Raw genomic sequence first — 144,179 nt, forward strand, 5'->3', positions numbered from 1 at the left:
GCCAAAATACATTTCACTCAGACATTTTGTATTAAAGTGAAATAAAACAATATCATACAACAGACTAAGGAGTAGACCTCTCATCTGAACGAACTTCCGAGGAGGTAATCCCTGATATATTGACTTTGATTCTCCATTTTATTGCATGATAAGGCGTATATATTTGAATCAAGTAATTGATTTGAAATTCAAAGTTTGTCGGCCTTATTATGAAAAGGATTTGTCTGAAATTGAATAGGGATACACAATAAATAAATAAAGAAGTCTGTGTGAAATTGTAACAAATTAATGAAAATCGGCGCAAACTTATTTGAAAACAGCTGAACTTTGTGGTTTTCAACTAGTGGAAGGCATATAGTAATCGCAAGTTCATTACATTTGTTAAAGATATATCATTGTCATTATTTATGGCATTTCATGAACACTTCAAGGATATGAAGCTCACAATAGTAAGGTGAGTCACGCATGAGATTCGCGCTCATATCTCAAGGGTCACGGTCGCACTTGGAGTTCAGTATGACGCAATGTGGATTTGTTGTTACTAATGTACTCTCAATCAAATCTACAGAATTATATAGCATTATAGTAATTCGTGTCGCGCATAAAACGCATTCTCTCAACTCAAAGGTCAAGGTCACAAAACGAGTTTATGTTATTTCAAGTCTCAGTGACAATGAATTATATGTTGACCACTACTTGAAGGCATATGTAAGATTAGTGCGATTTTAATCAAGTTTTATTCAATTGAAGAAGTATATTATACGTTTTGCCTTTAAATACAGTCTCTAAGCGGTGTTCAGTGTGCATAAAAGGTCCAATCATTATTATTGTTTAGTTGTTAGAGGAATGACTCAGGTGCAAGAAAAGTAAGGGTGATTACACGTGTCGCATCATGGTCATTACCGAAAAATCCAAGATAGCATCCTAGATGTCGCCAAAGTTTGAAGGATCAACATAAGCAACAATACAGCTTTTTACAAACACATTTTTTGTACAGTTTATGTTGATTTATATTTTTTTCTGCAAGATTGTACATGGGGATAACTAATGATTCTCATTTAAAGTGGAAAGCATATATGTTTGATATTTGTATCAAAATTTCTGCCCCTAAAATTGTGCCATAAATTACTTGCAAAATATTTGCTAAAACAATGGCTATTATTGATTTTGCGATACAAGTAAATGGTGGGAAGATAGGTCAAAAGACCAAAAATGTGGTCTAATTTGAAATGAGCCGAATTTCAATTAAGCTTAAATGGTGACATGTCACTTTTTGAGGACATTTTTTTAACAATTGTTTGTTTTCTTATATTCAACTTGATTAATATCAAATCAATTGATATTCAATTTTAATCCAGAAAATATCATAAATTTTATTACTTTTTCTGCACTCTTTGAAGACAAAAAATGGCCCAAAATACTATGGTCAACTACGGTAGGTATTGTCTTATTAACTACATGTCTTTTGCAAAATGCATGCAAACAAAATAATATGTTTTGTTTGATAAACTAGAGTGAAAATTATTGAACAGATTTATTTCTAATTTGTAAAAAGTGGGTTTGATGCTCAAATTTGAAAAATGACCATTATTCAACGAACAAGTTGAGTTTCAGCATCTTATTTATACAAGTTTCCATATTTTAGTTCGAGTGTGTATATAATAATATTTGTATTAAAAGATAAAAACAGTTTCTATAACAAATTTCTTGTCATAATATTACCAATACATGTAAACAAAGTTATTGATAAGTAATATATAACCAAAATCGTAGTTAGTTTAAAAAGTCAACAGTACAGTTCAGTTGTTTTAATAACATTACGTGACCATTTTAAAACACGACAAGCATATTGAATAGCAAATTAAAGTTATCTTCAGACTAGACTGTTTTTTTTTATTTTCTGACCAGGCTTATGAACTACTGGCAAAGATAGAGTAATAACAGGATTACTACAGTTCTGTCCTACGCAACATGTTATCCCTGCTTTCCTGCATGCAAATCGTTTCGTTGATCTACCTTTGCAGCTGCAAGTAAGCATGTAATCACTTGGGACACAATGATAAATGCCTTTGGGAACCAAATGCCCATCAAAGTCTTCGTAGGTGTATAGATTGATATCAACGGCAGCCTCTTGAAGACGGTGTAATCAATATATGTTTAAAGCATGCAGTGATCGCATTATATATTCTTTTACTTTCCATGATTCTGTTACAGTTTCTGGCATTTCTTCTTTAATCGGTCTAATAGAGATTTATCTAAGTCGTTTTCCATTCAACCTTCTACGATGTTCATTATATAGTTTTTTTAAACTGTTTACGTCATATATAACCATTATGAAGTCATCCATTAAAGCGCACGTCAGCACGAATGAGGTTTAAGAACACTCTGCTTCAAAATGGTATGGGATATGTATACACATCATGTGTAGTCATGCGGTATATTGATGGGTGTTATGCGGATTTTCGGATCTCAGGAACAATGTTTATTATAACAGTTCATATTAATTCATTTTTAACAAACAAGCACTGCCAAGATTCTCATATATTATTCAATATGATGACAATGCTTGTTTTAGAAATTTAGTTTAGAAGATATCGTTTTAAAACTAAACATACGGTATGAAATACAGTTTGCAAAACGATGTCACTTATGTATGGTAGTTTTCGTATTTTCCGCCAATAAGGATAAGTGTATATTTAATGAGTCAAATGACAGATGTTCCAGGTTTGGTTGATGAAAAAAGTATGCTCATCAAAACTTAAGATACGGGCATATTCTACATTTCGTTTCCCCAATGTATTCTACAATCGCGTTAAGATAAACCATTCACTCTGGCCAATGATATATGCGTATAATCTCTCTCTGCTTATCGCTAATGGGTTATAACTTCCTTCAAGAATAGTACCGTCATTTTCGACAGTTGCCGGTATAGACGTCGGGACCAAATACGCGCAGGTGTGCGTCTATCTTTGGGAAAGTAAGCGATAATCTAATACAATTTACATGTACCCAGGCTCGAAATTGTGTGATTATTTTTCAAATACAAACTTATAGCAATTTAAATATTAACAACTTTTCTGCACTTAACTGCAATGAAGCTAGTCCAAACAAGTGAAATTTGTACCCCGGTTTCACTTGCAATTGCCTTATATCCAACCGAAGAATTAAGGAGGTTGTCTTCCAAATCGTGTGGTATGCGTGGGTCTTGGCATTTTTAAACAGTATTTCGGATGCTGTGGTGCATTCTGCAATCATAGAAATAATAATAAACTAAATTTTATTTAAAATGTAGTCGTCAATATGGTAACATCGCGAGCACATTTCCTCATGTAATCATATATTGCTTGTTTCCATGTTTTCCGATTCTTACACATCCTACATTTATCAACGTACCGCAGCTAGTCACGTGTTTTAAATATTGTGTGAAATGTGTTAATATAAGAAAGGTAAATAAAAGGCTTAATTTAAAACAATATATAAAACTGACAGCCTAACACGAATAAATACGAAATAATCTACAAGGCTATTCCGGATCTTTGGTGACGCTATTATGTGGTGTACTCTTTTTGGTATGGAGAGGTCTGAGTAATTCTGATAACAGAAATGCATAACAAAAATCCAAATGCAAAATTCTATACTACGCTACTATATCATAAACTTACAGTCGTATTCCCTAGTGATTTATACAATCTAATCATTGGTCAATGGTTGCCCTTTCGTTATATAACAAATTTTAACAGGAAATCATCCACGTTCTAGGCTGTTTGTAATGAATTCAAAGTCCCTAGAAATACTTAACTATTTTACGTTGTTCTCTTGCTGTCAAAACGTTTCTTCGTTCCTACGCACGCGCACTACAAACGTTGTCCGTCATTCTATTGATTTTCTAAAGACCGTATATAATCTTAGTATTGTTTTTAAAGCCCATATATTTTAATGTAAAAAACAGTGCATCCGAAACTTGTTTGTACTTATCACACAAAATGATTACTCTTTTTTATGACCTATGTATATCATATTTTTCAGAAGTTCATGCTTTTCAACACTAAAGTGCAATGTAATATGTCAAAAAATATCCGTTGGAAATGGAAGCAGTTAATGATAAACTGTTTAAAACTCCACAATAGCCACCCACTAAAGTACACACCCGTTAGTCTGAAACTACAGGGATGAACCAAATATCCGAATTAAAACCCTTAAGCGTTTGTTGACCACATGGCGTTCATTCATTTACTCGTTTCTAATCAAAGGCCATGCACTTCATTATCCGGTCAGAAATGTCAACCCCTGAAACATATAAATACAGCATAACTTATTAAGTACAATTTTTTTATTTAAGATATATTTTTGAGTCATGCACTCGTATCAAACTCATTTTCCAGTAAAATTAAATTCAACATGTAATACATATATATGCATTGACATGTTTTTGCAATACATTTCTTTTCAAAAAAACGTTTTGCATACATGAGTAAGTATTTCATCTCGCAGACCCTAAACGTTGTGTGAGCCAAACAGGTTTGTTATATATATATATATATATATATATATATATATATATATATATATATATATATATATATATATATATTAAGGTGACCATATATATATTTAGGTGACCATATATATATTAATCTAGGCATTATGGGGACCGCTGGATTAAGGCGACAAAAATTGGTATCCTTAATATTTTCAGTCCAGATTTGATGTATCAAATGTCAATAAAAATGTCCATTGACAGTAAGTTGATAAGCGTGAATGTTTATTTACGAGATAATTTCATTGTTTTAAATCCTACGAGGGTTGTCCAGAAAGTTTTGAGACTGTGTCTATATTTCAAAACGTTTTTAATATAAATCAACAAACAATATACAGCTGTGAATATAGACTGTTCACGAGTTTCCTTTTGAAAAATAAAATTTAATAATCTCGTAATAAGGAAGGAAATGGTTGTCAAGACAACTCATCTAGCGCTTCATGGAGCACTTTGAAATTGACGTTTTCTGAAAACCGTTCACAATTCATATATACTACTCCGTCTGAACAATATACGCCAAAACGTTACGTCAAAGCATATGACGACAGTATGACATCAGCTATATCACTGCGCAAATTATTGACGCAATTTAACTGTAGACATGGTTGTAACATTCAGCGGAAGTAAAGAGGTATTTGAAGATGTCGGAAAATAATCTAACGTTGACGTCACACAAGGAGCAGCGCGCTATGATCAAACACTGTGTTCGCAGCGGGATAACTCCTACATATACTTATACGTTTCTACCTCGGGATAAATCAAGGCCAACATGTTTAAGGGCTTTGGTATTTCGCTGGCATGGACGTTTCAGTGATGGTTATGGAAATGTGTACGATTTAAAAAGGAGTGGCAGACTGTCAGTCGTGAGTGAAAGTGACGTAAATTCAGTTCGGGGCATGTTACAAGAAGACCGGCGGAGGACAGTGAGGGAAATTGACGAATCTGTTCGGCTAAATAGGACAGTTGTTCATAATATCATATAAGAGTGGTATGAACAGATACTCAAGCAATGGGTTGATTGTCACCGTAAGTGTGTACGTGCAGAAGGAGCGTATTTTGAAAAACTGATAATGACGTGACGCAATGAGTAAACGAAGTGCTCTGTGGCTTGTAACCTGTACTTTTTGTAATGTTTGTTGTATACGTTTATTTCATAGTATATTGTTGAAACTTTCAGGATTTGTTTATATAAGATACAATTGACAGCTGATTAAATTTTAAATGCATCCTATGAGTGGTAAGTTTTTTTATGAATGCAGTCTCAAAACTTTCCGGACAACCCTCGTATTATCTTTTAATATTAAAAAAAATATCCTTAAACTTTTGTGTGTGTATATTTGTGTATCCATAAAAATAGCTATTAAGGCGACCAGGGAAAAAATCATAATTTTGGTCAAAAATAGCTATATACTAAGCATTTTTTATTTGTTTTACTTTATTTAAAGCCTATTGTATATTATCCCGAAGTTTCATTCCATAAAAACAGAAATAAGGAAATTCGATATTTCGTGTACCATCAGCATCCAAATGTTCAAGTATACAGAAATTTAACTTTCCGGAATATAACGGAAATTTTCGGGTATCTCCGTGGTACCATCTCCGTGCAATTATGCAGTATGGCGTTCATCTCTTACGGAAAGAGAATGGTAACTTGGTAAGTGTTTAAAATACATATTCAACGTTTTTTTCGTTTATTTTTATGACTTTTGTACAGTAGTATAAATCGTCCACCCTTTGGATGAAAAGCAAATGATTTATCCGGATTTTGTTCATCCGAAACTAAATCACTAGTATCAACATCCGGTGTAATTTTTGCTTGTATTTTGGAGAAACTCGATTGATTTCTAGCAAACTTGGTTTACCACTACATCGTCGCTTATTATTATTTGGTATGTTCCAATCTAAAAAGGGATTTGCTCCCTTAACATCTCAGATTTTAATAAATAAAAGACGAAATGATACAAATGCCTTATATTTTGTTTGTCAATGTCATGTCATTAGTCATTCTCATCACCTTTGAATAGCAGAACAGAACAAACACTATCACCAATTCGTATTGTGGCTTTTTGCATGTGTCTTAAATTCTCATATTTGATAATAAATGCAACAATAAAATATTTCCCTTATTCTGCCACAATTATGCACCAGTCAATTGTAACCATGGCCCCCAGGCAGGTCTTGTTTATACCAGGGATAGCAGGGGAAATGGGCCATGTTTTTACGTTCCAGGTGGACAGGCAGTGCTGAGTGAATGCGGTGTTATTGTTTTTGCGCTGAAAACAGGGAATGGGCCTAACCTAGGATGTCCCCAGGGGCATTTGACGGGGATCTGGTCATTTCGTAACCTTACCATTTCGTAACTGCTGAATCTTGGTTTACTTATTTCGTAACCATTTTGTTAGTCAATTCGTAACCGTCAAGAAATCAATTGCTCATATGGTAACCACCATTTAACAAATTGATAAATAGTACACTTAGCACCTCGTTAAGTGCATTGTTCGAACCTGGATGTATATGGCACAGCAACCAAGACACCAATTGGGAGACATTACTCAAATTCTCACTAGTAACAAGCCAATAATTTATGTTACTCAATAGTTATTAAATATATATATCATGCTAAATTAGAAATGATTTGTTATACTACCAAAATATGTTAATTATTTTCTTACATTTTGCTTACCGTACTTATAAACAATAATTTAAGACTGATCGCGATGTATTTTTGAGTAAAATGACGTTTACATAAATGATCATTCTTGACCTATTTCATTGACTATATTTGTTTAAAACGAACAAAATTTTGTTCTGTTCTTTTCTCAATTAATCCATATTCTGCATACTTTATAAACCGACAAAAAACAGCCTAAAATTATTAGTTATGGTACAGTGGAAACTCATTAAACCGGATCTCCACAAAACCGGAATCCTCGGGATACTGGAATTTTATCAGAGTCCCGGTTTTCCCCTTCTATTTTCAATGTAAAAAAATCCCTACAAAACCGGAACCCCGGAATTCCGGATACTGGACAAAAAATCGAGAAACTTTGTTAGTTGTCAACGTAATTTTACCTCACAATACCGGACGTTTTGTTCAAACATGTCAAAATAATTCTGTGTATAAGGAATTCGCGAATCACGTGTCATTTTGTTTTGACAGCCGGTACGTCGTTAAATATTACACCTGTGATGTTGTGTTAACACGATAATCGATAATGATGATTGCGCTGTGGATTGACTGTCGCGCGATAATCAAACGATAATCAAATTTGTGAAAAGAAAATTGATTAAACCATTTATTTGTTTGTTGCAGAAAATAAAGAACTAGAAACGGTTTTTTAGTTTCAAGTTTCAAAGTTTATTGGCAGATCGGCATAGAATAGCCTTTGGCCATTAACAACATAAATATGGCAAAAACATAAATCAACTATAAAAAGTAACGGAATAATAATAAATATACATCATGTAATTAAATATGAAAATATAAATTGTTAATCACTTAAAAGGAAAAAGCAGAAATTAACAAAAGTTAACATAAGGAGGATTACTATTGTACAAGGAAAGTATTTCTTAAGTTCATGGCTTCTTTAATGTAGATTGCTATCTTAGTTTGTCTTTTGCTTAACATTAGTCGTTTAAACATATTTTAATTTGGCCATGATATATTTCCTAGGTATTTTAAGCGTAAGAGTCTAAATTTACTACAGCATAATACAAAATGGTATTCATTTTCTATAACATTAGCGTTACAGCATTTGCAAAGTCTGTTTTCTCTTGCAATACCGGTATATCTGCCGACTTCAATTTCTAACTTGTGAGCAGACAATCTCATGGAAGAAAAATGCTTGCGTAAATTATCGTTTTCAATTCTATCAAGATATTCTTCGTATTCAAAATTTGTTTTCAGTGAGCAATATGTTTCTAATTTAGTCATGCTATTTATCGATCCGCGCCAATCTTGGATAAACTAGTCACGGAGTCTAGCTTTTAATAAAGGAAAGTATTCGGCATTTACATCAAAATTATCAGTAAGAAAATTTAATCCTAAATGGTTTATAATAGATTTCATCTTAGTCGCCCAGCAAGGGCCATTAATATTATTACACTGATCGAGATACATATAATTCATCGGAGAGTCACCATTTTTCATAATCTTTAACCAGAATTTGATTGCCCTTTCCTTGCAAACGACAGATAATGGTATTTCCCCAAATTCACCGTATACAGCATAGTTAGGAGTCTGTTTTTTGACACAAAGTAAATGCTTTAAAAATCGAACTTGCGGTTTATCAACTTCTTTAAAATTATAAACTCCCCAGACTTCTGGCCCGTATACAAGAATAGGCACAATCATAGTATTGAACAACGATAACTTGGTCTTGACATCTAATTTGACTCGATCGAACAAAATCAGGAGACTATTATATGCCCTAAGGGCTTGATCATGTAATATCTTAACAGCACTAGACATATTGCCTGAATACATAAAATTAATACCTAAGTACGTAAAATTATCAACAACTTCAATAATCTCATTATTTATAAAGAACTCAATATTTCTGTATTGCTTCCTTTTTTCAAATATACAAACTTTTGTTTTGTTAACATTAATTTTCAACCCCCATTTGATAGAGTAATGAAAAATAGAGTTAATTTGAGCTTGGAGACTGGCTGCATCAGTAGTAAAAAGCACAATATCATCAGCAAATAGTATCATATACATAGATAACAGTTCAAGGTCTTTAGTACAGAGTGAGTTGAAATCAATATTTTCATATATATCATTTATAAATAATATAAATAAAAGGGGAGATAAAGGCTCCCCCTGTTTCAAACCGATTGTAACATCAAACATTTGAGAATAGCTATTGTCTCTAGCTATTTTTATACAGGATTGGATGTCGCTATATATACACTTGATCATGTTGATCATTTTACAGCTGATACCTGATTTAATCAATTTTACACATAATGCATCTCTATTAACTGTGTCAAAAGCTCTTTGGTAATCTATGAATGCGCACCACAGTTTGGAACCTTTGTTAAGGACTTTTTGTATAGAAGCGTGAAGAAGGAAAATTGCATCAGCTGTAGAGTGACCATCTCTAAAACCAAATTGACCATCATAATATTTATTGTTATTTTCACACCATTTGTTAATTCGATTTCTTAATATTAGTGAATATATTTTGGCAGTAACATCATTTTGAATGGTTGTTTTATCTAAAGACTTCTATGATTGAATCAAATTAGAGCGGTGCTTTAATTAAACTATCAAACATTTGTTTTATTTCAAGACTTGGAAAAAAGATGGTTATAAAAACGCAGAAATGTTTAATTATGCTTATCACTTTTGCAAGTGCTTTAATCATGTCTCAACCTCCGTCTAAACGTCGGAAAATTGAACTGTCCCTAGAGGACAAAAGCCTTTAAAGGTTAACTCAGTTAATATATTGAGTAAACTTACTCCGTACATCGAATCCCCACTAAACCGGAATCCTCACTAAACCGAAAATTTTGCCCAGTCCGAACCTGGTCCGGTTTAGTGAGTTTCCAATGTATTAATTTCCAATAACAAGATACAAAATTAAACATATCGGCACATTTTTAATACAATAAGCATATAAAAAGCACATACTCTCATTCGGCAAACTCACTACATTTTACAATACTTCTATGCAATTTAAAAAAAATGAAATTCTAAAGTTATATGGTCCATATATTTAAAAAATATTGGCTTAAGGTCACAATTCCTCTCAATGGTAGAACATCTATGAATTAAAAAATTATTACATTTAATATTCAGCCTACTTATAATATTTCCTTCGCAACATAAAAAATAGCTAGTGTGAATGTTTCTATTTTCATAGTTTCAGAGTTTATTGGCAAATCGCACTACACTATTAGGAATAAAGAAAGAATACAACTACTAGATTTAACTTTGTTTATGTTGTTATTTTTATGTTTTATACTTACAGTAAACTTATTTTGTAAATTCAAATGGTATTAAATTATTTCCTCATAATTATAGGAGTCAACGGTTAAGATATGACCATTCGATTTCTTAACGGTTACGAATTGACTAACACAATGGTTACGAAATGACCAACAATGAGCGGTTACGAAATGACCATAATTCATTTCACAAGGCTTTTACCAGCTGTTTGTCTGTGCAGAGCGGGAATTTTACCTGGGATTGGCTGGACCGAAAGTCAAAGTCCCCGCTATTAGCAGGACCTTGGGGGCCCATGCTGCAATTGACTGTTGCATTATTTGGATTTTTTCTTAACTTTACGACACGCCCCCCTACAGTATTTTATAGTCAAGTTTAGTAACATTTATTTAGAGAAATTGGATAACTTAACAAGTAAAGTAAACTGTACTGAGCTTTTGAACAAACCTACATACTTATAAATCAAAATTGATATTTTAGGGTCTACACTGAATAAACCCAAAATGTTAGTTTTGATTTGCTAAATTCGAACAGTATTTAGTCTATCCACACAAAATGTACAGGATCATCAGATAACAAATTTTCTAAAAATTCTCTGTTTGCCAAATAGGGAAGACAGGTTTAAGTGGGGTTAAAAGGTTGCTATCTGTGACCCAAAAAATACTGTTCAAAATTGTGAGTATTTATTTATCTTTCGTTCAGTAAAGAGCATGCAATGGCATAGTGGTTGGATTAGATAATCTGACACTATTAGACGGTGCTGGACGTCAGGAGTTCAAATAGTGTTGTGTGTTGAACATGGGCAATTTGCTCTGCCATTTTTATAGATAATTGTGTATTCCAAAGGTATTCTTTTGGTAAATTGAACTCACAACAGTTGTAGTAATGTCTTAGATCCAGCTTGGATAACTTGGACACAGTAAGCAGTTCACACCAAGGGAAATTCTCAGATAAAACAGCGCTTATGAACTTGAACATTACATTTTTCATTGAGACAAAGAAAAAACATTATTGCTGATCTTCTGAAAACAAATCTTGGATTTAAACTAATCACCAACAAAAATATATGCATTTTAATCACATAATGTAAACAACTGCGCCACAGATCTTATCTGTATGTTTAGGGTTTTTAAAATTTAGCAGTTAAATATAGATTAGCATACTGGTAGGTCTGGTTGGTCTGTTGCTTTAGATGCTAAGTAAACATAATGTCAGTGATTTCATCACTATTTCTATTAAAATATCAGTTTTCTTCTTCAGAACTTCTCACATTTGCACCTTTTTTACCATTTGAATCATAAAAAGATAACAAACAAACACGGATGGAACATTTGAAAATACATTTCAGTTGGTTTCTATTTTCTTGCTCATTTTTGCTTGAAATTATTCTGCTTGAATGTGATTTTTGTTGCTTAAATTTGAACTTAACTCTTTGTGAATATTTAAGGAATGTAAGGGGTCAGATTTCAGATTGGTCATGATTTCTGGAACACTAAATACTTTATTTGATTGTGTACACTGCACTTTCTTGTTTAGCATTCATCCAAATCATTTGGGTAAATATTGGCAGAAAAACTGCTTTTAGATTTATACTGGTCATCAAAACCGGCACTGACAAAACATAAGATGTGTTTAATTAATGTGTGGGAAAGAGGTTTAAAGGTGTCCGCCCACAACGAAATGCTTGCGGGTCACAGTACCCCTTCAAGTAGTTCTTGAAAAAAAATGATTCTCTCAGGTAGCGTTTGATTATGTGTACATTGTATCCTTGTATGTATTTTCAAGTGTACACATGATTTATATAAGGTTTGTACAATTTTAGTTTTATTTAAAGTTTAAAATTTTGACATTTTTTTAAGATTTGCCTGCCCCTGTCTAAACACTTAAATTCTTGGTCTTTGGACTATTGTCTGCAACTTCAAAACACACTTTTTGGAACAGGACACATTTTTCTGATATTTTATCCAGTTGGACTGCAATATAAGTTGTATTTATCAATCAAGTAAAAAATGACATTTATATTTCCATAATTACCTGGTAGTTATTTGTGAATTTGTTTTAATTCATGGATAGGTTTATTGCGAGTGTCATGGAAAGCTGGAACTTTTCACAACACAACACAACTTGCAAACTAAGAATGAACTGTGTGTGCCGGCTTTGTGAACAAAAACGCAAGGCGGCTATGGTTAGTTGCGTCAAGATATCCTTGGGACCCCACCCCCTGGACACGCAATATACAATTCGTGTTTCACTGATCTGTTGGCTGGGATCAGATCATCCATTTGGGGATTTAGATATGTTACCCCAGCCAACAGGCTGCATGTTTAATTTTACTCAATACTAAGCTTTGTTTTAGTGCGAACATCAACATGTTTATCTAACTGCAGTTGCTGCTTGGGACAATAAAGTTAAGTCAGCAACCGTCTACCAGACTGCAAGATTCATCTCTTCCAAAGGATGTCGTACCTTTCCAGGTGGGTGTGCATTGATTGATTGATTGATTGATTGTGAGTTTGTGTAAATGAATAACTGTGAAACCATAACCAAATGTTGGGCTGTAAAGGTGTGTATGTGCATGCTTCACATATTCTCCGTCCTGGTTGGCATAATGGACCGTCATCAGACACTCTGCCATGAATGTTAGAGAGTTTAAAGCTATTTCTTATTTTCCTGTGTAACTATATTGATGTTAGATTAAATTTACGCCGCCGTGTTACTGAGTAACAATTTGAAATTGGGCCAAAATCATCAAGCTAGAGCTTTGCATAATCTTTTTCAAACTTCTGCGAGATTTCTGCCCTTGACAATATTTGCTCACAGCCCCGCTCAAAGTTGCACTTCGTTCAGTATTTGAAAGCTTACGGATACACTTTTTTGTTAATTTGAGATCTTAATGTGGCTACTTCTAAGTAAATAGATGCTCAAAGTAACTAGATGCTCTGGGTGTTCACTGGGTGACTAAGGCTACCCAGTATTGGTTGTTTCTTTTTTCTGAAAAGATGTTTCTAGTGAATTGCCCAGTTGCAGTGGTTTTGACGCCACAGAACCAGCATAGCTCCATGACAGATATATAAGTTTTCGTCATTGATGTCAGTACTGCTGTATTGGAGGCCTCACAATTTCTGTGTGGAAATGTTATCTGATACACTCATAACGGCGTATTTCTAGCATAGCTTTCATAAGTGCATGGCCATTCTCTGTCATTTTCAGATACACTGTGTTTTGTGTGGATAAGAAATGCAGAGTGGTACCACCAATCACCTAAGCCACCATTCCCCTAACAGACAATAGGCTCATGGGGACAGTTCCTGCAATTTACAGAAAAGCTCTCAATTGTAGCCCTATGAACTTCAGGTAAGCGATAAATCTGGACTTCAAGATATCTCTGTACTCACTGTAAGTTTATACTTCATTTGAACAAAACATAGGGCCGAATTCAGAACAATCACTCTCACTCACACTCAATGAGTTAATCCTCTGTAATCACATAACGGTCGAGATACTTTCGAGTGAAAGGTATATCCGTATTCACAGGTGTGAGTGAGATTCAAGTGTTTTGCGTGAGTGGGACATTTGTGAGTGCTCCGCTAGGCCACTTGAACCGCCCTCGAGGACTGGTTGTGAATAGGAATTGAATGAGTGTATGTGAAAAAAGTACATGGCAAATAGAAAAGATGAAATATATCAAATATTTGGAACAAATAAGGGACATGCTCGTTTCCAGACAATATTAAGCGACCGGGATAATCCATTGAAGTACATGTTCATTCAATAACGTGGCCATCTATAAACAAAACAAATTCAAAAGGATGCGCCTATCATATATTTGTTTTGTTTCGCAATGATCTTGAACCCCCAGCAATGTTGATGTTTGCAATTCATCAATGGCTGCAAAGACAGGCAGCTAAAGGTACGTGAAGTTAGCATCCTAGCGGCATGAAGTTAGCGGCCTAGCAGCGTGAGGTTGGCGGACTAGCGGCCTAAATTTGTTATCTATTTCAAGGTTCAATGGTTTAAATGGGAAATATGATAAATCAATGTTTTTAGTCGTACATTAGCGGCCTTAAATTGTTTTCTACTTCAGAGCATCTTTATATGAGTTTTCTTCTAAAACAATGCTAAAATAATTGTATTCCTATGCAAAATACATCACTCTTGAGCGGTCTTGCGGCGTGAACTTGGGGGCCTGGTGGCCTAACGGCCTAAAAATCCCCAAAACTCAATCCAGCAGCCCAGGAAAAGGGGGAAATGCTGATATTCGCTAAAGGATGTTGATTTATGAAAAGGACATTTAATTTATCATTGTTTTAGAAAAGAACGCATATAAAATGCTTTGGAATAGGAAACAATTATAGGCCGCTAGTCACATGAGGCGGCTAGGCCGCCAGGCCGCTAACTTGACGCCGCTAGGCCATTTCATAGCGTGGTAAGGGAATTGATATGTATTTTCCAGCCTACATTCAGCTTGATTATTATTACTATTATTAATATTATTATTATTATAATTATCATTTTCATCATCATCATCATCAGCAGCAGCAGCAGCACCACCACCACCAGCAGCACCACCAACACCACCATATCATCATCAACATCATCACTATTATTATTATTATTATTATTATTAATATTATTATTATCGTCATCTTCATCCATTTTCCCCTACATTTTTTGAGTTGTTTTTCACTCCGAGGTGTTATTTCCCCATAAGAAGTAGATTCATTGGCTAATTCTATCCATCTGCTATTTTTTCAACTTCCATTTTTTCAACTTCCATATATTATTTTCAAACGCCCAAGACCGCTTTATGTAGAATACAAAAGCAAGATTATATATGAATACATATTTAAATTACGTGATACAATGGAAAACAGCTACATATTTAAAACAGCAACAACAACGACAACAAAAAACATGCATTTAAACATATTTTGCAACAGTTATTTTCAACCCAAAACGTTTATTTTTATTAACCAATTGTTTTAAAATGTAAATTTCAGTTTCAGAATAACACTTTTTATCATTTGTTTGTTGCCATAACTAACAATAATGTACTCAAATCTCAAATAAACATATGTTTACAATGTATAATGTAAACATCACCATAGTCAAACAGATAATCCGATATGATCATGTAAACATACGTGTATAATTATATACTGTATTGCTCACTTGATGAAGTGGAGTGTTAGCGAGGCGTGTGAATACGAACAGATCACTTGAGTGTCACTCCCCATATTCCACTCAAGTGATCATTTGAGTGTCCCTTACGGGAATGTGGTTGGAGTGTGAGTGAGAGTGGATGTTCTGAATTCGGTCCTTACAATTTCAGCATCAAAATCCAGGTTTAGATCCCAGACCGAACTTTGTCTCCTTCATTAAACTTAATTTCAGATTTTCTATAAGCCGCATACTGTTCACTACTTATGACGGATAAGAACTTTCGCAAATTGATTATAAATGCATGACAAAATGTTTTAATCGCCATTTTACAGAGTGCCAGCCAGTCATTGGTGTTCTTTGCATTGCTGAGGAGGACAGTCCTGCCAACATAACAGTTTGTTCAATAACAGGTAAAAAACTGGTCTCACTTTACATTTTCAACCACTGCCAGATAATATAATCTTATATAATGATAACTCCTTCTTCACAACTGGTGTTAAATATATAATGATTAAACTAACAATAAAATGGAAATTATGCTCTTTAAACTCAGAACCATTATTGACTGTCAAATGCTACTGGTAAATGAACTGGTCTTGATGTCCTTTTCTTGAGATAATAACTATTTGCATATTACCTCGGTACTACTATTGTACATTCAATAGAAAATCGTCTTGTTTGTATCATTAAATGGCTTTATAATGTTCCCCACTTACTGATTCTTAAAAATTACGTGAACAAATGACAATCCTACTACCATTTAAAGTTTGATTAAATTTCGGACAAATGTGTTTGTTTTAATTTGCCTTCTGCTTAAAGTAAGGGTATATATACTGGGCAAGAAGTGCTGAATTTCATCGTGAATGACAGTGATTATCCATAGTTTGAATTTGGTTCGGACATGTTTGACAGGAATTCAAAGACATTTTTTGTCATCATTTTCGCATGCATTGGTTCATTCCAAGATAAAAAATATAACCTTTTTCAAAATGTTCAATCTGTGAGAGTGCAGCTTTAATAGACCTGTAAAGACTTGTCGATGTGAAACTAAACTCTCAATCAAACTTTGGTAAAAGATCAAATGCGGGGCTCCGTGTGCGGCATAGACTGTGTTAATTTTTATTTAATATGATGAAGAGCTAGTTAAGTTATCTTTATTAAAAGTCTTCATTTGAAGTAAAATATGTTTCAATACCCCGTATGAATTTTCTTCACTGGATATTGATTCATAAAAAAATATTGCTCCAGGGTGCGGAGCTATTTTTTGCTATATGTCTATATGGAAAAATCTCCTCAGAAGTCATCTTTGTTCCCCAATGTGCAAGGCACAATCGGTGAAAATAATTTCAATAAAAGTCACTGATTATTATTAGTGTTATTATTATTAATAAACTTTTACTATTTCAGGAGACAAACAGAAACACAGAGGTGCTGTACATTCAGATGGAAAAACAAAAGCATCTGCCATCATTTTGGCGTGGCTCAGATCAAGAGGAGAATTTTAAGAAAGGTAATAACTGAGCAACTAAGAACATGCAAGTTGCACTGGTTAGAGTGTAAGACCCATCTCCCTTCATAAGAATTGATAATCATCACTGTATTAAATCAAGAAATTGAAAGAAACGTAAGTGTCTTGTCTTTTGCAGTGTTTTTGAAATATAATTTAAAAAAAACTAAATTATTATTTAATATGATTGTGAATGTGTGATGTTTTCTTCTGATCATTCACTCTCAAAAACCAGATACTAAAAACATATTTGTAGTTTTTTTTTGTTTTACTTGTAAATATAGTTTTAAGGTTGTATTTTAGGCAAAGCCTTTTATTCTGCTCAATACAAACTTAAATATTGTAAGAGTTATGGCCCTTTGTAATTTTTTAAAACAAATACATTTTTTTTTCATGTTTTTGTAAGCCCATTATTAAGGGACTTTTAATATTTTTACCAGCTGCATTATGAAGTCAGACCAAAAGTGTTCAGTAAGTGTCCAAACAATAACTAAGTTAGAATCCTTTCTCAAATCAAGTGAGCGATATAGGGCCATCTCTGTGTTTGTCTGACTAAAAAACAATAATCAATCTTTGAGTTAAATTGACAAATATTGTTGTAGAATGTTTTGTGAAGACATGCAATTGGATTATTTTTGTGCCAATAGGATTAAGCTTTCTGCACATAAAAATTATTTAGAATTGCATTTGGGTCAGTCGGTTCACGTTCAATATTTCTTACAGTATAAGTGGAAGCAGTGACTTAAAATTAATTACCAAACAGTTTCTGCTCAATTGCTTTGAGTTAACATACGAGTTATGAAACTTGGAATACTAGTTCTTGGTGGCATAAATGAAAGACCTTGTTTTGTCACATTGACTTGTAATCAAGCACTAACTTCCTCTAAATTATCTTCAGGTGATGGTTGGGCACACACATGAAGACATAGATCACAGGTGTCTAGCCATATGAGTAGATAGGAGTGTCACACTCTGCCAAACTTACTTCATCAGACGAGCAGAAAGCTTCTCAAGATCCCGCACTGCACACTAAGACATAGTCTTTGACTACAACAAGGTGATGAAAGTACAGAGAGGTCCAATTGAAATCAATTCTGTGCTGCTGTCATTTCTTCATTCTGGAAGTCGATGGACATGATTTATCATGGCATCAAGTGTGCAGTTTGCCGACTATCAGCAATCTTGTTCACCAGCTGTGCAACTTGAGCTGGTAGCTTTATTGCTTGAAGCCACTGCATAAGAGGGGGAAGGTGCAGGCTCATCAAAAAGTCTCAAAAGTTGAAACTAGGAAAAGAAGTTTATCAAGAGTGTGAATCTATTTTGAAAACAATCGTTACAATGATTTGGTTTCCTTTGAAACTTGATACATACTATGAATTGAGATGCTTAAATAAAAAACCGCTATTGAAATATCAGGAAACTGCCTTTTTCATACTAAAGGGTAAATGATGTCGCCATTTCCTGTATGTATTTAAATAAGATATGTCTCCACAATTAATATTTTTAGGGAATTTTTCTCAACCTTATGAATGAGATTAAATTGTACAGCGTTATATGAGCTTAATATGTGTTTTCTCATTCTTTAAAATTGGTGAAAAATTGTCAGAAGATAATTAGACCAGTATCCATTACTGCAATCATACAATCAAATATACAGGGACAAGCCCACTGGGCATATAATATAATTAAACCCTGTTTAGGGGCACGAGGCAAACAGAGTTACTTTCAAACGTTAAAGCTGCACTCTCACACTGGTGTTGGATGTTTTGACAACCTTTTTCATTTTATGTCTTGGATTGGAACCATCCAATTTTTGCGAAAAATTAAATCCCAGATTTTTCTATTTAAGTTAAAACATTGATGTTTTTTATGCACTTTTCTTTAACCGTTAAAAACATTTATTTTCGAACGGAAATATGAAATCTGCGATCTGATCTTTTGTCAGCAATCTTTTATCATTGGTTTGCAGATAATTACGCAAAAACTTGGTCATTCCAAGACAAAAAAAGGTGGAAACGGTATATCTGTGAGAATTCAGCTCTAAATGTTTAATTGCTATATTTTACTACTGTATTAGAATGGGGCATATTTTTAGTGTTTTTATTGCTTGTTTTTGCTTCATACAGTCATACTTTATTCTTCAGGGCACAACTTACAAATAGACAAAACTGGAAAATGGTCATATCAAAAGGTCAAAGATAATGCAAGTTGAACAATCATATTGTTCATGGCTTGTATTTTTGGTATATTTTGTTGCATATGCTATAGAAAAGTTAAAAATAAATTCATAGTTGAAATGATGGCTTTGAATGGTATTGTCAGATGAGAAACGGCACTGTTAAGAAATAGGTATAATGGTGTTTTATTTATTTTAATCAATTTTAGATATTATGAAAATTATTATCTTATTGAGTACATGAGACCTTTTAAACAGTTATTGACAATATAACAATGTGTATATGAAGCTTTAGATCAACACAAGCTGCACTCTTACAGATTGTCAGTTAAGACACAAAATTGTCTCAAAATCTGCTGATTTGGTTATCATTCCTTTAATTCAGTCATATTAGATAATTCACAATAGAACCAATCAGAAATGTTTGGTAAAACTGCCGAAAATTTCATTTGCATTAAATTGTTTGTAATGCTTTTAGCCATAAAACATCATTTTTTTAACAAATATAATATACTGCAATCTGATCTTTTTTCAGCAGTCTTATATCACTTAAAATTGGGTCTAGACATTTATGCAAAAAAATTGTCCATTTATAGACAAACAATAAAAGAAATTGAATGGCTTAGAATGTTGGACCGGGGTGGGGGTTAGACTCCCCTAATTTATAGTCCGAAATACAGTCGAAACTCGTTGGCTTGATATCTCATGGCTCGATATTCTCGATGGCTCGAACCAAATTAAAAGGACCGATTTTTATTTGCTCTTTGTTCATATATATTTCAATCGGATGGCTCGATATCTTGAGGGTCGATATTTCTCCACGCTCGAAGACGTTTTCGCGGTCCCAAACAAGAATTTCACACTTTGATTTGTTTGCTTGAGTCGATGTCATTTTCGCAGGTTCAATTAAGAATCTCACACCTTGATTTGTTTGATTTGCTTCATTTAGCACAAGGCGCTTAATCGATTAGAATTGCTTGACTGATATTATAATTATTATCGAATTTAAATGGTTTATCAGTTTGAGTAAACATGCCATCACTTTAAGTTCTGTCTCTAATTGTTATCCATCCCTAAATTACTATGCATTTTGATATAACTTTTAAGCTATGTTTGTGTTACCCACTGTTTACAATTGCTTGTTTTCGCATAAATGTATTTGTATTATAAATAAAAAAAATAAAATGATATTTTCTAATAATCGAATAAGTCATATTACGAAATTTAGGGTGCGTAACTATGCCCAATAAATACTCTTCCTTTTCTTGCGGAGAATAACAAACGAGGTAAATAAGACTTTATGTAACAAATGAAAACAATAACATTCTGTAAGCAATCCCGCTTGGCTCGATATTCTTGAGGCTCGAAGTACTTTGACCGGCCCCTAGAATATCGAGCCATCGAGTTTCGACTGTAGTGCATTTTTATCTTAATATTGTATTTTTCCCGATATTGACTGAGAACATATTATAAACGGACGATTCAAAGGGGTGGGGGACGGCGCGCGCGCTGGGACCGATCCCCCCCCCCCTGAATCTGCAATTGAGTACATGCATTAAAACCGTCTCCGTAGCCTATTGGTTAAGGCGTTCTATACCCTTCATTCAATTGACTTAATACTTCACACAATTGTTCAGGACCATCAGCCAATGAGGTTACATAACGCCATATCCTTAATACAAATTATGGCCCCTGATTGACTTAGGTTAAAGTTTTAGGCAAGTAAAATTTAAGGGGAAGTTGGAAGTTAATAAAAAAAAACTTCCATAGGTCACAATGAACCCAATGAACAATGTTCTTTAATCATGAGCTAACTGTTCAAGCGTTAACAGACACATTCGTATGCAGACGAAACTTGTATTGTTTTTACAAGCACAGAACTTGTATTTAGCATTTACAGTTTCTATATAATTCAACTGAAAGTTCTATTTAACCATAATATATCAAAAATTAAGTCACCATTCACTAGCGGATTGAAAAGGGGGTGCAGTTGGCGTGCGCTCCCTCTAAAATCGTCCAAGTTTACTTTTTGTGTCAATATATGAGAAGAAAATAATAAAATATACACATAATGCATCATTTCCAACTACAAATTGTTAAAAATATCTTGATTGAGTAACCCTCAATCCTCCTGCAAACGCCCCTAAGTAACGCCCCCTTCTAACGAGAATTCCTGGATCCGCCCTTGGTCATTATATATTTTGTTTATCAAACGGTACAGAGACCAAGTGACTGAATCTGATTTGCATTTAATGAATGAGATGGTCTGTAAAAGATTTCCGATGAATATCCTATGAAATTTGCAGTCCTCCCGTTTCGACTGGTCATTGTTTGTGGATTTATTATACACAATTATAAAAAAAAAATACTATTACCAAGTTGTCTCTTAAGGTTACGGGAGCCTTCACTGTCAAAAGTAAGATATATATAATTTGTCCCCCTAATGCCATAAAATATGGATTGTCCCCTTAATGCCTCAAAAATAATATTATATATACACTGGTCTCCATAAACCCTTCTACATATATACCTGTCCACTTAAAACCTGCAACATACTTACAAATTATTAAGGAGACCGCAAATTACGTATATTTTTTGTTAATTAATTTAAGAAGCCTAAATTTTGTACTCATAATAAATGATCATTTCAATACTAAATTATTAACAAAAAAGCAAAATAAAGTACAAAACAAAAAATATACAAATTGTCTCCTTAATGCCGTAAAAAATATACGGTCTCCTTAATGCCCTAAGTAGATATATATATATATATATATATATATATATATATATATATATATATATAGGAAGGATGTTAGTCGAACCTTCAAGTTTTAAACTTGCGCTCTTGCTGTCAAAACGTTTCTTCGTTTCTACGAACGCGCACTACAAACGTTGTCCGTCATTCTAATAAAATGGGATACATAATTTTCAATTAAGACAATTATTTTTGCAGTGGCGGCATTCGATAAACTTTATCCTTTTGACATACACGTGATGAGTTAGTATATACATGACCAACTGAAAATCCAAATAAGGAGAGTGAGGATCTTTTACCTAAGTCTTAAAACACATTTATTCCTTGGATGTGGTTGTTAGTTTATTGTTGTATAATGAAAACTAGAATTTGGTCTCATAACCACCACCCTATACTATATTTAAGACAACGGTATTTTTCTGACTAAAATATTTACGTTAGATTCTAATTTGCTGAGATATACCGCTGTCTTCACTATTTCATTTGAAAGTACAATTATTCACTAAATAAATAATAGCATTTATTGATATCCGTACTGACTATACCTGTGTTTAAATTTATTTAGTTGAAAGTCACAGCATTCATTAATACCATTCGGATGCCTTACAATGAAATCTGATACGTTTTTCTTGATAGTGTTGCGATATAGGAATCGCGGTTATATCAAAGAAAGGTTTATGTTGCTGCTTCTGTTGCTCTTGTTGTTGCTGCTGCTGATGCTGCTGCTGTTGTTGATGTTGTTGTTGACCTTAATATCCGGTTGATATCTAAACAATCGGATATATCGCTGCTGATTGTATCATTGATGTCGAAAGAAACCTCATTTGCCGTTCCTACAGCTGGAATATGTTATGCGAGTCAAAATATTGATTGCAATGTCAAATTAAATTAAACCTTCAGATTTTGTTATCCTTTTATCTATTACGAAAATCTACGTTTGCCGGAAGTCCATTAAGACATTACTTAATATGTAACATTATTTGTGTAATAATTTGTCCGGTTTTTTATTTCAAACAGTTGCAGAAAAAGTTTAAAAACAAACGTAAGTTTGACAGGTGCGTCAATGGCAAAGTAGACTAGTAAAATGCATCGAAGTCAAAGATAACGTCAATTTAAAAACGTACAATTAGGCTATTTGAAAAGGAAGCGATTCTGCCTTTATTTTTGCACATAAGTTATCAAGAAGTAAAACTCTGTTAAACCATACCAACTATAACGTATTTGACGAGATTCAGAGACAATTGCGGTACCAATACCAGACAATTAAAGACAATATATGCCAGAACACGCTCAATATCGACCAAACTCGGCCAATATCAACAAAACTCGGCTTTTATTAGTTTCCTACGTTTTGATTGGCTACTAAACTCGCCCAATATAGGATTTGAGGAATGGGCCATTTTCAATGGCTGTCGAAACTCGCTCAATACGAGTAATTTCTCCTAGGTCAGCTGAATTTGCCTACGCCCTTTCGGGCACAGGCATATACAGCTAACCTCGGACAAATAACTAGGCCAATATGAAATCACCTAATTAATAACATCATTGTAGTACATGCCTATAACTTTTCCTTTAAATGTCAAAAAGAGAAAAAAAACAGCACGTCGTATTGAAAATTCGGTATCACCATAGCTTTACTTTAGCAGTGTGTGTATACCACGTCATAAATTACGTCATATATGTTACGTCGGAAGGCAACATTTTGCTTTAAATAAAGACTTAAATCGAAGATAACTTTTCATTTACTATACCATTTTAAATAAATCAAAGGGCAGTCTTTGTCGATTAAAGAGCCCCGCCTTCGTTTTATTACCGAAGTATAATTAAGTGGTTATTTTCATCAAACACTTCGACAAACCTGTTTCCAAAATAATGTTTTGACAGTGCTCGGACAGAAGGCCGTATTGTGAACACGTTTGTCGAAGTGTTTTAAGAAACTAAACTCTCAATCAAACTCTTGTAAAAGACATAAGGCGGAGCTCCGTAAGCGGCGTAGAATGTAATATAATTCATTTGAAATCGTGAAGAAATAGTGAAGTTATCTTGTTTAAAGGGGCTGTCTCACGTATTATAAAATAGCGAAAAAAATGTCGAAAACTGACATAAACTTGGCATCGATGTGTACAATGCATTGAAACTTACTAACTGCAGTACCACAAAGTTTACAATTTATACAAGTTTTGGAGTTATTTCGTATTTTTCCATTAAAAAAGATTACTGGGTATGTATACCAGGTAGAATTCATTCCTTAGGGTTGATTTGCTAGTCGGTGTTATCCGTGATATTCCCGAGGGAGGCGTATAGCTTTATTATGTCACCCGATTAGAATAAGCCTTTGTAGCTCAGTGAGTAAGACGCTGGATTTCAATTTTGGCGACGCGGGTTCGAAACCGGTCTCCGACACAATTTAAATTTTACATTTGGTACTTTTTTACAATAATGATATCAAAGCGTAACACATTCCATTAGATAATTGTCCTGAGATTCGTTACAGAAAAAAATAATGTTGGTGCCAATCTGTGACACAGTCCCTTTAAGGTCTCATTTGAAGCAAAACATTGCCTTCCGACGTAGCATTTATGACGCAATATATTACGTATAATACCAACACTGTTTAGAGTCGCTTATAAAACCGTGAACAAACAACCTGTCAAATTTTTCATACGTAGCATAACCTATTTTTCTCACACCACCAGAAGTATATAAATATTCAGGTACATCTTATAGAAACATGAGGATAAGCACGATGCAGAGAACCGATTTATCTAGACAACTAGTTGTTTGCCAATTCGACGATCATAAATTGCAACAAAATCATATACACTAGTAGCTCGCTAATACAAAAAGGCTAGTTTGCGTCATCGATAGAAAGAGCGATGGACTCACGAACTTCTCTTAGTTCTGAATAATATGATCGTCAAAAATTCCTACGAAAAATCTTTTTTGTCAAAATGGCCGTCTTACGTCTTCAGGAAATTAAGATTTGTTCATTCTCGTCAAATAAGTACCGTTAATGTTTAATTCGACTCTCGTGGACATTTGCAGATTATGAATTCACCTAGGTAGCATACACCTGTCCATTCAACTACTACCGCCCGCATCAATACGCAGTTCTTATTACCGTTTTATCGTTTCGTGTCGTCTCTAAACCTTGCAACAATTTGATTTCTATTTGGACTAGGAATAATTGGAGAAAATACGGTAATCATCAGTATCCCATAGCTGCACTTAAATAAATTTAACAATCATTTTCTCATTTGCAAACATTCAGCTATCCTGTCAACACTGTTCGCTCGAGAATGGCTGGAATACTTCAGCTGTTGTTACTGGTCAGCGCGACCATGGCTTCTGAACCGTCCAGTCCAGCATGTTCCAAATACGACTACGAGGAAAAGGTGCTCGAGAGAATGACCCGCTTGGAATTTGCTTTTGAGAAAGTGTTAAAGGGAATCAAGGATGTGAGCAAAACTGTTGAGCAAGACCAAACGCGGATCAAGAAAGAAAACGAACGTTTGCACGCGACCGTTGATGCCCTAAAGGATCAACAGGAACAAGCAGAACGCAGACCGGTTTCGCTCTAGAGGAAGTTGAGAGAAACCAGTCCAGCACACTGGAGAAGATAGTTTCCGATTCTAACACTACGTTAGAGCAAACTATTACCGCCTTTAAAGATTTAAAAGGTAAGTTCAGTTTTGAGCTTTGACACGTTATAACAAATGAAATTTTAAATACTAAGTGCAGCTATGGGATACTGATGATTACCGTATTTTTTCTCAAATTATTCTCAGTTCAAATAGAAGTCAAATTGTTTCAAGGTTTAGAGACGACACGAAACGATACAAACGGTAATAAGAACTGCGTATTGATGCGGGCGGTAGTAGTTGAATGGACAGGTGTATGCTACCTGAGTGAATTCAAAATCTGCAAATGTCCACGAGAGTCGAATTAAATATTCCCGAACAAAACGCTGAACTAATAACCCTTTTATTGTATACATAACTCGTTCAATCATTAAAAAGACACGTGCTTTAATAATAAATGCCATTTAAATGACGCACTTGTCTTGTTTTCTGACGTCATTTTAACATTTCACATTGACACTTATCATAACGTGACGTCAGCAGATTGGAATATGGCTGTAATACACTGGAGTGGAATAAATACAACCGTTATTTGCGACACGTATGTGTGCTGTTTTATGATTGGTATATATAAATAAAGCGCGATACCAGTTAAACATACCACAGTAAATAAGGATTGATTTATTATCTCGTTAACTGGATCATCAAAGCTTTAAGTAAGTTTCAAGTATTTACGATTTCATTATATCTAGGCTTTGGATAAAAAGTTAAAAGTCTCTCTCTATTCGTACCTTTCTAAACATGCAATCGTGGTTCGTATTGTATCCACTAAACAACTAAGGCAATGACAGACATTATATAACGTAGTTGGTTATTAAACATTATGATTTTCATTAAGTTTAAATTTATATTTTCAGACTCAGTTTTCTGTCATGTTTGGTTTCGCAAGTGTATCTTTGCTTATAGCTATCGTATTATGTTTTGAGGTTACAAAAGATTCGGCTGAAATTATAAAAACCGGGATTTAGACAAACCATTTCAGATTTCGTTTAAGCAATATTACGGTAGTTTTATTGTACCTTGATTGTTCTCAATCCAGGATAAAAATAGGTTATACTTAACTAAAGGCATATTATTCTAACCAGATATACAGGAGCCGCGGTAAGCAAAATGGGATTTAAGGTAAAATATTTTATTTATTCTGGTCTTGGCATTATAGCTTTAAAATACCCGAAGCTTTTAACACAAGTAATATATAAGGAAGCAGCGGTTATGTTGTAAGTATCACGAAAGTATGACGTCACTTTGGTAGCGATATTACGTCGTATTTACCGCGTCGTATTTACTATCCATTTTCGCTTGCCGCGGTCCTATGTTACATTTGCAGATGGGCAGCTGATTATCGTTTATCCCGCACGAAATAAACAGCAGCAATAACGTTTATGTTGTATTAAACGGTTATAAAATTACTTAAGTACTGCAGCGTCAACACTTAGAAGCGTCTGGCGTTGATGTTATGAAGTTTTATAGATTCGTTCTGATCTGTTTGGGTTTTTTCGCAGAGGAAAATCTTTCTTTAAGATTGGGTTTTATGAAAGCCCTGACATTCTTGTAAACCAAAAGTGTTTCAGCATAATAATGAACAAACCAAAACCGTGAAAGTGTTTTATGTAATAAAGGTTGCCGAAACATACGTCAGATAGGGTTCTTACCGTGTGCCTTTAGAAAAGGTTTAGTATTTGACTTCTGAACATTTCCCCAAGGTTTTGATTGTTAAGTTGATTTTGTAATCTAAACCTTGGTACACCTTACTTTTCAATAAATTAGTTTCAAAATAAGCAGTGTTTAAGCATATTTGAAGGATTCACTTTGGCAATCGTACTAGAAAAGTAGGAAAGTGTAAAATGCAAAATACAATAGTATCACAGTATTTTTTAAAGCTTACAGTGTTACTCCCTCTTAGCAAGCTATTCAGTTGCTAATCATGGCGTAAAGAATGTAATGATTCGTAGAATACTTATTTTATATTGCGTAGTTAAAGTGAGAACGAATCTATCAAGTATTTAGTGTAAATATGCTATGGGAGTTAGGAAGTAGACAAAAAATGATGACTTGTCCACATAGTTGAATGTCATCTTATATTCAAGTTTGGTCCACTGATCATGTGGTTACGATGACGTAAGACTGATTTAGTCGACGTTTGTCATTGATGTTTTCCTTAAGTTTCAAATAGTATCGGTATTTCTTTTCGATATATCAAACGTTTGTAAAAGTAACATTAGTGTTATAGTTTCGTCATAATACTATATATTCGAGTAAATTGCACTTCAGGCAATAGTTCACTTAAATTCGATTAAAAATGGATATCCAATTTTTGGTCGACCATAAATGACTTATTTAAAAAATGTGGTATAAAGAAAATGTTTAATGACATCAAATATATTGTAATAGGATATAAGATACACCAAAAAGAGTACAACTGTGTTAATATTGTTTTAAGTCAAATATATTACTGTATTTATAAAACATACTTCATATGCGACCGGAGAATGAAGCCCATAAACATATTGTCTTATTTATATTACGATCTGATTGCTTTAGAAACATACCTACGAATAAAAAATGTCAATTACCGATTCCTGAATGACTTTATAAAAAACCTTAAATACATTCAATAGATACTTTGAGTAAATATATGTTTTTAAATCTTTGTCTATGTATTACTTTATTACCTGTGACATTGTTGCTTTTATGATCTAATAAATGGACTGTTTTACTTTAGCAGTTCCAAAATGAAAAAGAACTTGGTGCAGACGAACAATGTTTTCAATGTACTTGGTCCTAGTAGACTTGTTTTTTATTTAATCAGATAAAGAAACAAAATCAAATCACGAAGGATTAAAATAATTAAGCGCCTTATTAATCAGTTCCAATGCAGACTATTTTACATGAATAATTTAAAATTAAAAAAAAATAATAATAATAGAATCATTTTTACAATGTCGAGTTTACTATTTTAATTAAAATGAATTTGAAAATAATCACGTCTGTTGTTTGTTTTTGGATTATCTTTCTAACACAACTATATTTTTTTTCAAATTTTCCAATAATTTATTTCACAAGCCAGACAAAGTATTAGTTCCAAAGCCTCCTATTCCATTCTATTGAAGTTTATTTGTTTTGTGCATGTTTCACATGTTTCCATTTCACGTATTACTGCGCAAGTACTACTACCATAGTTTATTTAATGTTTCTGCTCCAACTGTCTTCATATTGAATTTAAAAAAAGTTAAATGTTAAAATAAATAATGATTAAACCGATTTTGTTTTACCACAAACACATATTTAATTGGCATAAAAACTGTGTCCTTATTGGGAGATTTAATTAAATAAGCGCACAACGAAATAAGGTCATTGAAATGATTTCATACAATAAATACAAGTTCATTTCATATACCTGCCCTTACCAAATAAGGGTACAGTGTTCTTTTGTTACGCCGATGACATGATTGTGTTTCACATTACATTCTATAAAACACGTTCATATCATAAGTCTCCCATTATTAAATTGGGGTACAGTATACTTTGTCTACAAGAATATTGTATGGTCGCCTTTTTGCAAGTTATATTCTTTATAATAAAAAAAAACATAGGCATATTTTTATTGTATATGTTTTTGTTCTTGAAAGTATAAGATAATATCTTATTAAATTTAATAGTCAAAATAATAATAATAAAATGGATATGAACAGAGAGCCAAGTCGTAAAGTTCTGTTATTTCGACAAAGGTGGAGATCCCATACAAAAATATATTGTATTTAATTTATTCCACAACTCTTTAACGATTCTATACTCATATTCGCATACTATATACATGTACATTCACAAACTAATTGACGTCAGTTAAAGTCTGTGAGCTTGCTTTTGGTACGATGGATGATCAAAAGTTCTAAGGGCTTTTAGATGTAGTAATGTTATATTACGTAATAATTCTGACATAAATCTCATGACGTATTGTATTCTGAGGATACAACATACATCAAAATGTGCCACCTCCATTTTCCCTATGCAATTTACAATTGATTATTCAGTGGAAAGTCGGTGTACCAAATTGAAATATTGCATATAAAGAGGATAAGCCCTTTCGAATTATTATCATGAAATAAGGTTTTTAAGTTTCAATTATTTTAAATAAAATATGTCAATAAAGATATTTGACATTCCATAAAAAAACTGTAGTAGGTGAGTTTGTTTGTCGGTATCATTATTTCTAACATTTATACAAGAATGTTCTCATTACAGTTTCAATGGTACATATGTGGAATTGTTCTTCCAACTATTGAGTGACAATAAACTTTCACAATCTTTTGTTTCCTCTTCCACCCCATTCCCCTCCAGCTGATCTCCAAAGATCATAGTACAGTATCTTACAAAACGGTTGACTGCTCCTTTTAGCCCGAACGATGTGAACAGCCCAACACCCAGCGCAGCAATTCGCACTACTTAACATTCTCTGAAAGAAAACGATAATCCCGAGTGCATGGTAATTGAACATCATCTAGGCTGAATCCTTATAGTAAAAGTCGTTTGGTAAAGTTTTTGAAGGTCTGCCTATTGGCAACATTATCTCTTGACCTGCCGTGACGACATCATGACTCAAAGTGTGTTTAATGTCACAAGTAATATGAAATAAAAGTGATTTTAATTCCAATTTAAATTTAGATATAACAAGACTTGAAGAAATTGAATGATATTTGTAAGAAGTTCGCTGCGATAATGGACCTCTTGTTTTATTGACATAATCGCTGAAAAAGCGGCAAAACACTTGGTTTAAACCAATACTGAGTATTACAAAATAGTAAACCAGTTTATATTGTGAAAAACATGTGCACATTGGGTTCAGTTTTGAAACTTGGTATACATACAGAAAATTTACATATGGTTTAAAAGGTTTTGGAATCACTCTAAATCTATTCAGTATGGCTGCCAAAGTTAACGATGGCCACCAATACCATTATTATGTTTTCAACATCCATACAAATATTCCGTAAAATATATTTTTGTTGCCATATCCTTGAAGAAGGTGGTCTTGTGATATGGGTTAAACATGAGTGCTAGGTTTTTTGTCTGGCTTGGAGACCACCAATCAAATGCACACACGCTAAGATCGGAAATCAAACCTGTGCTAACCACTGTGGCAACTGGACAACCTTAATCTCATTTGTAACGATCGAGTGACATCGTTTACATCCAAAACGGTCACAGTTTTATATCCTTTCCACTCAGCATACACAAATCTTTTTCAATATTGAGCAGAATTTGATCTCAGTGTGAAACGGATTTGTTTTAGTACAAACAAAATGTTCGTATCAAAGTTGTTAATTGAAATTAAATGACCGACGTTAGCTTATATACATCTTTAACCCAAATAATGATGTAAGCCAAACTTGCCGTCGTCCATTCATGCCTGTGCTCATTCGCGAGGGTTGGGATGAAATTTACACGAGCAGCGTATGGATATATGATAATTCGTGGTTGTCATGGACATGTGCGCAGTGATTAAGATTATGTTTATAGTGAAATCGGTCACTAAATAGTTCGGAGGAGAGTGAAGCATTATTTATTGAAAGGTGCGTGAAAACTTAATGGTGACATTTGAAGCAAGATAAAACTAATTAGCATTCTAAATATTGCCACTTTGATGCTACAGACGACAGTCTTCAACAAGGGAGGAAATTACAATGTGATGTCCATTAAAAAGGAATAATACGGGTACTTTTTTGATCTTTGCAAACGGGCAACTTAAGAATTTTTAGTACGGTTAATTTTTGGATCTACTTATCTGAGGTGGGAGATATTGGTATCTCTCTTCCTTATGATGATTTGTATATTATATTTTCTTCGTTTTTGCTAGAACAAAATAAATGGTCTAAATGATTTAGCTTTTACGTTTATCGATGTACGGAACTAGAATTATTCTAACACGAGATATTACGTTAAAATCAACAAACCGCCTCAGCATCCAGAAACTTCGCTAACGTTAAACAATTACTCTTTTGTGTTAACAAAATGTTTCTTTTGAGTTTTCACATCTTCATTTAACAAAGAGATATGACAAACCGTTGTCATGGCTTTGATTTTTAGTATTTATACATGTACTTGCTCGAACGTTTTTATGACAGCAAAAATCTATGTCCTCTAGTATATTTTGTGCAAAGAACAGCCAGAACCAGTGTTGCGTGGCAACTGAGTATACGGAAAATTAAACGTTTTTTTTAAAGTACAAAATAGCATTTGCTAACTGATATCTCACTGCTTTCGGGTAAAGAAAAACTTCCAGTAAATGCATAGTTGATATCGTATTGCACTTTAAAGTCGCTGATCTAAACCATTAAGAAACATTAAAAACCTGTTATTAAAGTCGTATATTAAACATTTCTCTTTGTGTGGACTATTATCTGGTAAAATTATGACACGTTTTCCTGATATTAAAAGAAAACGATTTACTTAGATACTTTAAGTTCAAAATGATACTTGTTGATTCTCAACAATTAAAAGACAACACCTTAGTGTGACATAGTACATAAGCATTTATTTTAAAAGTGATGTATAATGACATCATGTTGAATATCTAGTTTAACCTTTCCATTGTCCGGTTAGCGCAGTGGTTAGCACACTCGCTTCTCACCTAGTTTCAATTCCCAGCTTGGGCGCATATGAGTTTGGTTTGTGGTCACCAAGCCGGACAAGTGGGTTTTCTCCGGGTTCTCCGGTTTCCCCCACAACAAAAGACCACACTCTCGCGTAAAATCGTGCCAACGAGAATGATTAATATAATGTTGTTAAAAAATTGTTTCACAATCGTTGTAAAATACATATGTTTAAACTAAACATTTCCATCTATTGCTGATTATACGTATCTTCGATGGCCACTCGTGTAAGATAGGTTCATCCCGACCCGAGCGTAGGGTGTTTTGCGGAAACGATGTTTACCGATGAACCTATCTTACACGAGCGGCTATGGTAGTTGCCTTTTCTCCCACCTCAGTTACACAAAATAAAGTAAAACAATATTTTTTGCTGGAACTCTTTTGAGCGTGCTGAAAATAAATGCGTACGGATATGTGATAATTCGTGGTTGTCATGCATATGCATGCGCGCAGCGATTCAGATTATGTTAATAGTCAAATAGGTATTGAAAAAGTTCTGGGGAGAGTGAAGGGTGCGTGAAAACCTCTTTATAGTGACTTTTGAAGCGAGGAATAATTAATAAACATTCTAAATATTGTCACAAGGCAAGGTTTCTATTAGGTAATTACAATGTGATGACCGTGAAAAAGGAGTTCCATACGGGTACTTGTTTTATCTTTGCCCGTGGGCAAGACTAGAATTGCTAGCATGGTTAAATTTTGGATCAACTTATCTGAATAGGGAGAAAAAATATCTGATATGGTTTCAAAACATAAAATGTCTTTGTATTCATGAGTTGAACTGTGTATGGTAATTCGTCTGATCTTATTGGCCTAGTTTTAGGAATGTTTGGCATGATAATCCCCTGTTGTGCATCTTCCGCTTATTGCACTGGTGTCACAGTAGGGGCCAATTAGTTAGAGACAACACAAATTGGCTGATGCGTCTGATCGGGATCGAACACACGACCTCACGCTGTACAAGTGGACTACCCGGAATTGGCGGTGTTACTGTTGGCGGTCACATCACCCGTTCGACGTCTGTGTGGTATCCCCTTGACTTTTTTATATTTCACAGTGTTTCAGGTGTATGGTCTAAGACAGTCTTACTGGAAAGTTATGTTCAATTAAATTCAATTAACATTTGACAACGGATTTAAATGGTATGGGAACGTTGCGACAGCGTGTCCACTATACGTTATTATTACCCGCTTACTTAATTATAAACTGCGCGTATACTTTTGTATTACAATCAAACCAAGAGTAAGGGTCAGGGGTTAGTCGAGTGGGCCTATGTTTATCTGAAGCACAAATATATTCAAAGAGCATGTTTTTTGTTTTGAGCATTAAACCCATATAAAGCATATGCTGCAATGTTTTAACTGTAATTACAAACACAATAATCTATCAATGTTCACCGGCATCCATGGAATATCCATTTGAATTTTATGACGGCTTTGACAATCACCTTGCCGAGTTGTTCGAAAATTTTGGATTTAGGTAAAAAGTAATCCTGCTGACTATTGTTGTAAACTACTCTGTGAGAAGATTGGTTAAGGCGAATGAGTTGTTGGCTCCAGGCTTTAACAATATGTGTAAATTCATTTTTCGTGAGGGACATTTGATAGATTGAACAATTTTGAATAATCAAAGTTTACTTTTTCGTTTAACTTTTTACACAGAATTATAAAAATAAAATCTTTGACGACGATATTCCAAAGTTGAAAAATTGAGATCTTGTTGCTGACTTTCAAATGGTTGTAAGTTGTGGTTATTACTTTTTTCAATCAAATGTTTTTCACGTGCCCACAAAAGTTCTTCAAATGCTGACGCCTTTTCTTTCGAACATTTCAAACAGTACCGATACTCAAACATATCACATGAAATTGACCGGACTTATCCAAATCAGTGGTGCAATCTGTGCAATCGTTCTTCGATATTTTGCTATTGGACATTTTAGGAGTTGAAGTAATAGTGGTTGGTTGTATCACAGTATAAATGCAAAGTAAACGGAATGTGTTACTGTCTTAAAAGTATGTTTGTCAAATTTCTTGCAAACACATTATATTTCATATCAAAATTTAATATTTACACCTCAACTTTTATTCCTTAAATGAACTGCTGTTCGGCATTTGCGGTCATCAATCGATGAACGCAACATCTTCGGAATTCATCTCATAACAATATGCATGAAAACTATTTATCTTGTTATTATTTGTATTGTGTCAGTAGGTCCCGTAAAATATACATTAACATTTTAGAAAGTTTTTATATTTTATACGAGGTATTGTTGCCAAAAGTATTTCAATTTTACATTAAAAGTGATTTCAAGTGGTTGATCTTTCCCCGTTATTGTGACGTCATTTAAAAAAAGGTTTCCGGTTACAGTTGGATCGTCCTATTTACAGAATGGGTAAGAAAGCATTACCGAAAGGTTATGCTAAATGAAATGAAGTATTTTTTTAACGTTTCTTGAATTGAAATAATGCAACGTTTTTGTGTGTACAAAGATGTATTCCTATTTTCAAGGACATTTAAACCTATGTCATGTTGTAAAGATGCAAATGTTTGTTTCAAATTTCTCAGAATTTATGTCTTTTTCTTAATTTAAATCAGACAAAACAATGCTTGAAAAGAAAACAAACAACCATACTGCACGTTTACAAACGCATTAGGAAACAATTCTAATAAAAAAACAGGTAAGAATATAAGAAGAGGAATTTCTAGGTTCTAGAAATATTTATTTTTTAAAATGGGTGAGTGCGATCTCCTTATTAATGTTCATAATATCGTCTGCAAATTGTCATAATTTTGTCTCATTTGTATTCTGCCTAAATTTTGTTACAAAAACACAACTTATATCGTTCAAATACAGTTTATAAAACAGATTCAAACCTCAGATACTTAAGTTGACTGATTGCAATGCCAATTTTACACCACACAGAACTATACGAAATTGCTGTGCAAGATTAAATGTGCGGCCCCTACATTCGGATGGTTTCGATGTGGTTGTGGTTGTGGCGCTAGCGTCAATTTGCCCCCCTCAACATGTGCCAATTGGACAAAATCCATCTGCCAATAAGAAAAAACATCGTCATTATCATCATCATCATCATCATCATCATCATCATCATCATCATCATCATCAATCATCATCATCATCATCATCATCATCATCATCGTCATCGTCATCATCATCATCGTCGTCGTCGTCATCGTCGTCTTGTCACCACCACCACCATCACCACCACCACCACCATCGTCATCATCATCACATTGCTGTTGTTGTCATCATCATCATCATCATCATCATCATCATCATCATCATCATCATCATCATCATCATCATCATCATCATCATCATCACAGGCATCATCATCATCATCATCACAGGCATCATCATCACAGGCATCATCATCATAGGCATAACAAAGGTGAAAAATGTATAGGTGTCCTCGTGTATGGTGTCTATCGCCCTGGTTCAGTCTTTCAACTCCATAAAAGAACGTGATTGTTTTTGCATATATAAGATAATGACAATTAATAATTTACAGCCAACATTCCGAGTAATTCAAGCCGGCAGTGATCAGTCAGATAGTTCGCTAAAGACCCTTGTTATTTCTATCATTTTCATTAACTTTTAGGCCTAGCAAAATTTATAACAATAGCATGTCTTTAATTTTTACTTTTGTTGTGAAAATTTATTAATTAATAAATGGTTTACGTTATCTTAACATTTAAAGGAATTTCCGTTTAAACAGCAACACTATAAACTATTACCTTCATCAAACCACATTGTGGTTGTTTTCGATTTTTTTATTAAGCATTGTAACTTTGAAGGTTGATGTCATATTGGGAGTAAGAAATATACTAGAAATCTGAAAAAAAATCCGAATGAATGAATATATACATGACTCGCGATTTGCAATTTTGTTATGTATTATTTAAAAAAATCGCTAGTGTGTGCTTTACCAATTATGTCGCTTCTTAATAGATATGAAATTAAGTTACCTATCTTCATGACCACACTTTCCAACAGCTCAGATCTGCCTAGTTGCCAGCATATTGGATTCATGTGCAAATATTGGATATAAAAATACACGTGTTATATATAGACTATCTGTTGTATTATAAAAATATAGGATATCGTTAAGTTTCTTTGATTGCAATGTTGTCCTTTATTTTAACAAAGCTATCACATTTTCTCAATTTATACTGAGTATACCAATAATGTTTTAACAAACGTGGGGTTCAAGATTTACACATGACCAACTTTTGCAACCATTACTTTTTTATATTTTTCATAAGTTAGTCATAGTACGAATACAATAACACAGGTCAGACAGTATACGAATTTAGCTAGTTTAGTTAAACTCAGCTTGTAGCTCAGAGGAACTAAATTGCAATCTGATAGTATTTGAGTTTTACACAGGCCGCTTAGCCTACTTGATAGTTTCATAGTTTCATAGTTTATTTCAAATGCATAAAGGTCATAGGCCCATGAGCATACAATAATTTTGCATATATACACATATCATGACAATTCATAGATCAGTGGTCAAATACAATTTCATAGATACATTATTGTTTTTTGTTTTTTTTAGATAGATCACGAAACTCGCAAGGGAACAGTTTCCAAACCAATCCCTATTCTTTCCACACTCGGAATGGATAGTGTAATTGAAAAAAATATATAATGTAGTTCGGTACAAATCAGTCCTCCAAGTCACCCGGTCAGAGCTTATCTTGCAGCTGATGTGTGTATAATAAATAATAATAATGGCTACACCCCAGGCAACTCCACCCACCGTTTCTAAGCTTTAAGGTTGTCTTAAAGCTGCAATCTCACATATTTACCGTTTTGACAACTATGTTATTTTTTGTTTGTTTTAAAATGAGAGAATTAAGATGTTTTATCGCGTTACTAACGCTTTAAGGAAAATGATTCTTACGGCAGTTTTTCAAACAGTGAAGATCTGTTTATTGTGACTGAATTGCAAGCGCTGATATTAAAAACTGCTGACTCTGAGACAAAAAAAGATTGTCAAACCTGTCAATCTGTGAGAATGCAGCTTTACAAGTAAGGAAATTATTGCACAGTAAGTTGTTGGTTTTTAAATCATTGATTGATACAAGTAAACTGACATATCGATCATATTTATAAAAGTCTGTTAATAGATCGATTATATAATCTAAGTTTGATGTTTGGTTATTATTTCAGTTTCAAGCGCAAGTGTTGTTAGGCGAATATACTCACTTGTAATCGTTTTTTTAGTGAAGTGGCAGTTAGTTTTGTTCAAATACGCCAAACTAAATGGCAAATTACAAATTGTCTCGAACATCGCGAAATACCAGATTGTTACTTTAATAAAATATGAGCTAGTTAAATATACAATACTTTTGAGATTGCTTCTTATATTATACAGATGTTATATGGTCATATGTTTGAGCTTTAATTTGTATATGGTTTTACTATATAACAGTTGCACCGTTTAATTATAACATTTCATTTGCACCGTTGACCGCATTTCACAGGTGAATTTGTGCTACAATACTCGTGCATTTCATATTTGTTTTTGGCGGTAAAATCATAGTTTATTAGGCCTTTGTTGTGCGTTTAGAACAAAAGTTGAATTAAAAAGAGTTAACAAGTTGAATTAAAAAGGGTTAACAAAGAGAGTTAAACATATTTTAAAAGGTTTATAACATCGTAGTTGTGCAACATCGGACTATCAAATGAAAATTGGAAATGTGACAAATTGTTGAATTATTATCCATAGAAAGTGTTAACATCTGGAAATAAATTCATTACTTACTATTCACTACTCAGGCTATTTACTGTGAACTGTTATTGGAATTAAAATAGTTAAAACTGTATAAATAAAGAAAAGCTTATGTGGCTAAAACAAAATCACCGCTACACACATCTCAAATTTTGGTGTGATGGCGGCCAGAGTTTCAGCCTACAATGTTCGTACGCCACCATAAACGCTGTCGTTTTCTTAGTTCCTCAAAAAACAAATATTTGGTTAATATACCTTCGTAAAACATCGTAATCTACGAAGTGTTCGTATGTAGTTAAATGAAACGGACACTTAGATTCACGTTCCAGTTGAAATCAAACAATTTATAAGTTTATCTCCTTTCTCTGACAAACTTAGTCTTAGACAACAATTTGCGTTGAAATCTTCTAAGCAAATACCACCCAGCAAACACTGGACTTAGCTCCCTACATCTGAATTGTTCGGTTCAATATTGATTTTATGTTATTGAAATTATGACGCAAACCAGTAAGATAATCTATTTAGTATGGCCTTTGATGTGACGGTGTAAGGTAATTGGTTGTACATGTATATGTTAACCCTAAAGACATCCTTAGGAATAAGCATTTCCGGCATATCAAATACATAGTTGCTTATATAATTGTGAGGAATTCGTACGAAATGATGGTATTTTAAGTATTTGGTAAACGTAAGGTCAACAAGCGAAAGGCAATATATCTTAATGCGACTATAAATTAATTGCTAATTTTTCATCCCCATCCGCCACCTCTTTTTCCCAGCGCCCCTTACATCTTAGTGACTCTTATAAAAATGTTGAACAAGAGTCTGTATTTGCGTATCGGTCCGGTACGGTCATGAAACGGGGTTTATTCATACTTACGATGTCGATGTATAACATTCACATGTAGAAAAGGAAAACCGTTACAATCTTGTTTGTGGTAAGTCTAGAAACATATGCTTATAGTACCTTTTTTTTTTTTAAAAAGAGCATGAACACATATTCAACGGTGAAAAAGTCATTTAAGAAAATAAGTCATCCCTGCCCAATTTTTTAAAAATGTGGATGGAAATCTAGGAATTTGTTTACATTGGCCTGGTATCAAGAAATTTAATCGAGTGTTAAATGAGTGTTATGAATGGAATTTAAACAAATATTCATTAAAATGTCCAGTCAAATTATTTGTATCATTAAATTCCAAAATAAGGGAAATCGATCCTACGATAAAAAGGCCCAAATGTTTCTACCCGGCAAAAATGATTATTATTTAAAACGACTTCTCCATCTTATTTCAGTTGAATTCTAGGCACTTGGACATCAATGTTCCCAAATTGATTTTATTTAACCGCATATGCATAACTCTATTTGCAATACAAACGTTGTATCAATCTTTACGGCGCCTGGGACTAGATGTTTTGATAGTTCTAAAATGTATCTTTAACTTAGAGGCCAGTTCATAAATTGCAAAAAAAATGCTTTTGATATGTTCATATTTTATGATAAAATCTAAAGAACGGTGTGTTTAAAAAAGGTATACTTTAATTAATAACGAAGTCCTAAATGATAACGGCCCTGAATATTTTTTTTACTTGAAAATAACAATTTTCAATACCAACTTTTCCCCGAATAGATGAAGGTTACACGGTACTATAGCAATTTCGTATATGTTTTTCAATCTCCTCGCAGTAATCTCCCGTGGCGAGCAGCGACATAGGGAGTTTTGAAAAATAACAGTACGCTTAATTATTTGTTTTGCAAATTTCAAAAGAATAAAGTTCAGATTATTCCCCCATTATGTATAGCTTTTTTACCCGCGTTTAATTTACAGTCATGTGTGTTCACAAAAATAAATACAATAGTTTGAGTATTATCAATAATACTGTTCTTCGTACATATGCATACTTAACATGTTATCATTGAAGTAAATAACATATTTTGTTTGGTGATCATCATGCATGTTTTTGCTTCTGTTTTTATCGCGCCGCGTTGATGCTATGCATCAATTGTTTCGTGTTAGTTTTATATTTTTGACGTCCTCACTTCTATATAAAATGTAAGTGATTTTATGTCCGTCATAAGATATATTTCATATAATTTATATGAGAAGAAAAATATAGGCTTCTCTTATTTACTTATCGGACCATTAAATTTATGGATCCAGTCTTTGTATCAGCTGAATATTTTCAAGATGCAAGTAAATAAATTGAATAATTGTTTTTAAACGGGTTATCAGTTCCGTTTAATCAACTGATGGACCGGAACTCTAGCGGTATCAATAGTATTTTGCTTAACGTTAAGCTTGATCTTAACTTTTCGGATCACCTCGGCCATTTTCCACTTAATCCAACCGCGGATGTTTGCCGGAACATCAGAAGAAGTAGTTCGTAAAAATTAAAAAAAATAGTATGAATAAACTTTAGTATTTAACATGTATTTTGAATTACTAAATTTAAATTGATTGCTAATGAAGTTTAGTATTGCATAAATGATTAAAATTCCCGTGAGTAAAGTAATTATTTTTAACTGCTGGATTGAAAATACTACGCATTCTAATTGAAGTGTATTTAAATATAAAGATATCTGAAATTGTAAACCGGCCATCTACATCCGAGGTTGTTTTGATTGAAAATGTCCGAGGTGTTCCGACTGGGTCTTTACTTAATGCCCGTAAGCACTGTTTCAGAGTTCCAATACGAAGCATTAACCAGGTTACTGGTATGAAGTTCGGGAAGAAATATTACTGTTCATTTCAACATAACAGGTAAAATCTTAAAGGTGGTAACAATGAGTATTTCTTAAATTTAAACTTCTTCTTCGCTTCATTGATATATTTGCATTTTTTTAAAACTGCAATGGTTATATACATTGGCCGGTCGTGTCTGCAATGATACGCATCCGACACAAACGTACATAAAATTATGAAATTTGTACAAACATATACATATTATAAAATACAGGTGTCATTGCAAATAGAGTGCGAGCTATAGCCAAATCATGGTATAACAATGTAGTGATAATCACAAGCATAATCCATAAAATATTGCTGCACGTCTGCTCTTGCAACGGCTCGTCTGCTTCATCCCCATACATAATTTCCGGCTTGGAATTATAGCTGATGCAGCATTTTAATATGGAGTTTGTGGTCGGGTATCATGGTTTCGGTCTGCTCCCTCTGGGGAACTTCCGGTTTGCTATCACAGATGCTTATGCATCGCAACACGGAGCTTCCGGTCCGTAAAAGTGGTGTGTGTGTGTGCCATTTATACGGTACCTATTGGAAGAATCGCGTGCATCTTCCGGTATGGTATCACACCATCGCTGATCTTGACGCGTATTTCCTGGTTCTGGTATCACGGGTTTTGCAGTATCACAAAGTCCGGTTTCATATAGTGTATTCCTATAATTTTCAATGTGCAACGCCCAGATTGATGTCGTGTATTCTCTTGAATCACTGCACACAATTTTCAGTGTGGTGTGGCGGTTACTGATGGTTACCAGCACATCATGGCCTGAAATGATGCGCATCTGCATTTTCTGTATAACATCATCGCTGATCATGACGCGCATATTCAGGACTGGTATCACGGGTTCTGTAGGATCACAAAACGCAACTTCCAGTTTATTTTAGTGAATTCCAATGATTAACAACGTGTTACGCCCAGACGGATTTCGCGGATACTCTTCTAGTCTAGTGTCGAGGATGCAGACACCCAGCACAACATCGCCTTAAATGGAACAATATGGTTTAGGACAAATAATGTATTATTTAGTGTTGTGTCGATGATCGATTATAATCCACAATTAATTGGAGAGGCCTATATCGGCGACAATCGACAGTGAAATTTGAACAATCGATTATAAAAACAAGTACCCGATACCGACTTATTTTCTTTTTCTGGATGAAATGTCAAGGTTTTACTATGTTAAGTTATATAGTCATGATTAATCTAGTCAAGTTAATGACTTTTGAAGAAAGTGTCAACAACTTAATCTCCCTTGACGACATGTACGTGAAGTTAGCGGCCTGGCGGCGCGAAAATAGCGGCCTAGCGGCTAAACGACGTGAAGTTAGCAGCCTAGCGGCCTAGCGGCCTAGCGGCCTAGCGGCGTGACGTTGCCGGCGTAGTGGCCTAACGACTTTTTCATTTCTCTATTTCAAAGTAATTCTTAATGCGTTTTCTTGTAAAACAATGATATATCAAAGTACTTTATTCATGCATCAACATAGCGGCCTTAAATTGTTTTCTATTCAGAGAAATTCTCTACACGTTCCCTTCTAAAACAATGACGAATTTAATGTTTTAATGCAAAAATTATCACTCTGAAGCGATTATCATTATTTTTTATTCAAACAATACGATCAAGCAGTCAGCTATTTCACTTCACGCCTATCTTCACGTTTATTTGACGCCGGTACTAAGACTTAATAAGATCATAGTATCATACTACCTTCAATCTCCTTAAAGGAGCTTAATTATGATTTACAAACAGTTGGGGCATTTGAGTCAGTATGGGATCAGACATATAACCACGGTTATATTTATGGGGATGTTAAACATTTAACCACATGCATGGCCTACATTGGTTTACCATGACATACAAGCATGGTATATATATATCATATAACCAACAAGTGCGCCATCTGAATTATACAGAAAAGGTATTTAGCATAAAGTCACGAAACCTTGATGATTTACAAAACATTATCAATTGTCAAACATAACTTAAGTTTGAAACCTTTTATAGTTTTAATCAATATCGTATTGTTTCTTTGTAGAATACGCAGGCATCATATATATCAGCAGAGTGTCATTTTTTTTCAAACGACAAAACGCAAATTAAATGTGATTAAAGCTGCACTCTCACAGATTGACAGTTTTGACATTTTCCTAGCTCTTGTTTCAGAATAAGCCGGTGTTGGTGCCAAAGCCTTCAATTCATTTAAACGAGAAAAGACGTAGTAGAACAGATCCAAATCGTTTGGGAAACTGTCGAATTTCTATTTTTCTTAAAGCGTTAGTAACGCCTATAGCCATAAAACATCTATTCTCGAAGGTAATTTTGAAAAACTGTCATCTGAACTTTTGCCACCAATTTGTATCGCTGGTTTCCAGACATTTACGCAAAAGTTGGCTCATTCCAAGACAAAAAATAAAAAAAGTAGTCAAAACGCTCCATCTGTGAGAGTTCAGCTTTAAGATGTACACAGTAACAATGTTAACGTTTTCACGTGTGATCTACGTTTTAGCTTGAAAATGCCCACAAAAACATTTTTACTAATTCATGCGAAAATGATAGAGGATATAGTATAACCAAGTGTTATAGGTACTTAAGGCCAATATAAATTAATTGTTAGATTTTCATCCATTTTTTTAAAATGACTATTTCGCCGTTGAATAAATGTTCTTTTTCTTTATTATTGTATAAGGAGCCATATACAAGATTTTCTAGACAAAACAAAAACACCATTGTAGCCATTCTCCTTTTTTACATGTTGATGTGTTTATGCACACCGGCTGGTATGAATAAACGCAATTTGCGGACAGTACTGGACCGATACGCAATACAGACCCCAGTTCAACATTATTATTTGAGCCAATACTATTTCAGGGGCTGCGGTCAAACAAGAGGGCGCGTGGGGATGAAAATCTAGCAATTAATTTGAAGTCACCTAATGAATGATTCAGTGAAAAACTCTTCATCGACATGATTCATATTTAAACTTGACTTAGAATTTAATAATGTAAACATAATAAATAAAATTTATGAAGCATGGCCAGGATGTTATAAAGATACAATTCGACTTATTTTCATAATCCCGTTAGTCCATATCTGTTAGTGTCTTGTTTGATTTCAATCCAATTCAGAACTAATAATTTGTTTTTGAAAGACTAAAAATGGCAAATTTTAAATCATCTAAACAATTGTACTGAAATGAAACTAATTAGCCTTGATGTTGCACTTTCTTCGATCATGAAAATAACAGCATAGAAATATGGCGATACAATGTTGAAGATAAACGATAGCCGACGGTCAGCGGCAAACAGAGCACTTCGTATTTATAAAGCGTTTTATGATAAACCTATTTCATATTTCTTAGTCGAAGTTCCGTCAATACACAATCAGTGATCTAAAAACCTTTCTGAAATATTATAGCCGTGATCCACTAAGGTCAAAATACTTACGCTTATGTTATGTTGTCATTTCTCGCAGCCTGAAAGAAGTGTATTCCCGGCTTCTTCGTCATGAACAAATAATCTGCCCGCCATCATTGTCTCCGTAAACCCTCACTCATCTCCCTACACGGATACAGGGATCTGAGCGGAAAAAAAATCAAAACTAACATCCATACACCATAAATATCATTTGGCATATGACAACACGTGTAACCGCCGTTCCCAGTAGACAAAGGTTACACACAAGTCAATGTTGGTTAAAATTTGGCACATATTGCTAGGGGCAAATTGGAAACCGTATCAGACACGATCTGCAGAAAAAACAAAACGTACAGTTACAAGTTTAATATCCAGTTCAAGCCCAGTTTTCAATATTGACAGGTCGATCAAAGTATTTAGAGTTTTAAATTTTGGTTCAATCTTAGTTGGTCATTGAATACGACACCACTGATGTACATTTATATCTAAATACGACCCCACTGATGTACATTTCTATCTGAATACAACCCATCTGATGTACATTTCTATCTGAATACGACCCCACTGATGTATATATCTATCTGAATACGACCCAACTGATGTACATTTCTATCTAAATACGACACCACTGATGTACATTTCTATCTGAATATGACCCCACTGATGTACATTTCTATCTAAATACGACCCCACTGATGTACATTTCTATCTGAATACGACCCCACTGATGTACATTTCTATCTAAATACGACCCCACTAATGTACATTTCTATCTAAATACGACCCCACTGATGTACATTTCTATCTAAATACGACACCACTGATGTATATTTCTATCTAAATACGACCCAACTGACGTACATGTCTATCTGAATACGACCTCACTGATGTACATTCATATCTGAATACGACCCCACTGATGTACACTTCTATCTGAATACGACTCACTCCACTGATGTACATTTCTATCTGAATACGACCCCACTGATGTACATTTCTATCTGAATACGACACCACTGATGTACATTTCTATCTAAATACGACCCCACTGATGTACATTTCTATCTAAATACGACACCACTGATGTATATTTCTATCTAAATACGACCCAACTGACGTACATGTCTATCTGAATACGACCTCACTGATGTACATTCATATCTGAATACGACCCCACTGATGTACACTTCTATCTGAATACGACTCACTCCACTGATGTACATTTCTATCTGAACACGACCCCACTGATGAACATTTCTATCTGAATACGACACCACAGATGTACATTTCTATTTCAATACGACCCCACTGATGTACATTTCTATCTGAATACGACCCCTCTGATGTACATTTCTATCTGAATACGACACCACTGATGTACATTTCTATCTGAATACGACACCACTGATGTACATTTCTATCTGAATACGACTCCACTGATGAACATGTCTATCTGAATACGACACCACTGATGTACATGTCTATCTGAATACGACCCCACTGATGTACATTTCTATCTGAATACGACATCACTGATGTACATTTCTATCTGAATACGACCCCTCTGATGTACATTTCTATCTGTAAACGATTCCACTGTTGTTCAGTTCTATCTGAATACGACCCCACTGATGTACATTTCTATCTGAATACGACCCCACTGTTGTACATTTCTATCTGAATACGACACCACTGATGTACAATTCTATCTGTAAACGATTCCACTGATGTACATTTCTATCTGAATACGACACCACTGATGTACATTTCTATCTGCATACGACACCACTGATGTACATTTATATCTGAATACGACCCCACTGATGTACATTTCTATCTGAATACGACTCCACTGATGTACATGTCTATCTGAATACGACACCACTGATGTACATGTCTATCTGAATACGACTCCACTGATGTACATGTCTATCTGAATACGACACCACTGATGTACATGTCTATCTGAATACGACACCACTGATGTACATTTCTATCCAAATACGACCCCACTGATGTATATTTCTATCTGAATACGACACCACTGATGTACATTTCTATCTGAATACGATTCCACTGATGTACATGTCTATCTGAATACGACACCACTTATGTATACGTCTATCTGAATACGACTCCACTGATGTACATTTCTATCTAAATACGACACCACTGATGTACATTTCTATCTGAATACGACCCCACTGATGTACATTTCTATCTGAATACGACACCACTGATGTACATTTCTATCTGAATACGACACCAATGATGTACATGTCTATCTGAATACGACTCCACTGATGTACATTTCTATCTAAATACGACACCACTGATGTACATTTCTATCTGAATACGACCCCACTGATGTACATTTCTATCTGAATACGACACCACTGATGTACATGTCTATCTGAATACGACACCACTGATGTACATGTCTATCTGAATACGACTCCACTGATGTACATTTCTATCTGAATACGACACCACTGATGTATATGTCTATCTGAATACGACACCACTGATGTACATTTCTATCTGAATACGACACCACTGATGTACATGTCTATCTGAATACGATTCCACTGATGTACATTTATATCTAAATACGACACCACTGATGTATATTTCTATCTAAATACGACACCACTGATGTACATGTCTATCTGAATACGACACCACTGATGTACATTTCTATCTGAATACGACACCACTGATGTACATGTCTATCTGAATACGACACCACTGATGTACATTTCTATCTGAATACGACACCACTGATGTACAATACTATCTGAATACGACACCACTGATATACATTTCTATCTGAATACGACACCACTGTTGTACATTTCTATCTGAATACGACCTCACTGATGTACATACCTATATGAATACGACCCCACTGATGTATATTTCTATCTGAATACGACCCTTCTGTTGTATATTTCTATCTGAATACGACCCCACTGATGTACATTTCTATCTGAATACGACACCACAGATGTACATTTCTATCTGAATACGACCCCACGGATATACAGTTCTATCTGAATACGACCCCACTGATGTACATTACTATCTGAATACGACACCACTGATATACATTTCTATCTGAATACGACACCACTGATGTACATTTCTATCTGAATACGACACCACTAATGTACATTTCTATCTGAATACGACACCACTGATGTACATTTCTATCTAAATACGACTTCACTGATGTAACCTCTATCTGAACACGACACCACTGATGTACATTTCTATCTGAATACGACACCACTGATGTACATTTCTATCTGAATACGACCCCACTGATATACATGTCTATCTAAGTACGACTCCACTGATGTACATTTCTATCTGAATACGACACCACTGATGTACATGTCTATCTGAATACGACACCACTGATGTACATGTCTATCTGAACACAACACCACTTTTGTACATTTCTATCTGAATACGACCCCACTGATATACATGTCTATCTAAGTACGACTCCACTGATGTACATTTCTATCTGAATACGACACCACTGATGTACATATCTATCTGAATACGACACCACTGATATACATGTCTATCTGAATACGACACCACTGATGTACATTTCTATCTGAATACGACACCACTGATGTACATGTCTATCTAAATACGACTCCACTGATGTACATGTCTATCTGAACACGACACCACTGATGTACATGTCTATATGAATACGACACCACTGATGTACATTTCTATCCAAATACGACCCCACTGATGTACATATCTATCTGAACACGACACCACTGATGTACATGTCTATCTGAACACGACACCACTGATGTACATTTCTATCTGAATACGACACCACTGATGTACATTTCTATCTAAATACGACACCACTGATGTACATTTCTATCTAAATACGACACCACTGATGTACATTTCTATCTGAATACGACACCACTAATGTACATTTCTATCTGAATACGACACCACTGATGTACATTACTATCTGAATACGACACCACTGATATACATTTCTATCTGAATACGACACCACTGTTGTACATTTCTATCTGAATACGACTTCACTGATGTACATATCTATCTGAATACGACCCCACTGATGTATATTTCTATCTGAATACGACCCTTCTGTTGTATATATCTATCTGAATACGACACCACTGATGTACATTTCTATCTGAATACGACACCACTGATGTACATTTCTATCTGAATACGACACCACTGATGTACATTTCTATCTGAATACGACACCACTGATTTACATTTCTATCTAAATACGACACCACTGATGTACATTTCTATCTGAATACGACCCCACTGATGTACATTACTATCTGAATACGACACCGCTGATATACATTTCTATCTAAATACGACACCACTGATGTACATTTCTATATGAATACGACACCACTGATGTACATTTCTATCTGAATACGACACCACTGATGTACATTTCTATCTAAATACGACTCCACTGATGTAATGTCTATCTGAACACGACACCACTGATGTACATTTCTATCTGAATACGACACCACTGATGTACATTTCTATCTGAATACGACCCCACTGATATATATGTCTATCTAAGTACGACTCCACTGATGTACATTTCTATCTGAATACGACACCACTGATGTACATATCTATCTGAATACGACACCACTGATATACATGTCTCTCTGAATACGACACCACTGATGTACATTTCTATCTGAATACGACACCACTGATGTACATGTCTATCTAAATACGACTCCACTTATGTACATGTCTATCTGAACACGACACCACTGATGTACATGTCTATCTGAATACGACACCACTGATGTACATTTCTATCTAAATACGACCCCACTGATGTACATGTCTATCTGAACACGACACCACTGATGTACATGTCTATCTGAACACGACACCACTGATGTACATTTCTATCTAAATACGACCCCACTGATATACATTTCTATCTGAATATGACACCACTGATGAACATTTTATCTGAATACGACACTACTGATGTACACTTCTACCTGAATACGACACCACTGATGTACATTTCTATCTAAATACGACCCCACTGATGTACATATCTATCTGAATACGACCCCACTGATGTATATTTCTATCTGAATACGACCCCACTTATGTACATTTCTATCTGAATACGACCCCACTGATGTATATTTCTATCTGAATACGACACCACTGTTGTATATTTCTATCTGAATAAGATCTCACTGATGTACATTTCTATCTGAATACGACCCCACTGATGTACATTTCTATCTGAATACGACCCCACTGATGTACATTTCTATCTGAATACGACCCCACTGATGTATATTTCTATCTGAATACGACACCACTGATGTATATTTCTATCTGAATAAGACCCCACTGATGTACATTTCTATCTGAATACGACCCCACTGATGTACATTTCTATCTGATTACGACCCCACTGATGTACATTTCTATCTGAATACGACACCACTGTTGTACATTTCTATCTGAATACGACACCACTGATGTACATTACTATCTGAATACGACACCACTGATGTACATTTCTATCTGAATACGACCCCACTGATGTACATTTCTATCTGAATACGACCCCACTGATGTACATTTCTATCTGAATACGACCCCACTGATGTACATTTCTATCTGAATACGACCCCACTGATGTACATTTCTATCTGAATATGACCCCACTGATGTACATTTCTATCTGAATACGACCCCACTGATGTACATTTCTATCTGAATACGACCCCACTGATGTACATTTCTATCTGAATACGACCCCACTGATGTACATTTCTATCTGAATACGACCACACTGATGTACATTTCTATCTGAATACGACCCCACTGATGTACATTTCTATCTGAATACGACACCACTGATGTACATTTCTATCGTTTCTTTTTTAGGAATGGTTTTCGCTCACATCAGTGTTCTTATAGAGACCCTGCATTTCATGATAGTTTATGTTATGGTATGGTGGACATTTGCTGTCACGAGATGTCAATGATAACTCGTTTGAAATGACAAGGCTGGGACGAACAGACAAGAGTTGTAAACTAATGCAGTATTAGCCAAAGTCTGACTAACTGATTCATCGTTTAAGCCTTGTTTATTTAGCATAGTGCTGCTTTTAAATAACTGACATTTTCTTTAAATGAATGCAAGAACGAGATCCCTGATATGGGACAATTATATACATGGCGATCTACGAAAATACAGTTGCTAACTAATGTTGCAACAAAAATTGGATTTACTGAATTTTCGCTTAATCTTAATATACCCTACCGCAATTGCTTAATGATCTAGATCTGATAAGCGCTTGCAGAGGCAGCCCCGTTCATGAAGGTCCCTCTAAGCCACCGAGGTCCCTGTCGCTACCAGCACATAGAGTTCAGAGAATATTCGGCTCAGATTTCTAGAAGGCGTCGAGCGCGTGTCCACCAAGGTTGAGCATCGAGGTATTCTACTTACAAGAACACCTGAACAAGCGCTACCAAATATAGACAACTGTACCATCGGTAGAGTGATCATGATTGTAATGTAATTAAATTCATAATGATGATTTAGCCATTGTTTTAGCATAATACCATTTATTTAACACGAAATGTCCACCTATACCTTATTTATCATTCATAATTTGAGAAAAAGAGAAATAAATTTCAACAGCAAAAACATGCTTTATAAATTGTTCACAATTGAAATCCACAAACTTAACAACCGTATTATGTTCTAAACATATTGTACCATAAAGGAAGCACAAGCTTGTATACAACTTACATAAAAAAATCAATAGTGAAACAGTACATATTTATATTATACAACTTAGCTTTTTTCTTTTTCGTCTTCGTCCGATAACATGCCAAACCGTCGGTACTAAATGTATTAGAAGCGAGTGTCACTGAAACAATGGTACAGACCGTTCAATCCCGAACGTATGGAGCACCTTTCAGATGTACCGTATTCAAAGCCCAATCACTTACACTATGTTATTACTAAATTGAAAGAAAAACATGATTTGTGATTCGCACATTGGTTAAAATCGTTCACCATTGAATGAATGTGGTGATAATTGCCAAACAGTGTGCTACATGCGTACACATTTATTTTTTGAATTTAACAATGTATCTGCGGCTATGCATATAATATGTTCGTATTTGTATAAACCCGTCAAGTATTGTAACGTATTTAATTTGATTAAAACCGATTAACCCATGAAAACAGCCCACAGCCATGGTTACAAACAGTCTCAAAATTGAGTTCATATCAAAGTGTCCAAACTGATAATTTCCCTTCTAGTTGAATATTGGTGAAAACATTTGCTGGGTTAGATAACTATTTGACATTGTACCATAAGTTTGATTTTGTAAAGCGAGAGGATTTTTAAATGAGATGATTCAATACACAATTTGAAATGGTTTCCTGTCAGAATGTTAATAAGTGATTGTTTGAAGATCTAATCTGTATATTAAATGGAGAAATTGTTAATAAACTTATAAGAAAAGAAATATGTACATTTCCCAAACGATATGTTAATTATTCTTTTATAACAAAGATGTTTAGTTTGTGGAATGCTGGTATTAATCCTGAAAGCCGGACCGCCGTATGTTGAAATGCATATCTACCAGTACAAGAAATATATTTCCATAATATGTGTATACGTGTGTGTGTGTTAAATGTATGTATGTGTGTTTGTGTTTGTGCATGTGTGTTTGCGTGTGCGTGCGTTTGCGTGGGTGTGTTTGTGTGTGTGTGCGTGTGAGCGTGCGTGCGTGCGTGCGTGCGCGTGCGCGTGCGCGTGCGTGTGCGTGTGTGTGTGTGTGTGTGCGAAAAAAAGGGTTTTATACACAACATAGAAATGTTTAAGCATATATATATGTTTTTGATGAATTATGATAAATGTTGAAAAATAAATGAGAAAAAAATATGGCTATTAAAATATTTAGATAAGGGGTTGAAAAGCCTTCAATATAAGTGTTGGACCAAGCAGGAGTTGAAGAGTCTTTGATAATTGAAATTAAAAAGTATCCTTTTTGATAAGGGTTTTAACGATCTTGGGGTTGAAAGTCTGACAGCCACGGTTGTCGTGTGTAATAACAGTTTCGTGTTTGTTTGTTTCTTGTTCCAATTGATTATTCTCTCAGCGGCGGATCCGTGGTCTAGTGGTAGTACACTTGATTGTCAATCCAGGGGTCGCAATTTCAATTCCCAACTGAACCACTAAAAAAAACTAATCGTCCGGGAGGGACGTTAAATGGGAGTCCCGTGTTACAGTGCCATACACTGGTGTACGTTGAATAACCAGGTAGCTCTAACCAGGGTTTATTATGTCTGTGCACTATGCTCCGAAAACCTAAAATGACTAACAATCTTATCGGAGGACTCGCCGAACGGGCAAGGCCCGAGTGCGAGTATAAACAAGCTTACACGCCATTTTACTATCTCATACATCGTCATTGACTCTTTTTTGAAAGAGACAGGTTGACTCGTATGGGTATATTTTTAACATAATATCCTAATTGAAACAACTGTATTCCATACATGGAAACAAATAATAAAGACAATGGAATACAGAACACATACAAAGATAAACATGCATAACATACTTTTTAATATTGATTTTCTAAGGTTAAAAGACAATATTTGGAAAAATAAAGGAAAGGTTTGTTTAATTCGAACAGTTATAGTATGCACGTTTTATTCACCACACTTCTAAATGTAATTGTGAGTACTATTCCACTTAATCATTTCTTTTGATCATTATTGTTGACGTTTTCAGTGACGACTTGTATCTGAAACTGAGGTAGACCATTCCGCCGTACCCGCTGTGATATCCGGACCTCGTGCCCGGCGTGACGTACTCGCCGTTCAGGTTGATATACGTACAGCCGTTATACCACCATCCTCCATGGACTTCATCCCCGCAGAAGCTTCCCTTGGCAGTGAAGTCCGAGCCATTGTTATGTCGTTCGAACCATCGCCATTCATCCCCTTCAACAGAAGTATATCTGAGACTAATAACCTTAACATGCTTACATTTTTACTTCAATTGTGTGTTTTATGACTTACCGTTTTTAATTTAACTTTTTTTAAAATAACAGGCTATTTAAGACTGATTAAAGAAAATACTAAGTATGCAACCTTCATATATATATATATATATATATAATCATATATTTAATTGTATCAAATATATATATAAGAAGGTTATATATGTAACAAAACCATGATATCGAACTGCCATTATTGTACCCGTATTATTAAAGCAGTGGAAATACATGACGACATTTGAATCAATATTGGACCATACCGGCTATTCCTGTGCCACGGCCACCGACATGGAGGGTGTATGTAGGAGCGTCACCGAGACGAAATTCCGGCCACTCCTCATACGCTGAACTTCCGTCTGCTGCCGATACCTCCATTCTTATTGTGGTGTTCCCTTTATCAGCTATTTCTTTGATGTAACTTAGGCCTGCAAAAGCGTGAACATCCATCAATGAGTTGGTTGACCGGAAACGTTCAATACTATGATAAATTTTTAAACATGGTATTAATTGAAATAGAGATTAATAGAAGATATTTTATAATTTTGAAGAGCGTTATTCAGGAATTACCAATTATTTAATCAAGATTCTGAGATAATTGGTGTAGTTCAATCAGTATAGTCCATCGAGGTATTTGTGAGGATTTGTGTCAACAGCGTTTCTTGGTTTGTTTGTGTATGGGGATGTCGTAAGTTTTTTCTAGCAAGGGTAGACAGTTGGCATCATGGTGGAAACCATGGTTACCAAGGCAACAGCCAAGATGATCGAAATTTTCTTACTCAATGATGAGTATTTCTGCATATATTAAAACTATCAAATGCAAACAAATAACAATTTAAATATATGTATAATAAACTTTAAACATGGAACAAACTATCCTCTAAGGCTATTAAAAATGTTTACAAGGTAAAAAGACAAAAACAAAAATCTGACAATTTCATAAATTCGTGTATATTTTATTTTTTATTTATTATGTTAGGTAACAAACAAGATGATTGGGAAATTTAATGTATTTATAGATTATTTAACATTGTACAGTACCATACTGAGATACAATTTGGATGAGTTTACAGCTGGGAAAATCATATCAGACGAGCCAGACGTATGGTGTCCCACCTATGAACGAGTCCTTTTATACCCCGTTTTGTTCAGAACAATGTTATATAACTTATTTATTATATACCTTCATTATTCTAAATATTTTAATGTTTTTGGAATTGTATATCAGATATAAGTTTCTGACAGCATTTTGTTTGGAAAAAACGACAATTGATTATGGTTATTACAGAGGATTTATGTCACTCTAACTTTATAGCGTCTGTCTGTCCCGATTTCCTTTCGCAACCTTTTCAAGCATTTTGGTCATTCTCGTTGGTTAACACAGGAAGTTTGAATCATTCTACACGAAAACATGTGGGATATTTGTACACACGTGCATCCCGATATGGAAATATATTTCACGGTCAGTTTTGATATTAGAGCCTTTTTATTTTTATTTTGTTAATTCATCTCTTTTGTCTTACATCCTTTTTATAATTATGAAACTTGTATCTGTTGTTAAAATATGATCTTTCACTTAATGTGAAAAATATGTTATTTTTTAGAAAAAAAGAAAGAATCAAATTGGTGTTAACGAAAGGTGAAATAAATTTCCAGACTTATAAATATTTTTTATTGAATTTTCAAATTGCATACGGTTTGTCTGAGATCAACTAATATACGCATTTTATTAAAAAGAATTAATCGTATGGCCTGTGTCGAAGGCGAAAAAAATAGAATAAATAAGGTTAACGATAAATAGATTCTGTTCAGTGTTTCTCAAAATTTCACTTCTTTCATTACAGTTTCGACGATTCCGTGAGCCGATTTGACCGAAAATTGGACCGCATCCGTCGTGAGATGCATGACCTAGACGCTGAAGTTCCAGAGCTCCAGGTCGCAAAACCATTCGTTACGGACCCCGATGGCAACCGGAAGTTGTCGCTCCGTTTCAACTGCGACAAATTCAAACAGGAAGAAATCACAGTTAAGACCACCGGAAACGTCCAGAACGTGCACGCGAAGCACGAGGAGGACCGCACAGACAAGGCAGTCACATGGAGTTCACACGAAACTACACGCTACCGAAAAACGTTGATCCAAAAGCCTAAAATCCACCCTCTATAAGGACGGGTTGCTGCAAATTGAGGCCCCGGCGCCACCCGCGGTTGAGGCCCCAATAGAGAACCTCATTCCGACCGAGATATTGTAATAAACTCATTATTCTATGTCGAAAGTGCCCCGGTGGACGATATCACTTCTTTCAAGTTTAGATCAATTATGGAATACGACGTATTAAAATCATGAATCATTACTTTGCATAATGTTAATCTTTTCAACATATATGATTTGTTGTCAACGTAGTAAAGACTACAAATTAATTGTATCTATGTCAACATAGTTGATTTTCGCTGTTTGTACATATTGTATGTACGTAGGTCATGATCAACGTGTACGTCATTCATTACGTTTATTTATTGTTATTCAGGTGATAAAGCATGTCAGTATTTGTTCGATTTGTTCATAAATAAACATTTGAACAATATAACATGCTTTTGTTTTTGACAGGATTTAAAGGGACTACCTTATGTTTTGGCACATTATTCTTTTCCCGGTCATGTGTTGAAAAGAAAGTCTACAATTGGACGTATAAACTTGGAATAAAATAAGTAATATTTATGCTTCTTAACATTTAGGCCATGGTCATTTCAAGGACAAAATACAAAAAAAAAGTTACTCTGAAGGTTGACATTTCCCGTATTAACTTTTAAACGTTAATTGCGTTCAGTTTGTTTACAAGTAATGGCAGAAAATTAACTCTCAGATATAATATATTACTTTATGAAAATTCACTTTTAAATGATTTAAACTTCAACTTGAACAAACCTCATTAATGTTTTATGTGATTTATTTATTTTCATCCTTTCTGCTATTTGAATGATAGTTTTCATGTGTTCTTGTATTTAACATAAAATGTTTATTTATTCATTAATGCTTTATGTGACTTGTTGTTTATAGTTTTTGATGACATTTGAATAATAGTATGTATAAATGTGTGAATTGTGTAAATTGAAAATATGATGTTTTATAGTTGACATTGTAATTATGTCATAATGTGTTATCTTCTTAAAAAAAGATTTCATTATTATTATTATTATTATTATTATTATTATTATTACTTTTATTATTATTATTACTTTTATTATTATTATTATTATTATTATTATTATTATTATTATTATTATTATTATTATTATTATATTATTTTTATTATTATTTTTATTTATTATCAAGGTAACTGCCATAATGTCTTAAGTCTCACCACTCTAAAATAAACAAACTACCTAAAAATAGGCTTAAGAAACGATTTGGTCAAAACAAACCACACACACACACATGCGTCAGAATTACTTTAGCTTTCTGAGCCCGTACCGATTACTGATATTGGTTCTGTAATTATGCTGTTCAACAATACAGTTATTGAAAGGGTCTTCATCAACACAACGTGTGTGTGTGTGTGTGTATGTGTGTGCGTGCGTGCGTGGCGTGCGTGCATGTGTGCGTGCGTCCGTGTGTGCGTGTGTATATGTGTCAAGATGTTAGAGTGGGGAACGGCCAAAAAATTTCAAAATGATAGTTTTATTTAGTTTTGAGGTACAAAGGTAAAACAAACTATGCTGATTGTTTTGTCTTGCGTTGAACACATTTAACGAAGAACTATTTCATCAGCGATAACTGTTTCATTTTAAAAGTATTTTGACAATATGAATAAGTATGTTTGTCAAAACTGAATGGAATGAACAAGGTCTTGTGGATTTATTGAATGAGTAGTCTGAAACATCTTGTCTTAACACATCTTTATTCATTTTGTATTTATATTGTCTAATGTTTTGAATTTAAATGAAAGCAAAATTCGAAAACAACAACATTCGTGTGTGATATTTGCTCAACTCCTTTACACTTTTAAAGATATTGCCAACGGTCTGCTTTAAACGTCGAAATCTTAAGTATTGCTTTTGAGCTGTTTTCTATTAAAATTCTAAACTTACCTAGCCAAAACTCCGTACTGACGTCTCCAAATCCATGGGTATACTCATGAAGGTTCCTATAAAAGTCCACTGTGCCATCATATCTGTGCTGTATAACCTAAAGAAGAGACAAAAGTCAACTGAGCAATCATTTCTGAGCTGAATAACCTAAACAAGAGACATAAGTCCACTGAGCGATCATATCTGTGCTGAATAATGTAAACAAGAGACATAAGTCCACTGAGCGATCATATCTGTGCTGAATAATGTAAACAAGAGACATAAGTCCACTGAGCCATCATATCTGTGCTGAATAACCCAAACAAGAGATATAAGTCCACTGAGCCATCATATCTGTGCTGAATAACCAAAACAAGAGACATGAGTCCACTGAGCCATCATATCTGTGCTGAATAACCTAAACAAGAGACATAAGTCCACTGAGCCATCATATCTGTGTTGAACCACCTAAACAAAAGACATAAGTCCACTGAGCCATCATATCTGTGTTGAATCACCTAAACAAGAGACATAAGTCCACTGAGCCATCATATCTGTGCTGAATAACCTAAACAAGAGACATAAGTCCACTGAGCCATCATATCTGTGTTGAATCACCTAAACAAGAGACATAAGTCCACTGAGCCATCATATCTGTGCTGAATAACCTAAACAAGAGACATAAGTCCACTGAGCCATCATATCTGTGCTGAATAACCCAAACAAGAGACATGAGTCCACTGAGCCATCATATCTGTGCTGAATAACCCAAACAAGAGACATAAGTCCACTGAGCCATCATATCTGTGTTGAATCACCTAAACAAGAGACATAAGTCCACTGAGCCATCATATCTGTGTTGAATCACCTAAACAAGAGACATAAGTCAACTGAACCATCATATCTGTGCTGAATAATGTAAACAAGAGAAATAAGTCCACTGAGCCATCATATCTGTGTTGAATCACCTAAACAAGAGACATAAGTCCACTGAGCCATCATATCTGTGTTGAATCACCTAAACAAGAGACATAAGTCCACTGAGCCATCATATATGTGTTGAATCACCTAAACAAGAGACATAAGTCCACTGAGCCATCATATCTGTGTTGAATCACCTAAACAAGAGACATAAGTCCACTGAGCCATCATATCTGTGTTGAATCACCTAAACATGAGACATAAGTCCACTGAGCCATCATATCTGTGTTGAATCACCTAAACAAGAGACATAAGTCCACTGAGCCATCATATCTGTGTTGAATCACCTAAACATGAGACATAAGTCCACTGAGCCATCATATCTGTGTTGAATCACCTAAACATGAGACATAAGTCCACTGAGCCATCATATCTGGGTTGAATCACCTAAACAAGAGACATAAGTCCACTGAGCCATCATATCTGTGTTGAATCACCTAAACAAGAGACATAAGTCCACTGAGCCATCATATCTGTGTTGAATCACCTAAACAAGAGACATAAGTCCACTGAGCCATCATATCTGTGTTGAATCACCTAAACAAGAGACATAAGTCCACTGAGCCATCATATCTGTGCTGAATGACCTAAACAAAAGACATAAGTCCACTGAGCCATCATGTCTGTGCTGAATGACCTAAACAAGAGAGGTTTGTGAATTTGTCATTTATTACCACTGAGCGCAAAACATGTGCTGGATTGTCGTGTTGCTGACACTTAGGGTGATATAAAGGACATGTTCAATATGTCAAGTTACTTTCAGATTCCTGTGCGGACACAGTTCAAATGACGTTGAGTCTTGATCTCGATACTGAAAACATAAAAAGGTTCATCTACCGGTCGATTACAACACAACTTTACAGTTTCACGGCTATTAGTCCAACAGTTCTTGTGATACTGTGCTTAGATATTTTACAATACATTTGGATGTTTTTTTGATCTGCTAACCTAAATGGCAAAAGGGGTCATCTACCTAATGCTGTTTCATGATCGTAGGAACAACATTTGTTCAAAACACTGTTGGTTTCGACTTTGACCCTTCACACATAATGACTCAGTAAGAATATCGATCAGCTACTGGTCAAGAACATATGTTGTATGGTACAATGTCACATCGTTTTTGAAATATTGTGTTAACCAAACCTGGTCTCACGACAGAGAGAAAGGCCAAAATTTGCAAATAAATACTCATATTTCAAGGGTGACAGAACTAGTATGTATCCATAACATTGTTTTCGTTCATAAATATTTTATTTTCATTCTGAAAACTATATTCCTACCACTGAATTCATCCATTTCAATAGATAGATATACCCTTAAACATTGATGAAATGATGTTAAGGTGTTTGGTCAAATAGAGTTATTGAGCGAGCAAGAACATTTCAGAACATTGTTAATGTTTAACGTTTTACACAACTAATTACCGAAAGATACATAACAAACATTATTGATACACGCAGTACAATAGGTATTGCTACACAATCAAGAGGGCCAAAATAACCCTATAACGCTCACTTGATTTGACATAAGTTTCTAAAGTTATTGATCGGACAATAAACTGACGCCGCACGGCAAAATGCTATAGTTTAAACTATTATACATTCCGCTTTAAACGGACGTATACAATATGGAAAATATATGTTTATTTAAAACGTTCCGGAGGGCCATAACTCTAACAAAACATTGTTACGGTGAATAAGTTCATAGAGTTTGAAGTTGATATCTTAAATGATTGAGTAAAAAAAAACGATGATCAAAAGTATGTTGTTGTTTTTTAAAAATGCATATTAAATTAAATATAACAAAAATATAAAAAAATGAAATAAAAATATATATATTGTATTTTTTTTTTAAAAGTTATATTTTGATAAAAGGTTCACCTAAGGATACTTCCTGTGAATATAATTTGAAATCGGAAAAATGGTTTCTAAAGTTTTCCATAAAGACATGTAGTGAAAAGTAGCCCCGCCGACCTGGCACTCCATTTTAACGAATCCACATGAGGTGAAGAAAGTGATATATGGTAACCTAAGGAATAATTCTATTTTATTAATTTTTAATTGGCCAGAAGATTTTGGGAGAGATTTTCAAAGGTTTCTCTTTATACAGTTAACCACAGTGGCTTGATGACAAAGGCTCATTAAAGTCACAATAAATAATTTCAACTAGCCAAAATTATATTGTATACATACTTGAACATGTAAATCAAAAACAAAATACATTGCCATAAACATAAAACGAGATTTGACAAAATTCAAGAATACCCTATACTGTAACATGAAACAAGTGAAGAATGTTCGCCCGGCGAAAAGGTAAACAAAGATCAATTCTCGTCGAAAATGATAACTTCTTTGTAAGCTGCAAACAAAATACTTGGCTCATAGATGCAGTGGCCCGTTATATACACGTTAAAACCAGTATTCCTGTCGAGAGAAACAGTATACGACGAAAATGCTTCAAAATGCGAATTATCACATGCGCTAGCCAGACATTGTTCTTTTAAAAATACCGTGGTACCCAGCTCCCCTTCATCGATTAGCGAAAGCTGCCGAAGGGCGGGAACCACCGGAACACTCAACGCTTTTCCGATGGTTCCCGTCCTTCGGCCGCTGTTGCTAATCGATTAAGGGGAGCTGGGTACAACGGCATTTTGACAGAACAATGTCAAGGAAAATTTCTGTGAAATGATGTTCAACCTGGGCTAGTAAACTCTGAGCAGTGTTTCAAAGTATTTCCTATCGATTGGCATCGGCATGGAATGACTTTTATGAAGAAATTAAGAAGATGTCCACCAACGGAACTTTCCTGTAAAGTTTGTTGCAAATTGTAATAGTGGGTAAGGAGAAGAAGTTGTTTGAAAGGAACAGTTGACGAACAATTTTCCTATCACAATAGCTAATGCTGAGCACAAAGGGCTCAGCTGAGCTAAAACACACACACGCTAGCAAGCACGCATGTAGGCACGCACACACACACACACACACACACACACACACACACACACACACACACACACACACACACACACACACACACACACACACGCACACACACAAGCACGCACACGCATATTTAACTATATTATATAATGCCGTTTCCATATATAATGAAGCTGCGTCAACGTGACAACTTCTTTGAATGATTGTATTTTTTTGTGAAAAAGTTTATTAACATGTTGTTTTTTTACCGTCCAACCGCCTGAAGCAGTCGTCATGTCACAAAACACCCGGATCTCTACGTGACTTCTCCATAGCGACACGTTATACACACCACTGGGTAGTCCTTGGTTCTGTTTGTGAAGGTCGTAGCAGTCCACCACTGGAAACAAAAACAACATGCGAATATGTTTGAATAGCAATATAATGACCATGATAACGATAACAAAACGTTTGACTTGTTATTCGAATTCAGTTTGACATTCATCGGCGCACCTCGGTCATTTTTCAACGAAGCATGTAGATACATATGGAGGATTTACCTTGTCTGAATACTTTTCATTTAACTACGCTGAAAGTAGAAAGCGTGGGAATTCAATTACACCTTTTTATGTGCTGCTTTCTTATTTTTAGGCAATTATGACGCCTATCTGACACTAAACAAAACTAAACAAAAAGTACCGACAGACACCAACTATATAGGCGTCGCCGCCATATTCATTTTACGAACTACTTTTACTAATGAACTGGGGCTCTTCGTATGATTGAAATTGCCGAATCATTCCGATTAGTCTGGCATAAGCTTTTAATGGCGTAATATTTCATGTAGTGTGCAGTTTAGATGTTGTGCAGGATACGAGTAAGAAGTGATCAGATGTAGTACAGGATACGAGTTAGATGAGATAAGATGTAGTACAGGAAACGAGTAAGATGAGATAAGATGTAGTACAGGATACGAGTAAGATGAGATAAGATGTAGTACAGGATACGAGTTAGATGAGATAAGATGTAGTACAGGATACGAGTAAGATGAGATAAGATGTAGTGCAGGATACGAGTAAGATGAGATAAGATGTAGTGCAGGATACGAGTTAGATGAGATAAGATGTAGTGCAGGATACTAGTAAGATGAGATAAGATGTAGTGCAGGATACTAGTAAGATGAGATAAGATGTAGTGCAGGATACGAGTTAGATGAGATAAGATGTAGTGCAGGATACTAGTAAGATGAGATAAGATGTAGTGCAGGATACGAGTAAGATGAGATAAGATGTAGTGCAGGATACGAGTAAGATGAGATAAGATGTAGTGCAGGATACGAGTTAGATGAGATAAGATGTAGTGCAGGATACGAGTAAGATGAGATAAGATGTAGTGCAGGATACGAGTTAGATGAGATAAGATGTAGTACAGGATACGAGTAAGATGAGATCAGATGTAGTACAGGATACGAGTTAGATGAGATAAGATGTAGTACAGGATACGACTTAGATGAGATCAGATGTAGTACAGGATACGAGAAATATGAGATAAGATGTAGTACAGGATACGAGTTAGATGAGATAAGATGTAGTGCAGGATACGAGTAAGATAAGGTACGATATAGTGCAGAATGCGATTTAGATTAGTTTAGATGTAGTACAGGATGCGACTTAGAGTTTAAATGGTAGCCGGTAGATGTGACACGGAAAGTGTATATTTTTCTATGATGTTATTTCGATGAATTACCCCAAACATATGAACTGTACACAATCACGCCCTAAATCAGTGACTTCATGTTTGGTCATATTTAATGCTGTAAGTAAAATATGCGTTGATATTTGTTAATGTATGATCATATTTCAATCAAGACAATTTTGAATGGTATTTCCTTTGGTGATAAACACAAGTCATTGACTTTCTGTGCGGAAATATTAGTCATAATTTGTTCTTTGTAGATCTGCATGCAATTTCACATTTTATAATTTTAAAATTATGATTAAACTTGTTGCTGTAGTATATTGTCTGTGAGAAATGAAACGTGAATGTTATGAATTATGTCAAGCAAATGATTGTAATAATGTCTGCTCCCAGATGTGTTCCTTCCAATTAAACAGACAATTTCTTTATAGAGTTAAACTAAAATGCAATCAGATTGAAAATAAAGCTGAAATAAATGGTTTGATTATGTCACGCCTGAAGTACTGTTATTCAATATAAAACAATAATAAAATCATAAAGACTTGTATCCCAAAAACAATATTGCTCCATAATAAAAAACTATTATTCAAACTGCCGTTTAGATTGTTACTCGGTTTGAAAACATGATATGGTATGAGGAGGTAAATGAATACACTACACTAAGAGAAACATGAGTGTTTTTAAATTTACTGTATTTTGGTAGTTACTGATAAGAGACTATGCATCTGTCACCATAACGTACTCACCAGGACACTCTTGAATGACACATTCCTCTGTATCAGTATCATTGCCAATGCAAACGCCATCAGTAAAAGGCGGAAGTACATCACATGACCTGTATCTACTTCTTTTGCCCTTGCCACATGACTGAGAACAGTCGGACCATGCAGACCAGTCACTCCAGGAAATGTGAACTAGATAGAAAAATAGAACAATATTTAACGGCAGCTGGACAACGCAGGTCGTTTGACTACTTTTGCAGCAATCGTAAGAAAGGAAAACCATGACGACCAGTCACTCCAGATATTGTGAACAAAATAGAGAATAGAACAATATATAATAGACAGTGCATCAACACAGGCTGTGACTACTAATAAATGTATCACATGACTGTGACTACTGCTGCATGTATCACATGACTGTGACTACTGTTGAATGTATCACATGACTGTGACTACTGCTTCATATATCACATGACTGTGACTACTGTTGCATGTATCACATGTCTGTGAATACTGTTGAATGTATCACATGGCTATGTCTATTGTTGAATGTATCACATGAATTTAAAAACTGTTGAATGTATCGCATGACCGTGACTCCTGTTGAATGTATCAAATGACTGTGAATACTGCTGCATGTATCACATGACTGTGACTACTGTTGAATGTATCACATGACTGTGACTACTACTGCATGCATCAAATGACTGTGACTCCTGTTGAATGTATCACATGACTGTGACTACTGCTACATGCATCACATGACAGTGCGTACTGCTACATGTATCACATGACTGTGACTACTGCGGCATGTATCACATGAATGTGACTACTGTTGAATGTATCACATGACTGTGACTACTACTGCATGTACCACATGACTGTGACTACTGCTGCAGGTATTACATAACTGTGAATACTGTTGAATGTATCACATGACTATGACTACCGTTGAATGTATCACATGATTGTGACTACTGTTGAATGTATCACATGAATGTGAATCCTGTTGAATGTATCACATGACTGTGACTACTGCTGCATGCATCACATGACTGTGACTACTGCTACATGTATCACATGACTGTGACTACTGCTGCATGTTTCACATGACTGTGAATACTGTTGAATGTATCACATGACTGTGACTACTGCTAAATCTTTCACATGGCAGTAACTACTGTTGAATGATTCAAATGACTGTGAATACTGCTACATGCATTACATGACATTGACTACTGCTACATGAATCACATGGCTATGAATACTGCTACATGTATCACATGACTGTGACTGCTGCTTCATGTATTACATGACTGTGACTACTGTTGAATGTATCACATGACTTTGACGACTGTTGAATGTATCCCATGACTGTGAATAATGTTGAATATATCACATGACTGTGAGTACTGCTACATGTATCACATGACTGTGACTTCTGCTGCATGTATCACATGCGTGTGACCTATTGTTGAATGTATCACATGATTGTTACTACTATTGAATGTATCACATGACTATGACTACTGTTGAATGTATCACATGACTGTGAATACTGGTGAATGTATCAAATAACTGTGACTTCTATTGAATGTATCACATGACTGTTACGACTGTTGAATGTATCACTTGACTGTGACTACTGTTGAATGTATCACATTACTGTGAATACTGGTGAATGTATCAAATAACTGTGACTTCTATTGAATGTATCACATGACTGTTACGACTGTTGAATGTATCACTTGACTGTGACTACAGTTGAATGTTTCACATGACAGTGAATACTGTTGAATGTATCACATGACTGTGACTACTGCTGCATATATCACATGACTGTGACTCCTGTTGAATGTATCACATAACTGTGACTACCGTTGAATGTATCACATGACTGTGACTACTGTTGAATGTATCACATGACTGTGATTACTGCTGCATGTATCACATGAGAGTGACTCCTGTTGAATGTATCACATGACTGTGACTACTTTTGAATGTAATACATGACTGTGACTACTGTTGAATGTATCACATGACTGAGACTACTGTTAAATGTATCACATGACTGTGACTACTGCTGCATATATCACATGACTGTGACTACTGTTGAATGTATCACATGACTGTGACTAATGCTGCATGTATCACATGACTATGACTATTGCTACATGCATTCATGAATGTGACTACTGTTGACTGCATCACATGACTGTGACTACTGTTGAAAGTATCACATAACTGAGAACAGAAATAACATGATAACCAATCTATCCGTAAACTGTGATAAAGGTACAGAGAGATAGAGATAGTATACTGCATTGGACCAACTCATGTCCTGTAACAACTTTTGCTTTCAACGTGACATGACTGCAAACAGTCAGAACATACTGTCAAGTACTGCAGAAACTGTAAACTGGATATAGATATAATACACTATTTAACGGCAGTGGAACAGAGCAGGACCTGTGACTATGTATGCTTCCCTTGTCATTAACTACATTCCGACCGGTCACTCGATGAACATGGAAATAAAACAATATTATACATCGTCATATACATAAACACGCATTTATTTATTCGTAAGTTTGAATGGGCGACGGGGTGTATAATGCTCAGTAAATGTTGTGTTCAGTACTGCAATAGTAACTCACTTGTATGGCCCAAACATGAGTGGGGACATTATTAATTTGACGTCTGCGTCAACATGATTGTGACATCATTTCCAAACATAGTTTCAGTTTTATGGCGTAGACGTATGATAGAGCAACGTTTTTCTTCTTAGCTGTCATTCACCACTCAGGACACGGAGAACAAATAATTAAAATGTTTTTGGACATACATGTATTTCACAATTGGTTATACAATCAAGGACACAACATTGGAAGTGCTTGTTACAATTTTAAGAGAAGCTGTCCTTGTCATGTAACGTCAACGCGGTAAAAAGTGTCGTATTACTTAAAGTGTCTTTTTAATTGTGTATGATTACGTAATAACTTTCTGTAACTGTAGGTATCGTATATAAGAACTGGTAACTCATTATAGTGATAAAGAGCGATTTGTGATATTCGCATATTATCTCTTGAAAACAAAGATTTCAGCCATTGTTTTGGACATATTCTGTACAAAGTATCATGGTTGTATACACTTGGCTGTTGATGTCGCTTTGACCGAGTCAATTTAGTAATGTAGAACTACCATGACTTCGGACCCTTACTTTGTGCCTGTAAACAGGGTATATATTTGAATCCATGACCACTGGGCATGTTCCTGTAGTTTTCATTATAATTTTGATCCTTTAACTACCCTACTTATAAATAAAGTGCGACTTAATTTTCTACTCGTGGCATAGAAAATCATTAAATGGCATATAAACTTCATTTTATTGTGACAAAGTACATTGATCGTTACACAGTAACATTGATCAAACACATACATTATCTTTTTTACGAGCCTGTTCTATAACCTAATTATAATAAATTAAAGCAAATTGTACAGACAGCAGAAACAGTAATTGCTTTAAACACGAAGACAACTATTTTCCTCACGTCAGCTATAAGTTACTTACGTGCCCTAATGGTGACCATGATACCGTCCTCTATTGTAGATCTCTGTTCATCAATGATGCCAACAACTTCATTTGCTCTGCCTATAAGCTCTTCAACCTTCTTTTCCAGCTCAATTGTTTCGTTTTGGACGTGTTCCCGTGCTGCATATATGTCTTGAAGTATATTTGTTCTAAAGGTTTCAAGTGTATCTGTTTCATTTGCGATATGTTTTAGGACTTGTGAATTTAAAGCAAGCAATGTTTTATTGTTTTCTTGTTTTTCCCCCTTAATGTGCCTGGCCATATCGGTTTTAATCTCGGAGCTAATATTGCCCAAATATATCAAAATATCAGAGCGCAATTGCCGCCCACTTTCAACTATTGTATTGTTAACCTTTTTTAAAGTAGCTGAAATAGTTTCAGCGCTATCTTGCACATAGTTGCTGACGTTGTTCAATACAGTTCTTAAAGTTACGGATACATTGGAATGCAAGACCGATAGTGTGTTATTAACAAGATCATTCACGTCGATTAACTCTTGTTTTTGTCTCGCAAACGCATGTTGGTACATTTCGAGCGTATGTTTTATATCTTTAATTTCAAGTTGTGTATATGTTTCTTTTCCAGAACTCCCGGCCCTTGAACCGTTACTGTCATTATCAGTACCGGACGTGGCAACAATTGATTCAAGCTTTGAGACTCTTTCAGTTAATGAACCAACATTTCCTTCAATTGTGTTCAATGTCTGAAACGAACAAAAACACCAACAGTTTCAATAAAAGATATGTAACGGGCAATAGAAGCCGAAGTTGAAAACAAACATGCTGTTAGTTGTTAATTACGACAACATATTAAAGATATATTACAAAATCATATGAACTATTTTATCATTAATCATGTGTTTCCTGTCCGGATAACAATTCCAATATACGAGCAATCTGCGTGGCTAGTAACTCGGCAAAGCCCCGTTACCGCGCGTGCTTTGGGTCTAATCATTCAAACTGGACCTGTAACCCATAATTGATGTGTAGATATGAAATTAAAATTTAGCTCATGCATATCGATGAAAAAATATCAAATGTTGGTGAATGATAACTTTATCATTTTAAAATGGCTTGAGTGAAATGAAAACATTTGATTGTTCACAGTCTTGCTTGAGAAAAAAACTACTTTTTACAAATTTTGGTGATTATTTGTTGAAGTATTTTATTTGTGTTGAAACAAAATATGTATGTTTCAATGCTAACGACATGTTGCTTAAAAATGTACGCATATATATGATCTGACACGAGTTGTCATTTAATACAAGATTTTATTAAATGAGTTCATGAAATTTGTTAGTAAGCGAGCCTCTGGCGAGCTTACTAACAACTTTCATGGACGAGTTTAATAAAATTCTTGAATTAAATGACAACGAGTGTCATATCTTTTTTATCACATGCTTAAAACGGTGTTTTTATTACCAATTAAGTTCCACTTTCTGAACCGATTGTTTGACAGCCAAAGTACTCAGAGTAGAATGTCAACGATGCGCCATATAAATAGTTCCAAATTAAAATGACAAAAGTAACTAGCAGTTATCAAGTTTTAAAAGCTGATCAAGCGCTTAACAAGTCACAAATACAAAAGTGTGTAGTAAAATATCCAACAACATGAATAACGAACGATTTTAACCAAAAACCCCAATAAGTACACAATTTGATGACGTCACACTCAGAGTACATGCATTTACGCGGTTTATGTGACCTACATCGGTCTGTCAAGTTCAATATCCGTGCACGGATTTAAAAGTTATTCGCAGTCGCTTTTTACGATGATTTTGCAGCGTTTTCTTGGTGTACATGGCGTTTCACAACATGCAGATGATAACGGCGAAGCCTTACTCTGTACTGCATGGATGTTGCTGTTGAAAAAGTTAATTTCCACCAGGAATGTTTCCAGAGAACATGATGTTCTAGCCGCCATGGGATGTGTAATGAGATGTCTGTGCTGCGGAATTCGTATTTGTGTTTTCGGTAACCGACAGCTGATTAAATTGGCAAGCAAATGACATTGATTGCATATTGCTTGTGTTGGTCAAGATGGAGATGTTACGGTAAGTATTTGCTGGCATTTAAACCATTTTGTTTATAAACAATGCGGAGGGATATCTAGGTTGCGTGTGATTAGTCTGGCCAATCGAAATGTCTGATAGGTTATCTTACACATGTATAAGATAAAAATATTCGTAATGGGTATATAACACGGAAAACAAGGGTAAGCATGTCATAAATCTTCCTTTACTTACTATTGAAACTTCTTCCACTTATCATTAATGGATGGGACTTTGCTGGGTTCAACATGCAGCAATGATATGACTATGCACGGACATTGTACATTATTAAGAAGCCTATATTTTAACAGTAATTTTGTAATCAGTTCATTTTGCATTTTTGTTAATAATGATTAATTTCGCTAAATGTCAGCGTGAGTCAGCACTTTATCTTAGTCGACCACTCGATGTTTCTCATTTAAATGTGGAAAAATAAAAGCTGTGTTTGTTATTGTCCTAAATACTGACCTTTATTTTAGGTTTGGTTGAAAAGACTTAATTATTATTGAACGTTTGTTAGAACAAATCTCGTTTGTAAAAGAAAACTTTCTTGAAAATGCCACATGCACAGGTGATCGTCAGATAGCTTGACACTAATATATGGCCCTTCAATCCTTTAATATTGTTAAAAATGTAATAATTTGATATTTCAATACAATTCTAAGAGTTTTACATGAAAACAAATCATTAAATATAAAAAGTAAACATGTCCAAAAATTCCCAGAACTGCACTGCCCCAAACAACGTCAAATAATTCCTAAAATGATTAACAACCTCTTAAACATTTTATATTATCAGAAAGGTGAAATACAAAGCTATACACATCACTTTAATGACAGCTAATGCTACAATTCTTACATAATCAGACGATATGCGCAGATTAAACACTGAAAATGCATATTAAGAAACAATGGAAAGGTTCGAGAACTACCAAAAGTCCCCTCTAAAACAACCTCAATATTGACTAACATGCAACATTTTCGCATGCACTACATACAGAAGCTCAAACAATTACCCTTACCGCTGTGAATTCGATAATTAAGACGTGTATTAATCCTGAACGAATTTTGGTGTTTTTTTGCGAGAAATCTACTTACACTTTAAATCACATTTGAAAGCCACCTTATTACGTCATTCATGTTATTAAAGCTGATTTCATTGGACAGCAGTGAAACATTCAAAAGCCGTCCAATGAAAACGGTTCTTACATTCAAAGACTAACTGAGTGCGCCGTCAATGTCAAAATTGCAAGATGGAGTGATAAGCTAGAGTCCTCTATCAATATTACTTGACAGCCAAGCAAAACAACATATCGACCTGAAAATCTACAACTGTATAAAATATATTTGTAGCTATTAAGTAGAAATGACTGGCTAGCGTCCTCAGACAATATCACAGAACAGATCAGCCAAACGCTATACGAGTAATGACATGGAAGCAAGTCTTCAATAACATAATCTTTACATACCTTTTCAACGTAGGACTCGAAATATTTCATCCTTTCCATCTGACTTTCCAACACGTCCAACCGGTCTGCAAGACAGGTTGTAAGCATCGCCAACAGAACAACGAGACGTAACCTTACCATTCTGAAAACATCAAATTGATAAAAACAGTACTTTTTAACCAAGAAAAATAGAAAAATAACGTGAATGATTCAATATTTAAAATTTACTTTTATAGTCTGGGCAAATAGGACGGCATTATAATGAATGCAATCCATTTTCATTGATGCTTTCCTGAACCGTAAGATTCGGAAATATAAATGGCAGATGATAGTTCTGATTACGTTTAATTTAAATGAGCGAACAACTGTCTAATTACATCTGCTGTATGATAATATCAATAGGATAAAAAGAATTATTTAAACCTTCTCTGTGTTCATCGTTTGCGTACAACAATATAACAATTGGTGTTTATATGACATTTGAATTTCTTCGGGCAACATGGAATACTAGATTGTCAAATTTGAATGCAGTGTCGGTTAACGCTGTACGTCGTTGAGACCTGGGGGACGTTTCGCTAGGAAAAGCTTGTAATCATCAATATGAGTTTTGTTGGTGCCGAATTGGAACATATAGCGAATCTAAGCCAATGCGATTACTTCGTGTTTTTTTCATATTAAGTTATACAAAATAAGTCGCCGTTAATATTTTTCTTGCATATCGGATGTGTGTTTACGGTCATGTGACTAGTGCTGTAAAAACCAGACGTACACACCCCCTAAAAGATGAGTCACGCGCAACAACGCGCCGTTTCTCATTTCTTTTAATGTATGGTTTATGAAACGTATATTATGCCATTTCAATAAAGCGCAATCAAATATATAAGTATACATGACTTCTATGACATGAAAAAAAATAATGGTAAAAACGCGATTTTTAGAGAAACTATTGTGATTTAAAATTACTGCGCTTCATGACGTCAGTAAACAACGTCGCACGCGCTTTTTGCTGAGCGTTTTCTACGTCAATTGAGTAACAAATTGATAACTCTAGATAAGCAAGAAAAACATTAATCATGTTTTTCCGGTCCGGATAAAAAAAAAATCCGACCCTCGGGCACGCTGTGCGGCAATGCTCGTTTCCGGCTGACGCGCGTCGGGTCGGGTTGCCAAAGATGATTTGAATGATACTAAAATATATTTCAGCCTTGTTGGCGCATCATTAAAAGACCGGAAAAGCATTCTCGTCAATCGTGGAAAATTTAGTGTAGAAATCGCTTTGAATTTTTCCAAAATCCTGGCACATTTCCACAAAGTCAGATCAAACGTCCCCGCACGGATGTTAAGACCCTTTTCTCAAAATAGCTAAATAGTAATTCATAATTTTAAATGTGTCAATGTATGAATACTAGCTGCATCTTGCATTGCGTATTTCGCTGGTAAACTTTTAATGTCCTATTACAAAAACATATGTATTATACAGGTTAAGGTGTTGTTGACCAAGGCGTTTGGCTGATAATGGCCCCAGTGAAATATAAATTACCCTCGGGCTAAAGCAATCGGCCAAATAGTCTTCCCACTTGGGAAATTATCAAGTTTAAGCCATGGCCAATTCTATAACCATAGGGATACGCCTAGTAGCACACAACCTACGAAGTCTCTATTCTATAGCAAGAGTCTAAGGCCAAACAAACAATTAAACGATATGAACACAATATACAAATCAATACAGACAAACCACGCATGCATCATAATAAACAGGGCCGGTCCAGGATTTGACGGTCGGGAGAGCGGTACTAAGGGGCATAACATTTTAATTTGGGCCCCTCCTTTAGAACAGAAATTTAGTTGTTTTAAAGTGTTGGCAGATGGGTTAGTGGGTATCCCCACGCAGAAAAATGGTGCATTTTGGGCCTAGTTTACCACTTTCTTTCTCCTGTATTGGAATAAAAACTTTTAGTGGGAGACCGTAAACTTATCAGCAAATAAACTTCACAAACTCACTCAGAATAGGAAACAGACATCCAACTTTACACACTGAGCAGTCTTCTCTGCTACCTGAGTTGAACTTTGATATTGCTTTCTAATCGGATAATTGTATTTCAGCAGCCAATTGTATAAACACTGGTAAATAATTACCTCGGTAAGTAAAACCACCGGTAAATTCCGTGGTGATATTACCATGGCGGTAAGTATGTTGTATAAAAGAAATTACCAAGGCGGTAAATTTACCAGGGTAAATTTTACCAATATGTCCCATAATGCAATAGTGACGTCATTTTCCCGCACAGCTGCCAGATTGGAGGTATCTTTTTTATATAAATAGGAACGTCCACATTTCATTTTTATAAAAAAAATCTAAAAGGCAGGTTTAATGACAAAATTCATTAAATCGGTCCTACAAGTTACATGCACTGGCACCGGATTTTCAAACACAATTTTATTTTTTAAATCAAAAAAAATCTTATAATTGCTTACTAAAAATTATAATACCGAATATGTAAAAAAATATTGAAAAATTTCTGAGCAATCATTTCTGAGCTGAATAACCTAAACAAGAGACATAAGTCTACTGAGCCATCATATATGTGCTTAATAACCTAAACAAGAGGCATAAGTCCACTGAGCCATCATATCTGTGCTGAATAACCTAATCAAGAGACATAAGTCTACTGATTCATCATATCTGTGCTGAATAACCTAAACAAGAGACATAAGTCCACTGAGCCATCATATGTGTGCTTAATAACCTAAACAAAAGACATAAGTCCACTGAGCCATCATATCTGTGCTGAATGACCTAAACAAGAGACATAAGTCGACTGAGCCATCATATCTGTGCTGAATGACCTAAACAAGAGACAAAGACTCGACTGAGCCATCATATCTGTGCTGAATGACCTGAACAAGAGACATAAGTCGACTGAGCCATCATATCTGTTGCTGTGAATGACATGAACAAGAGACAAAAGTCCACTGAGCCATCATATCTGTGCTGAATGACCTGAACGAGATACATAAGTCCACTGAGCCATCATATCTGTGTTGAATGACCTAAACGAGAGACATATGTCGACTGAGCCATCATATATGTGCTGAATAACCTAAACAAGAGACATAAGTCCACTGAGCCATCATATCTGTGTTGAATCACCTAAACAAGAGACATAAGTCCACTGAGCCATCATATCTGTGCTGAATAATGTAAACATGAGACATAAGTCCACTGAGCCATCATATCTGTGTTGAATCACCTAAACAAGAGACATAAGTCCACTGAGCCATCATGTCTGTGTTGAATCACCTAAACAAGAGACATAAGTCCACTGAGCCATCATATCTGTGTTGAATCACCTAAACAAGAGACATAAGTCCACTGAGCCATCATGTCTGTGCTGAATCACCTAAACAAGAGACATAAGTCCACTGAGCCATCATATCTGTGTTGAATCACCTAAACAAGGGACATAAGTCTACTGAGCGATCATATCTGTGTTGAATGACCTAAACAAAAGACATAAGTCCACTGAGCGATCATATCTGTGTTGAATCACCTAAACAAGAGACATAAGTCCACTGAGCCATCATGTCTGTGCTGAATCACCTAAACAAGAGACATAAGTCCACTGAGCCATCATATCTGTGTTGAATCACCTAAACAAGAGACATAAGTCTACTGAGCGATCATATCTGTGTTGAATGACCTAAACAAAAGACATAAGTCCACTGAGCGATCATATCTGTGTTGAATGACCTAAACAAGAGACATAAGTCCACTGAGCCATCATATCTGTGCTGAATGACCTAAACAAGAGACATAAGTCCACTGAGCCATCATATCTGTGTTGAATCACCTAAACAAGAGACATAAGTCCACTGAGCCATCATATCTGTGTTGAATCACCTAAACAAGAGACATAAGTCTACTGAGCCACCATGTCTGTGCTGAATCACCTAAACAAGAGACATAAGTCCACTGAGCCATCATATCTGTGCTGAATGACCTAAACAAGAGACATAAGTCCACTGAGCCATCATATCTGTGCTGAATGACCTAAACAAAAGACATAAGTCCACTGAGCCATCATATTTGTGTTGAATCACCTAAACAAAAGACATAAGTCTACTGAGCCATCATGTCTGTGCTGATTGACCTAAACAAGAGACATAAGTCCACTGAGCCATCATGTCTGTGCTGAATGACCTAAACAAGAGAGGTTTGTGAATTTGTCATTTATTACCACTGAGCGCAAAACATGTGCTGGATTGTCGTGCTTTAAGAAGAAAACGCACTAACATCAACGCTGATACTTAGGGTGATATAAAGGACATGTTCAATATGTCAAGTTAGTTTCATATTTCTGTGCGGACAATGGTTTTAAAAAACAGTTCAAATGACGTTGAGTCTTGATCTCGATACCGAAAACATAAAAAGGTTCATCTACCGGTCGATTACAACACAACTTTACAGTTTCACGGCTATTAGTCCAACAGTTCTTGTGATACTGTGCTTAGATATTTTACAATACATTTGGATGTTATTTTGATCTGCTAACCTAAATGACAAAAGGGGTCATCTACCTATGCTGTTTCATGATCGTGTGAACCAAACCTGGTCTCATGACAGAGAGAAAGGACAAAATTTGCAAATAAATACTCATATTTCAAGGGGGACATAACTAGTATGTATCCATAACATGGTTTTCGTTCATAATTATTTTATTTTCATTCTGAAAACTATATTCCTACCACTGAAACCATCCATTTCAAAACATAGATATATCCTTAAACATTGATGAAATGATGTTAAGGTGTTTGGTCAAATAGCGTTATTGAGCGAGCAAGAACATTTCAGAACATTTTTAATGTTTAACCTTTTAAACAACTAATTACCGAAAGATGTATAACAAACATTATTGATACACGCAGTACAATAGGTATTGCTACACAATCAAGAGGGCCAATATAACCCTATATCGCTCACTTGATTGGACATAAGTTTCTAAAGTTATTGATCGGACAATAAACTGACGCCGCCCGGCAAAATGCTACAGGTGAAACTATAATACATTCCACTTTAAACGGACGTATACAATATGGAAAATATATGTTTATTTTAAACGTTCCGGAGGGCCATAACTCTTACAAAACATTGTTACGGTGAATAAGTTCATAGAGTTTGAAGTTGATATCTTAAATGATTGAGTAAAAATAAAATGATGATCAAAAGTATGTTGTTGCTTTTTAAAAATGCATAATAAATTAAATATAACAAAAATATAAAAAAATGAAATAAAAATATATATATTGTATTTTTTTTTAAAAAGAGTTACATTTTGATAAAAGGTTCACCTAAGGATACTTCCTGTGAAAATAATTTGAAATCGGAAAAATGGTTTCTAAAGTTTTCCATATAGACATGTAGTGAAAAGTAGCCCCGCCGACCTGGCACTCCATTTTAACGAATCCACATGAGGTGAAGAAAGTGATATATGGTAACCTAAGGAATAATTCTATTTTATTAATTTTAATTGGCCAGAAGATTTTGGGAGAGATTTTCAAAGGTTTCTCTTTACACAGTTAACCACAGTGGCTTGATGACAAAGGCTCATTAAAGTCGCAATAATAAATTTCAACTAGCCAAAATTATATTTTATACATACTTCAACATGTATATCAAAGAAAATAACACATTGCCATAAACATAAAACGAGATTTGACAAAATTCAAAAATACCCTATACTGTAACATTAAACATGTGAAGAATGTTCGCCCGGCGAAAAGGTAAACAACGACCAATTCTCGTCGAAAATGATAACTTCTTTGTAAACTACAAACAAAATACCTGGCTCATAGATGCAGTGGCCCGTTATATACACGTTAAAACCGGTATTCTTGTCGAGAGAAACAGTATACGACGAAAATTCTTCAAAATGGGAATTATCACAAGCGCTAACCAGACATTGTTCTTTTAAAAATACCGTGGTACCCAGCTCCCCTTCATCGATTAGCAAAAGCGGCCGAAGGGCGGGAACCACCGGAACACTCAACGCTTTTCCGATGGTTCCCGTCCTTCGGCCGCTTTTGCTAATCGATTAAGGGGAGCTGGGTACCACGGCATTTTGACAAAACAATGTCAAGGGAAATTTCTGTGAAATTATGTTCAACCCGGGCTAGTAAAATCTGAGCAGTGTTTCAAAGTATTTCCTATCGATTGCCATCGGCATGGAATGACTTTTATTGAAGAAATTAAGAAGATGTCCACCAACGGAACTTTCCTGTAAAGTTTGTTGCAAATGGTCCTAGTGGGTAAGGAGAAGAAATTGTTTGAAAGGAACAGTTGACGAACAATTTTCCTATCACAATAGCTAATACTTAGCACAAAGAGCTCAGCTGAGCTAAAACACACACACGCAAGCACGCATGTAGGCACGTACACACACACGCACGCACGCACGCACGCACGCACGCGCGCACGCGCACACACACACACACACGCACACACACACACAAAAGCACGCACACGCATATTTAACTATATTATCTAATGCCGTTTCCATATATAAGAAAGCTGCGTCAACGTGACAACTTCTTTGAACGATTGTATTTTTTTGTGAAAAAGTTTATTGACATGTGTTTTTTTTTACCGTCCAACCACCTGAAGCAGTCGTCATGTCACAAAACACCCGGATACCCACGTGACTTCTCCATAGCGACACGCTATACACACCACTGGGTAGTCCTTGGTTCTGTTTGTGAAGGTCGTAGCAGTCCACTAGAAACAAAAACAACATGCGAATATGTTTGAATAGCAATATAATGACCATGATAACGATAACAAAACGTTTGACTTGTTATTTGAATTCAGTTTGACATTCATCGGCGCACCTCGGTCATTTTTCAACGAAGCATGTAGATACATATGGAGGATTTACCTTGTCTGAATACTTTTCATTTAACTACGCTGAAAGTAGAAAGCGTGGGAATTCAATTACACCTTTTTTATGTGCTGCTTTGTTATTTTTAGACAATTATGACGCCTGTCTGACACTAAACAAAACTAAACAAAAAGTACCGACAGACACCAACTATATAGGCATAATCTTTTAATGGCGTAATTTCTCATGTAGTGTGCAGTTTAGATGTTGTGCAGGAAACGAGTAAGATGAGATCAGATGTAGTACAGGATACGAGTTAGATGAGATAAGATGTAGTACAGGATACGAGTAAGATGAGATCAGATGTAGTACAGGATACGAGTTAGATGAGATAAGATGTAGTACAGGATACGAGTAAGATGAGATAAGATGTAGTGCAGGATACGAGTAAGATGAGATAAGATGTAGTGCAGGATACGAGTTAGATGAGATAAGATGTAGTGCAGGATACTAGTAAGATGAGATAAGATGTAGTGCAGGATACGAGTTAGATGAGATAAGATGCAGTGCAGGATACGAGTTAGATGAGATAAGATGTAGTGCAGGATACTAGTAAGATGAGATAAGATGTAGTGCAGGATACGAGTAAGATGAGATAAGATGTAGTGCATGATACGAGTAAGATGAGATAAGATGTAGTGCAGGATACGAGTTAGATGAGATAAGATGTAGTGCAGGATACTAGTAAGATGAGATAAGATGTAGTGCAGGATACGAGTTAGATGAGATAAGATGTAGTACAGGATACGAGTAAGATGAGATAAGATGTAGTGCAGGATACTAGTAAGATGAGATAAGATGTAGTGCAGGATACGAGTAAGATGATATAAGATGTAGTGCAGGATACGAGTAAGATGAGATAAGATGTAGTGCAGGATACGAGTTAGATGAGATAAGATGTAGTGCAGGATACTAGTAAGATGAGATAAGATGTAGTACATGATACGAGTTAGATGAGATCAGATGTAGTACAGCATACGAGTTAGATGAGATAAGATGTAGTACAGGATACGACTTAGATGAGATCAGATGTAGTACAGGATACGAGAAAGATGAGATAAGATGTAGTACAGGATACGAGTTAGATGAGATAAGATGTAGTGCAGGATACGAGTAAGATAAGGTACGATATAGTGCAGAATGCGATTTAGATTAGTTTAGATGTAGTACAGGATGCGACTTAGAGTTTAAATGGTAGCCAGTAGATGTGACACGGAAAATGTATATTTTTCTATGATGTTATTTCGATGATTTACCCCAAACATATGAACTGTACACAATCACGCCCTAAATCAGTGACTTCATGTTTGGTCATATTTAACGCTGTAAGTAAAATATGCGTTGATATTTGTTAATGTATGATCATATTTCAATCAAGACAATTTTAAATGGTATTTCCTTTGGTGATAAACACAAGTCATTGACTTTCTGTGCGGAAATATTAGTCATAATTTGTTCTTTGTAGATCTGCATGCAATATCACATTTTATAATTTTAAAATTATGATTAAACTTGTTGCTGTAGTATATTGTCTGTGAGAAATGAAACGTGAATGTTATGAATTATGTCAAGCAAATGATTGTAATAATGTCTGCTCCCAGATGTGTTCCTTCCAATTAAACAGACAATTTCTTTATAGAGTTAAACTAAAATGCAATCAGATTGAAAATAAAGCTGAAATAAATGGTTTGATTATGTCACGCCTGAAGTACTGTTATTCAATATAAAACAATAATAAAATCATAAAGACTTGTATCCCAAAAACAATATTGCTCCATAATAAAAACTATTATTCAAACTGCCGTTTAGATTGTTACTCGGTTTGAAAACATGATATGGTATGAGGAGGTAAATGAATACACTACACTAAGAGAAACATGAGTGTTTTTAAATTTACTGTATTTTGGTAGTTACTGATAAGAGACTATGCATCTGTCACCATAACGTACTCACCAGGACACTCTTGAATGACACATTCCTCTTTATCAGTATCATTGCCAATGCAAACGCCATCAGTAAAAGGCGGAAGTACATCACATGACCTGTATCTACTTCTTTTGCCCTTGCCACATGACTGAGAACAGTCGGACCATGCAGACCAGTCACTCCAGGAACTGTGAACTAGATAGAAAAATAGAACAATATTTAACGGCAGCTGGACAACGCAGGTCGTTTGACTACTTTTGCAGCAATCGTAAGAAAGGAAAACCATGACGACCAGTCACTCCAGATATTTTGAACAAAATAGAGAATAGAACAATATATAATAGACAGTGCATCAACACAGGCTGTGACTACTGTTAAATGTATCACATGACTGTGACTACTGCTGCAAGTATCACATGACTGTGACTACTGTTGAATTTATCACATGACTGTGACTACTGCTGCAAGTATCACATGACTGTGACTACTGTTGAATGTATCACATGACTGTGAGTACTGCTGCATATATTACATAACTTTGAATATTGTTAAATGTATCACATGACTGTGACTACTGTTGAATGTATCACATGATTGTGACTACTGCTGCATGTATCACATGACTGTGACTACTGCTGAATGTATCACATGACTGTGACTACTGTTGAATGTATCACATGACTGTGACTACTGCAGAAAGTATCACATGACTGTGACTACTGTTGAATGTATCACATGACTGTGAGTACTGCTGCATATATTACATAACTGTGACTACTGTTGAATGTATCACATGGCTGTGAATACTGCTGCATGTATCACATGACTGTGACTCCTGTTGAATATATCACATGACAGTGAATACTGCTACATGTATCACATGACTGTGACTACTGCTGCATGTATCACATGACTGTGACTACTGTTGAATGTATTACATGACTGTGAATACTGTTGAATGTATCACATGGCTGTGACTACTGTTGAATGTATCACATGACTGTGAATACTGTTGGATGTATCACATAACTGTGACAACTGCTGCATGTATCACATGACTGTGACTACTGCTGTATGAATCACATGACTGTGACTACTGTTGCATGTATCATATGAATTTGACTACTGTTGAATGTATCACATGACTGTGACTACTGTTGAATGTATCACATGAATTTGACTACTGTTGAATGTATCGCATGACTGTGACTACTGTTGAATGTATCACATAACTGTGACTACTGCTGCATGTATCATATGAATTTGAATACTGTTGAATGTATCACATGACTGTGACTACTGTTGAATGTATCACATAACTGTGACTACTGTTGCATGTATCATATGAATTTGAATACTGTTGAATGTATCACATGACTGTGACTACTGTTGAATGTATCACATGAATTTGACTACTGTTGAATGTATCGCATGACTGTGACTACTGTTGAATGTATCACATAACTGTGACTACTGCTGCATGTATCAAATGACTGTGACTCGTGTTGAATGTAACACATGACTTTGACTGCTGCTGCATGTATGACATGACTGTGCGTACTGCTACATATATCACATGACTGTGACTACTGCTGCATGTATCACATGACTGTCACTACTGTTGAATGTATCACATGACTGTGACTACTGTTGCATGTATCACATGACTGTGACTACTGCTGCATGTATTACATAACTGTGAACACTGTTGAATGTATCACATGACTATGACTACCGTTGAATGTATCACATGATTGTGACTACTGTTGAATGTATCATATGACTGTGACTCCTGTTGAATGTATCACATGACTGTGACTACTGCTACATGTATCACATGACTGTGAATGCTGCTTCATGTATTACATGACTGTGACTACTGTTGAATGTATCACATGACTGTGACGACTGTTGAATGTATCTCATGACTGTGAATACTGTTGAATGTATCACATGACTGTGAGTACTGCTACATCAATCACATGACTGTGACTACTGCTGCATGTATCACATGCGTGTGACCTATTGTTGAATGTATCACATGATTGTTACTACTATTGAATGTATCACATTACTGTGACTACTGTTGAATGTATCACATGAGTGTGACTACTGTTGAATGTATCACATGACTGTAAATAATGTTGAATGTATCACATAACTGTGACTTCTATTGAATGTATCTCATGACTGTTACGACTGTTGAATGTATCACATGACTGTGACTACTGTTGAATGTATCACTTGACTCTGACTACTGTTGAGTGTTTCTCATGACTCTGACTACTGTTGAATGTATCACATGACTGTGACTACTGTTGAATGTATCACATGACTGTGACTACCGTTGAATGTATCACATGACTGTGACTACCGTTGAATGTATCACATGACTGTGACTACTGTTGAATGTATCACATGACTGTGACTACTGCTGCATGTACCACATGACTATGCCTACTGTTGAATGTATCACATGACTGAGACTACTGTTGAATATTTTACATGACTGTGACTACTTCTACATGTATTCATGAATGTGACTACTGTTGACTGCATGACATGACTGTGACTACTGTTGAAAGTAACACATAACTGAGAACAGAAATACCATGATGACCAATCTATCCGTAAACTGTGATAAAGGTACAGAGAGATAGAGATAGTATACTGCATTGGACCAACTCATGTCCTGTAACTACTTTTGCTTTCCATGTGACATGACTGCAAACAGTCAGACCATACTGTCAAGTACTGCAGAAACTGTAAACTGGATATAGATATAATACACTATTTAACGGCAGTGGAACAGAGCAGGATCTGTGCCTATGTATGCTTCCCCTGTCATTAACTACATTCCGACCAGTCACTCGATGAACTTGGAAATAAAACAATATTATACATCGTCATATACATAAACACGCATTTATTTATTCGTAAGTTTGAATGGGGGACGGGGTGTATAATGCTCAGTAAATGTTGTGTTCAGTACTGCAATAGTAACTCACTTGTATGGCCCAAACATGAAGAGGGACACTAATAATTTGACGTCTGCGTCAACATGATTGTGACATCATTTCCAAACATAGTTTCAGTTTTATGGCGTAGACGTATGATAGAGCAACGTTTTTCTTCTTAGGTGTCATTCACCACTCAGGACACGGAGAACAAATAATTAAAATGTTTTTGGACATACATGTATTTCACAATTGGTTATACAATCAAGGACACAACATTGGAAGTGCTTGTTACAATTTTAAGAGAAGCTGTCCTTGTCATGTAACGTCAACGCGGTAAAAAGTGTCGTATTACTTAAAGTGTCTTTTTAATTGTGTATGATTACGTAATAACTTTTTGTAACTGTAGATATCGTATATAAGAACTGGTAACTCATTATAGTGATAAAGAGCGATTTGTGATATTCGCATATTATCTCTTGAAAACAAAGATTTCAGCCATTGTTTTGGACATATTCTGTACAAAGTATCATGGTTGTATACACTTGGCTGTTGATGTCGCTTTGACCGAGTCAATTTAGTAATGTAGAACTACCATGACTTCGGACCCTTACTTTGTGCCTGTAAACAGGGTATATATTTGAATCCATGACCACTGGGCATGTTCCTGTAGTTTTCATTATAATTTTGATCCTTTAACTACCCTACTTATAAATAAAGTGCGACTTTATTTTCTACTCGTGGCATAGAAAATCATTAAATGGCATATAAACTTCATTTTATTGTGACAAAGTACATTGATCGTTACACAGTAACATTGATCAAACACATACATTATCTTTTTTACGAGCCTGTTCTATAACCTAATTATAATAAATTAAAGCAAATTTTACAGACAGCAGAAACAGTAATTGCTTTAAACACGAAGACAACTATTTTCCTCACGTCAGCTATAAGTTACTTACGTGCCCTAATGGTGACCATGATACCGTCCTCTATTGTAGATCTCTGTTCATCAATGATGCCAACAACTTCATTTGCTCTGCCTATAAGCTCTTCAACCTTCTTTTCCAGCTCAATTGTTTCGTTTTGGACGTGTTCCCGTGCTGCATATATGTCTTGAAGTATATTTGTTCTAAAGGTTTCAAGTGTATCTGTTTCATTTGCGATATGTTTTAGGACTTGTGAATTTAAAGCAAGCAATGTTTTATTGTTTTCTTGTTTTTCCCCCTTAATGTGCATGGCCATATCGGTTTTAATCTCGGAGCTAATATTGCCCAAATATATCAAAATATCAGAGCGCAATTGCCGCCCACTTTCAACTATTGTATTGTTAACCTTTTTTAAAGTAGCTGAAATAGTTTCAGCGCTATCTTGCACATAGTTGCTGACGTTGTTCAATACAGTTCTTAAAGTTACGGATACATTGGAATGCAAGACCGATAGTGTGTTATTAACAAGATCATTCACGTCGATTAACTCTTGTTTTTGTCTCGCAAACGCATGTTGGTACATTTCGAGCGTATGTTTTATATCTTTAATTTCAAGTTGTGTATATGTTTCTTTTCCAGAACTCCCGGCCCTTGAACCGTTACTGTCATTATCAGTACCGGACGTGGCAACAATTGATTCAAGCTTTGAGACTCTTTCAGTTAATGAACCAACATTTCCTTCAATTGTGTTCAATGTCTGAAACGAACAAAAACACCAACAGTTTCAATAAAAGATATGTAACGGGCAATAGAAGCCGAAGTTGAAAACAAACATGCTGTTAGTTGTTAATTACGACAACATATTAAAGATATATTACAAAATCATATGAACTATTTTATCATTAATCATGTGTTTCCTGTCCGGATAACAATTCCAATATACGAGCAATCTGCGTGGCTAGTAACTCGGCAAAGCCCGTTACCGCGCGTGCTTTGGGTCTAATCATTCAAACTGGACCTGTAACCCATAATTGATGTGTAGATATGAAATTAAAATTTAGCTCATGCATATCGATGAAAAAATATCAAATGTTGGTGAATGATAACTTTATCATTTTAAAATGGCTTGAGTGAAATGAAAACATTTGATTGTTCACAGTCTTGCTTGAGAAAAAAAACTACTTTTTACAAATTTTGGTGATTATTTGTGAAGTATTTTATTTGTGTTGAAACAAAATATGTATGTTTCAATGCTAACGACATGTTGCTTAAAAATGTACGCATATATATGATCTGACACGAGTTGTCATTTAATACAAGATTTTATTAAATGAGTTCATGAAATTTGTTAGTAAGCGAGCCTCTGGCGAGCTTACTAACAACTTTCATGGACGAGTTTAATAAAATTCTTGAATTAAATGACAACGAGTGTCATATCTTTTTTATCACATGCTTAAAACGGTGTTTTTATTACCAATTAAGTTCCACTTTCTGAACCGATTGTTTGACAGCCAAAGTACTCAGAGTAGAATGTCAACGATGCGCCATATAAATAGTTCCAAATTAAAATGACAAAAGTAACTAGCAGTTATCAAGTTTTAAAAGCTGATCAAGCGCTTAACAAGTCACAAATACAAAAGTGTGTAGTAAAATATCCAACAACATGAATAACGAACGATTTTAACCAAAAACCCCAATAAGTACACAATTTGATGACGTCACACTCAGAGTACATGCATTTACGCGGTTTATGTGACCTACATCGGTCTGTCAAGTTTTCTGTGTGCACGGATTTAAAAGTTATTCGCAGTCGCTTTTTACGATGATTTTGCAGCGTTTTCTTGGTGTACATGGCGTTTCACAACATGCAGATGATAACGGCGAAGCCTTACTCTGTACTGCATGGATGTTGCTGTTGAAAAAGTTAATTTCCACCAGGAATGTTTCCAGAGAACATGATGTTCTAGCCGCCATGGGATGTGTAATGAGATGTCTGTGCTGCGGAATTCGTATTTGTGTTTTCGGTAACCGACAGCTGATTAAATTGGCAAGCAAATGACATTGATTGCATATTGCTTGTGTTGGTCAAGATGGAGATGTTTGGAATGTTCCTGTGGTGTTTGTCACTATTGTGGCTGTATTTGTTGACTGACTGGATATTTCTGTGACTAGTAATCTGCATTATCTGGTTGGCGGAACATTGTTATCAGAAAGTTTGTGTACAAGATGCTTTCTGGCATTATGATTCGTTAGCCATTTCTCTCCCGAAAGTCTTACAGCTTCATTTTACGGTAAGTATTTGCTGGCATTTAAACCATTTTGTTTATAAACAATGCGTAGGGATATCTAGGTTGCGTGTGATTAGTCTGGCCAATCGAAATGTCTGATAGGTTATCTTACACATGTATAAGATAAAAATATTCGTAATGGGTATATTACACGGAAAACAAGGGTAAGCATGTCATAAATCTTCCTTTACTTACTATTGAAACTTCTTCCACTTATCATTAATGGATGGGACTTTGCTGGGTTCAACATGCAGCAATGATATGACTATGCACGGACATTGTACATTATTAAGAAGCCTATATTTTAACAGTAATTTTGTAATCAGTTCATTTTGCATTTTTGTTAATAATGATTAATTTCGCTAAATGTCAGCGTGAGTCAGCACTTTATCTTAGTCGACCACTCGATGTTTCTCATTTAAATGTGGAAAAATAAAAGCTGTGTTTGTTATTGTCCTAAATACTGACCTTTATTTTAGGTTTGGTTGAAAAGACTTAATTATTATTGAACGTTTGTTAGAACAAATCTCGTTTGTAAAAGAAAACTTTCTTGAAAATGCCACATGCACAGGTGATCGTCAGATAGCTTGACACTAATATATGGCCCTTCAATCCTTTGATATTGTTAAAAATGTAATAATTTGATATTTCAATACAATTCTAAGAGTAGTTTTACATGAAAACAAATCTTAGATATATAAAAGTAAACATGTCCAAAAATTCCCAGAACTGCACTGCCCCAAACACGTCAAATAATTCCTAAAATGATTAACAACCTCTTAAACATTTTATATTATCAGAAAGGTGAAATACAAAGCTACACATCATCACTTTAATGACAGCTAATGCTACAATTCTTACATAATCAGACGATATGCGCAGATTAAACACTGAAAATGCATATTAAGAAACAATGGAAAGGTTCGAGAACTACCAAAAGTCCCCTCTAAAACAACCTCAATATTGACTAACATGCAACATTTTCGCATGCACTACATACAGAAGCTTAACAATTACCCTTACCGCTGTGAATTCGATAATTAAGACGTGTATTAATCCTGAACGAATTTTGGTGTTTTTTTGCGAGAAATCTACTTACACTTTAAATCACATTTGAAAGCCACCTTATTACGTCATTCATGTTATTAAAGCTGATTTCATTGGACAGCAGTGAAACATTCCAAAGCCGTCCAATGAAAACGGTTCTTACATTCAAAGACTAACTGAGTGCGCCGTCAATGTCAAAATTGCAAGATGGAGTGATAAGCTAGAGTCCTCTATCAATTACTTGACAGCCAAGCAAAACAACATATCGACCTGAAAATCTACAACTGTATACTATATATTTGTAGCTATTAGGTAGAAATGACTGGCTAGCGTCCTCAGACAATATCACAGAACAGATCAGCCAAACGCTATACGAGTAATGACATGGAAACAAGTCTTCAATAACATAATCTATACATACCACTTCAACGTAGGACTGGAAAATTTCATCCTTTTCATCTGACTTTCCAACACGTCCAACCGGTCGTCTGCAAGACAGGTTGTAAGCATCGCCAACAGAACAACGAAACGTAACCTTACCATTCTGAAAACATCAAATTGATAAAAACAGTACTTTTTAACCAAGAAAAAAAAAAAAATAACGTGAATGATTCATATTTAAAATTTACTTTTATAGTCTGGGCAAATAAGACGGAATTATAATGAATGCAATCCATTTTCATTGATGCTTTCCTGAACCGTAAGATTCGGAACTATGAATGGCAGATGATAGTTCTGATTACGTTTAATTTAAATGAGCGAACAACTGTCTAATTACATCTGCTGTATGATAATATCAATAGGATAAAAAGAATTATTTAAACCTTCTCTGTGTTCATCGTTTGCGTACAACAATATAACAATTGGTGTTATGTGACATTTGGATTCTTCGGGCAACATGGAATACTAGATTGTCAAATTTGAATGCAGTGTCGGTTAACGCTGTACGTCGTTGAAACCTGGGGGACGTTTCGCTAGGAAAAGCTTGTAATCATCAATATGAGTTTTGTTGGTGCCGAATTGGAACATATAGCGAATCTATGCCAATGCGATTACTTCGTGTTTTTTCATATTAAGTTATACAAAATAAGTCGCCGTTAATATTTTTCTTGCATATCGGATGTGTGTTTACGGTCATGTGACTAGTGCTGGAAAAACCAGACGTACACACCCCCTAAAAGATGAGTCACGCGCAAAACGCGCCGTTTCTCATTTATTTTAATGTATGGTTTATGAAACGTATATTATGCCATTTCAATAAAGCGCAATCAAATATATAAGTATGCATGACTTCTATGACATGAAAAAAAATAATGGTAAAAACGCGATTTTTAGAGAAACTATTGTGATTTAAAATTACTGCGCTTCATGACGTCAGTAAACAACGTCGCACGCGCTTTTTGGTGAGCGTTTTCTACGTCAATTGAGTAACAAATTGATAACTCTAGATAAGCAAGAAAAACATTAATCATGTTTTCCGGTCCGGATAAAAAAAAATCCGACCCTCGGGCACGCTGTGCGACAATGCTCGTTTCCGGCTGACGCGCGTCGGGTCGGGTTGCCAAAGATGATTTGAATGATACTAAAATATATTTCAGCCTTGTTGGCGCATCATTAAAAGACCGGAAAAGCATTCTCGTCAATCGTGGAAAATTTAGTGTAGAAATCGCTTTGAATTTATCCAAAATCCTGGCACATTTCCACAAAGTCAGATCAAACGTCCCCGCACGGATGTTAAGACCCTTTTCTCAAAATAGCTAAATAGTAATTCATAATTTTAAATGTGTCAATGTATGAATACTAGCTGCATCTTGCATTGCGTATTTCGCTGGTAAACTTTTAATGTCCTATCACAAAAACATATGTATTATACAGGTTAAGGTGTTGTTGACCAAGGCGTTTGGCTGATAATGGCCCCAGTGAAATATAAATTACCCTCGGGCTAAAGCAATCGGCCAAATAGTCTTTCCATTTGGGAAATTATCAAGTTTAAGCCATGGCCAATTCTATAACCATAGGGATACGCCTAGTAGCACACAACCTACGAAGTCTCTATTTTAAAGCACAAGGCCAAGGCCAAACAAACAGTTAAACGATATGGACACAATATACCAAACAATACAGACAAATCACGCATGCATCATAATAAACAGGGTCGGTCCAGGATTTGACGTTAGGCAGGGCGTTACTAAGGGGCATAACTTTTGATTTGGGCCCCTCCTTTAGAACAGAAACTTAGTTGTTTTAAAGTGTTGGCAGATGGGTTAGTGGGTATCCCCACGCAGAAAAATGGTGCATTTTGGGCCTAGTTTACCACTTTCTTTCTCCTGTATTGGAATAAAAACTTTTAGTGGGAGACCGTAAACTTATCAGCAAATAAACTTCACAAACTCACTCAGAATAGGAAACAGACATCCAACTTTACACACTGAGCAGTCTTCTCTGCTACCTGAGTTGAACGTTGATATTGCTTTCTAACCGGATAATTGTATTTCAGCAGCCAATTGTATAAACACTGGTAAATAATTACCTCGGTAAGTAAAACCACCGGTAAATTCCGTGGTGATATTACCATGGCGGTAAGTATGTTGTATAAAAGAAATTACCAAGGCTATTGAAAAATCAAAAAAATCTTATAATTGCTTACTAAAATTATAATACCGAATATTTTTTTTCAAATATGCACTTTGTACTGTATAATATACTAAATTATACAGTACAAAGTGCATTATTTAAAAAAAAAAATATTTTTCAATATTTTTTTACATATTCGGTATTATAATTTTTAGTAAGCAATTATAAGATTTTTTTTGATTTTTTAAAAAAATGTTTGAGTTTGAAAATCCGGTGCCAGTGGTTACATGGTAAATATTCAACAAAACAGTACAAAGTAACTTTAAAAGTATTTATAAGCTACTCCCGTGGCTGATCAATAAAACACATGCAACACTTTAAGGGGTAGGTTTATTCTGAATTCAGGGGTGTTTCTCTTTACTTCATAGAAAACGGTCAACGAATACCCAGAAAAATGTGAACATTATTGCAATGATATGCAAGTCATAATGACACAACATATCTGAATAATTTAAAAAACAGATATTAACTGACAAGAAATTATACTTGCTTACACAAATTACAAATATATCTTTGAATAAAATTTAATGGCATCTTCCGTTTTTCTCACGCTGACACCTAAGGAATTTATAGTCAGTTTCAACTTGTCATAGAAATGATGCACTGACTTTCATAGAATTGATTCTCATTAAAGTGGTCAATAATTCATAATTTAATCTAATATGTATGTACCATTTTTCAGTATTCCATGTATTTCTTAATTAAGGCTGTGAGTCCATTATTATATTTTAAACTGAATTATTGCTTAAATTAAAACACTTTTGATTCTTTTAGTGTCAATACAATCACATATTATAAGTGTATTAAGTCTTGATCTTTTCTATATCTCCTATGTGAAATGTCATTTCTTGAAGAATTCCATTTATTAAATGCTGCATCCGACCACTTTGAAAATTCATAAGATTATTAAACTACATGCGACATTTGTATAATATATCAGTTATGCTTATTATTAATGACCAAATGATCTTGAATCTTTTTCTTTGATCTTGTTTGTAGTATATATATTTGTATGATTATGTTCCTACCAATAGGCTTGCAGTAGTCTCAACTTGGCACTAAAAGTGCAATCATGTATAATTAACTTAATGAAATTATTTAAGTGTCTGCTTATTTATGTCATCATTGTTTCTGTTTAAAATAGAATAAAACATGATCTCTTCAGTTATTGTCAGCACTATTTAATAGTATTTTTGAACTATATAAAAACTAAGCAGTCCCATTGTGGATGTCAAATTTAAGTGTTAAAAGTACTTACTCATATAGTCACCATATTTCCATTTTACAGGAGCATAAAGTCAATATACAAGGAGTGTAACATTTATTTTCATTAAACTATAAATGGTCTTAAATTCAAAATCAAAGTCGATTCTTATGTATATACCAATACCAGAATCAGCAATGTTAAACAGCATATAATACACTAGCGGCTCCATGAAGTTCATTTTGTGATGTTTTCTTGACGGCACATTTGTCATATAACCTTGGTCCTCCACTGGTAGCAATCTAAAAAAAAGAAAAAAATATTTTGTAATCATTAAAATTATATGTTGTCTGTGAAAATCAGCTTCATATCTTAAATGGCTGATTAATGAATATTTGGCGCAGATATGAAATTATGCACTCTTTTTTTTTTGGGGGGGGGGGGGGGGGTGACGGCGTTCCCTAGAGGCCAATGTTTCTATAAATTTGAAAGGTAAATTAACAAGAGCGTCGGTAAGAGATGATGTCTTTCACAATAAACAAACAAGTTATTAATATTTTGCTTTCACTAAAATGACAGTATAATGATAATTTACAGAAGAAAAAAATCATCTTATTATTACCTCACTGCTCTTGGTGTCTTTAATCATGTGCCTGTTAAATGTTCTAACATCACACTGGCTCTGCAGGCTTTCGCTGATGAAAAGCCTAAAATGATTATTTTTATTCATTATCACAATTATGAAATGGTTGTGTACAATTGAACATAAACATGTTTATCATAGAACTGTATATGTCACAGTACTGTATAATTTATATACATTTTTAAACTCGAAGTAACATACTTGGGTATGTTGTCATACCACAGCTGTTGTGTTTGTCAAATATACAGTAAACCTTTATATTATCAATGCACTTTACATTTTTGGTTAGCAACCACCCCATTGTGTACCTCTCTATATAAAAGAAAACTGTAGAAATAGACGATAGACTGAGGTATTTTTCATAGAAAATGACGTCATAGCTGTCATTTATTGTTGAATGTTTACAGGCGGTTCAATTTGATTGTAAATATTTATTTGCAAAATACTCAAAATATGTGCAAAGTGGGATACATTTCAACAAAGTAAGGTCGAGACCAGCAATCAAGTGTTGGTCTCGAACCATTTGCATTTAATTTTGAAAGATTTTGGAATTATTTAAACGCGAAACAAGGTAAATACATTCTTAAACTGAAGATTTCTTGGGTCGCCGTTTTTGCACATGAAACTTGTTCGTTGAAATATTTCCAAAGCATTTATTTGTTTACACAGTGGTTATTGGCGATTTCTTACCTCTGTATTCCTGTCTTCTATTGATATGGATGAAATGGAACAGTTTTCTATTCACGAAGTTTCAATTTGTCTTTAAAATCGACAAAATGAGTTGTGAATCGAGCGCTTGTTTATGTCTGGTCGGCCATCTTGATTCTGGTAACTGAGACGGTAAATCAATTTACCCACCTCTTGGAGGAGGGTAAATATTACCGCGGTAAGTAGCTTGGTAAAATCTTAGTTTTGTTTTATACAATTGCTTACCGCCAATTTACCAGAAAAATTACCACGGGCGGATCCAGGAATCAACGTTAGAGGGGGCGTAGCTTAGGGGCGCAACCTTTTGACATGCACCCCTCCCTCTGAACCGAAAGTGTATGGCATAAACTGTTTGCATATGGATTGGGGGTTAAGCAATCAAGAAAAATTAACAATTTGTAGTTGGAAATGATGCATTATGGGCGTATTTTATTAATTTTTATCTCCTAAATTGACATAAAAAGTAAACTTTGACGATTTTAGAGGGGGCGCGCGCCGGATGCGCCCCCCTCTTAATCCGCTAGTGAATTACCGCCGGTAAAATATTACCCTGGGTAAATCTGTTTATACAATTGGCTGCAGGTGGGTAACTATTTTCTCTCATTTCAATTTTCGTGAAACTGGCACCATGTATGTATTATTAAAGAAACTATAAAGTTATTCGTAATAACGTAAACAATAAAAAAAGTCTCAAACATTTTTTATTAGCCGGATACATTGTTATTCTGTATTGGAATATGTCCACACCATTCCCAATAAAAATACAACCTCCCAAGTCATCTGTACCGGGACCATTTTCGTTAATACTACGGTGTTTTCTTAGGTTAAATATCTCCCTAATCCAACTATGAGCAATTAACATAATACACATGTATTAAATAAAAATAACAAGATAATAGTTTGATGAAGTGTCTCTGAAAAATTGAAAATTCAAGATATTTTCATACATAAAAAATAATTTACAAATATACAAACATACCTTGTCCGCATGGAAATGATTACTCCGCTTTAGTTTTATCCAGCTAAAGATTTGGCACTGTTTCGCAATGTTAAAGCAAGCAGGCATCCGCGTTTCTGATGGCTGGGATACACCACCAGTCTTATATACGCAGCTATTTCGAGCCACATCCCACGTATGTTTTTAAGTGCCATACGTCTTGTACACTGCAGCGGTTTACATAACGTTTATCAACAACAAACCATTTAGCAGTGTAGAAACAAAAAATGTTTCCGAATGTAGAGCAACATAGCTGTAAAGTCATCTCTAAATAAATAACGAAACATTATTAGTATTGTTTAACTGTTTCGATCTCGCAGTTAAATTTATTTTCGTTCTATGATCAATCAGATGCTTTATATCATCAGTTTTACGTTCGAAGTTTAAACCACATTGGTGAATATAGATGAAAAACACATATTATTTTTATGTTAAGGATATTTTCACCTCTTCGAGTAATGCACACATCATAAATGTATCATTGAACTAAGAATTTAGATAAACAAGAAAATATGATTTACTTTTGTAATCAATATTTGTATGGAAATACGACAGAAAGGAGCTCAGTAGCCGAAAGTTTAAACATAAACCCTGTTTAATGGCACAGTGTTAACGCCAAAGACATCGAACACAAAAACAAAAAATCACAAACAAGAAACATGAAACAACAGCACACAACTCCACAAACAACACAGTGCATACATACTATATAAAGAAAAAGTATATGTGTTTATCAAGGATTGTTAGTTACCGCTCAAATCTCATTTCTTGAGTCGTCAGGAAAACTTTATTAGCAAAGCATTTTTTTTCAGAAAATAGTGTAACGAATGTTAAACCGCATATTGGTTTACAAATGTTTCATATCAACGTACTGCGCATGTGATGTCTTCGAAAGTAGTTTAGTACGGAATTCCGTTGTGGCCATCTCCTGTGGATGTGTCGATCTGAAACGCGATTCTCGATGATAACGCGAGAGTACGGTGATGATAACGCGATAGTATGATGATGATTACGCGATAGTATGATGATGATTACGCGAGAATACGGTGATGATTACGCGAGAATACGGTGATGATTACGCGACAGTACGGTGATGATTACGCGAGAGTACGGTGATGATTACGCGACAGTACGGTGATAATAACGCGACAGTACGGTGATGATTACGCAAGAGTACGGTTATGATAACGCGAGAATACGATAATGATTAAGCGACAGTACGATGATGATTACGCGAGCGTATTATGATGAATACGCGAGAGTACGGTGATGATTACGCGACAGTACGGTGATAATAACGCGACAGTACGGTGATGATTACGCAAGAGTACGGTTATGATAACGCGAGAATACGGTAATGATTAAGCGACAGTACGATGATGATTACGCGAGCGTATTATGATGAATACGCGAGAGTACGGTGATGATTACGCGATGGTATGATGATGATAACGTGCCAGTACGGTGATGATTACGCGAGAGTACGGTGATAATTATGCGAGAGTGCGGTGATGATAACGCGATGGTATAATGATGATTACGCGAGAGTACGGTGATGAATACTCGAGAGTATGGTGATGATTACGCGACAGTACGGTGATGATTACGCGAGAGTACGGTGATGATTACGCGAGAGTATGGTGATGATAACGCGACAGAATGGTGATGATTACGCGAGAGTACGGCGATGATTACTCGAGAGTACGGTGACGATTACGCGAGAGTACGGTGATGATAACGCGATGGTATGATGATGATAACGTGCCAGTACGGTGATGATTACGCGAGAGTACGGTGATAATTATGCGAGAGTGCGGTGATGATAACGCGATGGTAAAATGATGATTACGCGAGAGTACGGTGATGAATACTCGAGAGTATGGTGATGATTACGCGACAGTACGGTGATGATTACCCGAGAATACGGTGATGATTACGCGAGAGTATGGTGATGATTACGCGAGAGTACAGTGATGATAACGCGGGAGTACAGTGATGATTACGCGAGAGCACTGTGATGATTACGCAAGAGTACGGTGATGATTACGCGAGAGCATGGTGATGATTACACGAGAGTACGGTGATGATTACGCGACAGTACGGTGATGATTACGCGAGAGTATGGTGATGATAACGCGATGGTATGATGATGATAACGTGCCAGTACGGTGATGATTACACGAGAGTACGGTGATGATTACGCGAGAGTACGGTGATGATAACGCGATAGAATGATGATGATAACGTGCCAGTACGGTCATGATTATGCGAGGGAACGGTGATGATTACGCGAGAGTACGGTGATGATTACGCGAGAGTACGGTGATGATTACGCGAGAGTATGGTGATGATAACGCGACAGAACGGTGATGATTACGCGAGAGTACGGTGATGATTACGCGAGAGTACGATGACGATTACGCGATAGTTCGGTGATGATAACGCGATGGTATGATGATAATAACGTGCCAGTACGGTGATGATTACGCGAGAGTACGGTGTTAATTATGCGACGGTGCGGTGATGATAACGCGATGGTATGGTGATGATAACTTGCCAGTACGGTGATGATTACGCGAGAGTACGGTGATGATAACGTGCCAGTACGGTGATGATAACGCGAGAGAACGGTTATGATAATGCGACAGTACGATGATGAAAACGTGACAGTACGATGATGATAATGCAACGGTACGATGATGAAATCGAGACATTAAGATGATTATAACGCAGAAGTTTGATTCTTTGATAACGGAAACGCGATATCACGATATTACAATGATCAAAACTCGACAGTTGGCTGGTAAAACACGATATTTTGTCGCATTATCATTATCGTATTGTCGTATTATGGCATTCTCGTTATCGTACTGTCGCTATATCATCATCGTAATGCCGTGTTTTCGTTTTCGTAGTTTCGTGAGTTCGCGTTTTCATCATCATACTAACGAGTATCGCGTTTGAGATCAACACATTCACATGCGATTGCACTACTGGAATTCCGTAGTTTAATTGTTCTGGTTTCATTTTAAACATTGTACAATGTTTGCTTTGTATTGACTGATATGGCATTTTGAGTAGACAGTTGCTGTTCTTCATTAAGAAGATACATACCGTGTTATATATAGGGACTAATTTCATTGAGTTGCCGGTTTCTTAAACAATGAGTTCATCTGCTGTAGTAATCACAACAAGATATAGCCATTTTTCAAACCTTTAATTAATTTCCCATACAACAGACAACGTTTATCCGAATTTATTATGAACGAATAATTTACATTTTCCTTTTCATGTCTTGAATTTCACATTTCAATTTAGTAAACAATTGAGCTCGTAGCATTCAGATCAACTTTCCGAACTAAAATAAACAAATACCTCGTGTTCTTGATTTTAACACGTATGTACAGTGTTTTTTCATGATAATACAATTTCGCCCCTATATTTGTTTTGCTTTCAAAATATCGACGCTCAGAATAAAACAAAAACGCCGTCGTGATATTGTCTTAACTGGGTAACATTTGCAAAAATAGTGTCTATTATTGTTTTTGTGATACATGTAAATGGTGAGATGATAGGTCAAAAGACAGTGGTCTAATATGACATGAGCCGAATTTCAATTAAGATTAAATAGTGACATGTCACTGTTTGAGAACATTTTTTCTTAACAAGTGTTTTGTTTTTCTTATTTTCAACATAATTGACATCAAATGAATTGATATTCAATTTCAATTTTGAAAACATTATAAATTTTACTAATTTTTCTGCACTCTTTAAAGACAGAAAATGGCCCAAAATATGTAAAATCTATGGTAGGATTGACTTATTAACTACATGTCTTTTGCAAAATGCATGCAAACACAATAATGTTTTTTGATTAATAAACTAGAGTGAAAATTTGAAAATGTAAATTAACTGAACAATTTCTAATTCGTAAAAGGTGGGAGGGGTGATTAGATTTGACAATGGCCATTATTCAATGTACAAGTTATCTTTCAGCATCTTCTTTATACCAGTTTCCGTATTTCATATCGATTGTGCATATAATAGTATATGTATAAAAAAAATTATATTACAAATTTTATGTCATAATGGTACCATTTAATGTAAAAAATTCAAAGTAATATTTAACCACAACCGTAGTAAATTTAAAAAGCCAACCGTACAATTCAATTGTTTTAGTTATATCACGTGACCATCTTAAAACATGACAAACAGATTGCATAGCAAATTAAAGTTAGTCTTCAGACGTGACTGTTTTTCATTTTCTGACCAGGCTTATGCACAACTGGCAAACATACAGTAATAACAGGATTTCTATTTCTACAGTGATGATACGGATTCTAGGTGAATCTTCGGCACAGGTACAATATTAATTATGACAGGTCCTATTCATACATTTTCTACAAACAAGCACTGCAAAGATATTCATAGTCTAGTTATATGTTGGCAATGCATGTTTGAAGAAAACTTCAGTTAGTGGATAAGTTTATTAAACTAAGCGTAAGCTGAAAGCACAGTTTACAAAAAGAAGTCACTCATGCATGGTATGTTCTTCTTTTACCACAAATAAAAGTAAGTGTATTCTAAATGAGACGAATAACAGAAATTCCAGGTATTGTCGAGAGAAAATGCATGCTATAAAAAAGATAGTGGTTTATCCTACATCTCGTTTCCCAAAAGCAATCTGCACTCTTGTTAAGATAAATCAGTTCTCTTGCCAATGGTATAGGCGTATTATATCTCCCTGCTTATCTCTAATGGGTTGTAAATTCATTCAAGATTAATACCGTCACTTTCGACAGTTGCCGGTATAGACGTCGAGAAAGAATACATGCAAATGCGCGTTTATCTTAAGGAAATTAAGCGATAATCTAAGACAATTTACATGTTCTTAGGCTCGAAACTGTGTGTTTATTTTTCAAATACAAACTTAATGGAAATTTGACAATTTAAGTTAACAACTTCACTGCACTTAAAGGCAATGAAGCAAGTCCAAACAAGTGACAAAGAAAATTAATGATAAATTATTTGAAGCTTTACAATAGCTATCCACTAAAGAACACACACGTTAGTCTACTGAAACTACAGGGATGAACCGAATTTCCAATTTAAAAGCCTTAATCACATGGAGTTCCTTACTTCTCTCCTTTATAATAAATGGCAATGTAAATAAATATCCGGTCAGTTATGTCAACCACTGAAACATATAAATGCTTCATATTTTTTTAAAGTACTAAAACATTATTTATGATATATTTTTGAGACTTGCACACGTATCAACTAATTTTCACGTGTAATTGAATGTAACATAACATACATATATGCATCGACATATTTTGAAAATTGCCAATAAATTATTTATAAACGTTTTGCACCCATTGGTATTATATCTCAATGAGCCTATATAATGTGAAAGCCAAACCGGCTCTTTAAATTTAAGGATACCGTACCGTAAAGTTTTCAACATTAAGCTTGGTAAAAGGTCAATTCAAACATAAAGCGAAAATTGACTCTAAACATTTGCAATTATGTCTAAGATATCTAAGGGAACGGGCGCCAGATCCCTCCTATCAGTACGTACCTGTATTGAAGACTGTCTTCCTGCACCTGGCAATACTGATTATAAGAAATACGGCTGTGGCATAAGGGTATCCCACTGGCAGACAGAATCATCGCTAACAAAAACCACAGAGAAAAATCGATCCTCAGAGCAGCCGTTGTATAATTCACTAGCTGCAAAACTCCGGGATGCTGAATTGCTGAACAATGATATCACATTGTACAATAAAGGGAGCAAGCCCATGAGAGAAATGTACTGACTTGCTATCTCGTTTATATCCCGTGGAATAACGTATAACGTAGTATAACAAGGGACATGCAAAATAACATACACAGGTTAGATAAATATTCGAACATCGTATACGTTTTATACATTCAGAAACATGTCCATGAATGTAAGACATCGTCTTAATGTTGAAGATATAATAATAACGATATATGGCAGCCGAACAATTTTAACCTACTCGTATTTGTTCAATAATTTGTTTCTTCAGGAACAATACGCAATGCTTCATGGCTTCGCTTTATGCGCTTATACATTTTCGGAGATAGAAATCATATCAAGAAAACGACAAAACAGACACCTATGTAAACGTTAGTCGTTTAAGCATTACTTTGTTTTCGGTTTGTGTATTCGCCCTTGTTTAAAATGATATTGGAACTCAATGGAGGTATTTTGCAATCCAGAGAGCATACTCCATTTACATTTTAATTTTCAAACCCCTAAAATTAGTAGTTAGGTAATCAATAAAGATTTTTTAGGAAATATCTTAACGGGACTCTCACCTGTAATTGACTTAGTATCAAAAATGGCAATGTATTTATCTTCAGGGCGCGCCAATGTAACTCGCGGGTATTTAAATACAAATGTGCTAAATAATAATGAAATTGTAATGCAAGCAGTGTGTTTTGTTTGTTTTAGCGCTAAATTAAAGGCGCAACAATAAGAACTTCTATGCTAAAGCTTGACAGATGCTCTAGGACAGGAAACTGTACTGTTCGTTTTAGCACCATTTGGGTAAATATGTTACGGATGTGGATAAGTTTATTTATTATTTCATTATTAATTTGTTTCCTTTTTATTAACTCTTCCAGGTTTCAACTTTACCAAATATACTTATATTTTTGGTCGGCTAAGATAAACAGAGCGTAGACATTCTTGAAGAGAACGCAAATGTAGCGTTTCGCCATTGCGCTCAGTGCAACATACGGTCTACTCTGTGTCAAACATATTGACAACGCCGAGACTACCACGGCCAGTTATACACGAATATATGGGTATACGAGCTCTATGATTTACCAGTATATTTCAACATACCACAATACGAAAATGGACACAGAACTGACGTGTTAAACAATTAGTGATCCATATTAAGAACTCTAAATATATTAACTGAATAATTGGAGACTGTATTGTAACTGCTTCTTCAATATGTGCTATGATTGCAATGATTGTCGAGAGAAACGCAATATGAGATCACTTCTGAATAGTTATGTTTTATGGCAGTGATTGCCTCAAGAAGCAGATTGAGAGATCACTTCTACATAGTAAGGTGTTATGCCTGTGATTGCCTAGAGAAGCACAGTGAGAGATCACTTCTGCATAGTATGTGTTATGCCAGTGATTGCCTAGAGAAGCACAATTATAGACCATTTCTGCATAGTAAGGTGTTATACCTGTGATTGCATAGAGAAGCACCATGAGATACAACTATTGCATAGTGATGTATTATGCCATTAATTGCCTTAAGAATCACATTGAGAGACCACTACTGCACAGTTATGTGTTATGCCAGTGATTGCATAGAGAAGCACAGTGAGAGACCACTACTGCATAGTTATGTGTTATGCCAGTGATTGCATAGAGAAGCACAGTGAGACACCACTACTGCACAGTTATGTGTTATGCCAGTGATTGCCTAGAGAAGCACAGTGAGAGACCACTACTGCACAGTTATGTGTTATGCCAGTGATTGCATAGAGAAGCACAGTGAGAGACCACTACTGCACAGTTATGTTTTATGCCAGTGATTGCATAGAGAAGCACAGTGAGAGACCACTACTGCACAGTTATGTGTTATACCAGTGATTGCATAAAGAAGCACAGTGAGAGACCACTACTGCACAGTTATGTGTTATGCCAGTGATTGCATAGAAAAGCACAGTGAAAGACCACTACTGCACAGTTATGTGTTATGACAGCGATTGCCTAGAAAATCACAGTGTGAGAACACTACTGCATAGTTATGTGTTATGCCAGTGATTGCATAGAGAAGCACAATGAGAGACCACACTACTGCATAGCTATGTGTTATGCCAGAGATTGCCCAGAGAAGCACAATTAGAGACCAATACTGCACAGTTGTGTGTTATGCCAGTGATTGCATAGAGAAGCACAGTGAGAGAACATTACTGCATATTTATCTGTTATGCCAGTGATTGCCTAGAGAAGCACAGTGAGAGACCACTACTGCATAGTTGTTTGTTATGCCAGTGATTGACCAGAGAAGCCCAATAAGATACCACTATTACATAGTTATGTGTTATGCCAGTGAATGCCTAGTGAAGAACAATGAGAGACCACTACTGCACAGTTGTGTGTTATGCCAGTGATTGCCTACAGAAGCACAGTGTGAGACCACTACTGCATTGTTATGTGTTATGCCAGTGAATGCCGAGTGAAGCACAATGAGATACCACTACTGCATAGTTATGTGTTATGCCAGTGAATGCCTAGAGAAGCACAGCGAGAGAACACTTCTGAATATAAATGTGATATGGCAGTGATTGCCTAGAGAAGCACAGTGAGAAACCACTACTGCATAGTTGTGTGTTATGCCAGTGAATGCCTAGAAAAGCACAGTAAGAGAACACTTCTGAATATTAATGTGATATGGCAGTGATTGCCTAGAGAAGCACAGTGAGAGACCGCTACTGCATAGTTATGTGTTATGCCAGTAAATGCCGAGAGAAGCACAGCGAGAGAACACTTCTGAACATAAATGTAATATGGCAGTGATTGCCTAGAGAAGCACAGTGAGAGACCACTACTGCATAGTTATGTGTTATGCAAGTGAATGCCGAGTGAAGCACAGTGAGAGAACATTACTGCATAGTTATGCGTTATGCCAGTGAATGTCGAGAGAAGCACAGCAAGAGAACACTTCTGAATATAAATGTAATATGGCAGTGATTGCCTAGAGAAGCACAGTGCGAGACCACAACTGCATAGTTATGTGTTATGCCAGTGATTGCCCAGAGCAGCACAATGAGATACCACTTCTGAATAGTTATGTTTTATGGCAGTGATTGCCTAAAGAAGCAGATTGAGAGATCACTTCTACATAGTAAGGTGTTATGCCAGTGATTGCCTAGAGAAGCACAATTATAGACCATTTCTGCATAGTAAGGTGTTATACCTGTGATTGCATAGAGAAGCACCATGAGATACAACTATTGCATAGTGATGTATTATGCCATTAATTGCCTTAAGAATCACATTGAGAGACCACTACTGCACAGTTATGTGTTATGCCAGTGATTGCATAGAGAAGCACAGTGAGAGACCACTACTGCATAGTTATGTGTTATGCCAGTGATTGCATAGAGAAGCACAGTGAGACACCACTACTGCACAGTTATGTGTAATGCCAGTGATTGCCTAGAGAAGCACAGTGAGAGACCACTACTGCACAGTTATGTGTTATGCCAGTGATTGCATAGAGAAGCACAGTGAGAGACCACTACTGCACAGTTATGTTTTATGCCAGTGATTGCATAGAGAAGCACAGTGAGAGACCACTACTGCACAGTTATGTGTTATACCAGTGATTGCATAAAGAAGCACAGTGAGAGACCACTACTGCACAGTTATGTGATATGCCAGTGATTGCATAGAAAAGCACAGTGAAAGACCACTACTGCACAGTTATGTGTTATGACAGCGATTGCCTAGAAAATCACAGTGTGAGAACACTACTGCATAGTTATGTGTTATGCCAGTGATTGCATAGAGAAGCACAATGAGAGACCACACTACTGCATAGCTATGTGTTATGCCAGAGATTGCCCAGAGAAGCACAATTAGAGACCAATACTGCACAGTTGTGTGTTATGCCAGTGATTGCATAGAGAAGCACAGTGAGAGAACATTACTGCATATTTATCTGTTATGCCAGTGATTGCCTAGAGAAGCACAGTGATAGACCACTACTGCATAGTTGTTTGTTATGCCAGTGATTGACCAGAGAAGCACAATAAGATACCACTATTACATAGTTATGTGTTATGCCAGTGAATGCCTAGTGAAGAACAATGAGATACCACTACTGCACAGTTGTGTGTTATGCCAGTGATTGCCTACAGAAGCACAGTGTGAGACCACTACTGCATAGTTATGTGTTATGCCAGTGAATGCCGAGTGAAGCACAATGAGATACCACTACTGCATAGTTATGTGTTATGCCAGTGAATGCCTAGAAAAGCACAGCGAGAGAACACTTCTGAATATAAATGTGATATGGCAGTGATTGCCTAGAGAAGCACAGTGAGAAACCACTACTGCATAGTTGTGTGTTATGCCAGTGAATGCCTAGAAAAGCACAGTAAGAGAACACTTCTGAATATTAATGTGATATGGCAGTGATTGCCTAGAGAAGCACAGTGAGAGACCGCTACTGCATAGTTATGTGTTATGCCAGTAAATGCCGAGAGAAGCACAGCGAGAGAACACTTCTGAACATAAATGTAATATGGCAGTGATTGCCTAGAGAAGCACAGTGAGAGACCACAACTGCATAGTTATGTGTTATGCCAGTGATTGCCTAGAGAAGCACAATGAGATACCACTACTGCATAGTTATGTGTTATGCCTGTGATTGTCCAGAGAAGCACAGTGAGAGAACACTACTGCATAGTTATTCGTTATGCCAGTGAATGCCGAAAGAAGCACAGCGAGAGAACAATTCTGAATAAAATATGATATGGCAGTGATTGCCTAGAGAAGCACAGTGAGAGACCACTACTGAATAGTTATGTGTTATGCCAGTGAATGCCAAGAGAAGCACAATGAGAGAACACTTCTGAATATAAATGTGATATGGCAGTGATTGCCGAGAGAAGCACAGTGAGAGGACATTACTGCATAGTTATGCGTTATGCCAGTGAATGTCGAGAGAAGCACAGCGAGAAAACACTTCTGAATATAAATGTAATATGGCAGTGATTGCCTAGAGAAGCACAGTGCGAGACCACAACTGCATAGTTATGTGTTATGCCAGTGATTGCCCAGAGCAGCACAATGAGATACCACTACTGCATAGTTATGTGTTATGGCAGTGATTGCCTAGAGAAGCATAGTGAGAGTCCACTTGTGCATAGTTATGTGTTATGCCAGTGATTGCCCAGAGAAGCACAATGAGATACTACTATTGCATAGTGATGTGTTATGCCATTTATTACTTAGAGAAGCACAGTGAGAAACCACTACTGCATAGTTATGTGTTATGCCAGTGATTGCCCAAAGAAGCACAATGAGAGACCACTACTGCACAGTTGTGTGTTATGCCAGTGATTGCCTATATAGAAGGACAGTGAGAGACCACTTCTGCATAGTTATGTGTTATGCCAGTGATTGCCTAGAAAAGCACAGTAAGAGACCACTACTGCACAACTATGTGTTATGCCAATGAATGCCGAGTGAAGCACAATGAGATACCACTACTGCATAGTTATGTGTTATGCCGGTGAATGCCGAGAGAAGCACAGCGAGAGAACACTTCTGAATATAAATGTGATATGGCAGTGATTGCCTTGAGAAGCACAGTGAGAGACAACTACTGCATAGTTATGTGTTATGCCAGTGAATGCTGAGAGAAGCACAGCGAGAAAACACTTCTGAATATAAATGTGTTATGCCAGTGATTGCCTAGAGAAGCACAGTGTGAGACCACTTCTGCATAGTTTTGTGTTATGCCAGTGAATGCCGAGTGATGCACAGTGAGAGAACACTACAGCATAGTTATTCGTTATGCCAGTGAATGTCGAGAGAAGCACAGCGAGAGAGAACACTTCTGAATATAAGTGTAATATGGCAGTGATTGCCTAGAGAAGCACAGTGAGAGACCACAACTGCATAGTTATGTGTTATGCCAGTGATTGCCTAGAGAAGCACAATGAGATACCACTACTGCATAGTTATGTGTTATGCCTGTGATTGCCCAGAGAAGCACAGTGAGAGAACACTACTGCATAGTTATTCGTTATGCCAGTGAATGCCGAAAGAAGCACAGCGAGAGAACAATTCTGAATAAAATATGATATGGCAGTGATTGCCTAGAGAAGCACAGTGAGAGACCACTACTGCACAGTTATGTGTTATGCCAGTGTATGCCTAGAAAAGCACAATGAGATACTACTATTGCATAGTTATGTGTTATGCCATTTATTACTTCGAGAAGCACAGTGAGAAACCACTACTGCATAGTTATGTGTTATGCCAGTGATTGCCCAGAGAAGCACAATGAGAGACCACTACTGCACAGTTGTGTGTTATGCCAGTGATTGCCTATAGAAGGACAGTGAGAGACCACTTCTGCATAGTTATGTGTTATGCCAGCGATTGACTAAAAAAGCACAGTAAGAGACCACTACTGCACAATTATGTGTTATGCCAATGAATGCCGAGTGAAGCAGAATGAGATACCACTACTGCACAGTTATGTGTTATGCCAATGAATGCCGAGTGAAGGACAATGAGATACCACTACTGCATATTTATGTGTTATGCCAATGAATGCCTAGAGAACCATAGCGAGAGAACACTTCTGAATATAAATGTGATATGGCTGTGATTGCCTAGAGAAGCACAGTGAGAGACCACTACTGCATAGTTATGTGTTATGCCAGTGAATGCCGAGAGAAGCACAGCGAGAGAACACTTCTGAATATAAATGTGATATGGCAGTGATTGCCTAGAGAAGCACAGTGAGAGACCACTTCTGCATAGTTATGTGTTATGCCAGTGATTGCCTAGAGAAGCACAGTGAGAGACCACTACTGCATAGTTATATGTTATGCCAGTGATTGCCGAGAGAAGCACATTGAGATACCACTATTTCATATTAATGTTTTATGCCCATTGCCTGGAGAAGTACAATGGGATACAACTGTTGCATAGTTATTTGTTATGCCAGTGATTGCCCAGAGAAGCACAATGAGATACCACTATTGCATAGTTATGTGTTATGCCATTAATTGCCTAGAAAATCACAATGAGAGACCACTACTGCATAGTTATATGTTATGCCAGTGATTGCCTAGAGAAGCACAGTGTGAGACTACTTCTGCATAGTTGTCTTTTATGCCAGGGATTGCCTAGAGAAGCACAGTGAGAGAACAGTACTGCATAGTTGTGTGTTGTGCCAGTGATTGCCTAGAGAAGCACAATGTAAGACCACTTCAGAAAAGTTAAGTGTTATATCAGTGATGGCCTAGAGAAGCACAGTGAGATACCACTACTGAATAGTTATGTGTTATGCCAGTGAATGCCAAGAGAAGCACAATGAGAGAACACTTCTGAATATAAATGTGATATGGCAGTGATTGCCGAGAGAAGCACAGTGAGAGGACACTACTGCATAGTTGTGTATTTTGCCAGTGATAGCCGAGTGAAGCACAGTGAGAGAACACTACTGCATAGTTATGTCGTATGCCAGTGATTGCATAGAGAAGCACAGTGAGAGACCACTACTGCATAGTTATGTGTTATGCCAGTGATTGCATAGAGAAGCACAGTGAGAGACCACTTCTGCATATTTATGTGTTATGCCAGTGATTGCCCAGAGAAGCACAGCGAGAGAGAACACTTCTGCATAGTAATGTGTTATGCCAGTGATTGCCCAGAGAAGCACAATGGGCTACCACTTCTGAAAATTTAAGTGTTATGCCAGTGATTGCCGAGAGAAGCTATCGAGGAGATCATTGTTGGACAGTTTCGAACTGTGAAACATAAGGCAGCTGTGCACGTGTTATTTTTTTATCCATTTATATAATTAATTATTATTTTATTATATTTTTTAACTCCCACTGTAAGAGAACAAACCAGTATATATTGCACATTTAGTTGGGTTTATTCCGGTACTAAATACCCCTGTCTGTCTATCTCTTTTTCATTCAGTTAGTTCTTAAATGTTATCTTTTTTCTGGTACATCAACGAACATGCCACTTCAGTGTTTACCATGTTTCCATAAACAAACTGACAAAATGGCTAATGGCATTACAATAACTTTTTAAATCATCCTTATTCTTTTTGACATTTTGATCGGAAGAGGACAATTGAATTATACGTCGGGCTAGATATGTCTCGACTATAACTCATCCCGAAATTGATTACCTTCATTGCATCCGACAGCAAAGGATATAAAGCATCTAGTTTGGAGGATATTTGACAAAATGTCTGCTATATCACAACTTTTTAAATAAACTAGCATCCTTCACGCTTGATGATAAGTTTGTTAGAGCTCAGACAATGCTTATTATTATGTGTGGCTATTTTATTGCATTTCGAATATTCCGGTTTTAAAAACGAGTCTACCTTATACCATACAATACCACGGCATTGTTTTTTGTTTCGGTTGAACTACTTTTAATATCGGCATTAAGTTTCAAACTTTTAACATCCACATAGAACACAGTCAGAGAACAATGGATTCAAATCACATTTTATGTCGATTTTAGCTAAACCGAACACACACATCATACTCAGAGGAAGTACTTGTTAATGCTCTGTGTCCGACGTCATACACTACGCGTTACATTTTGGTTCAAGTGGAATATTCTCCTCATTTCATCCAAACTTTACAGGAATGATCTTTGGATGGCCTTCATGTAAATGTGCACAAAAAATAAAATAACTTCAAAACTATGATTGCCATAGCGACGGAGAGGAAAATCATACAAAGATATTGCACCAAACCTTTAGGCTGAGAGTTTAGATATTTGATATGTAACATCGAATTAAAATCAGGGACCAAGTGTGCTCAAACTGTGCCTATTTGGTAAATGCTAGCCGCACCCACATGAAACCTTTTTAATTAACATAGAAATATAGATAATAATTTACAGAGAATTAATCTTATCGAAAACAATTTTGGTTAGATATTTCGACCACTGGTCAAATCTGGCTAGTGGTCCTCTACCAGTTGGAATATTTAATATCATAGTAGGTATCTAAATTACTCAAACCGACACAAATAATCTCTGTCAACGTTCGTTTTGGTCCTCGAAGATCTCCACAAGTCGATCAATTATCAGTTACAATCGTACTAGCAATTCTTTTCAACATGTATTATGAACAAATTCGGAAACACTTATTGATCAACAAGGTCTCCAATCCGTTCTTGCAAGGACTCCTGAACTCCAAGGTTATTAAAATGTTCCTTTACGAAACGGCCCTAAGGTTCCCGTATTGTACAGTTAATGAAAACTTTCTATCGAGATCCTATTTAAATTCTTAAAAAACATCATGCAAAATTAAACTTTTCACTTTATTTTCATTTGTACGTTTACAAAGCGCCAATTTCTGTCTACAGTCAGTTAATAGAGTAAAGTAAACACATGATAGTTACAATCATGATAGTTGCGTCTTTTTAATTAACTAACTGTTGCTCTGATATAGTTCTACATTCGCCGGCATACCAAACATACTTTCAATGCATTCTGAATCCTTCTTGTTTTTAACCGAATACCATTGAGAAGAGGTCATGATATTGATGCTTTAATTAAGACTTTGGTGTAATCATTTGATGAATAAAGAGTTATTTGTTAAACAAATCAAATTTGCTCAGGCATTTTCGTAGAGCATTGTTTTCATCTAACGAATTTTCCCGGAGAAGGCAGGGGTCATATGTGGATCTAGATTGGCTTCAAACACGATTATAGATATGCAGTAGGGAAACTGGCAGTACTGCTATTACTGCACATTCATGTTATATACAACTCCTCCATGCCGTATAACCTCGCATGGCTAATCTACCCTGTTCTGGTATCGCTTTTGGTTCTTTGATTATTTTTCTTCTATTATCTTTGATGAGAACTGTTCTATTCGCGCATTTTGAGATGCGGATTTAATTCACTTATACACGCATTTCAATTTGTTCACACTTATCGAAGGCAGGGGACATGCAGCCTTAATGGATATATCGCTAGATTAATGCATGATTGTGCCGTAAAAGAACATAGATTTACTTACATTGATTTTGGGATTAAACGGACAAGAACGCATATTAAAAGCATATATTAACTGTTCTACTGATCTAATATAGGAAATTAACTCTTATTCAACTATCAATAAGGTATCAGAGTCATACGACTGCAGCCAGAGGCTTGTATTGGAAATAATCTGTGTTTTTTTTTCTTTCCTTGAACTGCTTTCGTCGTTCTGCAGTATTCGAGAATAACGATAGGGCGTGAAACTTGCATCGCCTGTCCTATTGAGGTGATTTGTATTGTGTCAGTGACATTTAGAAAAACACATTGATTAATATAATTTACATTGGTTAGGTGAAAGGCTACCACCACCACCACCACCATCACCAACACCACCACCACGACCATCACCACCACCACCACTACCACCACCGCTACCACCACAACCACCACTGCCACCACCACCACCAACACCACCACCACCACTGCTAATACTAATACTACCACTATCACTTTTGCTACTACTTTTACTGCTACTGCTACTGCTGTTACTGCTACAGCTACTGCACTTTTACTATTACAATATTTTCTACCTATTTATATGTCAACTTGAAAACATAACTTAAAACAATGCGTGGACACCGCAATGCTGTTCACTATTGTAATGAAATCATCGTTCCCGTCGTTGCAACGCACATATCCAACCGTCATGCTGACGTTGTACAGCAGGATAACGCTCGCTATCACACTGCACGTTACACACAAAACGCTCTGGCTGGACACAACATTGACACGCTTGATTGGCCTGCGAACTCACCTGATCTCTCACCGATCGAGCATGTGTGGGATTATCTTGGATGTAAAGAACGTAGCACGGATGACGTCAATAACGTTGCGGACCTTGAGCGGGATTTACAGGAGGAATTGGCGAGAATATCAGTTCACGTTAATAGGACACTAAAAACAGCACGATACTTCAGTGTGTTGCTGTTATTGGGGCGGGGTGTAGCCACTAAAGAAGTTAACATTTACAGTTTGTTTTTTTTTTCATTTGGACACCTACACTAAATAAAAAGAGTAAACACAACTGGAATCAGTTGATATTGTCTGTTTAAAGAGTTTACAAATGTTGAATATTAAATAAACTAGTTGGTTTGTCAAATAGGTTTATTTCCGAAAATTATTTCACAAAGTAGAAGTACTGACTAAAGTTTATATTCTGAACATATATATTGTTGAAACAAAATACCCTGATCCACAACTAGGATGGTAAATCGAAACATATTGTTTGCCTATTATTATTCATGAAATAGCTGGAAAAATCTTGCAAAGAAACAATTGCATAGTAAAAACCGATATACAATCATATTCAGAATTGAAAGATGCTATCAATACATACGAATGATAAAAAGATCTAAACACTCTTAATTTAGATATTGGCCTAATATTAAATATCTGCTTTCCAATCGACTCAATAACAATTGCCACTCGTTCCTTAAAAAATATAATAAAAAAAACACAAAGACAAGCTCATTATTATAATATGTATTGTGTTCACTATGGGTTTAACTAGTTTATATGCACATGACCTAACTCATGTGCGATAATTTATCAATAATTACAAATTGAAAATTATTCCAGCATCAACTTAAAAGATTGAAGTAAATCTTTAGTACAATGAAGAATAAGGTTACAAAGAGGATACTTAATTGGAGCAATTAAAAATATGAAGTATAATTTAAGATTGAGCACCAAAAGTAATATTTTGCTAATGCTTTTGTCTTGAGTTAAATATTAAGTTTTGTTTTCACGAGTTGATCTATCGATGTATTAAATGCCTATCAATTTATTTTCCAATATTAAACAGTGAAAATACAGCACGTCGAAAAATCCGTATCACCATTCCGTCCTTTTTTGATTCAGTATCATGGGTTTGTCTTCTTGGAACTACTTTAGCGTCGTTAAAAATAACCCGTCAAATTTAAGATACATGCAATTAATTACCTAACTTTCTCACGCCCCAGTAGCATGTAAATATCCAGGAACATGATAAAGAGCTATGAGGATAAGTACGAAGCAGAGAACACTCTCTATATATCTAGACAACTAGTTGTTTACCAATTCGACGATCAAGAATTGTAACATAACCAAATAGAATAGCAGCTCGCCTATAAAAAAGTTGGATCGCGTCATCGATAGTAATAGCGATTGACTTACGATTTTTCCTCAGTTCTGCATATTATGATCGTCAAAACATTCTACGAAAATTCTTTTTATGTCAAAATTGCCGCCTTGCGTCAAATAAGTACCGTCAATGTTTGTTATTTTTGAGGGTGTGACATTTAATACTTGTTTTCGTAATAGCAAGTTGGTTATCAAGCTGTGATATAAAACGTTTTTTTTTCTAACTTTGTTCAATAAAGTGAATTCTGTAACTTCTCACTTGTTTTACTGGAGTATCCTATCTTGACTTCAATACACAAAAAGTACGTAACATAACGTATCCCAAGCCCTTTTATATTCGGACATTTGACATAGTAGTCAATTTAAATCAAATTGAAACCGAAAAATAAAAAGGAATAAATACTAAGGTATATAATAAATGGACTATTTCGATCGGATGCCTTTCTTGTGACCGGCATCATGTCTCGTTCGGCGAGTAAACACGAACACAGGCGATATCTAACAATATTTCAAGTAACATGACACAGCTTACAGACGGGGTACTTATATTACAACGTTCGAATACGAATATAAATACACGTTCTGACAAGTCTTTATTTTAAAAATAGGTAATTATTCACTACAAAATCTACTTCCACTTCCGTTTTATGATTTTTACCTAATTATAATTCATGTTCTTTTTTTGAAGTATGCCATTAATGCAACATATACATGGTATTTGATTGCCTTTTTGTTTTTATAAACAAAAACCTAAGTATGTCAGTTGTGAATGAGAACACCACATAAACTGGTCCAACGATAAGAATTCTCAAACAGTTTTACGTTTGAGCCACTACTGGTGCATTGTAACCAGACAGTTTTCCCGGCATCAAGCTGTACAATCGCCTGACTACTACAACAGGTTAGATCGTCTTTGTCATAGTGTGAAGTTGCAATGAGGACTGAGTCTTCTTTCACTATCTCGAGAAAAGCGAACTTGTTTGGAGCCGTACACGTGTGTATGAAGAACAAGTAGAATCCCCGTGCTGGAGCGGTGAACTTGCCCGTGTTGGCGCTGTAGCCGTTACCCTGGTTGGTCTCCACTGTCTTGTAAACTATCACCTCACCTGTGGACAGGCTGCTGGTCTGTGGAGAACGGGCGTGGAAGTATACCAGTGGATTAGCGATTTGGTCTGAAACATAAAGTTCATTTGTATATAGCTATGTTTGTATCATTTAAATGATTTCAGATAAATATAAGCGAGTGCTTTCGATATTGTTTATGATTTTATCAGATGATAGAAGTCTATGAAGTAGATTAAGGCTTCGGTTTGCAAACACAATTTACATAATAAATCACCTTTTTTCAAACATTTGAGAACTATGTGATCACTATAGTTGTAAAATAATATGTATGGGCAAACGGAGATTTCTCCACGAGCAAGCGTAGGAACGACAGTCTACGTCATCAGCGAACAAATTGTACGTGAGGGGCGTCCCATGGGTAGCGACAGGTTATTACAAAAGCAGGTATTAAGAAAATACTTTTAAATACTTGTTAATACTGTCTTGTTAATCTCCGATAATAAGCATCTTGTTCGTTGTGTACACGATCAAATTACCGTGCAGGCTAGGACGTACACAAATGAAATAGCGATTTAGTTTGAACAAGGAATTGCCATATATTTATTAATATCGTTATAGTGTGTGTGTGAGTGGGTAGTTTTATTGTTGACTTGACATCATTCAAACGTAATGATAAAAGTGCGAGATTATATACGTTTTATAATATGATAGAAGTAAACATAGCTTATTAATTCTAAAGTTTGATTACTCTTAAGTTTATTTTCATTTTGTAGACAAATTATCATATACAACCAGTTCATATTAAAAAAGCTGACTCTCAATACGAAGTTGAAATCTAATTTTTTTAACTTGGTATACATTTTATTTTAGCGAACAAGCACTGAACAGCTTATTACATATACTGATTTGAATACAAATTATATCTATATGACTAAATTATTAATAACGTTACCATCATTTTCGTCAAAATATATTTCAATTCCTTGTCACATTTTTAAATAATTCCTATGGTCGATCTTTCATTTCAACATTTAATAATGTTTTATCCTTAATACAACCATTTTCTTAACAATATATTACGTGAAAATTAGACTGTGTGGTACTTCCAAACGTAAAAGTGTCAGGTTCAAAGGAGGGAAGCATATTCGATCGCCTAAATTTGTCAAAATATATTTATGTATAATAGACATATGTGTAGGTGGACGTGTACATTTTGAATGCCCGAAAATTTCCTAAAGGAATCTTAAAAAAAGAATCTTTACAATCGGGTGCCATTACTCAATGGCAGTTGGAACTATGGAAGCGCATGGGAGTCACATTTGTCCAAACTGCATCATAGTTTGATTTAGTGTTTTAACATCAATTTTAACAAAAGAAAAATCTATGAACAATCCATTTTAATACATGGGAAATATTGAAAGTGATGCAATTAATCTGATTGATATATATATAGCGAACAATTACATGAAAATTTGTCAATTGAATGAAAGACAAGAAGGCCACGATGGCTCTATATCGCTCACCTGATTGGGCAAAGGGTTCTTAAGTAATTGACCGGACAACATACGGAACGCCACCTGTCCATATGCGGCAGGTGAAACTTTAATATGGCCGTTGTTTAAACATGAACAAAATATATTTTTCTAAAAAGCTACGTGGTGCCAATATTGAAGTTGTATAGCTTATCAAAAAAGAGCACATTATTATAGTGAATCCGTTCATGTAGATTGAGGGTAATATCTTTAATAATTGTAAAATAATAATGATAATAAGTTTGAATGGAGTGAATCTTTGCCGATTCATATTTCATGAGGCGCTACCTAGGTGAACTCAAACTCTGCAACGGTCAACGGGAGACGAAATAATTATTTCGGAACAACACGCAGTACTAATTACACCTTTAATTTATACATTACTCGACAAATCATAGAAAAGACTCATGATTTAATAACTAATGCAATTTAAATGACTCACTTTTCTATTGTTTAAGTCATTTTAATATTCCAGAATGGCACTTCATATAAGTTTAAACGTAACTTTAAGGCCACACCAAATTAATGTTTAGTTCCTCGGATTTTTGCCAAAAAAATTGGAGCGAGCGAGCGAAAAAATAATAATATTTTTTGTCAGTTTTCATAAAAACCGAAGCGAGTGAAGAGCAAAAATATATATGTTTCCTTATATTCAATATAATAAGAAAGATTGTTCAAAATAATTGCCCTTAAACCCATGTTAATGCCATCATGAACTGAACCACTAATGGACATTGGGAAAATGTAGGAATACATACTATTTATTCATCCGTGTTTAGTACAAACATTATATGGATAAATCTATTTTTTTATATAATTAAAACGTACTTTAATATGACGATCATTCAAAATAATAAATAACCCTGCTTTTAGTAAAAAGTTTGAAACGACTTACCTGAATCAGTTAAACATCATATGCAACTGTATTTAGACATAACTTTGGGATTTGTAAAAAATGATCAATTACACAGGCATCATCAAACATCAGATAACATAGAATAAATTTTGTTTTTATTATCACAGGAAATACAATGACATGTGCTTATTAAAACAAAAAGAACAAGGGTATTTTTCAGAGTACTCATTTTTGGATATTTAGATGTTTTTATGCACCAGCCAATTGTATATTCCCCCCCCCCCTAAGTCCGGAATAGCGGGGACTTTGACTTCCGGTCTCTCAAAACACGAGTGAAATACCCGACCTGCAGGGACACACTGCCGGTAAATCCCTGCCAAATGGCTCCGCAACCCCGAATACCTATGTGAGGCCCATTCCCGACTATTTTCAATATGAAGACAAAACCACATTCACTAGGCACTGTGGGGGACACATGAAAATAACACAGCCCATTGCCTCTGCTGTCCCCGGTTTACCCCTGGAACAAGGGCGAGGGGTGGGCGGGGCAGTGGTTACAATTGACAAGTGCATTACAATCCCGGATTATGCTGCAAATAAAAACAAAATATAAGGTGATAAACTTAGGCTTACTTATGCTGAGGTATATCCAGACCAGTGTTTATATCGCTATTTGTGAAAAGATATTTGTTCAAAACTGTTGTTTTGTCAGAATTTGATCAAAAATGAGCTTGATACATCAATTTGGACCAAACAATGACTCATGTTCCAGTTAAGTTGACCAGTCCGATTTCCATTCAAAACGAGTCACTAATTACGCAATATAATCGCTACCAGTCTTAGATACACATGCTTTATTGCATAATGATTGCTTTAAGTAATGATCCTTTAGTGCATGAGACGATCAACAATGACTTCAAGCATGCTCAAAACATCTTTATTGTCAAAAATAAGATTTAATTTCCAAACATCGAGCCACATTGTTTATGCCGGAAGCCGCCATTTTGGTTGAATTGAAACCCATGCTAAATCGATCGATATACAGTATAAAAACACTACGCATCGGTAACTTCCCTTTACAAAAACACGAAAAATAGCGTAGAAAATTTATACTTGATTATTTGTAGCCTCTTAATAAATCATTACCTGAAAAAAATCTGCTTGGCGATCAAAATGGAGGTGCGGGCGCCCAAAACAATAAAAACATATATTTTTTACATTTTCAAAAAAATAGGAGCGGTAAATCCGGTGAACGAAATATCAATTTGGTGTGGCCTTAAACAGATTGAAATACGGCCGTATAACATTTGAATGGAATAAGCACAACCGTAGTTTGCGGTATGTATTGTGTGCAGATTAATGATGGGTATTTCATAAAGAAGAATACAGGGTACCATTAAATAGGATTGATTCATTTTCCCGGTAATCGTCAAAACATTAAGTCATTTTGAGTGATTACGATTAAAAAATATCTAGGCTTTGGACGAAAGGTTTCAAATCTATTGTTATTCGTACATTTCTAAAAATGCGATCGCGGTTCATTTTGTATAATCTACTAAACCGCTAAGGCAATGGCCGACATGCATATTAAATAGGTTGTTTTTGAATGTAATGATTTTCATTCGTTCAAATATATATTTTTTCAGACACAGTCTTCAATCATGTATGGTTTTGCATGTGTATTGTTGCTAATAGCTCTCATTTTCTTATTATTTTCTGCTTTGCGGTTACAACATATATGGCTAATTTATAAAATCTTGCTTGAAGATTTCAATTTCAGATCTGTTTTAAGCAATACTACGGTAGTTTTAAGGCATCTTGAAAGGTTTATAGCGAAAACTATAAAATTGTTCCCCGTCCAAGTTGAAACAGATTAGTTTATACTTAACTAAAGGCCTGTTATTCTCACCAGATGTATAGGAGCCGCGGCAAGCAGATTGAGATCTTAAGGTTGACTATTTTATATAATTTGTTTTTGGCATTATAGCTTAAAAATACTCGTAGCCTTTAATACAAGTAATATATAAGGAAGCAGCTGTTATGTTGTCAGTATCACGAAAGTATGACGTCACTTTGGTTGCAAAATTACGTCGTATTTACTTCGTCGTATTTATCCATTTTCGCTTGTCGCGGTCCTATGTAACATTTGCATATGGGCGGTTGATTATCGTTTTTTACCGCACGAAATAAACATCACCAATAACGTTTATGTGATATTGAAATTACTTAAGTACCTCTCTGAAGAATCAACACTTAAAACGCGTCTTGATATTATGAAGTTTTATGGATTCGTTCTGATAAGCCCGGTTTTTATTTACAAGGAAAATTATTTCTTCTAGATTTTAATTGCTTATTGCCTTGGCATACATGTAAACGTTAAGTGTTTCCACATTATAAAGCTAACTAAAACTTCGAAAGAGTTTTATGAAATAAATGTTAAAGAAAAATATTCAAGATTTAAAACATAAAACGAAACCGATTCCTTCATTTGCCTTTGAACACGAAGTTTTTAATAAGCTATATTGATGCGTGTGAGGTCTAATTCTTTGTCAGCAGTCATATATCACTGTTTCTCAGACATTTACGCAAAACCTGGCTCAATCTAGGACAAAAGATACAAACAAGATCACTTGTTAAAGCGGTCTATCTCTGAGATTGCATCTTTAAAGCAACCGATGATCAATTTGCAAGAAAAAAAGAAAGTTGTCGAAAACTGTCATAAACTTGGTATTAATGTGTACAATGCATTGAAAAATACTAACTGAAGTACCACATAGTTAACAATTGATTAAAGTTTAGCAGTTATTTCGTATTTTTCCATTAAAAAGATTACCGGGTATGTCTACCTAGTAGAATTCATTCCTTATGCGTGATTGGCTAGTCGGTGTTATCACGTGATATTACCAAGTTAGGTGTATAGTTTAATTATGTCACCCGAGCTAGCCCGTCATAGCTCAGTGGATACGACGCTGGATTGCATTTTGGCGACACGGGTTCCTACCCGGTCTCCGACACATTTTTGTTTTACATTTTGGTACTCTTTTTTACAATTATGATATTAAAGCGTAACACGTTCTATTGAATAATTGTCCTGAGATTCGTTACAGAAAAAAAAATTGGTGCCAATCTGGTGTACAGTCCCTTTAAATATAACAGTTTAATAACGTGGCACTGGTGTCCTGAAAAAATGTTATGCAAGTTATTTTGTTGAACTTTTGACGTTATAGTGTTACAGTAGGAGTGTATGTCTCCAAAGTTGTATTTTTCTTGTTTTCCATAAATTATTATAGTTATTATGGTTCATTATAAAAATTGCATATTTTCCACAATACGTCGCCAATTGCTATTCAGTGCTTGCTTTTATGGTAATGTTTCATGACAAGTTAAAATGGTCAATTAAATTTAAGTTATACTTTGACAACAAATTTAGATTGTATTGAAAAGTTGTGACATCGTGTTCACCGTATTTTATCATTATCTGCTTATTCCCATAAAGATTGCGGATATGATATTGTTTTTCAAGCAGAACAAATCTAAGGGTCAGGGTTTATTTAAGTGCGACTTTGTTAATCTGAATCACACATACATTTACTGGCATGAACTATATACGAAGAACATTTATTTGTTTAGAGCATTAAACCCGTATAAACTATATGTAATGTTTTAATTGTTACTTTATTGATAAAATAACTAGGTATGAAAACGTTTTCGTGTGTAAATACATGTATTTCTAATTTCAAGGACATTTAAACCTAGGTGATATTGTTAAGATTCAAATGTTTAAATTTCTCAACATTTATGTCTTTTCTCTTAATTTGATTCAGACGGAACAATGCTTGAAATGAAAACAAACAAGCATACTGCACGTTCACAAACGTATTATGAAACAATTCTAGTAAAAAAAAACAGGCAAGCAAATAATGAGAGGAATTTCCAGGTTCTCAGAAATATCTATTTTTAAAAAATGGGTGAGTGCGATCACTTTCTATTTCATATGTTTTTTCCCTGCAACATATCATAATTTTGTCTCATTTGCATTCTGCCTAAATTATGTTACAAAAAATAACTTCTGTCGTTCAAGTACAGTTTATAAAACATATTGAACACATCAGATACTTAAGTTGACTGAGTGCAATGCCAATTTTACTCCACACAGAGCTATACTAAATTGGTGTGCGAGATTAAATGTGAGGCCCCAATATTCAGATGGTTTCTATGTGGTTGTGGCGTTTAGCGCCAACGTCAGTTTGACCCTCTCAACATGTGTCAATTGGTCACAATCGGTCAGCCAATTAGAAAAATCATCATCATCATCATCATCATCATCATCATCATCATCATCATCATCATCATCACCACCATCACCACCACCACCACCACCACCACCATAAACATCATCATCGTCATCATCATCATCATCATCATCATCATCATATACTTAACTATAGAGTCTATCGCCCGGGATCAGTCTATTTGCATACATAATATAATGGACATTAATATTCTACAGCCAACATTACGAGTAAACAAGTATGCAGTAATCAGTCATATAGTTCGTTAAAGGCTCATGATATTTCTATCATTTTCATTCCACTTTAGGCCTAGCAAAATCTAACAGCATAATGATAATGTTTTCATATGTGCTGCATTTCTTTAAATTTACTTTTGTTGTGAAATCTTATTAATTAAGATAGGGTCAATACACTTTTTGATGTCATTTAATCTGATTTTAAAATTGAGAGTTTGTTAAAAACTAGAAATCTGAATGAAATCTGAATGAAAATATACATTACTCGCGATTTGCGATTGTGTTATGTATTATTTAAAACAACTCATGCAGTTTGTGCATTAATTATTATGTCGCTTCTCAAAACAAATAGTGCAGTTTAAGTATTGTGTAAACGTTAACGAGCGTACTATAAAATGTCGTAAAATTTAAAAATAAGTGTTCATTTAGTGTAAGAAATGAACATTGAAACTAAACAATGTTTCATTAATACGTTTAGCAAAATTATCTGTATCACTAGAACCCGATTTGAAGGAATCGCAAATCGACCCTACGATAAAAAATGTTTCTACCGGGCATTATTATTTGACTCGACTTCTCCATATGGTTCCTGTTGAACTCTAGGTATGGGAAGATCACTGTTCCTAAAATTGATGTCGTTGATCGTCATATGCTTCACTCAAATTCTCAGTATTTTGAGTTTGAATTTTCATAAAAAAATGAATATTCTTGTCGTTCTCCCCATTCCCGATTTCTCTATAAAAGGTAATTTATGAATTGATGCCATGTTCGTCTAAAGATACATTAGAGGGTTCAGAGGAGGGTGGCACCCGGTGCGAGCCCCCTTAAATCAGACTTGTTTATTTCTCAATAAAGAAATACATTTTCGCAGGGGAGTACTCCGACCCACCACACCCCCTGCCAACTCGTTTAACTATATAAATTTCTTTTCTGAGGGAGAGGCGCAAGTCAACAGGTTAAACCCCTTAGTTAGGCACCCTATAACATAAATTCTGGATCCGCTCCTGAGATATATAATAATATTTTGAGAATATTTTTAATAATACATTCCCATATCGGTTCTTCACAATTTCGGTTGGTGTTCGTTCCGTTCAAGAGACTAAATGAAAAAGCTCTTGGTGAGAGTTCACTTATCGGACAACGAAATTTAATGATTCAATGTTTGTTTTAGCTAAATGTTTTGAAAATGCAAATTAATAAATTGTTTTAAATCGAGTTTTTATCAGCTCCGTTTGACAAATTAATGGACCGTAACTCTTGCATACTCAATAGTCAATGTTACTTATTGAAACTCTGAAACATGTATACGAGCATTAAGTCGGATGTATTTGGACGGTATACATACTCTAAAAGTGGTACATTTAAGTCCGCTGCAAGAAGATCAGGTAGTTATTTTATTTAGCAGTTAAACTTTATGACTTAATCTTGCGAATCAAAATGATGTTTGCAATAATTCACATCACTGGCAATATATTTAAATTCAGATCAATACATACAACTCTAAAACACTACATTTAATTAATGGTATAATGAAAAAATACGAACTACTTCAACTGATATACCTGCATACATCCTAGGTTGTTTTCGATAAAAGTGGCCGAGGAGCTCCGAATGCCTATCGTTGAGTGGTCTTAAAGTTGTACGTTCAGCGAGAATTTTGGTTATAAAACACAAAAATAACACAACTGTCGTGAAAAGGCATCCTTATTTTAGCGTTGTGCGAAATTTCGTCTCTAGATTCCACTTCGATGGCCTGATATTAACACGATTTTCAGACCATATTTATTTTTTGGTGGTTACCAAAAAATCCGCTATGGCCTACTCGGAGTTATTCCGAGCAGTTCCGAAAGCCTACGAAAGTAAACGGAGCACAAGCACGTGACAGTTATGAATAATCAATGAGGTCAGCAAATCAAAACAAAGATGGACAGATAAAAATGAAAAGAGAAACAGAGGCAGACAGAGATTGCCAAAATCGATCAGAAAGCGACGGTAAATGAAAAATGTAGGAAAGATATTGACGTCGATGGTTTATTTAGGCATTCATTGAAAGAAAATGATAGCATTCAAAGCTTCAAATGGAGTGGGAAAATGGAGGGCGTGGAAACGAAACATCACGATAGGTTTGTGTTTTAGCTTTAACATTTTACCTGATGTTTGAAAAACATTGATAGTTTATTTATTAACAGTCAGTAGGGCTATCTTTCGACACACTTTCGGGCGGGTGCACATACCCCATTTCCTTGGAGAACGGATGTACTTATTCGCCAAAATGTTAGTGAAAGTTCCTATTCAAAATCCAAAATAATTTCGAAAACAAACAAGAGCTGTCAGAGGCAGCATGATCGACTTTTTTCATTGCTATAATGCACCAGTCAGTTGTAACCACGCCCCCCCCACCCGCCAGGTCCGGGGGTATACTGGGGAAATGGGGCGTGGTTTTACCTTCCAGGTGGCCTCGCAGTACCGCGTAAATGGGGTGATTTTATGTTCGCAAAAATTTGTGGGGATTGGACCTTACCTAGGGTCCCTGGGGTGCGGGGATTTTACCAACTGGTCGTCCTGGCAGGGCCGGGATTTTACCCGGGGTAGGCTGGAACGAAAGTCAAAGTCCCTGCTATTCCCCGGACCTACGGGGCTGTGGTTACAAATGACTGGTACATAAGCATTAAGGATTTCAGCACTTGCAATATCAATATGGGGGGCACACCCCACACCTAACCCCATAACTTCCTTGTTTACTGCCTATTTCAATGGTACTGGTACACTAATAAGCAATCAGGCATACTTTTTTTATTGTTTTGACATTTCTTATCTTCTCCCTGTACGCTTAAGTATTAAAAATGGTCAAAAGACTCGTTGAAAGTCATTCAGGTGGCATATTTTTATATAGGATTAAAAAGAAATAAATTGCCCAAAATGTACCATTTCGGACTAGATATTATGTACATTTCCTAGGGGGTGAACCTGGCCGTTTGCCATCATTGCTGACCACAATTATTCAGTTCTGGGGGGGGGGGACACACGTTGAAAGGTTACAACCCCTGAGTGACTCCAATCTTGTGTCAATTACTGGATCCGCCTTTGGCAGGCTTTGGCAAAACATGCCTGGATCACTGTAAAATAAGATTACATGCAAAATCCAGAATTTCTAAGTCAAATGTTAAAAGGGCAAAATAGTTGGCATCATATGCATGTTAGAGATATCGTCAAAAACTTGAAAAAGTCAAGGTAAATCCAATAGCAACTGCAATTCAATTGAAAAGAACAATTGTATACAGCACATTTATTGGCATTTCAATATATGTAATTTGTTTTGAAATATTTTCATTACCAAAAAATTGCATTTGATGTCTTTTTTGACTAACTGAAGGACCTGAGCCCAACCCCCAAATGTGTAAATACAGCCCTTCAATAAGCTGTGATAAAGCATTCGTTTGTTAAGAAAATCCATTCCTTTTGACAAATGGTTGAAATTAACACAAGCCAGTAAGCCATGCACTGGTAAAATGCCTCGGGTCTTACCCAAATTCTGATTTTTTTATAGTAGGGCTTGTTTGAAATTTGATTCAAAGCTAAAGTATACGAATCAGGGCTTCTTCATCAAAAAGTCTAATTTCAATGATTGTTTTGATCCTGCTCATGATTGAAATGGCATTTGAAAATTTTTTTTTTATCATTTTTATATCAATAATATAAGAACCTGGCTTTAAATAGAAATTGGTACATATGTGATACTAGTTAACATGTTAAAGGTAGTCCATCCATCTTTTATGCAAAATAAATAATGCAAAAAATTATATTTCTTTTCTTTTTATATTTCTGTTTTGTATATGAACTCTACAAAATACATGTACCAAGGGTTTAATTATTATAAGATAAATGATTTGCTGAAATTTCTATATAAACATAATAAAATAATAGTTAATAAAAATTTACAGTATTTTGGGTTTCAGTATCTTTTGACATGACGCTTCAAGACTCCGATGTCAGGAGGCTGGTGATGTCACAGATTTTACCTGGCTTGAACATGCCAAGTGTACTGTAAGTACAGTTTTTTTGCAATTTTTTTTTTTTAAAAATATCATTCGAACTTTTCAAATATATAGAAAATCAAAGGCAGCGTTTTATCAACTCCAAAATCTCATTTTCTATTCATAAGTGTTAGAAAGGCTTTTAGGCAAAAAACATCATACTTTTTGAAAGTAAGTATGAATAACTGCACTCACCTCTTTTGTCAGCATATCTTATATCACTGGTTTCATGATATAAGCTTAAAAAGTGGCTAATGAATTCCAAAACAAAAATTGAAATAAAATATGTTTACACAGTCCATAGGTGAGAATGCAGCTTTAAAAATCATGAAAAGGTAGAAAAGAGGTTGATATCCTTTTTATCAAATAAGGCCTGATATTTGTGTCATGAAAATGCAGTGATTTGAGCTTGGAAGTATATGTTGGTATATTGATTAAGTATTTATAATATTGATAATTAACATATAACATTTATTGATGATATAAGTAGATAAATGAAAATAAAATGAAATGCTATTTATTTTAAGGGCATCTCAGCTGTTCTTCTCCATCATTTGACGGATGAGCATGAGTGGCAAGAGGAGAGGAATTCACCATGGCTTAACAATAAAAAAACACTTTAGTACCCTTAAAGCCCTCAGAGTGATTGTCCTTGACAACCACCTTCCATCAAAGATGCATACTATCTAGTATACAGGTAAATAAATTTAATGTACAGCAAGCTTTGACTCTTTTCACATCTTATATTAGTAGAAGTTTGAAGTTATACCCTTTTATATATTATTATATTAAAAATCAGGGAATTCAGGCTATTTATACAGGAAACAAGAATAAGCATTTCATAAAATAACTGCATCATAATTCATGAAATTGAAATGATCTGATCACATTTTCAGGCTTAAAAGCTGCACTCCCACAGATTGAACGTTTTGACAACTTTTATTTTTTTTGTCTTGGAACGAGCAGATTTTTATATTTAAGTTAAAGAAAGTGATGTTTATGCATTTAACATTATTTTTTGAACGGAAATATGAAAAACTGCCATCTGATTTTTTTGTCAGCAATCTTATATTATTGGTTTCCAGATATTCTCGCAAAAATGTGCTCTTTGCAAGACAAAAAAAATAAAAATGTAAAATTTGTATATCTGTGAGAGTGCAGCTTTAAGTCTGGTTATAAGTGGAAATATTTATTTCGATAACTATCTTACTTCTAGATAATTGTGCGTGTGTGTGTGTGTGTGATGTGGTCAAATCTTATTCTGTAAATGAAACATTTCTTGTTTTGTATGCAGACTAAACCGTGCATGGAACAATAGAAGAGGATGGCAATATTCCCCAGTAAACGTAGTGAAAGAAAAAAGACCTATCCATACAGAGTCGCTGAAGAAACTGATCTTCATGTGTCACTTGACCAACAATTTTTCGATATGGGTAGAAAGGCTGTTATGGAGAAGCACTATCCTCGACAAATCTCTAGCCACCTTGAACAGTTATCTCCTTAACCAAGAAGGGAATTGTACAGCGAGCAAGAATCTAGGTTTAATAAGAGACATTTCTAGAGGTTTACTATGTGCTCCAATATTCATGAAACTTAATGACAATGGTCTCATTGTTGTCTTGTTTGAAACTAGGTCACATGTGGACTGAATGGAAGTCACTTGATTTTATTTTTAAAACATTATAGAATCAAACCTTGATATTGCTTTGTAAGATTACTTGTGTTCAAACTTAGTGAGAATGTTCACCTTGATGAAATGTTAAGGGAGATCAAGTTTGTCACATACGGTAAAAAATATGGTCACTTCTTAAGAAATACTTGGGTACTAGAAGCAAAATATGTACTCGCAATCATGTAAATTTGTGTGTATATTTGTTCTTTTCAGCTTTATAAGTCGTGTTACCTGCCACATGCTAACGCATTTTAAGTATTTAAAAAAAGTTTGATTTTATATTAAAGTGGATGGAACTTGACCAAAACCCTTTGAAAATAGGGTATATCAAAAGCACATAGGATACTTTGAAAGTTGAACTTCATACATGTATATTGATTTATATGTGATGATTATTTTGGTGAAGTTCTCAAAAATAAACAAAATGTCAAATTAAATTTTTGTTTTTCATGGAATCTTTCTGTAAAAGAAAAAAAAAACACAACATGTAGACAAGTTAGCTTTTAGATAACTGGGCCAACATTAGTATTTCTTTTAAACATTAACTCTCATTAACTTTTGACATTATATAGCTCCGTAACAACAGTTTTATATAAGTGACACTGGCTAGAAATAGTGATGTTTGCGAGAAATGACAACAATCACAAGATAGAGCATTTTTTTGAATAACATCTCTACCTTACCTGCCTTATAATTTTGGGGATGTTAACCTAAACAAACGTTTTTAAGACCATTTCAGAACAGTGTTGTGGTTGGGTATTTTGTAAATTGACTAGCATTTTCAAGAATTCATCTGTTTATATTAACTTTCAAAATATAATAAGCACTTAAGGAGCAATTGTCACATACCAGCAAATCATACATACTGACCATTCCGAACAACTCTTCGGGTGCATACAGAGGCAGCTCTTTTTTAGCTCACCTGTCACTTTGTGACAAGGTGAGCTTTTGTGATTGCCTTTTGTCCGTCGTCCGTCAACAATTTACTTAAAAGACATCTCCTCCTTAACCACTGGGCCAATATTAAAAAAAACTTCATAGGGATGTTCCTATATGTTTATAGTGAAAACTTCAAAAATCTTCTCCTCTGAACTTAATTGGCCTAGAGCTTAGATATTTGTCATGATTCATCGTCTAGTGGACCTCTACAAAGTTTGTTCAAATTATGGCCCTGGGGTCAAAATTGGCCCCGCCCCGGTGGGTCATGGGTATTCTCTATATGTTTATAGTTAAAACTTCAAAAATCTTCTCCTCTGAACTTACTTGGCCTAGAGCTTAGATATTTGTCATGATTCATCGTCTAGTGGACCTCTACAAAGTTTGTTCAAATTATGGCCCTGGGGTCAAAATTGGCACCGCCCCAGGGGGTCATGGGTATTCTCTATATGTTTATAGTTAAAACTTCAAAAATCTTGTTCTCTGAACTTACTTGGACTAGAGCTTAGATATTTGGCATGATTCATCGTCTAGTAGACCTTTACAGAGGTTGTTCAAATTATGGCCTTGGGGTCAAAATTGGCCCTGCCCCGGGGGGTCATGGGTATTCTCTATATGTTTATAGTGAAAACTTCAAAAATCTTCTCCTTTGAACTTACTTGGGCTAGAGCTTAGATATTTGGCATGATTCATTGTCTAGTGGAACTCTACAAAGATTGTTCAAATTATGGCCTTGGGGTCAAAATTGGCCCCACCCCGGGGGGTCATGGGTATACTTGATATGTTTATAGTTAAATGTTCAAAAAAATTCTCCTCTTAACTTACTTGGACTAGAGCTTAGATATTTGGCATGATTCATCGTCTAGTGGACCTCTACAAAGTTTGTTCAAATTATGGCCCTGGGGTCAAAATTGGCCCCGCCCCGGGGGTCATGGGTATTCTCTATATGTTTATAGTTAAAACTTCAAAAATCTTCTCGTCTGAACTTACTTGGACTAGAGCTTAGATATTTGGCATGATTCATCGTCTAGTGGACCTCTACAAAGTTTGTTCAAATTATGGCCTTGGGGTCAAAATTGGCCCCACCCCGGGGGGTCATGGGTATACTTGATATGTTTATAGTTAAAACTTCAAAAATCTTCTCCTCTTAACTTACTTGGACTAGAGCTTAGATATTTGGCGTGATTCATCGTCTAGTGGACCTCTACAAAGTTTGTTCAAATTATGGCCCTGGGGCAAAATTGGCCCCGCCCCGGGGGGTCATGGGTATTCTCTATATGTTTATAGTTAAAACTTCAAAAATCTTCTCCTTTGAACTTACTTGGACTAGAGCTTAGATATTTGGCATGATTCATCGTCTAGTGGACCTCTACAAAGATTGTTCAAATTATGGCCTTGGGGTCAAAATTGGCCCCGCCCCGGGGGGTCATGGGTTTTCTCTATATGTTTATAGTTAAAACTTCAAAAATCTTCTCCTTTGAACTTACTTGGACTAGAGCTTAGATATTTGGCATGATTCATCGTCTAGTGGACCTCTACAAAGTTTGTTCAAATTATGGCCCTGGGGTCAAAATTGGCCCCGCCCCGGGGGGTCATGGGTATACTTGATATGTTTATAGTTAAAAGTTCAAAAAAATTCTCCTCTTAACTTACTTGGACTAGAGCTTAGATATTTGGCATGATTCATCGTCTAGTGGACCTCTACAAAGTTTGTTCAAATTATGGCCCTGGGGTCAAAATTGGCCCCGCCCTGGGGGGTCATGGGTATTCTCTATATGTTTATAGTTAAAACTTCTAAAATCTTCTCCTTTGAACTTACTTGGACTAGAGCTTAGATATTTGGCATGATTCATTGTCTAGTGGACCTTTACAAAGATTGTTCAAATTATGGCCTTGGGGTCAAAATTGGCCCCGCCCCGGGGGGTCATGGGTTTTCTCTATATGTTTATAGTGAAAACTTCAAAAATCATCTCCTCTGAACTTACGTTGCTTAGAGCTTAGATATTTGGCATGATTCATCGTCTAGTGGAACTCTACAAAGTTTGTTCAAATTATGGCCCTGGGGTCAAAATTGGCCACACCCCGGGGCTGATGGGTTTTCTCTATATGTTTATAGTGAAAACTTCAAAAATCATCTCCTCTGAACTTACGTTGCTTAGAGCTTAGATATTTGGCATGATTCATCGTCTAGTGGACCTCTACAAAGTTTGTTCAAATTATGACCCTGGGGTCAAAATTGGCCACACCCCGGGGCTGATGGGTTTTCTCTATATGTGTTATAGTGAAAACTTAAAAAATCTTCTCCGAACTCACAAAGACAAGTAACGTCTTAATTTAAACTGGATAACATATTTAGTGCACATACCAATTTTCAATATGGGCCACATACAACAATTAATAACAAATATACATATATAGATACGCATGTAAAATCAAGTAGTGACAAGAGCTTAGATATTTGGCATGATATATCATCTAGTTGACTTGTACCAATATTGTTCAATCTTTGGCCCTGGGGTCAAAAAATGGCCCCACCCGGGCGGTCATGGGTTTCCTTATATATATGTATATGATGAAAACTTAAAAAATCTTCGTCTCCGAAACCAAAAGGCGAAGGCCTTAGATATTTGGTATGAAGCATTGTTTATCGGACCACTATTAAGATTGTTCAAACTTTAGCCCTGGGGTCAAAATTGGCCACGCCCCGTGTTCATAGGCTTAGGTTTTTAATATTTGTATATAATGGAAGAATGTGCAATATATGACAGGTGAGCGATTCAGTGCCATTTGGCCCTCTTGTTTACTATTTTGCTTACACAAGTTATCGGATATATAAGATTTGAGTTTTTAAATCAAGAAGAAGTCAACAAACTGTGGGATCTTCATGGTTTTATTTCAGTTATTTACTTCTTTGTGGGAAAGTGTTTTTTTGCATTAATCTTTGTTCTACTTAAGAAATGGGCTGTATTAAAATTGAGCCTGCTTTAGGTCTATTTTATTATTTCTAAACAAGGTTGAGAAAGGTATGACACATTTTAAAGATAAAATGTGAAATTTGGATTCAAACAGACATATTGCTTGAGTGTCATTTGAAAGCGTTTTTAAACAGAAAAACAAGAGATGTTTGTCAAACATATGAACCCCCTCCCCTTGAGGAGCGCCAAGTTGTCAGGCTTATTCCGCAAATTGAATTAAATATGCAAAGACTGAAATGACAGCTGACTTGTCATTGACATTAGATGCCTTTGCGGCAGTTTTAAGATTATGACCGTTCAAAGTGTGAGGATAGTAAGTAAAGTTCTAAATCATGTTCAGATGATGACTGATATTTGCAGATAAAAATATATCCTTTCAGCAGCAGGAAATAAGTAAATATGACAAAATACTTAATCATGCATATAGGTTGACCTCTGACTTCAAGATCTATAAGATCAGCAACTGGTCACCCCCAACCTAGATGGCAAGTTTGAGAACCATGGGTGCAGGCATTGTCAAGTAATCACACGAATATGCTTTCAAGGTCACTGTAACCTTCACCTTTGACCTGATTACCCCTGAAATCAAAATGAACCATCTACTGTTAAAGCCAAATTCCCTTATCATGTTTGAGAGCTATGGGTGCAGGCATTGTTGATTTATCACTCGTTCATTCTTAACGCACTTTCGTCACTTAGGGCCAATGACTCCTTAAATCAGTTATGGTCATACCCAGCCTCAATGTCAAGTTTGATGATCATAGGGCCAGATATTGTTGTGATATCACTCAGAGAATCTTTGTTAACCTTTTCAACTTAAAGGTCACTGTGACTGTTACCATTGGCCCAATGACTCCTAAAATCAATAGGGGTCATCTACTAATCAGGCCCAGCCTCCATGTCAAATTTGATAACCATACCGTACGTTCAGGTATTTTTGAGTTATTTCTCGGACAAGCTTTAACAACTTTATCCCATTAAAGGTCACTGTGATCTTGAACTTGGACCTGATGACCCCTTAAATCAATAGGGTTATCTACTGGTCAGGCCCAACATTCATGTCAAGTTTGATAACCATCTGTCCTTCAGTTGTTGAGTTATCACTTAAAAGCTTTGGTCTACCAACAAAGCTGCGAATCGTCCGACCAACATGTGCAATGCAATATACCCCTCTTCCTCGGAGGAGGCATAAATATAAACAATAACATGAGTATACATAACATGCAGGTTTTCTGGATTTCAAATTGAAACGAGATAATTACTTAATGACAGTTTAGCAACCAAAGACAGTACAAATCAATTTATAAAATAACAAGTCATTCACAAAAGTATACAAAAATGACCTGATATTGTTTAGATCATATTTTAATATTTAAGAAAATCAAGAGAACACTTTGCACAAGGCCAGTGTATTGTTCTTAGGGAAACGGGAAGGTTTCCTGGACTCTCCACACAACATAAGGGAATAGCCCTCTTGTCACCAGCCCAAAAATAACTCTGTGTCAGAACACAATATAAGTCGCCTAGTAGCGGTTGGGTCGCGCCTGGTCCTCCTCATCAATGAACACAAGAAATCCTGCCTCATCAAATGGGCAAGGGTTAGAACTTCTTCATTCAAAACAAGGAGGTCAGAGTCCTGAAAGAGGGAAGGTTTATCAAAAGTCAGTAGCATAATTCACAGATACTAAGATTAAAAATAAGAAATATCCAGTGATGTGCTACTATTAAGTCATACTTACTTCAGTACGAATGTTCAAGAATGTTCTCAGCACTCACCTAAACAGGAGTGCTTTTAATAACTTAGTAGATACAAACTTTGCCAGCATATAAAATAGCTTTTAAACGTTTATAAAATAACACTGCCCATATTTCATACATGCCAACAATTCAACTTGGTCTGCCTGTGTGTGACTACATGCATGTTAAGATGTTTAAAACCATATTTTTTAGAAAAATACAACACTAGACTTCCTATGAAGTACAAACATGCAAATGAGTTGTCAAGTATCCATTTTTAAGTACAAATTTTCAAGAACTCATTAGCAGTATTTAATAATGTAAAACCAGCTTTTAAATTCACATGAAATGTTATAATATTGTTCATAACTATCAACTTCATTTAACATTTAGGTACACTCATGTCTTAGATCTATACTGAATTTTAGTTTCTATAAGGTTCTTACAGCAGTTTGAGAAAGACTGGCCTCCCGGCGACAACAAACTTTTTAACTCTGCATTGAAATGTCCCGGCAGTTGAAGCACACTCAAACCAGCTTGGAGTTCTACTCCCTTCCTCAGACTCTGGTCCAGCACCTCTAATACGAGCATCATGAATCCTGGCTCCATCTTGATGACCCTTATAATTGCTCCCTGAAGTTGCAGCTTTGTCAGCTTGCTCACTTGTTTCTAAAGATAATAAATAATATTACAAGTAAAATTGTACCTTTAAAATAGCGCAGCGCTTTGTTTGGCAAAAGGCACTAGACATTTTGGGAATTTTGAGTCGCGAATATTGCTAAATAGGGAAATTTTACAGTTAAAAAAACAAGACTTTCAGTCTCCTGCGAATAGAGAATTTTTTATAAATAAGTTTTTTTCCCGTTCAAAAGACCTTAAATGCCTGAAATATCAATACTTGGGGTATAAATATCTTTAGCAATAAATCATGACACAAAATATTTCATACTGATCGATCTCTGAATGTGATGAAAATCAATAATTTCTGATTTCATATATTTCCAAAACTTTAGATTACATAACACATGGTTAATTAGGATGCTGAATGAGCCAGTACAGGTAAAAAGACTTCCATAAAAACGTTTGTTTTTTTTGCCTTTGTTTGACTAGGATTTTTTTCGGAAGATTGGGAAAAAATATTGTATATTTTGCTTTGGGAATGGGTCTGATAGTCTGAGCTGTGGGTACTATAGAAAAAGCCCTGAAGCTGACTCTCATTATTGATCAACTTGTTTACATTTATTCCAAAACAACAAACCAGTTAGTTGTAACCATGCCCCCCCCCCCACCGGTGCGGGAAGCAGGGACTTTGACTTTAGGTCCAGAAAATATCCCTGAACTGCTGGTAAAATCCCCACCAAATGCAACTGCACCCACGGGGATCAAAGGTAAGGCTCATTCCCCGCTATTTAAGCACTAGACAAAACCACCGCATTCACCCAGGTTCACATTGGAGGTAAAACACGGCCCATTTCGCCGGACCTGGTGGGATTGGGGGGCGTAGTTACAATTGACTGTTGCATAATTCTTACATATTCACATTTCAATTGCAAATACTGACATGTTTTGGAAACTTGAAGAACATTTGGGAAGTATAATGGCAATTAAAGACAAATGATATATAAGAAGTCAAAACGGTCAATTAGTGAGAATTCAGCTGTAAAATATACAATATAAAAAACAATATGGAAAGGAGTACCCACCAAACATAATTGTGCCCCCCCCCCCCCCCAAACATATTAATTATTACTTGATCAACTTGTGGTTTCACTTATGTGAAGTGTCAAATTATAGTGATCTAGTTTTGGATTCTTAATTCTCTGCATCATTCAAGTACATTCAAATACACATTTAAAATGGATTTCTAAGATGATGTACGTGTTATAAACTTACGCTGTTGTTTTTTTGGGGTTGGCTGTGTTACGGTCGGTGGAATTACCGAAAATCCGAAAATCCCCGTAAATACCGAAAATCCCCGTAAATACCGAAAATCCCTTCCATTCTCTGAGGTATATAGCGTTTTCTTTAATACGCCCGGATTTACTACATTCTTGTGTTCGAATTTTGTATGCCGTAATTGTTGGAGGTTGGAGAGGGGTGGGGAAGCCTGGGGAGGGTGGGGGTGGGGGTCGTGATGACTAAAACCCGGGACCCCCTTTCATTACGGGAGTAATTACTTATTATTAGTGTCATCGCTTGCATGCCATAGTTGGTTGTAGAGAGGGGAAGGGGAGTCGGTGGAGGGGTGTTGGGGTGACTTAAACGTAATCAAAACCAACTAAGTATGATAACAAGATTTATTCATTCAGTTTCGTTTATGAAAATTGTACTGTATTGGATGACACCGCACAGCAAGACACTTAAATGTGCGATCTGATAAGACAGCAGACGGTAATAAAGATACACAGAAGTTGTGTACTTTACATGGGCTGGAGTTATTTTGTTATCGTAGATATTGATATTTAATGTTTTAACTTCAAACTAGTAATTCAATTGATATCACATTATATTTTTTTATTGATTTTCTGATTTTTAATATGTCGCACATTGATTGTTTAATAGCTTTTGTATTGATATTGCTTGTAATTAGTTATCAGTTTATATTGTTGAAAGCGCTTTTGTATATAGAAATGGTGCTGTATAAGTTAATCGATAAATAATAATTAATTGTGTATTGTGAACAAGTTGTGTGTCGAGAAAGGTGAATAACTGGTATCAAGCGGGAGTTGATTATACAATTGTCCTTATGTGTATCATAACGAATTGTATGTGTCTCAACTGTTATGTGGAATCGCTTGGTAATTTTCATTGCACAATCTCGCGAAGAAATAAATGCAAATTGTACAATTTCACTTAAATACCATCACTGCACCTAAATACGAATCATCAACATCATATTAACATTGGTCATGATAGGAAAGTGTTATTAATGAATAAAGGCATAATCTAATATTTTATATCGTAAAGCATACCGTTTAAATACTTACATGCAATACTCGTCTCAATATCGATATGGACATGTCATTGTGAGATATTGGTCCATGTCTGTTATCTATCAGTAATGACACCCCGCTGTGACAGATTCTTATCGTGCGGTCAGTACCTGGAACCATGCTGTCACTGATGACTATAATACGATGTGTATTGAACCCCAATCAATGGCGTTCTGGTTCAAAACGGAATGCCCCTGAGAACCAGAAATTAAATCTTGTATTTACACGGAGGTAACAAGTAAGAATACGCGGTGTATGAGAGAAACATCGGAAGTCAGAATATTTATTTCTTAGTGTAATGCAGTTCAAGAGTACGTTGCACGTCAGTGTTTACGATATTAAAGAAATTTAATATAATACACCACTGAGGGCCATATGACATAATAAGGACAGGCCATTTACCCATCGAAGGTGTATATGGACCGAGGCGTAAGCCGAGGTCTGTTCACCTTCGGGGGCTGAGTAGGCGGTTATTATAATGCCATATGTCCCGAAGTGGTATATGATATGAAAGAGGATGATCTTAAGCGAAGTGATTTTGCTAATTTTCGACCATATGAGAGCGTTCAGTTATGGCAGGATGAATGTGGACTTGAATTGGACCAAAGATTTGTATTATATATATTTTTTTCTAATTTAGATGAAAACAGATTGTTCATTCACCGTGCCATATCCAGGCCACACCACGAGGAGGCGCTCTCGTCATGGCCCATCCCCCACCCCCACCCAAAACCTACCCTCATTTAGTTGAAGAAGTTTCAACACATTCCTAATTTGTTACGTACTACAGCTTCAGAGAACATTGAAATGCAACAGCATCTTCAAAAAATCATAAAAAAATTGGTCTAATTGAAAATAACCTCCTTCCCTTATGGACTTTCATTTCGTATTATTTTAAGACGGACTGCTTATGCAATGTTAAAAATATTCATCAATTAATCCCGAAAGAAATCGATACTTATTTTGAAATAATCATCCTATTCTGCGAAAACAGTTAGGTTGCCGAAACATTCACGGGAATGACCGTAAAGTGATATGTTCGAATTAAAGGTAATTAACAACCGTCTTGCCACTATGACAGTACTCGTGAACTGTACCTTGTTTGTTATATAGACCTATCTAGCTCACAAACATTTTTCTATAAACCTTAATATCCCGTTTTAGAACTATTCACATAAAGGCACACTAGCATTTAAATGGGTTAGTAATCATACAGAAATGCAATGTTTTAAGTCCACGTAAGAGAGCTATGTAATGGCTCTCTTCAGCAGCAATGTAGCACTAATGCGCAAGGGTTGTGGCAAATGTAAAGCATGTATAATAATAGAAGTTAAATACACATATGATAGCCTGAACATTCAGTGTATAAAACAAAATAAATAAAACATATGTACAAGATGTAAAACTTAGTTGACAAAACAGTTGTATAATGACTGTAAATTATCAATCAAAGCATACAAAGAACCCATGGCTAGAAAGATAGGTATAATGGTGTAACATTGTTGGCAGTACTGTTGAATGTCACGTCAATGCATATGTCTCAGCTTTCCCTAAAGGGGGACATAAGCTGAAAACGTAAGCACCCTTTTTTTCATATTTAAGTACAGTTGTTACTTCATGCGTACCTCAAAGACTCGAAAGCGAAACGCGAGGAAAATATGCCTGTAACATGTCATGTTGTCGAGCAAGTTCGAACTCTTCATGAACTTTTCCTGAACTATTTTTATTTATTTGTTGTTGATGCGATAATGAGAAATATTTTATCATATTATTTTATCGATGATTATGGAATAATTCATCCCAGTAAATGTAGTCGACATCAGCTAACCGTATTTATTGCTGGCCGTTTACAAAAGGAGTAATTGCATTTGCGACGTGAGTTGCGCTGAGAGATATGGCGTGAGACCACAGTTATTTTTACTATATGTTTCATATAGACACTAACCTGGCTTTTGACTTTATACACACCCAAATTGAAAAACAAGGACATGGCATCTCTAGAACAATTCAAGACACAAAATATAATCACAAGAAAACACCATGTTGACCATTGACCCGACTGTCAAAATTGAGTTCAAATACATAACCCTTCCGCCAGGGAGTCAATCGGCTACAAACAACTAATTTTCAGACTTCCACAAGCTATGATTTTTCCAATATTTACATTGAAAACTATCAATTTCTACAATAGAGTGTCAAATTCAGTCAAGTTCTCTGCAAAAAGAACATTTTTTGCTTCTTTTTCATTCAATTTTAATAAAATATTGATACTTGAACACAAGCACTCTTTGTTTCTGTATTTACATCCGGAGATTGGTCAACGGGGGGCAGATAACTGTGGTCTTGAGCCATATGCCACCTCAGTGAGACTGAAGTTTCCCTACAATGGGATTCACGGCGGGTCTCTGCAGCAACAAACTCACGCGCTTAAAAGGGTCTCACCGATTGTCTAGCTCTGACATAAATGGCACACCCCAAAATTGAATGTACCATGTATATCGTTTGACATAAAAGTGCATGTTGACATCAGCTAGCCGCTATTATTGCTTATTATTGGCGCATGGTTTTCGACGACGACAAAAGGTTAACGCAATTTGGAAAAAAAGAGTAGTTGCACTTGCGACGCGAGTTGCGCTGAGAGATATGCCACCTCAGTGAGACTGAAGTTTCCCTACAATGGGATTCACGGCGGGTCTCTGCAGCAACAAACTCACGCGCAAGCACTTCAAAAGGTATGACATGTTTTCCAGAGTAGACACAGCATGGCACGAGCAAAAAAAAACGAGCATGTTTAACCGTCTCATTCGTAACAAATTAAGTTGGTGAATCCCAAACATCTACTAGTATTTCAGCCGTAATTGCGAGTTAAAAAACGTCACAGAAGCTACTATATTAATATGTGTAATCATCTATCTCATTACTTTTAATTAAAATACAATTTGAACTTTTGTATAGAAATGTTAGGTAATGAAACCAAAAAAATATATGAAACCCTCAAAATATTCTTAGTCCCTGTGCTTAACACTACAGGCTAAAGCATTGAGTATCGAGTGGAGGTTTTATTAGGGGTGTGCTACCTTAATGGTCGCATACTTCAGGAACTGTACAAATACATTTCTATATTCCCCAATGTTCTTTCATATTATTTGTACACTGGTGACACGTCATCTTGTTTTGAGTAATAGCTGGATTATACACTCAATTCGCCCATTCTTAATCATCATGATTTAATTTCAGCTCATATAACTGTCTTAGAAAACAACACATTGCAGGGAATGTGTATCGGTTTAGTGGCAGTGAACTGCTACTACCATTCTTCTTTGTGATTACGCTTGGCTAGAATAAATCGCGTTATTAATCACAAGCTGAGGGATTTCGCTTTCTGTACGGCAAATTGGATTCGCACGCACGCAAGCACGCACGCACGCACAAACTGCTTTGACTGTAGTCAGTGGCAAAAGTACAATAAATTAAGACAAACTTCATTCCAGATTAAAAGTGTTTAATCGGGCATATAACAGTTTTTTTAAGAAGCAATCCTGCAATGTTTATTATGCTGAACACATGAACAGATTCAAATTACCATTCTTGACGAATGAAACGAGCACAATTACATGTACCGGCACACTGCCGACCTAATTCTATAAAACAACTTTTTCAGTCCCTTCTCATTTAAATGTACTTTGTCCCGCATGAACTCGGCTGGAAAACGTATGTGGGGAAGCCGCAAAACTTCAACAAGCTCACTCTTCCCCAGCAACTGGTTAATTCGTGCGCGCTGGCTTGCAAAAAACCTGTACCCCAACCCGTCCCGGAATGCTCCACGCTCCCCAATCTCCAACACCAGGATGGTAGATACACCACTGTCAAGGAAGTCCTGGGCAATGTCAAGTACGGCCGCCACTATGTCCTTCGCGCTTCGGTACGGATGCAGTTGTGATGTCATTGCCGCCCAAACTCACTACCACCAAGTCCGCCCCGTACATCTTCACCTGTTTCAAAAGTCCTGGTTTGGGTTTGGAAGCTTTCATCCCGCCCGCACCAAAGAAACGCACCTCCATAGGCACCTAAAAGAATACATTTAATATTGAAAATGGCTTCACAGTCGTTGCCTTTGTAATATTCTTTTCAATTATCACCTCATTGCAACATTGTTTTAATAATTGTCATCCGTAATATTCAATTGAAGTAAAACATAATATATACAAAACAGAATATATATGCGGCCTTTCAATTATAGAATTACTACACAATTTATGACTGTAACATTTCACAGTGTGCAAAGTGCTTAAACATCACATATGAATACATAATATATCATTGTACATTCAGACCTAATATTTAGTACGCTTAATTAGGTTGAGTCATTAAATCGTGACAGTAGGTGTTTACAAAAAGTCTGCAAGCTGCACTCTCACAGATTGACCATCCTAAAACTTTTTAGCACGAGTATATTGGCATGTCGTTATATGACAACTAGAAACAAACACGTAAAAATCGCCGATGTAAGCTAACTAAATAGGAAGTTAGGTTTTACTGTACATAGTGAGTGAACATTAAAAAACAACGCACCTTGAGGTCCTCATTGCAGAATGCGCCTAGTCGCCAGACGTGACTGTCCCCGAAAATTGCAACTTTCTTCGTTTTTAATAACAAGGGTGAACACAACATACATGCAATATATTTGAACACACCTTTATATATACTGACAATCTGGCGATTGTGCTCAAGCCATGCCAAGGTGTTAATTCTGCTACAAAAATTCATTACACGGTTCTAACTTTGATATATCAACAAGCGCTTTCATTAGGTACTGCGAATTCACACCTTTTTACCAAACACGTGAAATTTAACATATCACGTTCTCAAGGTGTTCCGACTTTAATTAGCCAATTTTAAAATCCATATTCGCTTTCTTTAAAAGCAAATGCTTACAACGCTTTTCCTGAAATGTATTCACTAAATCTATATTGTACTATTATTATACCAAGAACAATACGAATATAATTGATAAAACAACATATATATATAAATAGAAACACTGACGTGCAATGTACTCTTGAACTGCATTGCATTAAGAAATAAATATTCCGACTTCAGATGTTTCTCTCATACACCGCGTACTCTTACTTGTTACCTTCGTGTAAATAGAACAGAACAGATATTTTATTAAGACTTGTACAACGTACATCATCTTCTTAACCACAAATGAATAATAAACAAACAAACACATGGTATAACATAGGTTATACATAATATGAAATAGAATCATAAATACATTCAAAAAAATATTCACATCAGGTGAGGATGAACAAAACTATTATAATTACTAGTATAAGTCAATATTTAAAGTTGATCTTCAAATACGCCTTTATGTAAATACAAGATTTAATTTCTGGTTCACAGGAGCATCCCGTTTTGAACCTGACCGCCATTGGGGTTCAATACACATCGTATTATAGTCATCAGTGACAGCATGGTTCCAAGTACTGACCGCACGATAAGAATCTGTCACAGCGGGGTGTCAATACAGATAGGTATCAGACATGGACCAATATCTCACAATGACATGTCCATATCGATATTGAGACGAATATTTCATGTATGAATTTAAATACAGTAGTATGCTTTATGATATTAAATCTTATATTAAGCCTTTATTCATTAAATACACTTTCCTATCATTGTCATGACAAATGTTAAAATATGTTGATGATTCTTATTTAGGTACAGGGATGGTATTTAATATGTGAAATTGTACAATTTGCATTTCTTTCTTCGCGAGATTGTGCAATGAAACATACCAAGCGATTCCACATAACAGTTGAGACACATACAAATCGTTATGATACACATAAGAACAATTGTATAAATTAGGCACACAATTGTTAGATATTCTTTTTCTTATGTACAAGTGATTCAAAGGTAATATTTCTACTGTTGATGCAACCTTATTCATTGTGATTTGACTATAATGTTTTCTGGCTTCATGTGAATGACCGTCCGATACTCGTATTGGGTATCATATGAATTGTAGTTAGAAATTATAGCAATCAAACACAATAAAATGTGATATTGAACTAGTCGTTAAAACATTAACATATATGAAATTAAAAGGACTTCCCGGGATTTAGCCATCCCTCTCGTCCGACTTCCACACCCCCCTCCACCCACCAACAACTTTGGCATACAGGACGACCAAAATGAAGTATTAAATATCGGCGTACACACCCTCGCATACTTTTTTGTATACGGTACTGGCCAGTAAGGTACGACCCTACCCTCACTTACCTCTACAATTTGAAATGAGATATGTGAAAGTAGTATTTGAAATTTTTTCGTAGCCACCACCCCCTCCTCCGACTCCCCCACCACTCTCCAACCAACCACAACCACGACATACAACCCACTTAAACACAATACAGTTTTAAACCATACTGCATACTCTTGTGTATGTACTTAGAAATATGAATGGGGTTCCCGGGGTTTAATCACTCCCTGCCCCACCCCAACAACTCCGACTCCCCCACCCCTCTCCAACCACCAAGATATACAGCATACAACCCACTAAAACACAATGCAGTTTTGACGGAACGGCGTAAGAACCTCCTCGCATTCTCTTCTTTTGTACGAACTTTTGAAAATGAAAGGGGGTCCCGGGTTTTAGTCACCACGACCCCCACCTCCACCCTCCCCAGGCTTCCCCACCCCTCTCCAACCTCCAACAATTACGGCATACAACATTCGAACACAATAAAGTAGTAAATCCGGGCGTATTAAAGAAAACGCTATATACCTCAGAGAATGGAAGGGATTTTCGGTATTTACGGGGATTTTCGGATTTTCGGTAATTCCACCGACCCGCTGTGTTATGGTATTTGAATCGACGGATCAGGCTCATCAACATTCTCTTTTAATATCAATTTGGGATAAGGGAATGCTTGGAGGTGACTGAAAATACAAAAATAATAAGGGAATGCTTGGAGGTGACTGAAAATACAAAAATAAGAATCTTATCTATACTGTACAGTAAATTATCTACCTGACACCCATGCAGATCACTACGTGATTTACTTTCATCTTTTTTACAATAGAAATAAGTCAATCAATCATGAATTAATGGTCCAGAAATCAAATGCACGTTTACTTACAAGTATGCGTTGCTCCAAACATAATACTGTACGATATCTATGATAAATTAGGCGCGATTGAATATTAACTTAATTTTACCCCACCCACTTCAGTTACTGTAGACATGCCTTTTGATTTCGTCCTTTTGATTTATGGTAGAATTTAGAAAATATAAACAGTAAAATGAAAGTTCATTCATTACCTCATTAAAAAGTCGGTTAGAAGTAAAATAAAATAACGCTCTAACCTCAAGAGTAACTGGTAGAAACATTTCTTTTGATCATGTTGGTAGCTGAATGAAAGTCGGTCGACGTTATATTCTATACACGCTCACGGACTGACCACTGGAATCTATACACCCCCATTGAAATGTCGTAAAATATATGAAAATTTCTTTATCCACATTTTTTGAGATTTCAGATAATAATTAAGACAAAAGATGACAATTTTAAATAAAATAAATACTTTTCAAGGAAATAAACAATTATAGCTCACTGTTCCCAAGTTCGATCGACATTGGAATCTATACAGCTACACCGTAGGACAGGCAATGGAGTCTTTTCAACTCCAACGTAACACTAACATTGGACTGTATACAGCTTTATATTAAGACAGATATTGGAATCTAAACAGCTTCAAAGTTGAGAGATCCTGGATTCAATACAGCCTAAAATTTGGACAAACATTGAACGTTATACAGCCTCAACTGAAGACAAACATTAGAATCTATACAGCCTCAGCTTAACAGCCTCACCGAAGACAAACATTAGGATCTATACAGCCTCAGCTTAAGACAAACATAAGAATCTATACAGCCTCAACTTAAGATAAACATTAGAATCTATACAGCCTTAACTGAAAGCAAACATTAGAATCTATACAGACTTAAATGAAAGCAAACATTAGAATCTATACAGCCTCAACTTAAGATAAGCATTGGAATCTATACAGCCTTAACTGAAAGCAAACATTGGAATCTATACAGCCTCAACTGGAGACAAACATTAGAATCTATACAGCCTCAGCTTAAGACAAACATTGGAATCTATTCAGCCTCAACTGAAGACATACATTGGAATCTATACAGCCTCAGCTTAAGATAAACATTGGAATCTATACAGCCTCAACTGAAGACAAACATTCGAATCTATACAGCCTTAACTGAAAGCAAACATTAGAATCTATACAGCCACACCTTAAGATAAACATTGGAATCTATACAGCCTCAACTGAAGACAACTATTGGAATCTATACAGCCACACCTTAAGATAAACATTGGAATCTATACAGCCTCAACTGAAGACAAACATTCGAATCTATACAGCCTCAACTAAAGACATACATTAGAATCTATACAGCCACACCTTAAGATAAACATTGGAATCTATACAGCCTCAACTGAAGACAAACATTCGAATCTATACAGCCTTAACTGAAAGCAAACATTCGAATCTATACAGCCTCAACTGAAGACATACATTGGAATCTATACAGCCTCAACTGAAGACAAACATTGGAATCTATACAGCCTCACCTTAAGATAAACATTGGAATCTATACAGCCTCAACTTTAGACAAACATTAGAATCTATACAGCCTCAGCTTAAGACAAATATTGGAATCTATACAGCCTCACCTTTAGATAAACATTGGAATCTATACAGCCTCAACTGAAGACAAACATTAGAATCTATACAGCCTCAACTGAAGACAAACATTAGAATCTATACAGCCTCAACTTTAGACAAACATTAGAATCTATACAGCCTCAACTGAAGACATACATTGGAATCTATACAGCCTCAACTGAAGACAAACATTAGAATCTATACAGCCTCAGCTTAAGACAAACATTGGAATCTATACAGCCTCACCTTAAGATAAACATTGGAATCTATACAGCCTCAACTTTAGACAAACATTAGAATCTATACAGCCTCAACTGAAGACATAAATTGGAATCTATACAGCCTCAACTGAAGACAAACATTATAATCTATACAGCCTCAGCTTAAGACAAACATTGGAATCTATACAGCCTCAACTTAAGGCAATCATTGGAATCTATACATCTTCAAGCTAGGACAAACATTGGTGTCTATACAGTCTCAGTATTGTCTTGTACATATACAGCTTTTAAAAAGTATTTAGCAACAGCTTTGGTTCTTAATCTGTTTTATTGATCATATACAATGTATTATATAACATGAGGTACACTAAATGTAGCAATCACATGCAGGGAAACCCTTAGATATTTTGTAAGAAAAATGTTGAGTTCTCTGTTGCCACTCTATATGTATATGCATAAAGAACACATTTTACAACAAAAAATATATCTGTTTTATCTTGAAGGCTAGGAATGGACATGTACATGTACCCTATGACACCAACACAATATAATCAAAATAACAACACATTTAAATTTGTTAAAATGTTTGATAATATACGAATGGGTATTCAATGAAGAGTATAATAAATACAGTTTAAAATGGTAAAACTAAAATGACACATTCGGTCTTGTTTCGTACAGAAAAATGAAGAGAATAAAGGTACACATAGTGTCAACATAAATACATACTATCCCCAAATAAGAAAATGTTATGATAAAGGTTGATTACTCACCACTTAACCTCATAAAAATACAGGTAGTTACAAGACAAATTTCAAGTATGTGGATGAAACAAATGGAACACATCCAAGTTAACTGAAGACTCTGACTATGTCTGGATTTATCTTATCTTGCACTGTCAAAGAATATTTTTTCCATATCCATGTTTAATGGAATATCATTACTATTAATATAGATATTCATTATTGTAGTGCATACTTGTTATGTAAGTTAAAATAAATCATGTTCAAATAACAAAGGAAACACATCCAGATTGTCAACTGTAGTGTGAACTTCATTATTTCTTTACTTTCTATGTTAAGAGAACCTTTCTTTGTATTCTTTGCCTGAAAAAATAAATAATAAAGATATAGATTAAAAGCATCCCCATTTATCAAAGATCAGCAGTTAGCAATTTTTTTGGCAATCTTGGGCATATTTATCAGTCCATATGCAATACAGGAATAAATGCTGTTAGCAGGAAATTACAAGAATTTCAAATGTATAAAAAACATTTTTACATAAAGTTTAGTTGTAGAGGATCTTTTAGGATTATGATATAGTAATACTGGCAAATTGAAATTGGAATACATGATACTTATTTCATGGCAAGATTTAAAGTTTAACACAGTATTCACATATTTAGAAGAAAACAAATACAACATGCATATTACCGTTCTTCAATGCTGCATGCAAATCCTTATTCGCCACCTCTCGGACATCTTTTTTCCATGAGTACATACTGCAATTAAATCATAATATAAAAGAAAATTCTATGAAAAATCTTTCTTTTGTTGATCACCTTCAAAAATCAAAGTCTTAAAACCTATTGTGCAAATATTAAGAAGTTTTTTTACAACAAAAGTATGCTATATGGATTGCCTGTACGGTAGTATTAGGCAAAATATATTAAAACATACTTTGTGGTTTGCTTTCCTGTCATGATATTATTTCAAAGTCTGAAGCAGTTAAATATTCCTAAAAATCCAATAAAGAAAAAA

The 144,179-nt window shown here is 35.5% G+C and overlaps 1 protein-coding gene and 4 long non-coding RNA genes across 6 annotated transcripts; 2 read left to right on the forward strand and 3 right to left on the reverse strand.

Moving 5' to 3' along the window:
• Positions 1-6,113: 6,113 nt before the first annotated feature.
• On the forward strand, positions 6,114-13,838 carry LOC128204110 (uncharacterized). Its single transcript, XR_008256096.1, has 3 exons — positions 6,114-6,191; positions 12,878-12,964; positions 13,701-13,838. It is a non-coding gene; the product is annotated as an uncharacterized LOC128204110 (long non-coding RNA).
• A 39,044-nt stretch (positions 13,839-52,882) lies between these two features.
• On the reverse strand, positions 52,883-93,261 carry LOC128206995 (angiopoietin-1-like). Of its 2 annotated transcripts, XM_052909771.1 has the most exons (8): positions 93,143-93,261; positions 70,911-71,031; positions 67,372-68,095; positions 63,825-63,992; positions 61,650-61,780; positions 57,503-57,599; positions 53,678-53,842; positions 52,883-53,358 (listed from the first exon to the last, which is right to left on the reverse strand). In XM_052909771.1, the coding sequence occupies exons 1-8, from the start codon at positions 93,151-93,153 to the stop codon at positions 53,108-53,110; spliced, it is 1,668 nt and encodes a 555-aa protein (XP_052765731.1). In that variant the 5' UTR covers positions 93,154-93,261; the 3' UTR covers positions 52,883-53,107. The 2 variants fall into 2 exon arrangements, with proteins under 2 accessions (XP_052765731.1, XP_052765732.1); XM_052909772.1 differs by lacking the exons at positions 61,650-61,780; positions 63,825-63,992; positions 67,372-68,095; positions 70,911-71,031; positions 93,143-93,261 and adding exons at positions 77,534-77,661; positions 79,778-79,945; positions 83,673-84,589.
• On the reverse strand, positions 91,034-92,342 carry LOC128206996 (uncharacterized). The gene is made up of 3 exons (XR_008256628.1): positions 92,146-92,342; positions 91,435-91,519; positions 91,034-91,114 (listed from the first exon to the last, which is right to left on the reverse strand). It is a non-coding gene; the product is annotated as an uncharacterized LOC128206996 (long non-coding RNA).
• Positions 93,262-120,871: 27,610 nt separating the features above from the next.
• LOC128206264 (uncharacterized) lies at positions 120,872-125,234 on the forward strand. The gene is made up of 4 exons (XR_008256426.1): positions 120,872-121,214; positions 123,048-123,135; positions 123,653-123,822; positions 124,420-125,234. It is a non-coding gene; the product is annotated as an uncharacterized LOC128206264 (long non-coding RNA).
• Positions 125,235-128,715: 3,481 nt separating this feature from the next.
• On the reverse strand, positions 128,716-132,365 carry LOC128207023 (uncharacterized). The gene is made up of 3 exons (XR_008256635.1): positions 132,339-132,365; positions 130,892-131,114; positions 128,716-130,344 (listed from the first exon to the last, which is right to left on the reverse strand). It is a non-coding gene; the product is annotated as an uncharacterized LOC128207023 (long non-coding RNA).
• Positions 132,366-144,179: the final 11,814 nt, after the last annotated feature.

Source organism: Mya arenaria, chromosome 10 (genome assembly GCF_026914265.1).
Source record: "Mya arenaria isolate MELC-2E11 chromosome 10, ASM2691426v1".
In the NCBI taxonomy this organism is placed as follows: Eukaryota; Metazoa; Mollusca; class Bivalvia; order Myida; family Myidae; genus Mya; species Mya arenaria.

Bases quoted from the DNA above. Each gene is read 5' to 3' on its own strand.
- LOC128206995 (XM_052909771.1), bottom strand. The intron at 63,993-67,371 runs GTAAGTAACTTA...TTTTCTATCTAG, and splicing joins CATGGTCACCATTAGGGCAC to TTCACATTTCCTGGAGTGAC. The intron at 61,781-63,824 runs GTGAGTACGTTA...TTTTGTTTCCAG, and splicing joins TGTCATTCAAGAGTGTCCTG to TGGTGGACTGCTACGACCTT.